Source organism: Tachypleus tridentatus, chromosome 1, assembly GCF_004210375.1.
Source record: "Tachypleus tridentatus isolate NWPU-2018 chromosome 1, ASM421037v1, whole genome shotgun sequence".
Taxonomy (NCBI): Eukaryota; Metazoa; Arthropoda; class Merostomata; order Xiphosura; family Limulidae; genus Tachypleus; species Tachypleus tridentatus.
The window spans coordinates 16289023-16401087 of NC_134825.1; the positions used below are offsets into that span (position 1 = coordinate 16289023).

Genomic DNA, 112065 nt, shown 5'->3' on the forward strand with positions numbered 1-112065 from the left:
CAACTTCAGACTGACTTCAATTATCTCGTGCATTGGACAATTGCAGTTTTTCTTTTTCTTCTTAGAAAACCATTTGCATGCACTTTTACTTGGTGATGATGTTCTTCCCATGGTGTCAAAAATGAAGTTCTTTGGGCTTGTTTCTGACTGCAAGCTAACTTGTATTCTACACATCAACCATCTTTGTGTTAGGTGTACAGGGAACACCTCATGGGGAGCAGATCGATGTTCTATGCTAAAGATCTATCATGCCCTCCTAAGATCAAAACTCAATTATAGGACTTTGGTCTTCAGTTCAACCAGGCCTTTAGCACATAAAATACTGAACCTCATTCACCATTAGGGGCTCTGGACTGGGGCATTCCACACTCTGCAAGTCCAGAGTTTGTACTTTGAGTCTCATGAACCACTTCTCTATCTTCAAAGTTTTCAACTCTCCCTGCAGAATGCTGTTAAACTACAGTCCTTGCCACAGCGCCCTAGGATTGTGTTCTCTTTCCTTGGTAGGGTGTTCTATTCCATAAAAGACAGCCCATTATTTCACCTCATGGCCTCCGTATCTGGGCACACATGACTGTCTTGGGTTTGACACTTACAATGTTTCTGAGTTTAGTGTTTGGCCCATTCTTCCGTGGTATGTTACCATTCCCACGTACCCAATTAGAATGGAGTTCGAAGTTATGTGCTTCTGTTGCCATAGTTTGTCATAGCTTGATGGTCACTCACACTCTCTTTACAGTTTGTGTTCACTGCAGAGTTGTATACCATCTCTCTTGTTCTGGACAACGTAGCAGCCAACCAGCACTTTCTAACGGCCCTGGAGTCGCTTCATGTCACTTCTCACCCTGTTCTCCTTGACATTTTGAACAGCCTGGCTCAATTTTATTTAGCATCTGTTCGTATCTGGTTTTTTGTCTCTTCTGGTAGGCCTGTTCTGTACATGGACTACGGTCCTGTGACCAAGGCTCGGCTTGAGGTGAAGAACATTCCAGCAAGCTTTACCAAATCAAACATACTATTGCTCCTTGGCCGTCTTGTTTCTACAGGGACAGTAAGTATTGACAAGTATTCTTTTCCTTGTTTTTTATGTTTCTGTAACTTTAAATGTTTTGTTGAAAATCATTAATGTGTTTAAAAAAGAAGTATGTATCAGAAAATTACAAACATTTTGTTACATAAAACACGTGGAAACAACAGCGGAAAGAAAAAATAATACTAAAGCAAAAACACGAGTTAAACCATTGAAATCTGAAACAGTTTGGGCGTTTACATGTAAGCTATTGTTATATAAAATCAACGGGAAATTTAGATGCAGAGCTTAGCTTGTAGTTGTTTGTAACTAAACAGAAAGCTACACAGTTGGCTATCAGTGGTCTGTACGCCACGGGTATTGAAACCCGATTTATAGCGTTGTTCTTCCGAAAGCATAATACCCATCTTTAATATCTAGAGAACAAAGGTGTATTCTACTTAAAGCTTACACTGTAAGAATTTTACAATTTGGTGAACGATTTCCTTTGTATTTACTAAGTGTTATCTGTACGCCTGAAAGGTAAGACTAAGATTTACCTGCTACTTTATTATATATAACACATACTACTTATATTGTAAACACCTGTTTCCGTTACTAAAATCTCAGACCCTGGTGAATCTACTAATTGTTCTCAATGGCTTTTCAACCTTACGATGTAATATCTATATAACTAAAACTTCGGACCTACTATTATGACATCAGATCTTTGTTATCTTGCGAAGTGACAACTGAAGCAACAAAGGCTCAGACAATGTTAATCAGCATTTTGTTATCAATAATCAATATCCTTAATATATTGTAAAAGCTCACACTATTGTAAACATACTTTCTTGTTATCAGAATCTTTATTATACTTTAAAACCACCTGTACAATTAGAAGTTCAGACCATGGTGTGTATATATATATATATTTTCTCTTGTTAACAACATCTATACAAAGGGAAGTAATTGCTTTTGTTTGTGTACATACTATTTTTATACCATTATTATGTAGTAAAGAAATATCTCTAGTAATAAAAATTTGCCGCTTGTTATCAGTTATTCGCGTTATCTTATAATGCGACATCTGCATATCCAAAAATTCACACCGAAATGTTGTTATAGCATCATTTTTACTGCCAACATCTTACATCCTAGTGAACCTACTTTTCTCTTATTAACTGACGAAATGACATTAGTAATGTGAAAGTTGAGACCGTGGTGAATATATCTTGTTATCAGTATCGTTATATTTTGAAACGACATTAGTAAATAAAAGATATGCTTATTACCTTCGTATACACAACCTTATCATCGTATGAAGTGATGTTTCTACCACAAAGACCTGAGAATCTGAAAAACAAACCTACGAGATTATTATCAATACTGTTATTATCTTGTAAAGTGATACTTTGACAACTGTCCCCCGCTAGTACAGCGGTAAGTCTACAGGCTTACAAAGCTAAAATCAGGGGTTCTATTCCCCTCGGTGGGCTCAGCAGGTAGTCTTATGTGGCTTTGCTATAAGAAAAAACGCACAAACACACGTCTCTACAACTGAAAGATGAATCTTTCTTGAACGTAATACCTCGTTATGAATATTTTATTGTTACGGTACAGTTTTCAGCCATTTATAAATAATAACTGTTTGCTGTACTATTAGCAACGTTTATAAAGTTTTGAGATGATATAAAATGTGTTGCAGAAGGCGACTCCTTGTTTTAAAAACATACATTATCATCTGGGCAGTTGGCAACAGGCCTTACCCCAGTTCTCTGTTGGCGATACTGAATCACGTGTCAATAACTGATTACCTGCTTTAAACTTCATTAATAGTGTTGTTTTAAACTTGTTATCTTAAGACAGGTCCACAGTCACGGGTAAGACTGGCTCTTCTGGATTCTTCGTCGGTGGTAGAGCTGTGAGTGTAATAGATGGAATCGAAGTGTTTCCTAGGTTACTTTGTGACGTCTTTATTGTCTCGTCCAGTAACAAGTAGCCAGTTTCTAATAAAGTCAGTGATTCTGTTGCCAAAATCACTGAAGACTGTGTTAATCCTGATTGGTAAGAGTCTGTTGTAGTAGTAGTCACACCTTCTAGGGTCCGCTGACCTCGGAACTGCAGATTAAAATAGTGAGATGACCTCCAACAGTCCACTGCGTCACGTCTATCACACACGAGGAACTTCTGGTTGAACGCCAAGTCCGGATGACAACAGAAAACGTGGTCAACAACGCCACCTTTGTAATCAGGAGCACAGAAGTGAAACACGTGACATGAACTCTCAATGTCTGCGTAGTAGCCTCCAACTCTTCTGGTGCTACAGGAAAACTGTAATGGTGGTAGTTTGACAAAAAGTTCATGGTCGGCACAAGCCAGCATATAGGTATGCTCGCTTAACTGAAACATCATACATGGCAGTGGTTAAAGGATTCCATCAGAAACACAACAAGTAATGAAGTATACACAAACAACATTACAAAATGAAACAACGAATGCGAGTTAACACCAGATTTTACCATATAGCCACTGTCATCTTCAAATCACCTTTACTTATTACCTTTTAAAGGAAAGGTGAAAACTGTGAATTATCCTAACTATCATGGACAACAGTATTGCACAAATCCAGAAAAAAAAAGTGGTTAGTGAAGTTTTTGGAATATTATTATTCTATCTTCACCTATTAATTAAAAACACAAGAAATCAATATAGTAAAGAAAGTTTATATTTGAAATGTTGCTGAGAGATATAACAGCTGGTATTTCCATCGACTTGAACAACTCACACACCCAGTCAAACAAATAGTAATAAAACTGAGCTGTTCACACACACAATCAAATCGCTATCATAAACTTGAGTAATTCATATACCTCCAGCCGAACCACTAATAATAAAACTTGACTATTCACACGCAGCAAACCAAACAAACTACTAACAATAAAACTGAGCTATTAACACAACCAGCCAAGCCACTAACCATAAAACTATTTGACTTTCGTAAAGACATGAAATTACGCACGAAGCAAACTCATAATTAAACAGAATATTCTGAATTTTACTGGTCGTTCTTCTTCTGAGAAGTCAACTTGTTCAACGGGGTGTTCGGAAAGTCACTGTACACTTATATATTTATTAACATACAAAACTGCACAGTGACTTTCCGAACACCCTGTAGTTCACTTCGTATGACAGTTCTGTGCATGTTTTATAAATATTGTAATATGTCCGATGTAAGTTTTCAACCGTTCAACGATTTATTGTACTTTCAATCTTAAACAAAGAACTACCGATAGTGGAATGAAAACATTCATTAAACCTATGTTTGTCTAGTATTGTTGTTCTACATTCTAACAAGAATCCAATCTGTTATCCTGCCCTTTACTTTGCTTTAAAAATATTTACTTTAAAGCCATGTATGTGTTGTACACGTTTACCTGATGAATTAAACTATCTCAGATTGAAACCTGTGAATGACGCTGATGTTATCTCTTACCTGGTGTGTTGAACAGACAAGCCATAGCGATACCCACGTTCCTAAAAACATAAAGATATAGTTTCAGCGAGAAGTTTTTACACAGCTTTATTATGATAAAAGAGAAAACTAATCGCATGATATATATATATCAACTCAACACCAAACTAAATGTACCAGCTTCAATAATCAGTGACTGAAACCGAGTATTATGAATTTGTGACCTGGCATAGCCAAGCGTGTTAAGGCGTGCGACTCGTAATCTGAGGGTCGCGGGTTCGCATCCCCGTCGCGCAAAATATGCTCGCCCTTTCAGCCGTGGGGGCGTTATAACATTACGGTCAATCCCACTATTTGTTGGTAAAAGAGTAGCCCAAGAGTTGGCGGTGGGTGGTGATGACTAGCTGCCTTCCCTCTGGTCTTACACTGCTAATTTAGGGACGGCTAGCGCAGATAGCCCTCGAGTAGCTTTGTGCGAAATTCAAAAACAAACAAACATTATTAATTTGTGAGCAAAACTAAAATTAATTTGGTGGTGAATATAGAATAATCTTACTTATAGTGATTGTATTGAATCATCGGTTGGGATCCATCGCTGTTAAAGCTAGTTCCAGCCATAATTAATATCTTGTGAGATCCTGCCACATAAGTTTGGTTTGTTTGTTTTGAATTTCGCGCAAAGTTACACGAAGGCTATCTGCGCTAGCCGTCCCTAATTTTGCAATGTAAGACTAGAGGGAGGGTAGCTAGTCATCACCACCTACCGCCAATTCTTGGGCTACTACTTTGCCAATTATAGTGGTATTAACCGTCATATTATAACGCCCCCACGGCTGAAATGGCGAGCATGTTTGGTGTGATAGGGATTCGAACCCGCGACCCTCGGATTACGAGTCGAGTGTCTTAACCATCTGGCCATGCCAGGCCCCCTGCTACATAAGGAGATTTATGTTTGTCCTAAATCTATAATAATTTAAATATTATTTATGTTGAAACATTTTGTTAATTAATGAAGTAATCTTTACTTGTAAGACACCTGAAAATTAGTTGTACTACAACGAGATGAGAATAATGGATGTACGTGTGTTGTTTGTTTGGCAACAAACATGCAGTATTGGTATATATCAAAATAAATCACCCAGAGAAAAAGAGCTTCATCACGCAGAGACTATTACCGTAAATGGAATTCAAACTGAATAATTCATATCGAAACCGGATACAAAATAGGACCAGGCTTCTGAAAACACTCTACATGTTGTCTTCATCTCTGGAACCTATTTGTCCTTGAGCCGTCCAGGAATTAAACTTGTACTTTTACAAGCAGAAGTGCGTTGCGATTTAGTTGATACAAACCACAGTAGTGTTCAAGGTTCTGACTGATCAAATATTTCTTTCAAAGACAAACAAGAATCCGTAAAGTCACTGTAGAAATGATTCATTGATCAACGTCTTTCAATCTCGCTAGTGCCCAGACGGTCACCGTGACAGTTTTATTGATAAATACTTTTTTTTTCAAACATCCCAGAGTTTAGCCAGCTTTTTCTACTGGTTTTATCACTCTCAGAACTGCTAGTATAAAACTACAAGAAATGTGAAGCTCTTACTAGCCGGTTCACAGGTGCTGCACCTGAGAAAAGTAAATCACCAACTTTCCATTGTTACACACAAATCATAATAATTCTGTGACAACAACGTCGATTGTTATAAATCATCCATTAGAACAAAATAATAATTTTCATAATTTATAAGAGTTGCGATGTAAGTACATGTTAAAAAAAAAGTTATTTTGGTATCGGAATTAATAATTACACTAACGAAACAACTAAACACTCTTATAAATTATAGTTACCAAGAAACGAATACGTTCCCGACATGGACTTCGTCTGTTGTCTTTAATTCTTTGGAAACCTAATACATAAAAAAAGAAAGAAAAGCCATAATTAAAATTTTGCCATCTGAGGTCAAGAAACAGCTTGGGGAAAAATCTCACAATTTCATAGAGGAGAGTCCATCTCCATCTAAACCAAACTCTTAAGTTCCATAAGTTCCGTCAAAATAAAACTAAAATTCAGAAATTAGTTTCACGAATTCTATTTAAATAAAACTAGACTTCACGCACCTCTACTTAAAAAAAATGGAAATTTAAAAACCTGAAGTTAGCTGACTTCCACTTAAGTAAAAATGAAGTTCGGAATTCCGCCTAAATGAAATTAGGCTGAAGCAAAACTGAGATTCAAGGTTTATAGTTAAATAAAATCTAGATCAACGAATTGTCACTTAAATAAAAGTAAATTTAGGACGTCCATTAAATAAAACTAAAATTGTTAAGGAGTATTTAAGATTTTAAAAAATACAGAAACAAGTTAGTTTAAAGTGAAAATGCAATCGCCAAATAAATGAATAAATAAACAAGCTTAAGGTCTGAGAAATAGCGTTGAAATTATTTCTTCAAAATATATATTGCTATTTTGACTTTCCTAAATATTACAGCTTTTAGATTTGGAATTAAGACAGGCATTTATAACTTGAAGAAATAATGCCAACGCTATGTATCAAATGGTAAGGTTGTTTGCTCATTCTATGCGAATGAATTTTCATTTTAAACTACCCATCTTGTTTATTTATATTTTGTGAAGATCCATATGTCCCCTTTTGAAATTAACAATTCTAATAAGTTTATTTCTTCATTTTTATGTCCATCATTGTATAATAGCAATTCTGTCCTATTGTAAACTGTATAATAGCAATACTGTCCTATTATAAACTGTATAATAGCAATTCTGTCCTATTGTAAACTGTATAATAGCAATACTGTCTTATTATAAACTGTATAATAGCAATACTGTCCTATTGTAAACTGTATAATAGCAATACTGCCCTATTTTAATCAGTTCAATTCAATGAAATATGTACTTGGTGAATGAAGTTCACTTGAGAAACAACAACAACGTTTGTATTGGTTTCATGAAGATTGGATGGTTATTGCACCGGACAGCAAGATTGTTTTGAGAAATATACCAGCAACTTTCATACTTTGACCTTTAATCCGTATAGAATATTCAACATTATCTAATGTGTCAACCTGCCAAGATTGTTTGAGACTGACAGAATAGGTTTGGAGTAATTAACCAATGGGCTTTACAAAATGGATAGAGGGTTGAGTTTAATTTTGAATATTGAAAACATTTCCAATACTTCGTAGTTCGTCGCGCCAAACATGATCGCCCTTTCAGCCGCGGTGGCGTTATATGTTACGATCAATCCCACTATTCGTTGATAAAAGAGTAGCCCAAGAGTTGGCGGTGGGTGGTGATGACTAGCTGCCTTCCCTCTAGTCTTACACTGCTAAATTATGGACGGCTAGCACAGATAGCCCTCGAGTAGCTTTGTGCGAATTTCAAAAACAAACAAAAACAAATGTTCGTAGTTTTTACATACAAATATTAGTTGAGATTGGCCTAATAAGCTCAGAGGAGTTAGGGTATAAACAAAAACAGATATCGTCTTTATGTATGAATGTAAGTATCCCTGAGTTAATGCATAATTGTATTCATATTTTTCCGAATAATGAAATAACTTGTTGTAAATATAACAATAAATATATAAAAAAGTATAATAATAGTAATAAATTAACATAAAATCAGAACTCGACTTGGAGAATGAAAGGTTTCTACAGGGTGGCCCGTAAGTCCCTACCCATCCATATGTTATTATGTTATATTCAATTACGCATGTATTATACATTTGTTTCTTTTTTTCAGAGAAATATGGTCGATGTAAGCCCATTTACACTTGAAGAGCGTATTGTGACAAGCACGTGGGTACATGAGCGTAAGAATACATGTGATAACTCTCTTTGGGGATACATAAAGGACATTGTGTCTAAACAACGTTATAATACTAATGATGAGTTGAAGGCAGCCGTTACCGCGGCATTTGGAACAAAAAACCCTGCTATGTTGAGGAAAGTGACTCACAGAACATGGCGTCGCATAATATTATGAAGTGAGAATGAGGGACAGCACACAGATACACTGGATACATAAGATACGTGGATGGGCTGAGACTTACGGGCCACCTTGTACATTATAGTCTCGCGCTATAGCCACTGTAATATCCAGTCTTGGTTAACAAATTTTAACTAATAATTCACATTACAAATGTAATCTTTGGTGTTGCTGTGTTTTTTCATGATTTTATTCTAGAGCTAAGGAGTTAATAACTGAAAAAAGTTTTACAAATCCCTACTCGACTGAGATTTGAATATGAGACTTTCGCAACGACCCTATTCGAACGTTGTCAACAGAGAGTGGAGCGTTACGAACAGAGTAGCTTCAGATTGCATAGACTAGCCACTTACTGAGAAATTAAAACCATTAATAAGTATACTTTCAAAACATCAGTAAGAATGATGCAAACATAAATTACAAATGACTCAGGTTATAAATAAGTATCAATATCATCTCAAAGTTCATAACCTTTATATTTAAATAATGAAAAACACACGAACCTTTTTTTTTTTTTTACTTTTCATTTTATTCTCCATATTATGATTGTATAATAAATAAAACCAATACTATCTCACGCGCATCAGAAATTTAATTACATCATAAACCTAAAAATTACGGTTTAGATACTGAAAGAAGACAAAGTAGCCAAATCCAATAGGTTTGTGATAAAAACTTTCAAAAAAGTTTAAACCTAACAATTAATGTCATTAGTTAAGACTAATAGCAATATGTTTTAGAGAAAGAAACAAAAAGAATGTTTATTTAAAAAATAATAATAAAACTGAAAACTTCAATTACAGTCGTTCTAACTTGGATGTTTTTCAAAAATTCAAGAACTTCAAAACTTCTTTTATTTATATTAGATGGTAGTACGGAACATCTTATTCAGTGAACATATATGTATAAATGGTATTGACAATTCTAGAAATTTTAATTAAAAACATTATGCACTTAATTATAGAGACTACACTGAAACACACGCAGCACCTACAAACCGTTACGTGTCGCACGTGAGTTAGGCTACTGTGACTACATCAGCGTACGCCAACATTCTAAAAGAAATGATACTTCAGCCTCTTTCAAAAACTCAATAAAATTACCAGATGGGCGGGAGGTAAGGGAAGACGATGGCAATACTGAGACAGGCCACAGGTGCTTAAAACTCCGATCTCAAAACACAGGAAATTGTTAATATTGCACGCCTTACTTGTTATAAATAAATCAGTTTCGTATCTAAAAACTTCCCATTAACAGCACAGAAAGCACAATTACTGATAATTTTTTAAAACATTAAAAGTTGTTCTCAGAGGATATTTAAAAAGATTAATAGTGAAAAAGAAAAGGCATGAAAACTGTTATCAGTAATAAAATCTAGAAGATTCACTGTGACCGGAATGAGAGCAGAAAATTAATCTCTAAAACTGATTAGATTTTAACATTGGATATTAACAGGGTGAATACTTCTTAAACACAAAACTTAAGCATGAACAAGACACTAGGTTAACGTAGTGTATGTATACATGAACAACAAAGTAGGCTAATGTAGCCTACACATTTACACATGAACACGAAACTAGGATAACGTAGCATATTTACACGTGAACAATAAAGTAGGCTAATGTAGCATATTTATACATGAACCACAAACTAGGATAATGTAGTATATTTACACATGAACAACAAAATAGGCTAAAGTAGTGTATTTATACATGAACAATTAATGCGGATGACGTAATGTTATAATAAATGAATAACCAGCACTTGATCATTTGTTTAAAATTAAGCACAAAGTTACACAATGAGTTGTGTGTGCTCTGCCACCACGGGTGTCGAAACCAGGTTTCTAGCACAGATAAAGTATAACTACAAATGAAGAATTAGCACGGATAGTGTAACAGAACTTTACGTTAACAATTAACGTAATTCATCATATATGGATGTTTAATACTGATAGTACTGAGAGTTATGCTTAATATACTGACAACAGTATACATCTCGTACCTCCAGCAATACTTATTGACTATTCTTCGATTTAAGATATTAAGACGAGTGGTTGGTTTATACATTAGAATATGTGACTTAAGGTTTAAGCCACTACAATATGTGGTTTAAGGTCTAGGACAATATAATATATGGTTTATGACAATATATCTGTCTTAAAGTTTAGAGTTTATTACATTATAATATTTAGTTTAATGTTTAGGATAATATTTTTACTTAAGAGCACTTTGAAAAGTCATACAGAACATTTAGTAACCATATATATAGACAATAACATTATTAAACTATTAATACATGGTGAACACTTTCAGTTGTTACAGAACATTTAGTAACCAAGTACAGGTTATAACAACATTAAAACATTATTACACGGTGAACACTTTCAGTTGTCACAGAATATTTAGTAACCATAAATATGACAGAATCAAACTAAGGGTCATAACTTTGTCTGTTTTTTTTTTTTTTAATATTATTTTATATTAAAGCAACTTGTAACTTATTTCGTAGAATTCTTTATAAACACATGCCTATATGTGATATGCTAATTTCACCCTTGGGCAATATTTTCATATCATGTCCTTTAGTTACAACTAATAAGGAAACTCGCATGATTTTACTAAATAAATAAAAACGTAATACAACTGTAATGTAAAAAGTTATGACCTAATATATGATATTACTCTACTGCATCCTAAAAACACGGGAAGCAATGAAAGACTTACGTCTTACCTGTCTGACGTGATGATTTGGTATGGAACTCAACGCATCTTAATCTTACAGTAGTAACCAAACCTATGTTTATTAAGCCTAACAGGACTGGGTTTAACGGCCTTCAACGCAAGGAGTTGTTGAAGGTCGACTTAACAGTAGAGAACGTGCCTACTTGTTACCCCTCCGTCCCCTGCAGACTCAAATTTACTGCCTTGTAATAAATGAAACGCTATGAGGCGTGCTTTCCCTACACCTATGTTCACCTGTCTAACATTGGGCGGTCAAAGTAAACATATCCTCCCATAACTGTGTAAGACACATCAAATTACTGTTTCTTTCTAAAATTTCAATTATTATCGGACAATTGATTAAAAGAAAAGGATTATAGGTCATCACATTTTAGTCTTAACACCACTGTTTGTTTTTTAATAATTAAAATTTTCTAATAAAAATTACCTATTCTATACGCTAAAGCTACTGAAACCAGTACTATAATAACAAATCACAAAGAAATAGTTAATTGCAAGTATCAATATACAACTCAAATAAAACCTATGATAAGTAATTCTGTTTTCATAAATTGTGTACTTCACCTATGATTCATTACTTGTGCTCCATCTATGCACGATAGTTAGAACCTATTGTTTCATCACTTGAGTGTGTAACGGATTTGCTGTTATGTATTTATTTTAATACCTACGTTTGTTTCAATACAGTTTTTTACGCATGTGACGTATATTGTTGGATGTGTATTGCACAAATCGCGCCTGCTCCATAAATTCCTAAAAGATTCTCGAGAGAAATATCAACCCTGTGTGTTTTACGAAAATACTAGCGTGTCTTCTAACACTGTTGAACGTTTGAGAATCTCGCGTGATTGGTATATAAAAGCAAGTCATCACAAGAAGAAAAGAGACAGAATATTATTGGTCAACTACAGTCAGTATACTATAAAGCCTCGAAAGCTGTAACTGCGATTAACGCTTATTAATCGGAAACTACAGAATTTGACGAGGAATGTTTATAGATTTTGAATATTTCGAACCATTCAGCTTCGGAGAGTTAACTTCGGACATTAGTATTTCTACGAAAATATTAGATATCTATCTTCCTCTGTGACAAGTAAGCTTGTAAACCGGGTTAAATTAAACAAGAATAGAGCGAGCTAGCATTCACATCAAGTGAAATATATCTGTGTATCAACATAAAAGTAATTTGAATTCTAGACCGTCGATTAAATATTAAGTTCCAGAACAGATAAAAGACTGAATATTATTTGTGGGTTTGTAAATTTTGTGTATATAAATAATTATTTGTAATAACCGTTATTATAATAATATTTTTATTATTATTATGCCTCTCGATTCCATGAAGGAACAAAGGGCCGCAATCGCTTGCGGATTCATTAACAGGCTGGTTTTTTAAGTGAGTAGCTTGTTAGCCTACTGCACAACCCCCACCAGGAGAAGAAAACTGAGCCGTCCTTAATTTAGCAGTGTAAGATTAGAGGGAAGGCAGCTAGTCATCACCACCCACCGCCAACTCTTGAACTACTTTGTACCAACAGATAGTGGGATTGACCCGTAACATTATAACGTCCCCACGGCTGAAAGGGCGAGCATGTTAAGCGCGACTGGGATGCGAACCCGCGACCCTCGGATTACGCGTCGCACGCCTAACGCGCTCGGCCATGCCGGGCGCTAATATAATAATAAATGCCATGATTGACTGTTTGATCCAGGAAGACTTATGCTTACGAAACATGTTGTGAAACTAGTTTTCAATGTTGCCGTAATGGCATACAAACACACTACAGAATGTCGAAGTTTTTACCTTGTGTTGTCATAAGAGTCAACAGTAATAATCTACAGTGGTTCTACCTATTTTAAAACAGTTTGGTTTGTTTTAAATTTCTCGCAGAGCTCCACAACAGCTATTTGCATTAGCCGTCACATTATGACGCCCCCACAGCTGAAAGGTCGAGCATATTCGGTGAGACAGGAATTAGAACCCACTACACTGAGACTTCCAGGCAAATTTGAAGGAGTCGAATATACGTATCATAAGTTTTCATTACATTTTCCGTTGAGATAATTCTGTTGTTTCGACCAATAAATGGTGTTATTGGGCCTTTGAGTGTCACTAAATGGTGTTGCGGAGCCTACATGTCTCAATGATTGGTGTTACTGGACCTCTGAATGTCACTGAATGGTGTTATTGTACCTGTATGTGTATCACTAAATGGTATTACCGAACCTTTGCGTGCCACTCTAACTATCGTGTTGTCTCGATCAAAATTAATTTGACATACATCCACAATTGTTAAATAATGGTATTATGTTTGGTAAAATTAGTTTTGAACCATCTTCGCATCTGAATCACGGATGAGTCCAGCTGTTACGTGTGTGGATAACGTTATCTCCTATTTCATCAATCCTCTAGTTAAAAAACTGATTTTATAAAATAACTTGCTTCTTCACGCGAAAATTGGCATGTAGTTGTTCTTTGATCATAATTTATGAGACTTATTTCGTTTCTTCTGTACCAAATAACTTGATAAAAGGCCCTTTACCCTAACTTGAAAACAAACTGTATGTGCCAACTTATTTGTAGGTTAGAAAGATTAGTCTGACTAAGATTGTAAACACAGTAATATTAGAAAATAAGTGATGCCATAAAACTTCATTTGATGCTTGATGAGTAGGCGAATAGTTATTTTTCGATGTCTCTTTTAAAACCTTTGTGATAAACCCACGCTGAGAAGAGAATTGGGCTTTTAATTTTTAAATCAATGTTTGTTGTTTTTAGATATAATTTTCATGTAAAGTTGCAGTAGGTGTATTATCAGTGCATAGCTGTCTAATTTTGAACTGATACACTAGTCCAAAGCAACACCCACCCACAAAGTTCTAGCCATTCTTGTTTCACCCAGAGGTCGTATTTCACCTTCCTTCTTCCTGCGCACCCACTGCTTCAAATTGTAAATTACGAATTTTTGTACCAACAGGGCGCAAATCATAAACCATTGGATTTACAGTTAGAGCACGTTAACCACGCCTTACCTTGAACAAATAAAATATTTTAGAGCTAAGTGGACTGTTTATATCACAGGTCTAGGGTTCATAATATTTCCGCGTTATGAGCCCTTAAGCCTACCGCTGAGCCATTAGGGGACATTCAAAATACTATATGGCACATGCTGGTTGAAAAAGAACAATTATCATATTTGAAGAACAGAGATTTATTTTACATTCTGTGTAATTAAGAGTTGCCCACGCAACGATTTTAGTTTTAGTTGTTTTTTTTTCTAGAGTTTCATTATCTGGATTCAATTATGCCTCACATTCTCATAAAAGCAAAAACAGTAACCTTAAATAACGTGTCAATTAACAAGGACGTCGCTTTTCAATAGAACCACCTTCTCTTGGAACTGATAAAGGTAAAATGTATATTGTCTGCACTGAAAAAACAATTATTTAATTTATCAATATACAAAGTGAGTTAAAGTGGCTTAAATAGTTACTTATTTTTTATTGAAAAATCTCTTTTAGCCCTAGCCACTTATACATCGGTTTATTACCCACTCCTAGATTAATCTGACATACAATTTATTTTATGTTTAACACTCTATTTAAGAAAGCTCTTACAATAACATACTAAAACATTCATGGACGACTGTTGATGATGAAGATCAAATTAACTTCCCTTTGAAGGTTTTTCAGAGTAGTAACATTCATTTCAACGTACTGCACGCCCTCTAGCCGATATTTTAGAGCCTCACAGTATACGTATATCTGCTCGGCCCTGCTTCACTTTCGATGTATTCCCTGACATACTTTAAATGTAGGACACTATATCCTTATCTTTCTAATATTGTTATTGTTACATGCTTCTCTTAGAACAGAATACAAATATATTAAGCAGACACATGAATGAACCCTAATCACGAGAAAACAACGCATAATTTACGTAAGAAACAAATCAAATAATGTTGGATTTTGCAAGAAAATTGCATCACTAATGCGGGAGATATGCTTATTTTAATTTACAAATACTAACAAAACACAATTCAGGCAAGGTCGAATTTCCACTACAAGAACCAATACCTTATACCAATATCGAATCTCTGTCATAAGAACTCGTCTTTTACATCAAAGGTCGGCTTTTTATTATAAAAATCTGTATTTTATGTATAGTGTACAACATATGCTATAAGAACCCTTATGTTAAGTTAAAGTACAATATAGATAAGAAGCAGGCCCGGCATGGCCTAGCGCATTAAGGCGTGCGCTTCGTAATCTGAGGGGCGCGGGTAAGCGCCCGAGTCGCGCCAAACATGCTCGCCCTCCCAGCCGTGGGGGCGTTAAAATATGGCGGTCAATCCCACTATTCGTTGGTAAAAAAGAGTATCCCAAGAGTTGGCGGTGGGTGGTGATGACTAGCTGCCTTCCCTCTAGTCTTACACTACTAAATTAGGGACGGCTAGCACAGATAGCCCTCGAGTAGCTTTGTGCGAAATTCCAAAAACAAACAGATAAGAAGCCTAATAGAATAGAACACATGCTATAAGAACCCTTATTTTATAGAAAATACTGCCAATAAGGAACTATGTTTTATGGTGAGATACCCCGGTGATCAGTGTTTTTTTGTTTCAATTTATTATGTAGCTTTGCTTTAAAAACAACATTAGCAACAGTATTTTATTTTGAAGTAGAATCTCTGCTATATGTGTTTCCCTCTTTAACGTTCAAGGTAGATTTTTGCTATAAAAATCCAAATTTTATAGTCAATGTAGATTTTATTATAATTCTTCTTTTGTGGTCAAAATAGTACTTTTCTCATAAGAATTCATACTTTAATACACCTAGTCTCATACGATCAATCAACTAAAACACTTACTTAATCGTATTTTTATAGCCTATGTTTTAAATCTAGAAATTAGCTTTGTTGTTTAACCAGAAGGAATTTTGAAGTAACGTGATGGCCCTAACGTCTGGAATTTCTTAAAGGCATAGAAAGAATTCAAACTATATATAGAAAGCGTATTATACTCGATCATGTAAACGAGTGATTACTGAATGATTTAGTCAGCGTATCTGTTACTGTCAACTAGTTAGTTCAGCGCTCTGAATATTCGGCCTATATTTCGATGAAGAGAGGTAACAAATTAGCGAGTAAGCAAATTTTCTGTTAGATATAGTTCGATCGTGAAAGTAGGCCTATCTGACGACATCGGTTATGCTAACCATGAAAATCGAAGTTAACCACGAGCCAGCCCGGCAACTTGATGTAGATCCAGAAAAAAGAAAGAAAGATGTATTCCAGAAAGGTTTAGGTTGTTTTGATTAGACACAAATAATACGTTTGGTACTATATTTTCCAGGTGTTAGTTCCTGGACTTGATTCAGGACCACAAGAGCCAACATGGAGAAGTTAACTTGTAAATGTAAAGTAAAACGATTTAGCAATGAAACATTCTTGAAATGTTCTAGATGTGTTTGTGACTGTGATGGTTTATTTGTAATGGTGAAGCTAAACCGTGGGTCCAGGTTGGATGAGTGAATAACTTATCTGAAGATATTCAAACACCACCCGAGTCGGAGATTCTTCAACTGATTTATGCATTGACAGCGAAACGAAATAACGGCCACAATGGTAGTGTTATCTCAAAATAAAAATGGTGGGGGTGAGTAGGTATTGGAACCATATACAAGAAATAATTATTTTTAATAGTTTGTGAAACTAATGGCACGGTAAAGACCAAAGATGCAGTGTTGAAGACAAATGTATTAGAAGATGATTTCTCTTGTGATTCTCAAATTAAAAATGTTATTTCTACAATAAAGAGTAAATATTAGAAGGATGATTCAATGTAGTGTTTTTGTTGTTTGTTTCGTTTTATAAGTTGAGCTAAGCTTTATTCATCACGATCTATCAAAATAACCCTGAATGATTCCGTTTGATCGTCCTAGACTCAATACTAAAGCATGCTGGGCGTGGCGTGGCTAGATGCTTAAAACATTCGGAACATTTGGCGTTTTACGATGGAGTTGACCACAGTTTTCTGTTCTGATTTCTCAAGACACCAACTCAGGATTCGGAGCACTGTCAAGAAGGATCCAGACCTGAGCCCTGTGTCAATGTCTAGCGACACGTCTGATGTGGGCTGGTTCGAGTAACATGTGTTTTTATTATCGTTCAGTGTACTAGGCTTCCTAGTATTTGTTTTATCGAATAATCCACAAGGCCAATAATAGAACGTATTACAACAGTATACACATATGTATATATATGTATGCATTGTATCGTCATAATTACGAATTATAAAACATATTGCCAAATGTTTGGGGTAAGGTTTCATGTTGAATTTCGCGCATAGCTACACGAGAGTTATCTGTCCCTAATCTAGAAGTGAAAGACTAGAGAGAAAGCAGTTAGTCATGACCACTCACCGTCAATTCCTGGGCTACTCTTTTACCAACGAATTGTGGGATTGATCGAAATGTTATAACGCCCCAACAACTGAATGGACGAGCCTGTTTAGTGGGACAGGGATTCGAATCCCTGATCAGATTGCGACTCGAGCACCCTAACTCTCCAGGCCTTGGAGGTAGGGATTAATAGAAATATTATTGCTATTTAGCAGAGATGGCGACACTGTATCTTGCTTGTTGTTAAGCGCAAAATTACACAATGGGGTATTTGTGTTCCATCCACGACGGGTATCGAAACCCGTTTTCTAGAGATATAGCTTCGCAAACATATCGCTATGCCACTGGAGGGCATCTAAAATGCAAAACATTTGTATGGCTGTACTATGTATGCTCTATGCAACTCAAATGAACAGTATAGCCAGTTTTATTGCATAAACACACTAAACAATATTTTCGTATAACAAAGGTACAAATATAAATTTTTTGGCAATTAACAGTAAAATACAGTCAAAATTAAACAGTTATATTTATTCATGACGTACATTAGGCTTTAGTTAAGTAGCCAAAAAAGTTGTTATATATATATATTAAATACAATTAACAAGGGAAGCAAGCAAAAAAAAAGCTGGGACTACAAACTATTATTTCAAGGACGTTAGCTTAGTTTTTAACAATTGAACTTAAGGCTTTTGTTCAAGAAACAGATTTAACATGAAAATTGCTACGTGGTCAAAATCAACGTTCACAAAATTAAGTTATTCAGAAATAACAAAAGAGAAAATCCGGACACACCAACTAAAGTTGTATGATGTTTATATGATACAAGGTTTCCTTTCTTTAAATATCGTATAGAACTACAATTTACACTTTTCCACTTGGCTCATGACTGTCTACTTTAAAATTTGTTTATAATCAGATTATAATTACTAATTTGTGCTTACATCAACTATTTCACGTTTAGAACTAGGTTTACCCACTTTAAATTGTTTTGAATTAAGCACAAAGCTACTCGATGGGATATCTGTGCTCTGCTCACCACGGGCATCGAAACCCGGTTTTTAGTGTTGTAAGTCCGCAGACATACCGGCGAGTTTAGAATGAAAAAGTAATCATAGTTGTTTAAATTTACATTTTCACACTTTACCTTGGGCTGCGACTTTAGAGACTGTTTATAATCAAGTTCACTACTTTGTGTTCATGTCAACTATTTCACACTTAAGGGTAAGTTTGCTTACTTTAAACATCGTTTAAAATTACAATTAACTAAATGTTAGTTTAATTTACACTTTCACGCTTGACCCAGGACTGTGCATATTAGAAACTTTATAATCAAATTCACTAACTTTCGTTAAAATCAACTTTTTTCACACTTGGGATTAGGTCTGCCTACTTTAAATATCGTTTAGAATCTTATTTGTCTAACTGTTCTTTGAATTTGCACTTTCACACTTAAGCCTTGGGGTGTTTACTTCAATAGTAGTAATATATTAGATTGTCCAGAAATAAATGTCGTTTTTGAACTGCGAAATTTGGAAAAGTATAAACAAGTGTTGTAAAACATGATTTAATCAAAGTAAGCACCATTTGCTTTAACACACTTTTGCCAACGTGTAACGATGCTGTTTATGCCCCTACTGTATAAATCAGAGTTTCTATGGTCAATGTTTGTTTGTTTTTGAATTTCACGTAAAGCTACATGAGGACTATCAGCGCAAACCGCCCCTAATTTATCAGGTCATTCCATAAGTAATGTCTGAAAATTTAATACAGAAAGTGGATCATTATTCTTGTCTTTGTAGAAGGCTTTAATGGACTAAAATATGTAGTAGAACGTGTATAAAAATGTTCAGACAAATATAACAAATTAACCCAACTCTATTTTTTCAGACCATTAATCAAATAAACCCTTATGAAGATGGATATTTCTGACGGGCACATTAGGCATATAATGTTTTATGAGTGTAAAAAAGGCAATACTGCAGCGGAAACTACACGAAACATTCAAGGTGTTTAAGGTGCGGAGTGTCTCAATGAAAAAAAATGTCGAAGGTGGTTTCAGAAGTTCAGATCAGGTAACTACAGCTTAACTGATGCGCCACGTTCGGGTCGTCCTGTTGAGTTTAATGATGACTTGCTACTAGCTGCACTTGATGAAGATTGTGCTGCAACAGTTGAACTACCACACAAGCTTAATTCAACCCATTTAACAGTTCACTGTCATCTGCAATAGCTTGGAAAAGCGCCAAAGCTTGGAAAATGGGTCCCCCATCATTTGACAGAATCCAACCTTAGAGCAAGAGTGAACATTTGTACTTCTCTGCACTCTTGTGAACGTAAGTCACCTTTTTTGGACAGATTAATGACTAGAGATAAAAATAGATATACCTAGCCATACTGGGCCTCCAGCAGAGAATTAGCTCAAAATCTCACGGAATCGCTTGGTACAATGTTAATTTTTAAAAATACTTTTAAATTACATTGTAAAACAATATACTTAACTCATCATATTTGGAAACACATATACTTTTATCACCCTGTTATGGAACTGATGAAATCTCCCTTTCGACAAGCATTGGTTCACTAACCAATGGTTGAAAACCACCGTTTAAACCACATTTGAAAGTACCTCGACGGTAGTAAAGATAATAGAGGCACACAGCCAACAATACAGCGATATAGTGGATGGCAGTTAAAGAGAACACATTCTTGGCTAGTATTTCAGTAATGGAACATTTGATATTCTAAAAAATAAAAATGATTAAAACTCGTGAAGTAAAAAGCGTTTTTGTTAATCCACAATTTCACAGATAAAGGTGATTTAATAATACAAAACGAAATACTGTACTTGAAGAGATGAAGAGAAATACCGATAGATGGATTCAATATTGAGATCGTCTGTTAAGTCACTTTACTAGAATTTGAGTTTCTTTCAACGAAGAACTAGAGATACCTGTATGTATCTTACGTTCAAAAAACTAGAATACTGTATATAGCATTATTCGTTAGTTACTTGAAAACGCTTTAGTTGTAAAATCAGTAGTCAAAAAAATAATACGCTTTGGTTATCCGAGACAAAAATTCGTTAAAAACTTCTCATCTTCATTTAGTTAGCATATTATTATAAGCTGTATTTTTTATTCTGTAATTGTTTTGTTCTTTTTAATTGGAAGTGTTAGTTTTAATAATGAGTTAAGTAGGGTCAGAAAATTCTAAGTTGATGTCAAAAAATTTTCGTACTTTCGAAGGTAGGTAATAAATACGAGCGTTGTGAAGTGTGAAGCGTTATTTTAAATTAGTTAAATAAGCCAGTGTATTTCCGTGAACTTTTGGATATATTATGTGTATTACGTTTGTTGATTTACGTTGTACAAGTAGTTTGATTTTACATTATTTCTAGTATTGTAGAGGTTTTTTTGTTGTTGTTTTTTAATTTCGCGCAAAGTTACACGAGGGTTATCTACTCTAGCACCCTAATTTAGCAGTATAAAATTACAGGGAAGGCAACCAGTCATCACCACCCACTGCCAGCTCTTGGGCTAATATTTTATGAAAGAATAGCGGGATTGACCTTCACATTGTAACGCGAGCATGTTTGGTGTGACGGGAATTTGAACCGGGTTATGAGTCAAGCGCCCTAACCACCCAGCTATGCTGGGCTATTGACCACTGGAGAGCAAGATGAAAAGAGGCTGAGAAGAATACATCTGATTTCCAAATCTTGTCCCAGATGACCTTTGAACTGGTGGTAAAAGTGATGCTAGTGCTGAACTTAATCCAAAGCAATACAGTTAATAAGAGTGGGAAACCTGCAAAAAGTAGCTCGACCCATACCTGAGTCCTCCATGCTTGCAAGCAGACCACCATGGGAAAAGTGTTAAGATTCTGTGGATAGAATGAACAGCTGCTTGAATCTTACAATTAGTTACTTCCTTCGTGTAGTCGTTAACAGATAGAACACAGAAAAATCGTTCCAAGAGATTAGTAAAGAGAGTTAGTCAACCTGCTTCAACTTTCATTGTGGTGCTTCAGGTCAGGTGGGAATAACCACGACCAATGTCCCTCAAAATGATAGAAACTGGAACAATTCCCCAGGGGTCATTATCAATCTTCCAAGAGAAATGAGAAAACATTAGGCAATACAGATAGATCAGTGAAATCAGTAAGTGACTGACTAGGTGCATGAAAATATGTAAAAGAACTGATATTGAAGACAGACAGGTTGTGATGCAAGAGAATATGCTCTACAGAACAACCCCTCCCCTCAATAACTACACCACCATCACCAAGGGGACTTTGTTCATTAATGTCCCAAGATGAAAAAGAGAGATATTTTATGAGAGTGTCAAAGCCTGATTAATCAAAATCTTTTCTGGAGACAGGTAATGAGAACAAACAGAAATCCCTTGGTCACCTTCCCTTCTACTCTGTGGTATTTTTGGCTCACAGATTTACCTCAGAATTGCCAGTTAAGACCCATTAAACGTAAACTCAAAGATAACAAGTTAAGAAGTGCTATTTCCCTAAATCATATCAACTTCATCATCCATAAAAGGAGAGATATGGGAAGCAAATGTGCCAAACATAAAGATGTTCATTAAATAATAATAATAAAAAAGTAACATTATCATTTGTAACACTTAAATTCAAACCAAGTTTCAGGAGATATCCAATGTAAAACTTAAAAGTCCCTATGAACTGTTAGAAAACAAGTGAAATCTTACAGAATAAAGGGGATGTCTGACACAAAGTCCTCACGAACTGTTAGAAGACAGCTAAAGTGTGTGTTATAGGATAACACTATACTGTTTGATGGGAAGATTCCAAGTTGACTGCCTGAAGAAACATTGAATTATTGGAAAATGTAAATATGATGTACAATAAAATAACTAGTATTGAAAAATATGAGTTTGACAGTGAAAGGAAATTAACAGTGCCATAAATTAAAAAAAAAAAAGTCTAGAAAAAGGCTTGAAAGGAGAAGGCCCAACTCTTTACAAAAAAAATCTGTCAACATACAATAACTCATCAAAAAAAGGGAGAATACTTAGCTAGGAGAATTCTGATACATTGGCTGCTTAAAACTCAGTATCAAAATTAGAGTAGGATCCAGAATAAGCAACACAAGTATAACTCAGATAACATAGTCACCCTAGCAGAAAGAAGAAAGCTCTGAATGTCAGCAAAGCCAGAAAGGTCATAATTTACACTGTTATTAAACTTTGTGTTGCTGAATTCTATGAAATAAAAGACTTAGTAGAAGGATCTACTGACAATTCAAAGAACTCAAATGAAATGATTTTAGTCACACTTAAACAGTCTCAGAATATATTGTGAACATAACCATGTGAAAAGGGAATAAAAACTCAATCTTCTGATATCAATGTATGGAATATTATGGTACAACTTCACAAAACTTATCCAACAACATACGATAGTTAATAATTTGAAAAACTAAAGATGTTACACACAATGGACAACATGGTACAGATAGCATATTTAAAGTTTATGTTGTAATGTAAGCAAAATTGTAGTTACCTCAAAAGTTAGATTTATACCATACAGACAGATGTTATTTAGTATTCTTTTATCTACCATGTTCATAGATAAACCCTCCCAGTACATAGTTTACTTTTAGATATGCAATGTGAAGCACATTTTAATATTTCGTTATGTATAGAAAACCTGAAACTTTGGGATATTTGAATACCCTTTTCTGCTAGCAGCACAAAACTCCAAACACCGATGTTAGTACTATAGAAAGGAAAATGTATGCCCACTTAACAGAAAAAGAATAAAGAAAAACACTTAAGTTATTAATATTTAAATTGTGTCCCTCATATTATTTAAGGCAAGTATTATTTGTTTAGAAAAAAACAGTTAAAACAGGAATATTCATATTATGTCCACTGGATACACTTTACAACTGTAACAACATACTTCACTACTTTTATTGAATCTTCCTCCGTCCTCTTTTTTTCAGTGTTCATACCACCAGGGTGATATATCATGGACAACAGTCAACAACAGTACATCAACAGTGCTGCACCCTTCCAGCACAGTTCTTCATTTATTTTAATTTCAATAACAAAAAACTGTACATTCAACATCTTGAAATACAATGTTCTGATTTAAAAAACTCCACTTTTTAGAAATAATTTTTCCTGATAAGAATTCACTGAGTAACATAAAATATTTATTTACATAGGCAGTACCTGATGCCTTAGGTTTAACACTAAAGCTTTAGTGATTAAAACACATGAAGCGTTCAGTGACACAAAAGGTTATCTTCAAAAAGGAAAGAAATTCTACAAAACGGATTCAAAACACATTAGTTGTTTTATTTAAAAAGCTGGTACACTGAGAATCATAACAGTGATGACTGTTTTTTCAAGTCTTCTAAAAACAAGCACAAAAATTCTACTAAGACTGATCAGATTTAGAGTTTATGTTCATTACTCAGTCCTACACCCACATCACAAGGTCTAGTGATTTACAGCAAAATTCATTTTGTTTAGTACATCTTCACTGAAGCAAAATCATCCACTTTATTTCCTGGATGTGCAGTTGGAACTAAATGGCATCTTGACTTTAAACAATTACTAAGTGCAAATTACAATGAACAGTGTATATAATTCCACTTTCTGTGAAGTTAAATTCCACATAAGATATGAAAAAGAATTTATATTAACATACAAAATAAAAATTAAGCTTTCTAACATATTAAATAAAAGCACACCACCCCACTAAGGTGCATTAGGAGTAGAACAAAAATATTTCATTAGGTAAGACAGTTATTACAAGGATGGATAGTTCTATCTAATGACAACAAGAACTATCCATCCTTGTAATAACTGTCTTACCTAATGAAATATTTTTGTTCTATCTAATGACAACACTTTGTTTACATGGATTACCTTAAACTTAATAAAAGCATTTTTCTTATCAAAAGAAATTTCAAACCTGAGGTATATGTTACCAGAGTTTATTATCAGTTCCTTTCTATTGGTAGTTTTTCAATGATTCTGTGATTAAGGAACTATGGTTGTTTTTAAAAATGCAAGAAAGATATTTAAATGTGGCACTTATAAAATTTCAGTTATATTCTGTGAATACATTTATTAAAAACAAATATGATAAAATAAGTAAGAAAATTGTATAAATATTAAAGTAAAAATAATTCAATGGCTGGGACACTTAATAAACTTATTTTATGAGAATAATCAAACAAAGTTCTAGGTTACTGGACTTAACCCCTAAAACTTTCAACAATGTGCTGGTACCTTGGTAGGTGTCACAGTAAAAACTCTCAGTTCTAATTTGTGTTAGTGTCTATGGAGGTGTGACAGTAAAAATCCATTATCTTAGGCTGCGTTAATGTCTGTGGAGGTTTAACAGTTAAGACCCCCACCAAAGGATGTAGTAATGTCTATGTAGCCATCACACTAATAGCCCACAATTATAGTCTATATTAGTGTCAGTAATAACTCACAATTATAGTTTGCTCACACACATCTGGAATTAACTATTCCAGTGCATCTTACATAGAAATAATCATACAACAAACCTCAATCAATATATTTTGTGTGAGGTGCTATCATTATGCATGCAACTCCTTTATTCTATTGTACCAGATTATCACTTTGAATTTATGCATAATTACAGTCTACATTAGTGACAACAAAGAAGACATTGTAAAGAGCCTACAATTCTATTCTACATTAGTGTCTATGAAAATGTAACAGTAAGAAACCATAAAAGTCCATGACAGTATTTGAAAATATGGTGCCAACATTATAAAAAAAGTTAGTGTTGTTGAGAAAAATTACAAATGACAAAGAAACAATATTAACCAACCAACACAGGAACTGGTGAAAAAAACCACAAAAAACAACCAACAAAGGTACCAGTGGGAAAAAAAAAAGATATTAACCAACCAACACACAGGAACTGGTGAAACAAAAAAGATATTAACCAACCAATACACAGGAACTGGTGAAACAAAAAAGATATTAACCAACCAACACACAGGAACTGGTGAAACAAAAAAGATATTAACCAACCAACACAGGAACTGGTGAAACAAAAAAGATATTAACCAACCAACACAGGAACTGGTGAAAATAAAAAGATATTAATCAACCAACAGAGGTACTGGTGAAAGAAAGCAGTGTTACTGGACTATCAAAACTACTATTACCATAGAAACAGATCCATAGAGATTAGCAATAATATATTGATATCAAAATTTGTTGTTACAATTTTTCTATTAATGAAATGTTTTATACATATTATGATCTAATTCCAGTGTACATACATTTCAATTTTTCTTACCAAAATAAATAAAAATTACTAATACACAGTATTTTATGTAAATAAAACGATCAGATTAATTTTCATCCTAAATACATATACATCAAATAGTATGAAAAAGCTTCACAAAATGTAATGCTAATTAGTAAACAATTATAGGAAATATAAGTAAAAAAATTACACCAAAAATCTTTCAGTTATAATTTTCCTATACTAAAAATGTATTTTCAATAGGTTCATACCTCCTGCCCTATAAATAACCATTCTTGTTCAGTGCTGCCATAAATATGCAAATTTTTTTCCACATGCAACAAGACTTGATACTCCTACCTATCTGGAATTGACTATTACAACACACCTTGCATACAAATCATCATGCAAAAAACCTCCACCAAAACGAGTGCAACATGACTCCCTCTGTTCTATTCTATCAGAATATCACTTCGAGTTTAAGCAGAAAACAAAAACACTGGTTTTCAGTGGGGAAGAATGATGGGAATTGTGAGTAGAGGTAAGTAACAGTAAGAAATTTGGTAGTGAAAGGAACATATGTAAAACATGTGTTAAAGAACAATATAATAGTTAACTGAACTAACAAGTAATGTGGAAGTATAGCCACAGGTAAGCCAAAGTTAACACATAATTGTTAAGCCTAAGCTAACAAGATATTTAACTTAATTACTGATTAGTCCACAAGCAGAACTACAGGTAAACTAAAAATAATAGACATGTATTAAGCCTAATTGAACAGTGCAAGACAAAGGACATTACTAAACTTTAAAATAAAAAACCTTAATTTAAAAATAAATGCAATAATACTGAACATGAAATAAATGGTAATTTATAAAATGAAATAAGTGTGAATATTAACAATGACTTGTGTATGAGACACGATGTATGAAAAAAAAAACAATATAGTTAAACCAATTATTGATAGATCAGTAAGATGAATTACAGGTAATCCTAAAATAACAAAACTCTGGTGTCAGTAGTATATAGGAGACAGATGAAAAAATGACCAATCTCTTGACAAAATAAGCTGAAAATCTTCCCATTGAGTACCACTATCTGAAACCTGCATAAATGTGCTAATAGAACCTATAATTTCCAAAGTGTTAACATAGAATTCATAATGCAAAATGTATAAGAAACCATGACTGTGTTGGCAAAAACAAGTAAAGAGTTTTTGTAATGAAGTAATAAGTTCTGTAATTGGGTAGGAATATAAAATAATTCCACTTCGGAATAACTCAGCAAGTTACAAATATCACTTTTGTGTATTAAAAAGAGTAAACTTGTTGAAAGAAATTAATATAAAGATAAGAAAAAAAAAAACAGCCCAAACTAAATGCCACAACAAAACATTTGTGGAACATGTGCTTTGCATTCCCACATAACAAATCAACATCATACAACTTACATCAAGAAGCAACAGGCCTTAAATCACTCGCATCTAAAGCTACACATCAAAAATATTGAATAGTCTGTCTTCAAAATTATTAACTGTATCTAAAAGATCTGAAAACATTTTACCTATGTTCCAAACAGAAATGTAAGGAAAAATTATAGAAATTTTAATGGTAAAGGGGTAAATGAAATATATGGATCTCTGGTTATTTGTTTATTAACCTCTAGAGACAAGTCTTTTTTAGCTCCACCTATACATCATTAATGAAACTGAGATACAGACTTCTCCTCAATTGACCAAAGACCTAGTGTAGGAAGACAAATTTTGTTAAAGCATGCAGAGCAGGTTATATTAATAGGGTTGGAAAACTTGTATTATGCATGTATTATTAGACACTTAATGTAATTCAACCTATCACGCATGTATTATTAGACATGTAATGCAATTCAACCTACCATGTATGTATTATTAGACATGTAATGCAATTCAACCTACCATGTATGTATTATTAGACACTTGTTGTAATTCAACCTATCACATATGTATTATTAGACATGTAATGCAATTCAACCTACCATGCATGTATTATTAGACACTTGTTGTAATTCAACCTACCATGCATGTATTATTAGACACTTGTTGTAATTCAACCTACCATGCATGTATTCTTAAACATATCCTGGCTGAGGTCTCAAGATATATGGAAATTATCCCACAACTGTGGGTTTATTATTCTGTTCTTGGTGAGCTATATAAACCTGATTTTGCTAGCATGAATGATACCAGTATACATCACTGAAGTTGCAGAGTCTTAGGAAACAAGATACAATTATCTTAATACTAGATACCAGTCAAAGATCATCTGTTATTAGTCTAAAGAAAGTATCACTCAATGGTGTATCAGACAATGGCCATTGATGATATGAAGAAATTAGGGATAGCTATTACTACACACAATGAAAAAGACTATAGACATATAAATATTTTTTTTAAAACTGTCTAAAGAGATGAGGAATAACATTTTACTATGCACTGTAAAGATAGGGTGGTTTGTTTATGGTCATGATAATGCCCTTGTAAATATAATATACCTTTGCCTATTGAGGGGCTTGGAAGTGAGATCTGAGGAACAATGTCTCATCTTCACAAAATCTTGTTTGTTGAGAAAAAACACAAACAACAACATTGACCAAATGCCTCATCATCTAATTAATTACCTGTGTGAATGAATTAACAAGATTCCAACTGTACCAATCTACTATATAGCAAAACTACAGCCAAGGGAATGAGCTTGAGAAATCAGCTAATATAACAAAACAGATGTTACAGAACTCAAATCACTACAGATAATAGTATTAAAAATAAATTTATTGAAAAAACCATAGGTATAGCATCTTATCTACCAAAAATTGGAGGACTGTATGTCAAAATGAGTAGAACCAAAACTTGAGGCAAGGCCTAACAATCAATCTCCAAATGAAGCAAAGCTGGAAATTGTCTTCCAGAGTACCATGACCTGAAGCCTGTGTAAACGTGCTAATATAACATATAGCATCCAAAGTAGTAACATAAAATTCATAATGCAGAATTAATGAGCAATTACAACTGTGTTGACAGAAACAAATAAAAAGTTTTGGTAATGAAGTAATAAGTTCCATAATAGGGTAGAAATATAAAATAATTTCACTTTGAAATAACTCAACAAGTTAAAATATCACTATTGTAAAATAAAGAGTAAACCAGTTGAGAAAAATTAATATAAAGAGAAGGAAGGAAATTAAAATAAAACACTTAAAGAGAGCACCAACTAGATGTTACAACATGAGTACTACCAAATGAGAAGTGATAGTTTGGTAAAATTGAATAGAGGAAGTCATGTGGGTTGAGAGAGTTTGTCACACTCTGTTGATGCAAGTTTTTCACATAATGATTTGCATGCGAGATGTATTGTACTCAGCTAATTCCAGATAGGTGGAAGCATCAAGGCTTATAGCATGTGCAAAAAATGTTTATGTAGAGGGCAGCACTACATGAGAATAACTATTTATGTGAGTGGAAGTAATATACTTTATTGGAATTCTAATTTCAGCATGTTAAATTTGTTTTTATGTAAGATGTTAATCTAGAAATGATATGTACATATAAATATAGTACACTGAACTAATCTCTTGGTTTCTTAGGTTAAAACATGAGTGCTCTGAAACTTGAACTTAGAGGAAAGATGACCACTCACTGAAGCAGTGTCCACACAGCAGAATGCAAATCCAATATGACACAACCTGAAGCAGTGTCCACACAGCAGAATGCAAATCCAATATGACACAACCTGAAGCAGTGTCCACACAGCAGAATGCAAATCCAATATGACACAACCTGAAGCAGTGTCCACACAGCAGAATGCAAATCCAATATGACACAACCTGAAGCAGTGTCCACACAGCAGAATGCAAATCCAATATGACACAACCTGAAGCAGTGTCCACACAGCAGAATGCAAATCCAATATGACACAACCTGAAGCAGTGTCCACACAGCAGAATGCAAATCCAATATGACACAACCTGAAGCAGTGTCCACACAGCAGAATGCAAATCCAATATGACACAACCTGAAGCAGTGTCCACACAGCAGAATGCAAATCCAATATGACACAACCTGAAGCAGTGTCCACACAGCAGAATGCAAATCCAATATGACACAACCTGAAGCAGTGTCCACACAGCAGAATGCAAATCAATATGACACAACCTGAAGCAGTGTCCACACAGCAGAATGCAAATCCAATATGACACAACCTGAAGCAGTGTCCACACAGCAGAATGCAAATCCAATATGACACAACCTGAAGCAGTGTCCACACAGCAGAATGCAAATCCAATATGACACAACCTGAAGCAGTGTCCACACAGCAGAATGCAAACCAATATGACACAACCTGAAGCAGTGTCCACACAGCAGAATGCAAATCCAATATGACACAACCTGAAGCAGTGTCCACACAGCAGAATGCAAATCCAATATGACACAACCTGAAGCAGTGTCCACACAGCAGAATGCAAATCCAATATGACACAACCTGAAGCAGTGTCCACACAGCAGAATGCAAATCCAATATGACACAACCTGAAGCAGTGTCCACACAGCAGAATGCAAATCCAATATGACACAACCTGAAGCAGTGTCCACACAGCAGAATGCAAATCCAATATGACACAACCTGAAGCAGTGTCCACACAGCAGAATGCAAATCCAATATGACACAACCTGAAGCAGTGTCCACACAGCAGAATGCAAATCCAATATGACACAACCTGAAGCAGTGTCCACACAGCAGAATGCAAATCCAATATGACACAACCTGAAGCAGTGTCCACACAGCAGAATGCAAATCCAATATGACACAACCTGAAGCAGTGTCCACACAGCAGAATGCAAATCCAATATGACACAACCTGAAGCAGTGTCCACACAGCAGAATGCAAATCCAATATGACACAACAGAATCTCAATAATTTATAGTCACAAAATATTTTGAGCCTTCAAATCTAGAACTAAGCTGATTCTAGTATAAACATTATATTAAATAATTCAGCTTATCATGACCAAGAGAAATTATTCTTCTAACTTATGATCAATAACTTAAGAACTTAAGAATTCAAATGAATTAAAACATTACCAATCTAATAAAGCTAATGACAAGAAATGATTAGGGCCTTATTAAATTAGCTTCAGAGGATAAACACATTACCAATAAAACAAAATGTCATGCAGAAGAACTGACATATTGTATTTCCAGTCATCTTTCTAATACTTTCACATAATATGCTGATTATAGTTTTCTCAGTCTTGAAACCTGTGTATATCTTACTACTGCAACTAGATTTAAAATTTCATAAAGATACTTTAAAGTGAACAAACAATAGCACAAGGTAATTCAGATTCATCAAAAGAGAAAGTCCTTTTTAAGCTTTAAGAACATACAATTTTGTTACACGAGTTAGCAAGTACCTCTATTGAGTTGCAGTTTCCATACAAGTATGTTCAATCTTATTATTTAATCAGTTTTCAAACTAACTGTAACTTATTACCACAATCAAGTTACACACATCCCTCCTTAGACAAGTACTCTCAATATCTGAGTTGAAAGTTTTGAAATTTATTATTTCACCCCCATTAAGTTACAGATTTCAAAGGAAGTGCACTAAATATTGCTATAAAAGCAGTTCTGTAACTAACTGTAGTTTTCACTTTGACAAAATTATATACTACATCTCGTAAGGCAATCAGAATCAATCCCATTGTTTAAGAAATTTTGAAACAAGCTGTAATGTATACTTCTGCTAAATTACATACTACACCTCTCCAGGCAAGTAAACTATGGATGATGACAAGACTTTATATTTAAGTTTTTGTTCCTCCAATTCAGTATAGTCTCTAAGTAGGACATCAAGTGTGCATTTATTAATCACTTTATTTGTTTGAGAACAAACATACCTATCACTAAACTACATATGAACAGCAGTGTGATTAAAAAGCAGCTGTAACATTAAACAAGTGTAATTACTATGCTCATATTTATTATACAAACGTACTGATGATCTGTTTAAGCTTATCTATGTTGTAGAATTAAACTGTTCTCTCACTATACTCCAACAAGAAAGCACCAGAATATGTCACAAGTCAGATTTCAGAAGCACTGCTATCTAATTGTAACTGTAAAAATATAACCAAAACTGTGATAAGTCAAAATCTACAAGCACTGTTAATTCATGATAACCAAAAGAATACAAGAGATAAGAAAAATTTGGAAATTCAATGGAAGAAACAGATTATGTTCTTCAAAATAGGAAATTTTGGCATAATAGAAATCATCTGTAAACATTAGAGAATGTAATACTTATTTTAAAAGTGACTGACTATATATTTTATTTTCTGTGAAGTAAGTCTAAACTAATTTCCTTCAGTACATCTTATGTACTCATTATACAGGTTCAGTACCATAAATGGAAGCATCACAAGAGATATTTACCATTTTGAGCAAATAACTAATGTGAAAAAAAATACTTATCATGCTGCTAATTACAGAAAAGCAGATAATTTGTGGAACTATAAAGGAGATTTAAAACCAAAATTACCTTTCTGAATCTTCATTTAAATCATTAATAGGCTTTAAACATGGAGTCTTGTACTTTGAACACAGAACCTTCTATCACTCTAAACACACAAAATTGTTCACTGTTTTAAACACAGAATAAACTGTCACCGGTTTCTAACACAGAGCAATCTTTCCACAGCTTTAAACACAGAACAAATTGACTACTGTTTTTATTAAAGAGATAACTGTCCAGTACTGCTATTAGAATTAAAATAAATTTATAAGATATGTTTAGTAATCATCCCTTTTATTACACACACATTAAAACAGGTATGTACAAGCTCACCTTATAATCCCATTACTTTCTCTTTATTACTAAACACATTACTATCCTAATGGACCACCAAGTTATGATATTGCCACTACGCATTCACCCAGCTGATGAAAACCAACAAGACAGTTCCAGTCTTACACTTAAACAGATTAGTTACACTCAGGAATCTTAGCACGCACTGGTCAAATTTAGTTTGTAAATCCCCTAGTGAAATGCTGTATAGTACTGCATTATTAACAACATATATCCTATAATCTATCTTCCAGATTATGTGAACATTAAACAATGAATGGCTATGGAAGAAAACACTGACCAGTTGGTACACAATAATCTGTTTACATGAATGTTACATTCTATTACACTGTGGTTTTCAAGAAAACTTAAAAACATGCCCCAGCCCTGTTAACATTTAATCACAGATGTTTATTTTACAAATGAAGTATGCTGTGTGGAAATTCTTGCTTGTCCCCTCCCCTTGAAACCTACCCCTATAATGAATGTCCCCCCCCCAATCCTTGCCTCTTTTTACTAACTGAGTAAGTGTTATAGTTCCATATCTTTTGTTTCATCATCAGAGAAGTCACTCATTGAGCTTTCACTACTGGAACAGTTATCTTCTTCTTCCCTCAGAGCCTCTTCTGTTGCAAATTTCCTGACATAATCTGTAACAGAAAATTAATTCAGGTTATAATTATTGATAAATATTAGACTGTTCTGTGAAAAAAAGTAAAAATAATTTTATTCCTTAATATCACAAAACATTATGCATTCATTTTACTCCAAGAAACACTTTTACACTCTTTGCACTTCGATATTACATAACAAATATAAAGCTTTAAATATCAAGAGATATATTCCTGGCTGTTAATTGATTTCTTTTTAAACTAGTAATCAAAATGGTTGTGGAACTGACACACAACTCAAAATGAGTGAACTGTGTTTGGATCAGCAGATGATTCAGGGTAAATTGGGTTACTTTATGGTTAACAGATGATTTATGGTAAACTAGATTACTTTATGGTCAACAGAATAATCTGGATAAACAGAATTACTTTATGGTCAACAAAATAATCTGGATAAACAGAATTACTTTATGGTCAACAAAATAATCTGGATAAACAGAATTACTTTGTGGTGAACAAATGATTTGGGATAAATAGGATTATTTTGTGGTTAATAGATGGCTTAGGATAAAGAGGTAAGTATGAAATTAAAAACTCATACACAATAAGTTGGATTATTTAAATACTGGTGAACACCTTACACTCAACATGATGATAAACTAAACTTACGGATCTTGTACAAAATCTTTAAAACAGCATTTTAGTTCAGAAAAAACACACACACACCTTATAAATCAAGTAATTTACTCCAACTCATATAATCACAACTTATATAAATACTCAAACACAAAACAAAGTATATTTGGGTAACACTTACAGCTATAAAACTACTGGAACATAAGGTGAATTTATCAGTTCCCTAGGAGCTATAAAACTATTGGAATGTAAGAGAAACTTAAAAGCTTTATAGAAGCTATAAAGCTATTGAAACATAAGGTGAACATACTAGTTCCATAGAACTATTGAAACATAAGGTGAACTTACTAGTTCCATAGAACTATTGGAACATAAGGTGAACTTACTAGTTCCATAGAACTATTGGAACATAAGGTGAACTTACTAGTTCCATAGAACTATTGGAACATAAGGTGAACTTACTAGTTCCATAGAACTATTGGAACATAAGGTGAACTTACTAGTTCCATAGAACTATTGGAACATAACGTGAACCTGTTAGTTCCATAGAACTATTGGAACATAATGTGAACCTGTTAGTTCCATAGAACTATTGGAACATAATGTGAACCTGTTAGTTCCATAGAACTATTGGAACATAATGTGAACCTGTTAGTTCCATAGAACTATTGGAACATAATGTGAACCTGTTAGTTCCATAGAACTATTGGAACATAATGTGAACCTGTTAGTTCCATAGAACTATTGGAACATAATGTGAACCTGTTAGTTCCATAGAACTATTGGAACATAATGTGAACCTATTAGTTCCATAGAACTATTGGAACATAACATGAACCTATTAGTTCCATAGAACTATTGGAACATAAGGTGAACTTACTAGTTCCATAGAACTATTGGAACATAATGTGAACCTGTTAGTTCCATAGAACTATTGGAACATAACATGAACCTATTAGTTCCATAGAACTATTGAAACATAAGGTGAACTTACTAGTTCCATAGAACTATTGGAACACAAGGTGAACTTACTAGTTCCATAGAACTATTGGAACACAAGGTGAACTTACTAGTTCCATAGAACTATTGGAACATAATGTGAACCTGTTAGTTCCATAGAACTATTGGAACATAATGTGAACCTGTTAGTTCCATAGAACTATTGGAACATAATGTGAACCTGTTAGTTCCATAGAACTACTGGAACATAATGTGAACCTGTTAGTTCCATAGAACTATTGGAACATAATGTGAACCTGTTAGTTCCATAGAACTATTGGAACACAATGTGAACCTGTTAGTTCCATAGAACTATTGGAACATAATGTGAACCTGTTAGTTCCATAGAACTATTGGAACATAAGGTGAACTTACTAGTTCCATAGAACTATTGGAACATAAGGTGAACTTACTAGTTCCATAGAACTATTGGAACACAACATGAACCAGTTAGTTCCATAGAACTATTGGAACACAACATGAACCTGTTAGTTCCATAGAACTATTGGAACACAACATGAACCTGTTAGTTCCATAGAACTATTGGAACACAATGTGAACCTGTTAGTTCCATAGAACTATTGGAACACAACATGAACCTGTTAGTTCCATAGAACTATTGGAACACAACGTGAACCTGTTAGTTCCATAGAACTATTGGAACACAACGTGAACCTGTTAGTTCCATAGAACTATTGGAACACAACGTGAACCTGTTAGTTCCATAGAACTATTGGAACACAACGTGAACCTGTTAGTTCCATAGAACTATTGGAACACAACGTGAACCTGTTAGTTCCATAGAACTATTGGAACACAACATGAACCTGTTAGTTCCATAGAACTATTGGAACACAACGTGAACCTGTTAGTTCCATAGAACTATTGGAACACAACATGAACCTGTTAGTTCCATAGAACTATTGGAACACAACGTGAACCTGTTAGTTCCATAGAACTATTGGAACACAACGTGAACCTGTTAGTTCCATAGAACTATTGGAACACAACGTGAACTTGTTAGTTCCATAGAACTATTGGAACACAACGTGAACCTGTTAGTTCCATAGAACTATTGGAACACAACGTGAACCTGTTAGTTCCATAGAACTATTGGAACACAACGTGAACCTGTTAGTTCCATAGAACTATTGGAACACAACGTGAACCTGTTAGTTCCATAGAACTATTGGAACATAATGTGAACCTGTTAGTTCCATAGAACTATTGGAACATAATGTGAACCTGTTAGTTCCATAGAACTATTGGAACATAATGTGAACCTGTTAGTTCCATAGAACTATTGGAACATAAGGTGAACCTGTTAGTTCCATAGAACTATTGGAACATAATGTGAACCTGTTAGTTCCATAGAACTATTGGAACATAATGTGAACCTGTTAGTTCCATAGAACTATTGGAACATAAGGTGAACTTACTAGTTCCATAGAACTATTGGAACATAAGGTGAACTTACTAGTTCCATAGAACTATTGGAACATAAGGTGAACTTACTAGTTCCATAGAACTATTGGAACATAAGGTGAACTTACTAGTTCCATAGAACTATTGGAACACAACATGAACCTGTTAGTTCCATAGAACTATTGGAACACAACGTGAACCTGTTAGTTCCATAGAACTATTGGAACACAACGTGAACCTGTTAGTTCCATAGAACTATTGGAACACAACATGAACCTGTTAGTTCCATAGAACTATTGGAACATAATGTGAACCTGTTAGTTCCATAGAACTATTGGAACATAAGGTGAACTTACTAGTTCCATAGAACTATTGGAACATAAGGTGAACTTACTAGTTCCATAGAACTATTGGAACACAACGTGAACCTGTTAGTTCCATAGAACTATTGGAACACAACATGAACCTGTTAGTTCCATAGAACTATTGGAACACAACATGAACCTGTTAGTTCCATAGAACTATTGGAACACAACATGAACCTGTTAGTTCCATAGAACTATTGGAACACAACATGAACCTGTTAGTTCCATAGAACTATTGGAACACAACATGAACCTGTTAGTTCCATAGAACTATTGGAACATAATGTGAACCTGTTAGTTCCATAGAACTATTGGAACACAACATGAACCTGTTAGTTCCATAGAACTATTGGAACACAACATGAACCTGTTAGTTCCATAGAACTATTGGAACACAACATGAACCTGTTAGTTCCATAGAACTATTGGAACATAATGTGAACCTGTTAGTTCCATAGAACTATTGGAACACAACATGAACCTGTTAGTTCCATAGAACTATTGGAACATAATGTGAACCTGTTAGTTCCATAGAACTATTGGAACACAACATGAACCTGTTAGTTCCATAGAACTATTAGAACACAACATGAACCTGTTAGTTCCATAGAACTATTGGAACACAACGTGAACCTGTTAGTTCCATAGAACTATTGGAACACAACGTGAACCTGTTAGTTCCATAGAACTATTGGAACACAACATGAACCTGTTAGTTCCATAGAACTATTGGAACACAACATGAACCTGTTAGTTCCATAGAACTATTGGAACACAATGTGAACCTGTTAGTTCCATAGAACTATTGGAACACAATGTGAACCTGTTAGTTCCATAGAACTATTGGAACACAATGTGAACCTGTTAGTTCCATAGAACTATTGGAACACAATGTGAACCTGTTAGTTCCATAGAACTATTGGAACATAAGGTGAACTTACTAGTTCCATAGAACTATTGGAACATAAGGTGAACTTACAAGTTCCATAGAACTATTGGAACACAACGTGAACCTGTTAGTTCCATAGAACTATTGGAACACAACGTGAACCTGTTAGTTCCATAGAACTATTGGAACACAACGTGAACCTGTTAGTTCCATAGAACTATTGGAACATAAGGTGAACTTACAAGTTCCATAGAACTATTGGAACACAACGTGAACCTGTTAGTTCCATAGAACTATTGGAACACAACGTGAACCTGTTAGTTCCATAGAACTATTGGAACACAACGTGAACCTGTTAGTTCCATAGAACTATTGGAACACAACATGAACCTGTTAGTTCCATAGAACTATTGGAACACAACATGAACCTGTTAGTTCCATAGAACTATTGGAACACAACATGAACCTGTTAGTTCCATAGAACTATTGGAACATAATGTGAACCTGTTAGTTCCATAGAACTATTGGAACATAATGTGAACCTGTTAGTTCCATAGAACTATTGGAACACAACATGAACCTGTTAGTTCCATAGAACTATTGGAACACAACATGAACCTGTTAGTTCCATAGAACTATTGGAACACAACATGAACCTGTTAGTTCCATAGAACTATTGGAACACAACATGAACTTATTAGTTCCATAGAACTATTGGAACACAACATGAACTTATTAGTTCCATAGAACTATTGGAACACAACATGAACTTATTAGTTCCATAGAACTATTGGAACATAATGTGAACCTGTTAGTTCCATAGAACTATTGGAACATAATGTGAACCTGTTAGTTCCATAGAACTATTGGAACACAACGTGAACCTGTTAGTTCCATAGAACTATTAAAACACAACGTGAACTTATTAGTTCCATAGAACTATTGGAACACAACGTGAACTTATTAGTTCCATAGAACTATTGGAACACAACGTGAACCTGTTAGTTCCATAGAACTATTGGAACACAACGTGAACCTGTTAGTTCCATAGAACTATTGGAACACAACGTGAACCTGTTAGTTCCATAGAACTATTGGAACACAACGTGAACCTGTTAGTTCCATAGAACTATTGGAACACAACGTGAACCTGTTAGTTCCATAGAACTATTGGAACACAACGTGAACCTGTTAGTTCCATAGAACTATTGGAACACAACGTGAACCTGTTAGTTCCATAGAACTATTGGAACACAACGTGAACCTGTTAGTTCCATAGAACTATTGGAACACAACGTGAACCTGTTAGTTCCATAGAACTATTGGAACATAATGTGAACCTGTTAGTTCCATAGAACTATTGGAACATAAGGTGAACTTACTAGTTCCATAGAACTATTGGAACATAAGGTGAACTTACTAGTTCCATAGAACTATTGGAACACAACGTGAACCTGTTAGTTCCATAGAACTATTGGAACACAACGTGAACCTGTTAGTTCCATAGAACTATTGGAACACAACATGAACCTGTTAGTTCCATAGAACTATTGGAACACAACATGAACCTGTTAGTTCCATAGAACTATTGGAACACAACATGAACCTGTTAGTTCCATAGAACTATTGGAACACAACATGAACCTGTTAGTTCCATAGAACTATTGAAACACAACATGAACCTGTTAGTTCCATAGAACTATTGGAACATAATGTGAACCTGTTAGTTCCATAGAACTATTGGAACACAACATGAACCTGTTAGTTCCATAGAACTATTGGAACACAACATGAACCTGTTAGTTCCATAGAACTATTGGAACATAATGTGAACCTGTTAGTTCCATAGAACTATTGGAACACAACATGAACCTTACTAGTTCCATAGAACTATTGGAACATAAGGTGAACTTACAAGTTCCATAGAACTATTGGAACACAACGTGAACCTGTTAGTTCCATAGAACTATTGGAACACAACGTGAACCTGTTAGTTCCATAGAACTATTGGAACACAACGTGAACCTGTTAGTTCCATAGAACTATTGGAACATAAGGTGAACTTACAAGTTCCATAGAACTATTGGAACACAACGTGAACCTGTTAGTTCCATAGAACTATTGGAACACAACGTGAACCTGTTAGTTCCATAGAACTATTGGAACACAACGTGAACCTGTTAGTTCCATAGAACTATTGGAACACAACATGAACCTGTTAGTTCCATAGAACTATTGGAACACAACATGAACCTGTTAGTTCCATAGAACTATTGGAACACAACATGAACCTGTTAGTTCCATAGAACTATTGGAACATAATGTGAACCTGTTAGTTCCATAGAACTATTGGAACACAACATGAACCTGTTAGTTCCATAGAACTATTGGAACACAACATGAACCTGTTAGTTCCATAGAACTATTGGAACACAACATGAACCTGTTAGTTCCATAGAACTATTGGAACACAACATGAACTTATTAGTTCCATAGAACTATTGGAACACAACATGAACTTATTAGTTCCATAGAACTATTGGAACACAACATGAACTTATTAGTTCCATAGAACTATTGGAACATAATGTGAACCTGTTAGTTCCATAGAACTATTGGAACATAATGTGAACCTGTTAGTTCCATAGAACTATTGGAACACAACGTGAACCTGTTAGTTCCATAGAACTATTAAAACACAACGTGAACTTATTAGTTCCATAGAACTATTGGAACACAACATGAACTTATTAGTTCCATAGAACTATTGGAACACAACATGAACTTATTAGTTCCATAGAACTATTGGAACACAACGTGAACCTGTTAGTTCCATAGAACTATTGGAACACAACGTGAACCTGTTAGTTCCATAGAACTATTGGAACACAACGTGAACCTGTTAGTTCCATAGAACTATTGGAACACAACGTGAACCTGTTAGTTCCATAGAACTATTGGAACACAACGTGAACCTGTTAGTTCCATAGAACTATTGGAACACAACGTGAACCTGTTAGTTCCATAGAACTATTGGAACACAACGTGAACCTGTTAGTTCCATAGAACTATTGGAACACAACATGAACCTGTTAGTTCCATAGAACTATTGGAACACAACATGAACCTGTTAGTTCCATAGAACTATTGGAACATAAGGTGAATCTGTTAGTTCCATAGAACTATTGGAACACAACATGAACCTGTTAGTTCCATAGAACTATTGGAACACAACGTGAACCTGTTAGTTCCATAGAACTATTGGAACATAAGGTGAATCTGTTAGTTCCATAGAACTATTGGAACACAACGTGAACCTGTTAGTTCCATAGAACTATTGGAACACAACGTGAACCTGTTAGTTCCATAGAACTATTGGAACACAACATGAACCTGTTAGTTCCATAGAACTATTGGAACACAACATGAACCTGTTAGTTCCATAGAACTATTGGAACACAACGTGAACCTGTTAGTTCCATAGAACTATTGGAACAAAAGGTGAATCTGTTAGTTCCATAGAACTATTGGAACACAACATGAACCTGTTAGTTCCATAGAACTATTGGAACACAACATGAACCTGTTAGTTCCATAGAACTATTGGAACACAACATGAACTTATTTAGAATTCTTCTAACTCATCATTCACCCACTTTCTGTTTAGATGTCTTCATTTTTTTTAATTATTTATGCCTTAATTGATAAATTTATAATAACAATAACAGATTTGTAGTTGAAGAACAATTACATATAATCTGATGCTAAAAAACAACAGTTTCTTTAAATATCCAGCTGGCATGAGTGAATTCAATACTTTTACCAATGGTTTTATTCACTCTGAATTAAATTCAAATATTAATAAAATTAGATATTTAACTAAGAATATACAGCCAATCATAAGTGTACTCAGTTTGAAGAGTTGAATAACAAAAAGAAAGAACTTTTTCATAATTTGTCTCACTAACTGTCACAGCTAATTAAAAAAATTATTTAACAACATCTTAATTGTAATACTATAGATCAAGATCATTAGTGTTATGAAGTTTAATAAAAGAAAGTATTAGAACATTTACATCAATTAAATGAAGTTGAATTTTAATGAAATATAACATTTAAATTTTTGTTGAAATATTTTGTATTCTGTATTACACCAGGGGTCGTCTCTTTCAATAAAGTCAGCGAAGTTAGTACAAAGGAAGTGAAAAGCACTTTTTGATATACCATTAGAATATCTACTCCACTGTTAAAGTCTTGCACTTCATGTCTTCACTAAACCCTAATTAGTGAAGTTTCTGCAGTAGCAGCTTTCAATACAAGTGATTTTTGGTTTAGTGAATCCCATGATTTTTTAACATATCTTCTTCAGAAAAATTTTAATGACTGTGTAAGCATCATGTATTTTTGTTTTCACAGTATCTATTTTTTAAAACCTTGCTTCTCATTTATATTAAAAAAAATTTCATATTTGATTTTCACTGTTTTATACCACACATCTAAAGCATTCCAAAATTATTGATATTAACATTTAATAAGTGTTTAATTTGCTAACATTATTTTAAAAACTGACAATTCATTTAATTTTTTTCAGTTTTTGCAGTAGTTATATAAAACATTTATATGGTCAGAGAGAATGAGGAATCATGCAATTGGTTTTTAATAAACTAAGTAGCTAAGTTAAGTGTATATCTCCCAGTTTGTATTAATATGTTGTATTTGTAGCTAGGCCTACACTTACTTGCAGAATGTTTGTTGAAAGTTTATTTATGTAATTAGGCCTACACTTACTTGCAGAATGTTTGTTGAAAGTTTATTTGTGTAATTAGGCCTACACTTACTTGCAGAATGTTTGTTGAAAGTTTATTTATGTAATTAGGCCTACAATTTACATATAATTATATTTAAAAACATTGAGAATAACAGAAATTAATTTATTATCGTTATATGGACTTGACTTGGCTTTATTTTTACCATAATTTTTACTATCTTTGAGGATTTATAAAATGTTCATCAGCTTTAGAATCCTCCCATCACCAAAATATCAGTCTACAATTTAAATCACCTTACACTTCTAGCTAGATGATTTAGTCTAAAGAGAGGGCTTGATAAATGTTTGATGTCCACCATCAAAAAACAGGTCTTTGTTATTCATGAAATGAAACCCAATTCAGGTCCTGATAAATCATATTTATAAAATCACCAGCAAACTTGCCCTGTGTGTAATATCAGAAGTGCAAGCTCCATTCATCAAGCTTAGCTGCACTTACAGTTAAAATACATTCATAAAACCAAAATATCATCTGAAGTGTTTTTTATATAAATTTAAAAACAGAATATTTTTATTAAAAACTAAAGACAGTTTATTAATTAACACCTTTACTGCACACAACGGTACACCAATGCGTAGGAACCTATATTAAGCACAGCTACAAAATCATACCTACTGGAATACATCTTAGGTGAGTACGATGTAATTTTCTGCTAAACTTAAGATTTTTAAGTAAGGCTGCATAAAAGGAAAACTACGAGAATCTCTATCAAGTGAACTCTGTGATTAATTTTCTGGATTACAAACCACAATACAAGTATCCCAGTAACTTTGAGACAACAGATTCCTTATTAAAACATACAAGATTTATTGTAGAATATTATGCCCTTGAAATGGCAAGATTAATACTTTAAAAGCTAAATAAAACTAATCAACATTTTCCTGTATCCAAGGTCTTCATTCACCTTCCTACCTTGGACTTTCCTTTGTAGTCTTCTGGTTTATGTAAATACATTGCAGCAGCATCACCATTGAGGGATCGATAGGGTTTGGATATGTCAACAGCTGTGGAAGGAAGGACTCAAAAATGTTGGACAAATCTAAAAAAAGAACCCAAAAATGTCAAACACTACACTTTTTAATGGCTAATTTTTTGAAAAGTAGCTTTTATTATTAATTAACTTTTATTAGCTTTTTAAAATTTAAAAATTTTTATGATTATCTGTATATGAAGTATACATATATAAATATATTTTTATGTAAATTTATGTGTATTCAAGCATAACCATATAAACTGACTCATTACTTTATGTGAAGTGACTCCTTAAACCTGTTCTTTGTTGAAATGAAACACCTTTTGATGATTTAGTTCGGCATAGATTTTTGATGGCTACATCTTACGAAAAACAAATGTTTAACTAATTAATCACAGCAACATTCTTACCATATAGTGCAGTCCAAGCTTGGTTGATAACATCTAGACACACTGTTCCTGAGCTGAGATGGAACACAGAAAACATTCAGAAACTTGTATTACACTGATGAGTTACAAATTGGACATTTTTTAATATGTTATCTAGACACGCTATTTTTGAGGTAAGAGAGAACACAACAAACAACTGTGGATATGAAAATGGAAAGTAACAGGACAGTGGATATGAACATGGAATAGGAGAGTAGATAACTACTGCAACTTATAGGGTAGTGGATAGAAACATGGCAAGTACTAGGTTAGTTTTCATTGGTTTATTATTGTGCTGGAACTATGCTGTAATCTGGTGGTAGATGTGAACACGACAACAACATAGTTCTGATTGGTTGATACTTTGTTATTGTACTCATAACAAACTTGTAGATTATAAGCAATATACAAATGAGAGGATTAATTTACTATTCAGTTTTATCATATTCTAATCTTTTTACTAACTTACACTTAATACTTCATAGCTTGTAACCTAAAATATTTATTTGATATATTCTAGTTTAGAGTAATAAAAGTTTTGTTTCTTTCATTACAAGAAGTACAAAGACAGAATGAAAACACTACAGTGGCACTTGGTGAAGCTCATGCCTCCACCACACAGCTTTCAAAAAATACAAAAATGTGTCCCTTTATCCATCATTATCAACAGTAACAGACCATGTTTGGCAGAACAATGAGGAATAATATTCTACACATCTCCACCACATTTTACCAAAAATTGATCATTTTCAATTGAGTTATAGCACAAAAATAGTGTAAAAAAAATCTGTCCCCATGTTAACAGATAGTGACATTTTTTTTGGTATCCTTGTTGTGTCCTTAACCCCTCAAAAACTAATGACTTCCAAGTTGTGTCACAGTCCAAATGTATGCCAGCTTTTGTCCAAATCTATTCAACTGTTTGAAAAATCTTAATAACAAACACGTACACAGAGGTGAAAACATAACCTCTTTTTCTAGTGGTGGAAGTAGTTATCAAAATAATTTGCAGTTCAGGAAACTAGAGATATGAAAAGATATGCATATAAAGTTGTATTCTCTAGACAAAAAAAACTAGAAACAACTTGAACAAAGTCTTTAGAACTGACAGCAGTTTGAACAGTCTCACCCTGGATGGTTAAATAAATGGTATAACGCCAGATTCAAACTTTAACACAACAACTTCTAGGTGCAAAATATAAACTTACAGAATGAATTACACAATTTCCTGCCTCTCTTATGTAACTTATCATTTGTTCGATGGTTATATAATTTCATCAATATGTGAATGATAAAGTAGTTTCTTACCACTTTGTTCATTATGTTCTTAAACCAGTGACAAAAAAATGATCATAAAACCAAGTAATTTGCATGGTTCAAAAAATTCTAATTTTGAAAGTATGAAAAAGTAGTCAAAGTTCACAAACCCAATAAATAACACTTGGAAACAACCAACTACAATTCAGTTCAAATGAGCATGCAAGCAATGTATAAATAATTAATAAACAAAGTTATTAATTATATACAATTAAAAGCAGTATTAGCAGCACTTAATTTTTGGTAAATCATCTTTGATGTTTTGTCACTAATAAACTGACAAGAAATGAAAGGAGGCAAAGGCAGATCAGAAAATAATGAAAAACATATAACAAGTTAATTGTAAATCTTTTGGATTAATTAACACAACGGATATTTTTCTTTTTCTTGGACAAATAAAAAAACAAATTTTATACCTCAAACTTGACAAAATAAGAATCCAATAAAATAAAAATAACTGAGCTACTCACACCTCATCAATATTTGGATGATATATCTTGTTCATAAACCCTGTGAAGATGTTAAAAAAGTATAAGAAAGTTTTGATAAAAACACATGAAAAAGATACACACACATATTTATAAAAGTCTTTTAAATGTTCAGTTTTTGTATTAAAGACAATGTTAAAAAAAATGAAAGCAAAATATTTAGTGATATGCTTTAATTCTCTTAACATAAACACAAATAAAAGAAATGAAACATCACAATTACAAAATCAAAGGGCAGTTTAGTGAGATGCACAATGTCATAAACTATGTCAGCATAATTCATGACGATGAGAAACCCACTTGAAGTAATAATGTATTCTTAGGATGGCTACTATGGGTATTAAAACTTCAGGTTAACAAATATGACCTAAGAAGATCAAAACATTGTTCTCTACTTTATTTCAATTAAAGTTTTGATACCCGTATCAGCCATCTTGAGAATACATTTTTTAAGTCAGCATAAGTTTTGTTTTGTTTAAAAAATGTCACAGGTCAGTAGTTCACAGTGTTTTGTTCACATACCAACTGCTTTTTTTAAATTTTATTTCAGTGGACCACACAGAGATAGAGTATGTTTCCTTTTCATTATTATACAAGTTTTCCATAACCCACCTGAGAAACACAGTCACAAATGAAGTCAGTGTGAGATCTGTTAGTCTAAATAGTGCCACAAGTGAAGTTCTCCAAACTTGGTTCACATTTCAACTAAAGCATAACTTGGTTAGTTTAAAAAGTGTCACCAAAAAGTCAGAATAACTTGGTTAGTTTAAGCAATGTCATGAATCAAGTAAGGGTGGTGTATTTTATCAACAAATTAATCTTACTAATTTCTAATTCCTTTACATATTAACAATATTTAACCCTGGTACAAAGAATAATAATTATCATTGTCAATTTAACAGAAGGAACACTAACCATAAAGCCTAGTCAACTTAATACACCAAACACTAGCCATAAAGCTTGGTCAACTTAATATACCAAAAACTGACCACAAAATCTGGACAACTTAATACACCAAACACTAGCCATAAAGCTTGGTCAACTTAATATACCAAAAACTGACCACAAAGTCTGGACAACTTAATACACCAAACACTAGCCATAAAGCTTGGTCAACTTGATACACTAAACACTAACCACAAAGATTGGTCAACTTAATACACCAATCACTGACCACAAAGTCTGGACAACTTAATACACCAAACACTAGCTGTAAAGCTTGGTCAATTTAATATACTGAACACTAATCAGAAAACTTGGCCAGTGAGTCCAACTTATACCCATATTTGTAAGCTTGTAATGTAATAATTCAGTAATTCAACAATGATTAAGTAGTATTAGTCCTACTACAATGAACATGCAAAATTTGAACAATATCAATAGCTACATACCTATGGAAGGAGATTTGAATGGATATTTTTCTGGTAAATCAACTGCACTTTCCAAACCCCTGCTTCAGATGGTGCTGGAAAAACAAACAACAACATGTTATAAGGCTTTGGAATGTGTATACTTAATAAGTCAATGAACAATATAGGTGTTTCTTACCATACCAATATTAGAATGTGTGTACTTGATAGGTCACAGAACAAGACTTACTATACTAAAATTTTCTAACAATGTGCACATATGTCTACCAATCTACATTTTCTGAATTACAGACATCCATAAAAAGAAACTGTAACTATTAGTTACTGTAAGAAGAAACTGAAGCTGTTAATTAGAAAAACATCTAGTTATGCAGGGTTGTAAGAAGTTTAGTTGTTAATTACTGTAAGAAGATTACTGTTATTATTTAAACAAAGAAGCAGAGATAAGTAAGAAAAAGATTGTCAGTTAGGTAAAGGATTAGAAAGCTGTAGCAGTAAACCATAATGATAAATCATACAGTTGTCATAAATACTCTAACAAGTGTAATAATATCAGTATTTACTTGGTAAATAGAGTTAAAATGAATTGATATATTACTATTGTCATTCTATGTTCACTTTATGGGGCCAATTTCTTTAGAGTAGGTGTCTGTGACTTGTTGGTGATGCATCTGAACAATAAATAGACAGAACACAATCCATTTGTTTTAAAATAATATATTCAAAACAAGTCAAACATATGTACAAAAATTCATTACAATATTGGTTATCATACTTGTATCTAAAGCTTTTAATAATTATATTTTCTCGTGAAAGTTCACACAGGCAAGTTCAATAACTATGGAATACCCTCGGAGAAGAAAAATTATTGTTCATCTCTGCTGTTACAAAATGACTGTAAAACTAACATTAGATATTGCCTGCTATGGCTAAACTCACAATCACACAGTCTAACATCACTTTCACTATCTTAAATTTTTAATGATATCTGTATCTGCATGTATTTACAACATGAGACAAAAAAAATCTGGAAGTATTTAGCTTTCTAGTTGCAACACATAATGAAAAACTTTTGGTAGCTTCAAGTCAAATGGTGCCAACAATATTACAAAAGCCTAGTAGAACAATCAAACAACATACACAATATACAGTTTGTACAGAGTTAAATAATGAAACTTGTCACAACTATTGCTCTTAAAATAACTAACTATTAATACACTTGTTATAAAAACTAAATAAACATTAAATAACTAAATAAATTAAATTATACCCTGACACTAAACAGTTTCGTATATCCAACATTCCAGGTCATTGATCTAGTTATAGCTACAAGAAAGATTTGTAACTATTAAAATTATGTGAGTCAACTTGTTTTTGCATGTAGCGTAAATAGTAAGTTTATCTTATGTTTTACTGGAAACATTGCTAAAGCTAATTTGAGATGCACAACACAAGATTATTCTAAAATTAGATACATTTTACAATCTGTTCCCTCTATATGAATAATTACTGTTTTTAGCAGCTCACTACTAAAATGTACAGCAGGCTTGATATTTATAGTAACAAGGAGATCAAAAGTCCCAAAACAGAGAGTAAAAGCTAGATATAAGGAAGATAATTAGCAAGATACTCTTCAAAGACTCCAGAAATTATACCAAAATCTAGTAGTAATATTATGAATAATCAAGGTTGTCCAGAGGAGAAGCAGTAAACTATCAGTAATTAATAAAATTCAAAATTCACAAATGTCCTAGGATTTTGTTTACTTGCTGATAATTACCTGCAATCCAATCCAATGGCTTAGTATATTTATAATGAAACTGTATACATACACACAAAAGTTTTATCAAACTTACAACTGTCCCTAAATGGTATTTTTTAGAAATAACTTTTCTTCAAACAAAGTTGTGAGTTAAAAGTATACTGTAATATTACATAACCTCAATTTTCTTAGGTGTAATATAAACTTATTAAATAGTACTTACTTCCTTTAGGTCCATAGAACTTTACACAGAACTCATTAAGACCTCCTAAGATTGTCACTTCATGCTTTCCCTCAATACTGAAGTTAGTATGTCAAGGCCAAAGAAACACTTCATAAAACCTACATTCAACTTAATACTATATTACAATCAATATTCTTTAAAGCAGTAAAACCAATACCAAAATAATCCCAATTCATCTACAAGTTAACAAGTAAGTACAGTCATGGTTGGATCAAGGAAGTACTAATGTAGTTTCCTACATAATACCACTTAATGATATAATAAACATTTTCATATTATTTGTTTAGTTTCAACAGTTGTACAGTTACTATGCATGTAATTTTATGTATACAGTAAAGCATTCTTAAATTATGGTCTCTCTCTCTATTTCCAATGGTTCCATCCAGTAATGTATTTTAGACAAAGCTTTCTATTGCCATACAACTGATGTCCAAAACATGAAAACAGGATTTTCTTCCATGTACTTCACTTTACTAAATTATAAGGTGAAAGAGTATTGTTTTAAGGCTAATTTTGATGGTCAGTAACCTTTACCCTCATAAAGTCAAAATGTGGACAAAACTCCTTCCTTCTCTCTCTCTCTTGCTGTCTGTAAATAGGAAACATCAATTGTTTAAAGTAATTGCAAACACTAAATAATTTAACAAACATCTTCTAGTTGATTAAAATAATACTTAAATATCCACCATAATTACTTTTTGAACTTTACCTTAAAACTGATCTTAAGATTATATGTACCAAAACTCCCATAACTATACAACTACAACTTTGCTGTCATGACTTTATTCTTTTATTGTCTAATAGAATTTTAATGATGGAGTCTGAATCATCTCCCATGTTTTGTGCCATGACCAGGATCTAGGACCACCTTACTGTTATCAGACACAGCGGTGAATCCAGATAGGGTGTCTGTGTGTGTGTATTTGTTTGTATATATAAGTTGTTTTTCATTAACACATTCAGAAAAATGCCTTCCTGATCCACTATCCCAGCAGCTTGGAAGTGGAAAATGGTAAGGACTCTTAAAATCCACTAAAAAAACAAGAGAAGACAGCATGGAGGAAGAGTCTAGAGAAATGACAACACCTGAGACTGTGCAACAGATAACCATGAAACCCTATTTTTAAAACCAGACCATATTCAATAAGAGGCATGGCAGGGATCACAAGCTATCCTCTTCTACTTTACCCATGTCATCCATTGACAAGTGTGGTCTAGGAGGGGCAAACTAATGAAACAAACACATCATGAGAATAAACCTACAATGATCATGCAGAACACCCCATCTCAGCATTGCACATTTTTCTGGCCATGGAATTATAACTGTTAAGTCATCATGTTCTTACAGTGTGGCATTTGCTAGTTTAAGTATAATTGGACAGGTACCATTCACCATAGAATGGGTTCCATAAAGAAAAAAAAAAGGCATACATACCTTTGTAAAAAAGAAGTATATTTACTTAGAGGTAATTTATCCAGTCACAGTCTCATGAAAGAGTGAAGGATGGCAATAGGTAGATGATAACCTAACAAGGAAGGCACAGCTACCCAAAGCAAATAATGGAAGATGAATGTACAAGGTGTAGTCTCAGTACTGAACAGTACCTCCAATGGATGAATGGGTTGATGTGCAGGGAATAGGGAAAGTGCATGACTACAGTGAAGACACCAGGAAAGAAACAAGAAATAAGCTAACTTAATGGGTAAGGTAGGAAAGAAAAACAAATTACGAATAAGGAAGTGAAGTAAGGAAATGAAGTCATGGTAAATGAATTCAATGAAAAGAAGCCATAAAAACAATGAAGCAAATTAGATCACATACTGGACAGAAAAGATCTACTGGATATCACAGCAAAAATATGTAGAAGATGGTTAGAAATACAAAAGCTGAAAGAAATACATTACATAAGCCATTCAAATGAAGGTTAATAAAAATGATCCAGAGCCAAAACAGCCAAGAAAATCAAAGCAGCTCTGGTCAAAACAGATAATTAAGAAAGACCTGAATCTGAGTGATGTTGATGAACAAAAATTTGGAGAAAACGACTGATGGAATTAAAAGAAAAAATAACCTTGTAAATTGGATATAAACTTAAAGACAGATAGGGGAAGTTGATGTTGAACCAGAGACCAAAAATAAAATGTAACTAACTTGGAAGTGATAAAAAATGAAAACCTCACAGTGAGGAGTACCCCAGGGGAGGCAGAGACACTAAAAATTAGGAAGGCTGAAAGGTCACTCCTAGGGAAAAAGCATGTTGGGACTAGAAATTATATTAGGAAGGAGGACAAAGAACCTGGAACATGACCCACTAGGAGATACGTCAACTGTGTGGGTTCAAAAAAGCAAAGCCACTGTTTATAACAATGGGAACAAAAATAAGTGTCCCTTTAGCAAATAATATAAGCTCCCATCAAGATGATTAACACCACAAGAGGTAAAATCCCTAAACATAGGTAGAACACCAAAGAAAAGAGGTGAAAGGTAAATATTAAATAGAAGAATCAAGCTAAAATACTAGATAGGGGGATAAAATGGATATTATTAACAAGAGGTGTAAATGACATGAATCAGGAAGAAAATATGCCTAATGGTAAGCTAAAACAACAAATTAAAACCTGCATAGGGCAAGACATGTAAGTACCCACTTACAAAAGAGAGACAAAGGTCATAATGAAATAGTCACAAGAAACATGTCTAAAAAAATAACAGAGATAGGCCTAGCATATTCTGCAGTAGAGGTCTGGAAGGCAATCTATGATAAGGTGGAGGAAAACTAAACAAATCTAGGTCATATGAAAATATATTCAGCCATTACAGGAAGAAGTCAGCAATACTGGGAGCAGGTAGAGTAGACCCCAGCCCCTAGGGGCCTTCAAAAATTAAAATAAGGTTATGAAGTATAAATTATAAGCTAAACTTATTACTGATAAGAAGTATAAATTATAAATGAAACAAAATTAATGGTAAGAAATATAATCTATGAAGAAGGCTGAAAATAAAACATTCAACATAGTGAAAACCTTAAGAAAATGTGTAGTAAAATAAACATATGTATATGATATTGTGTTGAAGAAGAGATATTCAACGTACTTATCAGTTAACCCATAAACAGAGCCACAAGGAAATCTAAAATAACAGGCATTTATTAAGCCTAATCAAACAACACATTTAACCTAATTATCAATTAACCTGGAAGTAGAACTACAGGATAATTGAAAAATACTTGTTAAGTGTCATCAAACAGTACAGAACAAAGGATACAACTAAGAATAAAAATAATATCCTTAACCTAACAACAGGTATGTACAATATCAGGAGAAGTTAATGTGGACCCTGACTCAAAGGTTTCACACAAACCAAATGAATAGAAAGAAGAAGAACAAATAAATAACAACTAAAGTTAAAACAGATGTTATTTGATAACTTGGACTTGACTATGAATTTAAACCAATCTAACAAAACTTATGTTATGGAACCCAAATAACTACAGATAATAATATTAAAAATAAAATTATTCAAAAGCCATAAGAGTATAATGTGTTATCTTCCTAAAGTTAGCAAACTGTCAAAATGAATATTCCTCTAAATTCAAGGTGAGGCCCTGAAGAAGGTCAGCTTGTGGATGATTAATCTCTACTATGAAGTAGAGCCAAATATCTTCCCAAGGATTACCTGAAGCCTTTGTAAATGTGCAAATAAAACATATAACCTCCAGAGTGGTAACACTGAATTTATAATGCAAAATGAATAACTAAACACAACTGTGTTCACAGAAAAAAAGTAAAAATGTTTGTAATGAAGTAATAATTTCCATAACCAGTTAGAAATATAAAATAATTCCAGTTTGAATAACTCAACAAGTTACAAACAACACTACTGTATTATAAATAGTGAAACTTGTTGAGAAATTAATACAAAGACAAAAAAAATTACTTGAGAAGAGTACAAACTAAACATTACAACACAAGTACTAGTTTGATAGAATTGAATAGAGGATACCATATGCACCAAAAGAGTGTGTTGCATTTTGTTTAGTGGAGGGGGTTGTCACATGATGAATTGCACATGTGAGATGCATTTGAATCAGTCAAATGGGTGGGAACTTCAACACCTGAGACAAGCAAAATATTTTTTGCATATAAAGGGCAGCAGTGAACAAGAATAACTATTTATGTAAGAGGTGGTAGTGATGTACCTTATTAGAAATGAACAGTTGTTGGTTCATAAGCATTGTCAAGCAATCATAATCATAGTTTGTGAATAGTGTACAGTAAACTGAAGTTAAGCACTAAGTATGTTCAAGATCTCTTTTTCAGCAAAGTTACATAACCATCATAATCAAAATCTTTGAAAAGTGCAGAGCAAACTGAAGTTAGTTACATAACCATCATAATCAAAATTGAAAAGTATGTTCAAGATCTCTCTTTTCAGCAAAGTTACATAACCATCATAATCAAAATCTCTGAAAAGTGCAGAGCAAACTGAAGTTAGACATTAAGTATGTTCAAGATGTTTCTTTATACATCAAAGTGACATAACCATCGTAAAACCCTGCGAGTAAGGCACAGTACACTAAATATTTGTATTATTCAAATAAAAGTATTCAGATGTAGAATTAAGCAATTAGTGGCATCTTCTGATTATTTAAGTGATTAAATTCAATTAATGAATTATCACAGGTTGGCAGGGACAGTTCACATACAACAGTGGCTGCAAGCTTTCACTATAGCACCAATTAAACATCAACAACAGATAGCCTTACTAACTTTGCCATAACAAGTTTCATGGCAATGTTCTGATTATTTGAACAGTTGGAATAATTGCTAATTGTAATAACTAGAAACTGGGATATTTATTACTATTATTTTTGTGATAATTAATTTAATCATAACTTCAATTTATAAAATAATGGAGTAATTAAAACAGTAATAATTAAAAATACTAATTTTGATCAAAAGATTATTTTAATAAGCACTGATGAAGTTGGAATTTAGATTAATCAAATATTGTAATAATCAGAAACAATAACTTCTATTAATTGATTAAATCGTGTAATACAAACCTATTTAATCAATACTCAAAGATAATCAATTATACTGATTAACTGATTAAATCATTCAGCTCTATCTATAAGTAAGAAAGCAAAATAAAAACAAAACAAAAACAGATTACTGTACCTTCATAATCAAATCCTCTGAACAGGGTACATTAAACCAAAGTTAAGTATTAATCAAGAACAAGATGTCAACATAAACAAAATCATTACCCTGTTGTAATAAAATATTAACTGAATAAGACAAATTACACTGAAGTTAGACATAATACATGCACATTAAAGTTACAAATACATTACCAGCCTTATGTTCATAGAGCATATGACACTAAAGATATTACACGTGTGAAAGTTACAGATATATCACTGGCTTTATGTTCATAGTACAAATTACAGTGAACTTAAGACACAGCACATGTACATTAGTGTTACTGATACATTACCAGCCTTATGTTCCTAAGGCATATTACAGTAAATTACTGTACATATACAGGAAAAAATTAGCTACATTACCAACATTATATGCTTGTAGGGCATATGACACTAAAAGTAAGGTATTATACATGTAAATCAATGACATAGCTACATTACCAACCCTGTGATCACACACATCCATCCTGCTGTGTCCTTGGATCCACTCCAAGAGCTGACTAAGAGTTTCAGGTTCACTCCATTGTAGCATGTTACCCTAATTAACATCAAGGATATGAATACATTATACTGACAGTAAGACAGCTGTAACTATGTTTTATGAGGAAAACGTGTATTGGATACTTTTATAAGCTTCAACACTAAACAACTTTTAGTTCTATACATAAACACATATTTCAGTAAATCAAAATAACTTCACAAGAAGACAAACATAAGACACAAATCTTCAGTAATTCTAACTACCATGCAACCTTCTTTCTCTTGTACTTCAAACAGCTTCCTTATTACAACCGCAAACTTATTCACTAAACATCTATTTAGTTTAAATATTTCTTTTATAAATGAACTCTTACCTGGACCAAAACTTGTTAAATGAATTCAGTAGTCAATGTCCACATACACTATATCTGACTAGTTCTGTTATAGAGCAACTAGTAACAAACACTATATCCAACTAGTTTTATGATATAGCACTTAATAATAAACACTCTATCTTGCTAGTTTTAATATAAAACATATAGTAACAAACATCTGTATCTGGCTAGTTTTAATATATAGCATCTAGTAACAAACACTGTATATTGTCAGATTTAATATGTAGTAACAAATACTTGTAGTTTATATGCAAAAACGGCTTGTTTGGGTTGAGAAAATATTTTACATAGAAGAGCGAACAACATTTCGACCTTCTTCGGTCATCGTCAGGTTCACAAAGAAGGAGGTAACTGACCGGAAGCTGACCACGTGTTTGAAAGGGGTTGTGTAACTGTGTGTCGAAATGTAGAGGGCGGTATTAGATGTTTGAATATATAATTTTATTTATTTTATTATATTAATATAGGTATAAAGGCGTTCCTTTATATTGGTTTATTTTTTGGGTTTAAGTTGTTGTATAAGTAAGGCTTCTTTAATTTTGCGTTTGTTTATGTTTGTTTCTTTATTTAGTATTTGAGTGTTTTCTATGGTTATGTTTTGCATATAAATTTCTCAACAAGTGGGTTTCTCGACATCACTGAAATACTTGTAGTCTAATTAAGTAGATTAGATGACAATATGCATACCATAAGGTTCTATTCATCCAAGTATTACCAATAGAAACATCATTTTGTACTCTTATTCTATAGATCATCATGAACACATTCTTATTGTAACTAAACCAACTTCACTTCTTCTGAGTATTACCAATAAAAATATTTTGTACTGATGTACACAGCTTATAATTACATTATCCTAAGTTGAAAGTATTTTTAATTACAAATTAATAACAGATAGTTGTTTATTTTGGTGGATTGTGCATTATGAACTAATATTCCAAACATTTCCAAAATAAGAACTTCTAGTGAGTTCTCAGGTTGCAATAAAATGAAACGCGTGAAGGATCAAAAATATTGTTACCAAACTGAAGAAACATTGCAATATAATCTTTATAAATATGGGAATAAGGCAGGTACATTCAATTAGATGTATTTACAAGCAGGTTGGTTTTTAGTTTTACTCTAAGCAGGTAAGTTACTCTGAATGAAGTTGATATTAAGTAAGAATACATAATTTACTGATATTTCTATCTACACAGCAGTTAGGAATATATATCCAATTCGAGAAAAATACTAAAAACTGTTTTTACAATCATTTAATCTTGACCAACAGTGACTCATGAAACTAAAAAGACACTTTGTTATGAAATTCCAATGGATTCTTCAATGATTAAAAAGCTGTATATGAACAATCAATAAAAAATTCCAGTTAAGCCAGACAAAAAAAAAATATAGTTAATGATGTTTTATCTTATGTAAAAGGTCAGGCCAGTAGAAATAGCCATACTTAGTTTAACCAAGACCTAATACTCAACTGTATAACACCCATACAGTAATTTGGAACTGACATACAAGTCTATAAAACAAACACCATATTTAACTTGGAACTAAAACAAGACCCACATATTGCCTAACCTGGAACTGGCATTCAAGCTTGTAACGTCTTATTAAATGTTTCTCTTCGGTAATATATATTTTATAAACAGATGAAGTAAGGCCTAACAATAACTTTATGAATATTCAATAATAATCAGCTAACAAATGTTGAAGAAGTTCATGAATCAGAAGTTTACATTTCTTATTACCTACAAAACTTATAGAAATAAATTCCTTGTATCTGAAGTTTACATTTCTCTATCAGCTGACAAAAACTGGAAAAGTAATTTCCTTGTGTAAGTTTACATTTTTGTATCAGCTGACAAAAACTAGAAAAGTTGTTTCTTGCACAAGTTTACATTTCTGTGTCAACTAACAAAAACTGAAAAAGTAGTCCCTTGCACAAGTTTACATTTCTGTATCAGCTGGCCTGGCATGGCCTAGCGCGTTAAGGCGTGCACTTCGTAATCTGAGGGTCGCGGGTTCGCGCCCGAGTCGTGCCAAACATGCTCGCCCTCCCAGCCGTGGGGGCGTTATAATGTGACGGTCAATCCCACTTTTCGTTAGTAAAAGAGTAGCCCAGGAGTTGGCGGTGGGTGGTGATGACTAGTTGCCTTCCCTCTAGTCTTACACTGCTAAATGAGGGACGGCTAGCACAGATAGCCCTCGAGTAGCTTTGTGTGAAATTCCAAAAACAAACAAACTGTATCAGCTGACAAAAACTGGAAAAGTAATTTCCTTGTGTAAGTTTACATTTTTGTATCAGCTGACAAAAACTGGAAAAGTAATTTCTTGCACAAGTTTACATTTCTGTATCAGCTGACAAAAACTGGAAAAGTAATTTCCTTGTGTAAGTTTACATTTCTGTATCAACTAACAAAAGTTAGAAAAGTGACTTCCTTGTACAAGTTTACATTTCTGTATCAACTAACAAAAGTTAGAAAAGTGACTTCCTTGCACAAGTTTACATTTCTGTATCAACTAACAAAAGTTAGAAAAGTGACTTCCTTGCACAAGTTTACATTTCTGTATCAACTAACAAAAGTTAGAAAAGTGACTTCCTTGCATAAGTTTACATTTCTGTATCAACTAACAAAAGTTAGAAAAGTGACTTCCTTGCACAAGTTTACATTTCTGTATCAACTAACAAAAGTTAGAAAAGTGACTTCCTTGCACAAGTTTACATTTCTGTATCAACTAACAAAAGTTAGAAAAGTGACTTCCTTGCACAAGTTTACATTTCTGTATCAACTAACAAAAGTTAGAAAAGTGACTTCTTTGCATAAGTTTACATTTCTGTATCAACCGACACAACTTAAGTTCCTTGAAGTAAAAAACAAAACATATCTACAATTTCTAATTAAAACAAAGTAATGTATACATACTATACTTATTTCAGCATATGACCTAAATACACGATTTTTTGTTTAGTAATCTGCCGATGTTTTATTTTTTGAAAATGATTATACGCTACCGTGAAAACGAGGTCAACAACCAAGGTTTTCTGGGAGGGTGAACGTACCAAGCTCTTAGCGCAGTGTTTCTTATAAACTGGAGATATCTAAAGAACGATTAGGTAGGGGTAAAGCAGAACTACTACTTACGAGTCCACATACAAAAGCAATGTCACTCGTATTCACTACTCATGTACGCATACCAAACTAACTACAAAATTACCATGACAAAAATACGTTTAACTAAACATTTGGCCGACAAACGAAAGCTCTTAACCCTTGCAGCTGTTGCATCTAAACATGTGGGATGAAAGTAAAAGTTAAATAAACGCTGTGTTATAGAACAATACATAATAAACATAAACAAAACTGTCTTTCCTTCTTCACGTTGTGTTCCAAGTAAGTTACATCTTCCTTCATAACTGAAAACAAGATTTCTGCTTCGCGTAAAAATTACTTCTGACTATTTTCTGTATGGAAAAACAATAATTACAATAAGAATAAAACTCATTATCGGAACGATAATTCTAGAGAATCAGACTGGAACGGTCGGACAGAAAGAAAACGATTTATTTAAGGCAGCAAAAAAAAAGTCGTTTTTTTGAGCGGGGATCGAATACTTTCATGGTAAAGAATTGTGTCTAAATACAGCAGAATATTTAGAACGATTTAACAAAAAATATGGTAAACGTGTACCAGCTTATTGTTATCATAGAAATTATTATTCGGAAGTTAAGGCGACACATGACTAGAATAAGAATTAAAAAATAAAAGAAAGAAACGGTGTTTTATATCATAAAATATCTTGAGACATTTACTGCCTATTCCAAGTGTTTGCACTTATGATAATAACTGCTGTAATAAACTATTTTACAATCAGAAGACCTTACGGGAGGTAAAAATGCAAAATATTTGTGCTTACGCCTTCTTCAACAGCTGTATTACATGTATTCATGAAACATCAACATTTTTAATATTTATGCTTTAATTTATAACATAAATATATAATATTAATATCTAAAGACCATTCCCTCACATGCTCTGGTCTAGTCTTTTTATCTCATGATATAATGTATTCAACTACTCAAAGATTGTAAGATATAATAGAGTATGTCAATGTGATTTTTTACACCACTTAGGTAGACAACAAAGTGTCAATATAACCTTTCTACATCATCTTGCATAGTTGCCAAACTTTTTCTAAACGTAGGAGAGACAGTAGGTGTCAACCAAACATTTTTTAAGCAGCAGAAAGTGAAAACGTCACTTACATACCAAGCGTACGTAATTTTAAACAGTGTTACATTCTACACTGGAAGTACTATTTATCTGTGTCTGGGTAGTTTATGAGAAAACTGTAAACATTTTTTTTCCTGAGTAACTCAGATATTTATAACATAAACTTCTTCTGATTGATTTAACATTAGTTTGATCATTAACCTTTAGTGTGCCAACTTACATTACTTATTTCAGTTTGATTAATATTGTTTTATACATCCATGCTTTTATCTTAAAATATAAAAGGGACTTTATTGAAAACACAGCATACATTTTACTAAACACTCAGATAATTATACATTTTCAAGTGTATTTATAGAATACTCAAACATAATATGACTTTAAGTACATGGTTTAAGTACATTTTGAAGAACTTAAACAGCTTTTACAGAAAATGAAGGGTAAATAATTATTATAGATAAATGTATCTATGTTCTTATACTACAAATAATATAGAGTAATCAACAAAAAACAGTTAACATAATATCATTACTTCATAATTCACAATATAGCATTGACAGTTTAATGGGTTATTTTGAGGTGTGACCTTCAGTTAACAATATTATATATGAAATTAGCTACAAGTGTAATGCCTATAAATGGAATACACAGCAGGTTGACCACAACTTATTTGTAAACAGTTTACTATGTTCTCAGTAATTAACATATACATTATGTATATACATGTATAAATTGTGCAATGAAACAAAGTTGTTTTGGGTATTTATTTGGCAAAATACAAAATAAATTTATGTATAAATATAATTGTATATATACATCTACATATTATCATTTGTACCTAATTCAATGTGTACGAATATAATCATTACTCACATTACTCAAAGTAAGCCATTTACTGTCATTTTATTCTATCTGTTCACAGAAAGGCAAGTTTGTTCCTTCTATGTATCAATTTTTAAACTGTCATGATTCTATATATGTAATATTACAATACACTGCTACACCCACCATATCTTAAATAATGTTTATGATTCTCTTCATATGTTATGTGAGTCAGTTATTTTGAAAGACTGCAAACAATGGTTTTTGTTTTTATATCTCTAAATGTACCTGCACTCTATCCATGTGTTTCTCTGAAGTTATTATAATAACAGCTGAAAACATTCCACAACCACATCAGGTATGTTATTGTCTAGACAATGTTAAGGAAAAGTCCAATCACTTACAAGTATCATAGAGGATATTACATCACAGTTAATAGTTGCCACTATGAAATTAAAGTATGTTTTAGCAATATACCAACTGTATTAAAACCTAGAGTTCAAATACACTCCTACTATACAGTTTAGTGCTATCAAGATAAATGTTGAACCTAATAATTATTTCTATAGCTTTATGTACAAATCATTTATTAAGTTATGCAATATGTTGTCATTATTTTTGTCTATTTTTTTGATGGATTTTCCAAAGAAGCAGCAAATTTCACAGACAGCATTTCTGAAGCTGGAAGCATTAGTAAAATTGGTGTCATGTACAGAATCAACATTGACTTCAGTAACAATAAACCCCCACTATTGGTGACAAATACAGAAACCATATCCACTGCAGTAATAACAAACCTGTCAGTATCAACATCACAATGTGCAGATTTAACATCCACTTCAGTAACAACAATCTTGTCAGTATCAACATCACAATGTGTAGAATTAACATCCACTTCAGTAACAACAAATTTGTTGATATCATGTCAGATAAACTGTTGGAACTGTATCTTAATGTTTCCACACTAAAATAACACTTCCTGTCATGTGAGATGAGATCTTTGTTTCCTAACTTTTGAACACTAAATACTTTCTGCAGTATTAACTTAGATGTTTGATTTGTTTTAACATTTTCACACTAAAGAAACACTCCCTGCCATATGAGATGAATTGTTGGATTTGTTTCTTAACGTTTCCAAATTAAAGTAACACTTTTTTCCATGTAAGATGAGCTTTTGGGTTTGTTTCTTAATTTTACCACACTAAAGTACCACTTCCTGCCATGTAAGATGAGCTCTATAATTTGTTTCTTAATGTTTCACACTAAAGTAACACTTCCTGCCATGTTAGATGAACTGTTAAATTTGTTTCTTAACATTTCCAAACTAAAGTAACACTTCCTGCCATGTTTGATGAACTGTTGGATTTGTTTCTTGACATTTTCACATTAACACTTCCTGCCATGTCAGATGAATTATTTAACTTGTTTGTTAATGTTTCCACACTAAAGTATACCTTCATGCCATGTTAGATGATCTACTGGATTGATTTCTTAACTTTTCCACACTAAAATTACACTTCCTGCAATGCAAGATGAGCTATCTGTTTCTTAACAATTCCACACTAAAATAACACTTTCTGCCACATTAGATGAACTGTTTGATTTGTTTCTTAACGTTTGAACACCAGTAACACTCCCTGCTATATTAGATGAGATGTTGGATTTGTTTTTGACTTCTCCACACTAAAGGAACACTTCCTGCCATGTAAGATGAATTGTTGGATTTGTTTCACAATGTTTTCACACTAAAATAACACTTCCTGCCATGTTAGATGAACTGTTAGGTTTGTTTCTTAACCTTTTCCACTAAAGTAACACATTCTGCCATGTAAGATGAGCTGTTTAATTTGATTCTTAACGTTTCCACTCTAAAGTAACACTTCCTGCCATATTAGATGAACCTGTGGATTTCAGAACAGCTGATATGGGTATTAACACTTTTCCTAATAAAGCAGAAAACAACGTTTCAATCTACCTAGTTCATCTCCAGGTTAACAAAGAGAATTTGCAACTAACTGTTGCCGGCACATGTCTCAGGGACAAAAGTATAAACGGGTACAGGATTGTAGGGGGCATTGCAGTTAGATTTTAGGTTATTAATTAACATAGCTATAAAGGCGTTCATTTAGATTGGTTTAATTTTGGTTTGAGGTATTGTATAAGCAGAGCTTCTTTGATTTTGCATTTGTTTATATTTGTTTCCCTACTTAATATCTGAGTGTTTTCTATGGTTATGTTGTGTTTATTTGACTTGCAGTGTTCATAAACATTTGAAAGTGTTTTTTTTATTTTGTTCTCTGAATCTGGTTTCCATTTTTCTGATTGTTTCTCCAATATACAAGATGTGGCAGTTGTTGCATTGCATTTTATAAATAATGTTGGTGTTGTAATTGTCAGTGTAGTTTTTACATGATATGATCTTCAGTTTTGTACCTAGTTTTTGAATAAATTTGGCATTTGGTGAAATTTTATGTTCCGTTATAAGTTTTTTTCTAAATGTTGGTTATTTTTTCGCTGATGCTGGGAACATATGGTATACAGAAGTCTAAGGTTTTGTAATTTGTTGTATCTTGGGATTATTGTTGTTGGTCTAGGTGCATATAATTTTTTCAACAGTTTTTGGAGGAAATTTGTTGATGTTGATGAAGTGTTATTTTATTTTGTTGATTTCATTGTTAATTTTATTGGGTAAGCAAAATTTTATGTATGTGTTTATTTGATTTCTTAATATGTTGAGTTTTTGCTTTGTTTCATGTGTTGAGTCCCAAGGAATGTATAATCCAGTATGAGTGTTTTTTTTGTGAATTTCTGTTTTTAATTGTGTATCGGTTATAGTTATTTTGAGGTTAAGAAATGCTTTTTAGTTAGTTTTATTCCTGTTCACAGGTAAACGTTGGGGTGTATAGAGTTAACATGGTTGAAGAAACTAGGTGTGTGTTCTGTAGATGTGAATCCAGCAGCTATATCATCATACCTGTACCAATATAGTGGTGGGTGTATTGCCACAACTTCTATATTGGAGAAACAAGCAGAAAAATGAAAACCAGATTCAAAGAACATAAACAAAAATACCTTCACATATTTTTGAATGCTGCAATTCAAAATTATTACACAACATAACCATAGAAAACACTCAAATACTAAGTAGGGAAACAAATAATAATAAACACAAAATTCCAAGAAGCCCATCTTATACAACAACAGAAACCAAAAGTTAACCAATTTAATGGAACATTTTTATACCTATACTAATTAATAACCTAACATTTAACTGCAACACCCCTACAACCCTGTACCCGTTTATACTCTAGTCCCTAAGACATGTGCCCGGCAATGGTTAGTTGCAAACCCTTTCTTAACCTGAAGATGAACTAAGAAGGTTGGAACATTGTTCTGCTTTATTAGTACCAGCAGTTCTGAGATAAATTTTTATTTGAAGTCGGTTTCTCATTATCAAGAGCTCTTGGATTAATTTCTTAATGTTTCCACACAAAAAGTAACACTTCCTGCCATGTTAGATGAGCTGTTGGATTTGTATCTTAACATTTCCACACTAAAGTAACACTTCCTGCCATGTTAGATGAGCTGTTGGATTTGTTTCTTAACATTTCCACACTAAAGTAACACTTCCTGCCATGTTAGATGAGCTGTTGGATTTGTTTCTTAACATTTCCACACTAAAGTAACACTTCCTGCCATGTTAGATGAGTTGTTGGATTTGTTTATTAACATTTCCACACTAAAGTAACACTTCCTGCCATGTTAGATGAGCTGTTGGATTTGTTTCTTAACATTTCCACACTAAAGTAACACTTCCTGCCATGTTAGATGAGCTGTTGGATTTGTTTCTTAACATTTCCACACTAAAGTAACACTTCCTGCCATGTTAGATGAGCTGTTGGATTTGTTTCTTAACATTTCCACACTAAAGTAACACTTCCTGCCATGTTAGATGAGCTGTTGGATTTGTTTCTTAACATTTCCACACTAAAGTAACACTTCCTGCCATGTTAGATGAGCTGTTGGATTTGTTTCTTAACATTTCCACACTAAAGTAACACTTCCTGCCATGTTAGATGAGCTGTTGGATTTGTTTCTTAACATTTCCACACTAAAGTAACACTTCCTGCCATGTTAGATGAGCTGTTGGATTTGTTTCTTAACATTTCCACACTAAAGTAACACTTCCTGCCATGTTAGATGAGTTGTTGGATTTGTTTCTTAACTTTTCGTACTAAAGTAACAGAACCTGCCATGTTAGATGAATTGTTGGGTTTGTTTCTTACCATTTCCACATTAAAGGAACACTTCCTGCATATTAAATGAATTGTTGGATTTGTTTCTTAACATTTCCACACTAACGTAACACTTCCTGCCATGTTAGATGAGCTGTTGGATTTGTTTCTTAACATTTCCACACTAAAGTAACACTTCCTGCCATGTTAGATGAGCTGTTGGATTTGTTTCTTAACATTTCCACACTAGAGGAACACTTCCTGCCATGTTAGATGAGCTGTTGGATTTGTTTCTTAACATTTCCACACTAAAGTAACACTTCCTGCCATGTTAGATGAGCTGTTGGATTTGTTTCTTAACATTTCCACACTAAAGTAACACTTCCTGCCATGTTAGATGAGTTGTTGGATTTGTTTCGTTGTTGGGTTTGTTTCGTAATATTTTCACACTAAAGGAACTGTTGGATTTTTTCCTTAATATTTTCACTCTAAAGTATCACATCCTGCCATGTTAGATGGAGTGATGGGTTTATTAAAGTTTTGACATTAAAGTAACACTCTCCCCTTCTAAATGGGTTCCTATATGTAGTGAGGGGGCCTCTCTCAGAAGATTCTGTATTTTCAGTTTTCTTTCTCTGGAATATAATCATCTACCCATTTATGTGTTGTGCATGGCGACTTGTGAAGGGTAGAAGAGGATTCTGGTGGTTTAGGTGTCCAACCCCAACACACCTCTTTGGTCTTGAATTTTTATAGATGGATGGTCTTACTGGGCTAGTCAACCAAGTACCAGTGTTTGGCCTTCTCAGCAAGTGTTGTGGACATTGTATCTTATGCTGGTGTTTGGGTATAGTGCTCATGAAACCCTGGCACTGTTGAAATGCCCTTATTTGGCATTGAAGTTGGGCTTCTTCTAGGACTCCATAGTGGATGGAAGTCACTGGGTAAATAATCTTTTTCCTTTCATTATGATTTCCCCAAATCCTCAAAAAACTGAAATTGTAAAATTGTTGAAAAACAACCACGTCTTGAAGACTGAACAACTGTTTCCACCTCATTTTGCACTTGTACCTTAGTTTCTTTTACTAAATGCTTTGTCTGAGAAACCTTTATTGCAAATGTCTCCATTTTTTATTCAAAAGGGAATAGAGAACCTTGCTGGTTCTCCTAAGTTAGTTAAGAGGTTATGTTCTGAGAACATCTTGATGGAAGCATCTACTACAAAACACTGAACTTCTCTTAATTTAAAAGCCACTGGGGATATACCCACTGACGTTACTCCCCATGCACTTTGAATTCCTCCTGATTGAGTTATTGTTAAGAGGAATTTGAAGAACATTCCTGAGTCAAAGATCTTTGCTGTTTTCTCCAACCAAAGATATTCTGCAGTGAAACATATCTCTACCCTTAAGAGCAGAATTATGCTGCCTATCAATGTTCTGATTTTGACAACACACATCCACTTACCACTGTCAATGTGAGTTATCTGAACTGCAAGGTACAGCCATATATTCCCAAACCTCTCAGATGTTTCCAGTGTCAGCAGTTTGGTCATTTGAAGGCATCTTGTTGTGGATCTGTTACATGCACTTGTTGCAGTGGCAAAGACCACAATACCTACAAGTGTGAACTGGACTGTGTTAATTTTAGTGGCCCTCACTCCTTTTACTTTTCTTCTTGACCTAGATGGGTAGATGAGAAAGAGGTACACCTTTTAAAATTGATTAACAACATTACCCTGAGGCCTATATGTTATTGTCTTCAACTCCATCTCGAACATACATTGCTGCATTAAGTTCCACTGCTACAATGGGAGTATAGACAGATTTCAAACCAAAGGGTTCTCTGTGCAGTTCTCCTAAGTAAAAATGTCCACTTTGATAAAATGGAACTGTCCAGATTTCCATTCTAATCGAGAAGACATTAAGACCTTGACTGATTACTATCATCCTGTATGTCTTTCCTTCCAGGAAACATTTCTGAAAACTGCTGATAGAATTACTTTTTGACAGTTTTCTTTATATCAGAATGACAGGTTGTATGATGGATGAGTGCATGGAGGGGTGCCACTGCTGGTCGACCAGCACTTGCCCACCCTGTCTTTGCAGTTCGATACACCTTTGGAAGCCATCGTCATCATTTCCTTGGGTCATTCCATCACTGTTTGTTCTCTCCACCTGTCTCCTGAAGAGACTTATAATCAATCATACCTAAATGCTTTCATTGAACAGTTTTCATCTCCCATTTTAACCCTGGGGACGTAATGGACACAATTCCTTCTGGGGTGGTACCAATATTGATGTGATGGATCTTTCTACAGAGTGTATGCTTTCTGATAACAACCATTCTCTCTTCAATACTGAATCTTATAATTATTCTCATGTACCTATTCAGTCTTTTAGTGCCATTAATCTCCTAGAAGAGTGAAGGAGGGTTGTCAGTGATCATTTTCTTATCATTTCGAGGGAGAATGATCATGGTTGATGCAACCCGATCTACATGCCTTGGTCACTGTTGGACCAGCCCAATTGGCTCTTTTTCACTGCTCTCTTGGAACTTGATCCTGCTGTCATCTGTAAGCCATCAATAGATGACTGCATGGCAGCAGTGACTGACTGCATTGTCCAGACAGTTGATAAGTTGCTAAAGCATAGGTGTTCTCCTCCTCTATGGTGGAGTCCTGTCTACCAAATGGCACAGAAGGTTCAGAAATGGGCCTGGAATACCTTTGGTATTCCACACTTTTAAACCACATCCCTTTTCAGTGGACCTATGCACATGCTCTGCAGGTAAGGCAACAAAGCCAGAAGGAATTTTGGATAAGTTCACAACCAGCATCTTTTATACCACCAGCTCCAAAATCACATGGGTCTAGATTTGGAAGGTCAGTGGGCAGTATACTCCCCTCCTTTAGATCTTGCTCTCCAATGGCCAGGAAGTTGCTGATGTACAGAGCACTGCAGATATTCTTGGTGAGAGCATTTTTCATGTATCTAGTACTTCTTTTTCTTCCCCTGCTTTCCTTGCTATCAAGTTTCAGACAGAGTGATTTTCTATCAGGCCAATCGTCTCAACAAACTATAATCGTTCCTTTATGCTGGTGAAACTCAAACCTGTTCTTCATTGATCTGGCAATACATTAGTTGGATTGGATGTTCACTATGAAATGCTGCACTATGTTTCTTGTGCCTCTCTTGCTATTCTTCTGGTTATTTTTAACTGAATATGGCAGAAGTATATTTTTCATGATTTGTGGCACTGGGCTATTGTTCTCCCTTTCTCTGAGAAGAATCCCAAGATTCCTTCTAATTATCATCCAGTTGTTTTGACTAGCTTCTCTTTGACAGGATGGTTAATGCACATCTTACTTGGTTTCACTAATCAAACAACCTCCTCTCACCCAACCAGTGTGGGTACCTTTAATGGTACTCCAAAGTAGACCATCTGATTCGACTTAAATATCGATAAGGGAAGCATTCCTCAAGAGGAAATATCTTTGTTTCTATGTTCTTTGATCTTGAGAAGATTATGACACCATGTAGAAGTGCAGCATTTTGCAGGACTTCCACTCCTACGGATTATGTGGCCATATAACGATCTTTATTTGGAACTTTTTACTAGAGAGACAATTCCAATTCCATGTAAGTTCAATACTGTCCCATTCTTTTCCACAGGAACTTAGAGTTCCTCAGAACTGTGTCCTAAATGTAATACTTTTCAGTATCAAAATTAATGCTATCACCACACCACACAACTTTCTCCTACTCTTGCAAACAGGCTCTATGTAGATGACTTCTACATATTGTGTTGGTCATCGAACATGAGGTTTATTGAATAGCAGCTTCAGGCTACCCTCATTTGTTTGCTAATGTGGACTATAGCAAATAGTTTGCAAGCACTGTTATTATCAAGGATGGTATAAAGCCCATCTATTAGGTGTTTTTCTTCCCATGGTCCCTGAGATAAAGGTTTTGGGCTTATCTTTAACCATAAGCTATGAGACCTCACACCAATCAGCTATGTATCAAGTGTACAAGAGCACTGAATACCTTCCATGTCCTCTCTTCAACCTCTTAGAGAGTGGATCAATGTTCTATGTTCAAGATCTATTGTACACTCAATCAATCCAAACTGGAGCATGGATCTCTGGTCTATGGTTTTGCCAGGACCTCAACCTTGAAGATGCTGGACCCTATTCACCATCTGAAGCTTTGATTCTGTATGGGGCTTTACACATGCTTCAGTCCATGTGCAACTTGCTTTGCAGTATGCCTCTAAACTTCATTCCTTGCTACAGCATCCCACCTAGAATTGTGTCTTCTTTCATCAGTGAGCTGTGCTCTTTTGAAATAAATGATCTGCTATTCTTCTTTCTGGCCTTCATATCCAGGCACAGCTAGCTGAATTAGATGTGTCATTAGATGATGTTGACATCTCTACTCATCACCCCATCCCACCCTGGCTTATTACCATCCCCACCATGAACTTTCTTTGAGTCATTTGAGGAAGGTAGATACTCCCAATTGGAAGTAATCTCTTCTCTTTGCTGAACATCTTTCTTCATTCCCATTTATATGAATGGTTCAAAATCAGGTGACTTTGTGAGATCTGCTATGATTTGTTACAACTAACTACACAATATTGTTACAACAGGCTACATTTAGTGGTTTCTCACAGGATCCCCTCCAGAGTTGCTGTGTTCACTGATGAATTGTATACCACTTACCTTGCTCTGGATCACGTACAAGCTATGAAGTACCCAAATTGTACTACTTACACCAACTCTCTTAGCCCTCTATTGGCCCTTGAATCACTTAACTTTCATTCTCACCCTGTTCTCGTCAATATTCAGCAACAACTGGCCAATTTTTCTTCATCATACATTAATATTCAGTTTTTCTAGATACCAAGCCAGATCGGTATTCATGGAAACAAGCTCACTGACACCACAGCTTAGTTTGCTCTGGTGCCATCACCGCCATGCCTATTCCGTATATGGACTACAGTCCTGTATTCAAGGCTCAGCTTCGAGCCAGTTGGCAGTTGACTTCGAGTGAATAAGATGATAAAAAGCTTTCCAGATCAAACCTTCTGTTGCTCTGGCTGTCTTGTTTCTGTAAGGATCGGGAGGAGGAAGTTGTCCTGACTAGGCTACACATTTGACACAGTTTTCAACTCGTCATTTTCTTTTATCTAGGATTGATCCATCAGTGTGTGGCGTATTGACACTCAAATTACAATAACCCATGTTACTAGTGTACCATCATTATAATCGTGAGCTATGGCACCATTTTAGACATATCTTTTTCACAGATTTATCCCTGATGCTGGACACTGTCACTAGTGATGAGATTCTGTCCAACTTACTTGTGTTTTTATATATTTACAGACAATTGGCATTTTTAATTCTATTTAAGTTTGGAACTTTATTTGGTTTTTAACTTGATTTATTTTTATCTTGTCTAATATTTTATTTTTGTATTTTTACGACTTGTTTGGCGTAGATAGCCTTGTTGCTTAGCACCATAAACCACCAATCACAATATCATGTCGGTTTGATTTTGTTTGTTTTTGAATTTCGCACAAAGCTACATGAGTGCTATCTGCGCTAGCAATCCCTAAGTTACCAGTGTAAAACTAAAGGGATGGCAACTAGTCATCACCACCCACCACCAACTCTTGGGCTACTCTTTCACCAATGATTAGTGAGATTTACTGTCCCATTATAACGCCCCCCATGGCTGAAAGGGTGAGCATGTTTAGAGTGACTAGGATTCAATACTGCAACCCTCAGATTAAGAGTTGAGTGCCTTAACCACCTGGCCATGCCAGGCCACTAGATTAAGTGTTGGATTTGTTTTTCAATGTTTCGACTTTAAAGTAAAACTTCCTGCCATGTTAGACGAACTGATGAATTTGTTTCTTAAAGTTTCTACATTGATGTTGCACTTTGTATCATGTTAGATGAAATGATAAATTTGCTTCATAATGTTTACAATAAGATAATAAAAAGTCAGCAGTGGTAAACTGGATCAGGTGCACGTAGTTTACTGAAAATGAGTATACAAACGTTATTGAAGTGCACCTTCTAAACATTATTTGTGAAAAATATGACTCAGCAATATATACTGCTTGTGTTCTGCTTAAATCTTTTTTATTACACCATGTGCTTCTGTCACGTTTTAACATTTTAAAAATCATTTCTGCTCCCTGTCACTTTATTTAGAGCAGATTAGCCTTTGATACCTTTGTTTGTGAGCAAAGAACAAGTTCCCTAAGGCATTAAAATATATGTACTCTTGTGTTCTGAATAAAATTAATCAGTTTCATGCCATGTCGTTTCGTAATTAAACTGCCCCACCTTGAAGGAGAGCCCCCCCCCCGAGTTAAAAAATCGATATTCTACTGTTTCTCACTTGTATAAACTCTGACTCACCGTTGAATAATTAGTCAGATCTTAAAACAGAAAAATCTCTAGATTATATATGAAACTTTAACAATACTTAGGTTAAACACACAAAAACACTGGTTTAAAATTAATTACGTCTATTAGACGCCCATGGTCTTTAAATATTCTATCACAAAATTTGAAATTGCTAGATTTATAGCTTCTCTTGCCTGATGTTCTACTGTGGTGACCTTCAACCACAGAAACGAAGTGGGCGATAAAACTTTCAAGAACAACACGTTTTTTGTTTATGAATTTGTTTCTTGGAGAACTTCTGGAGTAAGAAGCACAAAATCTTACTGATGGACTCCAGGTGGAATAGGGAGAAACAAAATAATCATGGAAATTATTTAGTTTTTAAAGGAAATAGAAACTTTCCTAAACTGGGCTGTTCGGGGATACTGATATCACTCTCGCCCCAATCACGAAAAGAAAAACTACTAAGATCAGGGGTTAAATGAAAGTTCAGAGTTAATTCATGGCTGCTGATTGGCTGGAATGGACATGTGACAGATATACGAGAGTCCAGAAGGAGACCAAAACTGATGACGAGGTTAAAAGAAGACAACAGTCGACGAAGTATATCTCAGTAAACTCTCCAGGTGTTCACATGTTAATGATGACTGCGCTAACGTTTTTCTTCGTGTACAAGCCTCCTGTGATGTAAGTACAGAGGCAACTAGGGATAATGGAGTATATGTGAACCCTTTAACAAAGCACTTGTATTGTTTGTTAGGATTGACTAAAATAAAATAATGAAACCAGATTTGTTGATACTTTTGTAACGGAGTAAATAAAATATTTATTATTATTAGTGTATAAAAGATGAAACGAATTAATAAATTACATTTAGAAAACTAGGTAAATATTGACTTAAAAGTAAGGCCCGGCATGGCCAAGCGTGTTAAGGCGTTCGACTCGTCATCCGAGGGGCGCGGGTTCGCATCCCCGTCGCGCCAAACATGCTCGCCCTTTCAGCCGTGGGGACGTTATAATGTGACGGTCAATCCCACTATTTGTTGGTAAAAGAGTAGCTCAAGAGTTGGCGGTGGGTGGTGATGACTAACTGCCTTCTCTCTAGTCTTACACTGCTAAATTAGAGACGGCTAGCACAGATAGCCCTTGAAATTCAAAAACAAACAAACAGACTTAAAAGTAATTTATTTAAAAAAAAGCAACAAATGTAATGAAACGGAGGAAAATTCATATGACAAATATGCCTAACACGGACGATTTATTTCGCAACACATATCTTTAGCAGATGTCACTCGACTTAACTAAACTACACGCCACACTGGCGACAAGACAAAGAAATGGTGATAAGTCAATTTTGAATTGTAACACCTGTAGATACGTAAGAGTAGTGCAGCAAATACATAACAACGCAGCACTCTTTCTGCAATACTAAGTTAAAACTAGAGACGTAGTCCGGGAAGGGGGAATTTTGTTAAAGAATGGTCATTAATTTCAGGTTCTTACTTAACTGTTCCCTCAAAATTATCTGCCCCCCTCCAATAAGTAAACTTTCTCTAAGTTTAGTAGTTCCAAGAGTTTACAGTCTGTTGCTAGCTGCAAAGAAAAAAAAAAAAACATTGAAGATTATTAACATTAACGGAACGGTACTGGAGTTGTGTTTTAATAAAAAGATATGTGTTTTAGAACAACTTTCTTACTAGATGCCTCAGGCTTAAAACATTAGAAATCTAGAACAAAGTGAAATTATGATAATTTTATATAATTTATATAATTGGTTTAATTTTATATAATTATAATTGCGCCTGAAGTCAGCCACAAACTGATAATGTCACTGTTAAAGGCTGTAGAAGTAATCAGTAATGATACAAGAAATACAAGTTCATTTCTCTAGGTTTAAGTACTCATTGAAATGTTCCAACACAGCTGCCGGTTATTTATACACAAGTTCTATCACTCCGACATTAAATTAAAGCCGAAATGTTATCGATCATACAATGGATTTAGCCAGCAGCGTGTTTTAACTACACTGTTCTCACACGTATTTCAGTTTAATGTATTTGAAACCCAGTCGGTCTTTTTACGACATACGAATGTGTTTCGAAATCCATTGGCTTTTCACACATTCAATGTGTTGTAAAATCTTTTCAGTCCTTTCACGTGTGTTTGAAGGTGTATTAGTAGGAAATCCAATCAATGTTTTAAGCGTGTTTGAAGATGTGCCAGTAGGAAATCCAATCAATGTTTTACGTGTGTTAGTAGGAAATCCAATCAATGTTTTACGTGTGTTAGTAGGAAATCCAATCAATGTTTTACGCGTGTTAGTAGGAAATCCAATCAATGTTTTACGTGTGTTAGTAGGAAATCCAATCAATGTTTTACGTGTGTTAGTAGGAAATCCAATCAATGCTTTACGCGTGTTAGTAGGAAATCCAATCAATGTTTTACGCGTGTTTGAAGGTGTGCTAGTAGGAAATCCTATCAATGCTTTACGCGTGTTAGTAGGAAATCCTATCAATGTTTTACGCGTGTCAGTAGGAAATCCAATCAATGTTTTACGCGTGTTTGAAGGTGTATTTGTAGTGCTGTAGAAACCACTCACACTAAAATAGAGTACACTGTTACTGTTGTACTCCCATTTATACAAGTCAACAATTTACTAATTTTTACACTATTATTCACACTTCAAAGAAAACTTACTACTTCCGAAAGAATTTCATAAACTGCTTACAAAGAACATTAGATTATATATCTACTGTATCCTATATAAACAACAGTTGTTACCTGTTTACTATTATACATAGCATGTTAGGTTATATATCTACGGTATAAATAAGTTGTCATCCACTGTGTACGGTAGATACTTCAGAGTTGTTTTTTGTATTATTCACGATATGAACATAAACGTAATTTTACAAATTATTTTTTGGACGTACACTGAGGCTGTCACTCCATCTCTTTAGTGGCTGATTATAAGCACCAGTGTTGATTTTTTTTGTGCAAATAGCATCTGATATTCTCATTAAAATATTTGTAAATTACAGTCTGTAGCACAAACACATAGCATTTTTTTTCTTCTGTTACGATAAAACAAGAAGGTTCGAGATCGTTTCATTCAACTCTGAATATTCAACTACATTACTAGTGTACGTGTGTGTGAAAAGGCTAACCAAAACCTGCTTGGTAATAATCATGTCCGTGATGAAAATACAATACGATTTTCTAAAAAGAAATATAAAAAAATATATACGAGTTATGTAGTTCTAAACTACTCACACTTTGAAACTGGGCAACGTCTGTTTTCGAACATCGAAGGCATAAAATAATTCTATACAGATATAAATATACTATGGATAAGTCTCGCGGGTTACACATTCGTTATAACTCTAAATTTGTTAGCTGGCAAGCCGGGTTCAAATCGCTACGATACCACTAAAATGTTCCCGCACTTTAAAGCTGTGGGGGCGTCAAAAGAGTGATAGTCAAACCCATTGTAATGTGAAGTAAGTAGTACCATACTGATGAATGACTGTCTTTTCTCTGGTTAGTAGATAAAAATCATAAATAGTTGCATGACCTTAACAGCTTTGCTACAAATACGACATGACTCAAATGAACATAACAGGTTATTATGTTTGAACTATACAGTATAACCCAGAAGGAAAATTTTTCAATAAGTCTAACTATCATTAAGACATGGTATCGTGATTCATTCATTACAATCTAAGATTTAACTTTCATGTGTTTTACACCCATAGCACTGTCTTACTTTACTATCATCCTGTAGGAGCAGTTTTACTTTCCTAGAGATTACGTTTGCCTTCCTGAAATAATTTATCATTTTAATCTGAAACTTAAATACCTTCGATCTTAGAACTAATTACTCAAAGTAATCCTTCTTGTTTTTCCAAAACGTCCACCAAGAGAAGTTGAAAAATTCATATTTTTTTTATCTGACGACTCCATAATTTTTCGCTCCTGCTTACCTGTTTACCAACAACTTCAGTTGATTCAATTTCCAGCATCAACTGAACAGATTATTTTAAAGATGTACAGTATTACTCCATAATAAATTTCCATTACGTCATCTGCTGTGGCAACTATGAATTGGTCTCGTGCCATAGATCCATCATGTTACGTGAGGCGTACAGCTAAGACTAATGGGTAAGTCCTTCCATATTAACTAATTTAGCCAATACCTCGCCCTTCTTCTGCTTTTAAACTTAATTTTAGAAACTCCGTTCTGGTTTGACACTCCATATCTGTATGATAAGGAAACCTGTTAGTTATTATGGCTCTCGGTTGGAAAATAATTTAATGTTGTTGAAAATGGGCCTGGCATGGCCTAGCGCGTTAAGGCGTGCGCTTCGTAATCTGAGGGTCGCGGGTTCGCGCCCGAGTCGCGCCAAACATACTCGCCCTCCCAGCCGTGGGGGCGTTATAATGTCACAGTCAATCCCACTATTCGTTGGTAAAAGAGTAGCCCAAGAGTTGGCGGTGGGTGGTGATGACTAGCTGCCTTCCCTCTAGTCTTACACTGCTAAATTAGGGTCGGCTAGCACAGATAGCCCTCGAGTAGCTTTGTGCGAAATTCCAAAACAAACAAAACAAGTTGTTGAAACTTCTGCTTTTGAATATACAGCAAAGTGAATAACTCCCTGTTCCTTATTATACCCATTCTGTTTGGAAATGATTTGAAACTGTATCTAATATGTTTCAAATTATACCTTTCTACCATAATTGTTAGTTTTTCGATTGTTAAACTGACCTAATAAAGTCCATACTTTGCTGAAGTAGTGAGGGAATTAAAGATGATATAATAATAGTGATAAGTGGTACAAGTCAGATGAGCTCTCATATTCCACATGAAATACCTAATGGTGGCTGTGATTGGAAGTCTTGAATGGATACAGAGATGTGTATGACCCGTTTCATTTTTGCATTGGCTATTCAAGATATGTTTTTCTGGTATTGGTGTCCTCTGATTCTTAGCGCCGCTCTGGGCTTATAAAGTGCTAGAAATCATGTTTTGATAACCGTGGTAGGCAGAGCATAGGTAACTCTTTTTGTAATTGCATGATCAATAAAAAACAGCAATAACCGTGTACTTTCAGGTTTTCTTGTTAAAATTCTTCTGCACATTTCCTATAGCTTTATCATCACTCTGCACATTTTCTATTGATTTGTTAACTTCAGTATGTATACTATTTATAAAACTTTAATTTTGCAAATTTTCGGTATACGTTCTTGTATTTGCTTTCTTATTTCCGTCTTTTCCCTCCCCATCTACTTCTAATTTTCCGATTTTGTTTCTCCAATTTTATCATAATCAGCAAATTTGCGATCTGATCTCGCTTTAAGCAGGTGGCGTTGTTCTAAGTTATTTCTAGATGTTTTAACCAAAAGAATTCCACTTCTTACATGAATATTAATACAGTTTCTATTATTTGAAGATCGCTTTGAATTATTTAGTGAAAAAAATTCAATATCGGTACTACAACAGAAATGTTGTTTGTTTGTTTTTCACTACAACACTGATTAGTCGAGGCCCGGCATGGCCAGGTGGGATAAGGGTCGCGGGTTCGAATCCCAGTCGCACCAAACATGCTCGCCCTTTCAGCCGTGGGGACGTTATAATGTTATGATCAATCCCACTATTCATTGGTAAAAGAGTAGCCCAAGAGTTGGCGGTGGTAGTGATGACTAGCTGCCTTCCTTCTAGTCTTACACTGCTAAATTAGGGACGGCTAACGCAGATAGCCCTCGAATAGCTTTGCGCGAAATTTAAAAACAAACTGATTAGTTTAACTAACGCTCACTGATAGGGATAATTTCATAATAGATGCGTTCACTTATTAATTTCATCGCATGTACGGGACGTCAAAACACAAACTCCTTGTTCATAAAACTGGACCTACTGACTGACAGTAACAAATTCAAGTTGGTTACTACTTGAATTGCTTTATAAACTTTGAAGGAGATTCTACTCATTAAACAAAGCGATCATTATTATGAAGAATTAGTTCACGGATCTAATTACAAAACATTATTAGAGTGTAATTCAATTTATTAAATATAACAATCGAAATTCAAATGTATTCGTTCATAATATTTTAAGAGACGAAACTGCATAAAATCACCAGTTGGGTAACCCTGCGACATACAGGATGGTTCGATTTCAATGCATCCAAATACAGCTACTTAATTAGCTTTGTAGTACTGCTGTGAGTTTGTTTTGTACTTTCCCGCCTCGAAGTTCTATTGTAAGTCACCTGTACTGTGATTCACATATAAAATACTGTACGTATAAACATTTTTGTGCAGTTTAAGTTTTTTTTTTACAACGTTTATTATTCTTTAACTGTTACTGTTAATAGATGATATAAATATACTGTACTTTTCGCCAGTCCAGTGCTGTCCAACTCTGGCAGATACAAATTAATAAGCTTTTACTGTGATCAGTCAAAAGTATAGAATACATCTTGAACTGCAGATTCAGGTTAGGCCCAAACCATTACAACGTCACTGCATTTTATTTTTTTAATATCATATAGTAAAGATCTACATTAATGTATAGGCCTATGCCACTACATTTCTTTCGAATAGCGTCACCCCAGTGTCTCAGCGGCTTGCCTGTGATGGTTTATATCGGTTTCCGATACTCGCGAAGGTAGAATAAAGATAATCGTTAGAGTAATGTTGTGTCTTATCAAACAAGCACAGTTTTTCAATATCACAAAAACTTGTATTCAAAAGAAATTGCAATAAATAGCGAAAAAAAAGGGGTAGAGAGAAGAAATAATTATACATTCGGATATTTGACTAGTTTATGATTTATAACTAACGCTTAAAATTGAGAACTAATCCAAAACAATTTTAAATCTGTGTATTTTAAGGTAAAAACTTTTAAGAATCATTCACGATTCAAATCTTTTAATACCTGATAAGTATTAGTCATTATGTCAGAAAAACACGTACGTTCAAGAAGTCATGATATAAAAAGATAAAAACGCTGTAACTCGAGCACTTTCAAAAGGTGAGCTTTTCTTCTTCAGGGTCAAGATGTTTACTTTCCAGTTTGTCCCTGGAAAAGAAACCGCTCGGATTACAGTTTTAGCATTTTATAGTAAGAGTTATTATTAGGCCTACTAACAAATTCTTGACTATACACATTATTATGCTTATATTGGTATTCAGTAATCTTAGGATGGCTTTTTCGTTAATTTTATTACCTATATTATACTTTTCTTCACCTACACATAATGAAAAACAACAAACTATACTAATAACTGTATAAGCGAGAAAAGTTTTATTTTGACTCAAAAATTACTGCACACAACTAACAACTCATAATTAAAAAACGCCAGTCCATTCTTTCCATTCATATACACGTTCGTTAATAAACGAAACCGTCAATATTTAATATTGATGTAAAAAATTCCGTTGTTGGGAGGATTCTTTAGCATAAAAAAAGAAAATAATAATAATGCAAGGTCGAATTCATTTTATGAGAACGAAGGCATTTTATTTCTTCGACAAGTATAAGTTTGCTTAACTAACGTTCTCTAACAGGCTTATGTTCACAGTTGACAAAAAAATTCACCTATTTGTTATTATCAAGATACAGGATTATCTCTTATTCCTTTGTCGATAAACAAATGCAGTTATCACAGCATTGAAGTATGTGACTAACAAACTTAGTCAAGTAATATCTCATTATTGTAGGCTTTAGTGTAACCTACTAATACACTTAATAATAAATAATAACTCCTACCCTAGTCAACTCGTTTTTTATACGAGGTGACTCCTTTCATAAACTTTCAAAATTATTTTAGTAATTAAGCTATGTCAGACCTCCTATCTGCCAAACAAACCTACAGAAAAATATAGATTAAAAACGTTGTCTACGGCAATATACTACACAAGTTATTTTGGAGTGTGAAAGTCGTACATCTAAGTATGCTCCTGAAGCACCTAGGCCTATTGATTATTATGTCCATGTGTAATCATAACGTCATATAATTCAAAAGACTGATATTAGCTAGTCTATCGATCACCATGTCCGTGTTTATAAAGACGTGTATATTGAAAAGAAGGTCTAACGTTACCCAAGCTAATGATGATCACGTATTTGAACTGTTGTATATAAACACGTACAAACTACAAGGTCACAGTCACCAATGTTCAATCCAGACCTTTCTACCTGAGAGCGGGTTGGGTGTGTGTGAAGCTGAGGAAATGCTCTCAAATTAATATGTGCGTAAAATAACGTGTTGCATTAAGCATCAATAAAATCGTCAATTATCTTAAATACTCCAAGTTCAACAAGTTATTTAATAAAAGGATTCATTGTTTAGCAGTAATGTATCTATGTGTGTGCAAACAATGTGATTTAATATCATATTTAGCCTATTACAAATCATATAAAAATTGGATAGATTTGTTTGTTTTTGAATTTCGCACAAAGCTACTTGAGGGCTATCTGCGCTAGCCGTCCCTAATTTAGTAGTGTAAGACTAGAGGGAAGCCAGCTAGTCATTACCACCCACTGCCAACTCTTGGGTTTCTCTTTCAACAATGAATAGTGGGATTGACCATCACATTATAACGCCCCCACGGCTGAAAGAGCAGGCATGTTTGGTGAGATCGGGCTTCAAACTCGCGACCCTCGGATTACGAGTCAAATGCCTTAATACGCTTGGCCATGCAGGGCCAATTGGATAGAATACTGTAACGGTGACATCAATTACAGAAAGGTCAAATTGAAAAAGACAGAAAATGGAAATGCATGAACTGATCTTGGTCCACATCCACTGAAAAGTGCCAATCCAATAAACTGCTATAAATGCAATTTGAAATAGGTTTGTTTGTTTTTTTGAATTTCCTGCACATAAAGGCTATCAGTGCTAGCTGTCCCTAATTTAGCAGTGTAAGACTAGAGGGAACGCAGCTAGTCATCACCACCCACTGCCAACTCTTGAGCTACTCTTTTACTAATGAATAGTGGGACTGACTATCACATTATAATGCCCCCGCAGCTAAAAAGGCAAACATTTTTGGTGTGACATGGATTTGAACCTGCAATTCTCAGATTGTGAGTCAAGCATCTTGACCACCTGGCCATGCCAGGCCCATTTGAAATGGGAGAAAGCATCTGATCTACACCTGTTACCCCTTACTGCTGTGTCATCTAGGACAGTATAACCAGGTATATAAAAAGGTACTATATGATCTGGAGGCACATTAGGCATTGATTAAAATCATTTCTAATGTATGGAATAGTGAAAAGCAAGCTATTCTGATTTAAAAGGATCATCATGACCAACATTTCAAAAGAAACTGCTGGTCACCTTTAAAACAAAGATTTAAAATGTTATAACAGAGAGTTTCTAAAGTTTATGATGAAGGGCAAAACTTGCTGAAAGGCTTATATAATTTCCTTATGCAGGTTCTTCACATGAAATTATGGATTAATTCATGATGACAAGAAACCCATTTGAAGTAAAAATGTATCTCAGGATGGCTGGTATGGGTATCAACACTTTTACTAATAAAGCAGAGAACAATGTTTTGACCTTCTTAGGTCATCTTCAGGTCAAAACATTGTTCTCTGCTTTATTAGTAAAAGTGTTAATACCCATACCAGCTGTCCTGAGATACAAATTATGGATTAGATGATGCATAAGCACTTTATAAAGGCTATGGTGCACAAGGATAACAGAATCAGACAAAAGCAAAGCAGATGTACATCTTTAAGGAAGTTGTTCAACTGGTGATGTGAGTAGAACCAATCAATGTTACATATAATAACTAAAAGTATCATCCAAGAATTATGATATTGTCAGATAAATTAATACAGATGTAGGTTTTAAAAGACAGATTAGGAAACTACTTACTCATAATGCATGAAGTAAATAATTTGACAGAATGTCAAAATTCTTTAGGGAATGAAAACCTATTTCTAAAAGATAAAATCCCACTATAAGTGTGGCCATTACATCTAAAACTGATAATGAACAAAACAGAAAATATCCTGAAGATGAGAACACTCTATCTGCCTCAGATGAAAGAGTGCATTATATAAATATATCAGTTTTCAATTCATCAGAGTCATTGGTAAGATGCCTTGTAACAATTTCATTAAAAGTGATTCTAGTATTTTTCACTAACTTCATCTGGCAATGAAAGCTGGACAATTGTCTGAAGATGAAAAGCAAAAAGTAGACTGTTGTGAATAGCAAGTGATCATAAAGTTCCAGCACGAAGCCAACCTCACTAAGGGTATTATTTTTACACAACATAGTGTACTGCTAATTGACAATGGTGAAGAATGTATGATGAGAACAAATTTGATGTAGAAACACAGATACAACATTAAATTTTATTCAAACATCTTCAAAGTCTATGATCAAGTAATTAATCCAGTAACAACAAAGATGAAAACACAAGATAATAAAGACAGCCAGTCTAAAGTTCAACAGAGCACAATTCTCAATGAGAAGCTGTCCAAGACAATGGTCATCCAAATGATCATTTGTGGAAGAACAATGGCAAGTATGTAGAGTTTTTTAACATAATTTGAGACTATGTTTCGGGTACTTCTTCACATTTCAAGCATGTCCCTTTTAAATAAGCAGAAGTTAATACAAAACACTGATCAGGGAACAAGAGTATATCATCTTGTATTCATACACACAAGATAAAGCATACAAAGTTTAAAGAACTCTTTCTGATTGAAAGTGTGTAATACATCACACAGAACTTCTGTGTGTTTCACTGTGCATGTGAATCACATATCATTGTAAGAAACTTTATGTTTTTACCTGTCACAACACTGAATGAAATTTCTAATTTTTTATGTCAACTGCAGAGAAAACTATGAGCAGTATTTATTTGAACTACTTGTACTGTACACGTTTTTTTGTGTATGTGATTCATTTCTTAAGAGGGAATACATTACCTACAGAGTCACAGATTACAAAATTTAAAAAAAAGGCCAATATGCAATATGGACTTCTATTATTATTTCTAAGGTTAATGACAACTGCAATTCTTGTAAGATGTGTTATTTCTAACAGTGTTTTGTCCTTGGTCACACTTGAAACTACACCTCAGGTGTGACAAACCTGTTCCTATCACAGAAACAACTAAAATATATTTAAGACAAAAACCAAGCATGGGTTGATAACAGAGGTGTCACTAGTTATTTAAAAGATTTGGGGCTCAGGCCCATAGTCTTAAGAAATCTTTGGTATTTTGGTAATGATATAGATTATGGTTTACTACCATGATTTTTAAGACATCATTTAACTATTTGGAGTCCCTGTCAAATATAACTGAGGCACAGGCCCTGTGTGCCAACGCCTATCAACACCTCTGGTAATCTTCTACACGTTGGAGTACAGAAATCAAAATTGTATAATGAAAGCATTATCTGTCATGTACATTAAAAATTAACTTTTAAAAACCCGACTTTGTAAAATCCACTTATTATACTTATTAGCCAAACAGATGGTAGTCCTCAAGAATTAATCTTATAAATTAAAAAATATTCTTTACAAGAAAACAGTTTAATTGTTTTACAAAAGTTAGTTCAATGACTATAATGTAGTTTAAGTTCAAAATCAAATAGAAGCCCCTAACATCTACCAAAACAACTTTATAACACACATCAACCATATTGACAGAAACTTAGCAAACAGAAACTCTTCTTTCAGTCTCAGTTTAAATACTGGTAATTTTAGACTCATTAACTTCCAAAATAAAAATGTGAATAGTGTCCACAGAGCTCTGATCAGTTTATTACAAGAGTGTAACATACAGAAGTATAAGTTTAGTTTCCTGGAGCCAGATAGTATTTCGCTAAGAGTTTTGAAGGAGGATAAAGACTGGATAATGTGAGCCACTTGCAACTGTTTTCTTCAGTCCTTGAGTAGTGGGAAGGTACCAAAGGATTGGAAGTTAAAAAGTAACTTCTCTTTTCAAGGGAGGGGATAAAAATTATCCCAGTAATTATAGACCCAGTAGTCTTAAAACAGTTATGGGAAAATTTTTGAAAAGTGATTTAACAAAGCTTAGAATTTTGTTGAGTAATCAACTTGGTTTCACCAAGGAAAATCTTGCCTTACAAATCTTTTGTTGAAAAGGTTACTGTTTATGTTGATGAGGGTAAAAGTGTATATTTGAAGTATCTGGATTTTTAGAAAGCATTTGACAAGGTACCACATGAAAGGTGTGTAAAAAGATTATAGCTACAAATGTGGGAGATAACTTGCTAATTGGATAGAAGAGTGGCTGGATGAAGAAAAACAGAGGGTTGTTATAAATGGAGTTCAGTCAAATCAATTATTGTTATAAATGGCACACCTCAAGGTTCAGTTTTAGGACCTTTGCTCTTTTTAATTTACATTAATGACATAGATGAAGGAATAGACAATGAATTATTTACATTTGCTGATAGTATTAAGGTTGTGGGTTTGGATGTGAACAGGATGTTGCTGCTTTACAACAGGATTTCAATCATTTAGTGAGTTGGGTGAATAAATAACAGATGGGTTTAATTATGATAAATGCAAAATGATGCATGTGGGTAACATAACTTCATATACTTCTCAAGGTTTTTCTAAACTCACTTATATTTACTACCTCAACAACATCTGAAGGCTGGCTGTAAGATTGTTTTTTTCTTTAAATTTAATTTAGTTGAGTGTATGGAACAGCCAAGATGGACCAATAGGTTCCATGTTGTCTCAGAACATTATGTAATGACATACATCCACACCATGTAATTTACAACATCCCATTAAATCCATATTAATAAAACACTGAAAGAAAACTAACTAAATAACCTAATCTACATTTAAAAACACTGAAACAAAACTACCTACATAATCTAATTCACATTTAAAAACACTGAAACAAAACTACCTACATAATCTAATCCACATTTAAAAACACTGAAACAAAACTACCTACATAATCTAATCCACATTTAAAAACACTGAAACAAAACTACCTGCATAATCTAATCCACATTTAAAAACACTGAAACAAAACTACCTGCATAATCTAATCCACATTTAAAAACACTGAAACAAAACTACCTGCATAATCTAATCCACATTTAAAAACACTGAAACAAAACTACCTGCATAATCTAATCCACATTTAAAAACACTGAAACAAAACTACCTGCATAATCTGATCCACATTTAAAAACACTGAAACAAAACTACCTGCATAATCTAATCCACATTTAAAAACACTGAAACAAAACTACCTGCATAATCTAATCCACATTTAAAAAACACTGAAACAAAACTACCTGCATAATCTAATCCACGTTTAAAAAACACTGAAACAAAACTACCTGCATAATCTAATCCACGTTTAAAAACACTGAAACAAAACTACCTGCATAATCTAATCCACATTTAAAAACACTGAAACAAAACAAACTACCTGCATAATCTGATCCACGTTTAAAAACACTGAAACAAAACTACCTGCATAATCTGATCACATTTAAAAACACTGAAACAAAACTACCTGCATAATCTAATCCACATTTAAAAAACTGAAACAAAACTACCTGCATAATCTAATCCACGTTTAAAAACACTGAAACAAAACTACCTGCATAATCTAATCCACATTTAAAAACACTGAAACAAAACTACCTGCATAATCTGATCCACATTTAAAACACTGAAACAAAACTACCTGCATAATCTAATCCACATTTAAAAACACTGAAACAAAACTACCTGCATAATCTAATCCACATTTAAAAACACTGAAACAAAACTACCTGCATAATCTAATCCACATTTAAAAACACTGAAACAAAACTACCTGCATAATCTAATCCACATTTAAAAACACTGAAACAAAACTACCTGCATAATCTAATCTACATTTAAAAACACTGAAACAAAACTACTTACATAATCTAATCTTACACATCTGCATAATGAACACTGAAACAAAACTACCTGCATAATCTAATCCAGTCATTAAAAACACTGAAACAAAACTACCTACATAATCTAATCCACAGTTGCAAAAACACTGAAACAAAACTACTAATCCAGTCTACATTATGAACACTGAAACAAAACTACTTACAAAACATTATGAACACTGAAACAAAACTACTTTACAAATTACAAATTCCAGTCTATTCTAACTGAAACGAAACTACTTACAAATTAAAAACACTGAAACAAAACTACCTGCATAATCTATTCCAGTCTATCACACATTTAAAAACACTGAAACTGAAAAACTACCTACAAAATCCAGTCTACATTTAAAACACTGAAACAAAACTACCTACATAATCTAATCCACATTAATAAAACACTGAAACAAAACTACCAACATAATCTAATCCACATTAATAAAACACTGAAACAAAACTACCAACATGCAATGAACACTGAAACAAAATCCACATTCCAGTCTATTAAACACTGAAACAAAACTACCTACAGTCTGCATTATGAACACTGAAACAAAACTACCAAACAGTCTTTATAAACACTGAAACAAAACTACTTACAAATTCCAGTCTACATTATGTACACTGAAACAAAACTACTTACAAATTCCAGTCTACATTACGTACACTGAAACAAAACTACTTACAAATTCCAGAAACAAAACTACTACATTCACATTACACTGAAACAAACTACTTACAAATTCCAGTCTACATTATGTACACTGAAACAAAACTACTTACAAATTCCAGTCTACATTATGTACACTGAAACAAAACTACTTACAAATTCCAGTCTACATTATGTACACTGAAACAAAACTACTTACAAATTCCAGTCTACATTATGTACACTGAAACAAAACTACTTACAAATTCCAGTCTGCATTATGAACACTGAAACAAAACTACTTACAAATTCCAGTCTGCATTATGAACACTGAAACAAAACTACTTACAAATTCCAGTCTACATTACGTACACTGAAACAAAACTACTTACAAATTCCAGTCTACATTATGTACACTGAAACTACTTAAAATTCCACTTACAAATTCCACTCTACACTTACAAATTCCAGTCTACATTACGTACACTGAAACAAAAACTTACAAAACTACTTACAAATTCCAGTCTACATTATGAACACTGAAACAAAACTACTTACAAATTCCAGTCTGCATTATTAACACTGAAACAAAACTACTTACAAATTCCAGTCTGCATTATGAACACTGAAACAAAACTACTTACAAATTCCAGTCTGCATTATGAACACTGAAACAAAACTACTGATACATTCTGGTCTGCATTATGAACACTGAAACAAAACTACTGATACATTCTGGTCTGCATTATGAACACTGAAACAAAACTACTGATACATTCTTGTCCCCACCATATACAATGAAGTGTAAAATAAAGTTCAAAATAATATTTGACATAATAAGTTTCACAACAGAAGCTGATACTCCGGGAACTTAACATGGTCATAGTTATTACACACACTACTGATTTTACTTTTACTTACCTGCTTATGTTTTAAATAAAATGATTAACTTACATGCTGTACAACATTTGTTAGTATAGATGCATATTTTTATAATTATACTAACATACAAATGTACTTGTATTAAAAGCTAACTTATCACAATTACCAGACAGAAGATTACCTAAGAAAATCACATTTGTACCCACCAAGGAAAAACAAGTGGATTTTAGTGGGTTTTTCTAGATGTACTGAGGATGTGGATATATTAGCATTGCAGAATAATTTAGATCAGTTGCTAAACTATTATTTATTAAATGAGTTTTAATTACATGAAGTGCAGATTGAGTTATAATTTTGATCACATGTTTAACAGAGGTAGGAACCAACTAATCAGTGTGACTAAAGAAATGAGATCTTGGCACAGTAATGAAAATAACACCAATGTAGTTTCCTGTTGCTAATACAATATCCAGAGTATATTTGTATATATACAGATTGGTACACTAGTGAAAATAACAATAGGTATTTGTATATAAACCAAAATATCTAATTATCTCTTCATACAAATCACTTTTGAGAGTTTAGTTTTGGGCTTCTTTACTAAGACAAGATATTGACTTAGTGATGTTGAGAAAACCCATTTGTAGAGAAATATATTTATGTAAAAACAGCTCATTTGGGTTGAGAAATTTATTTACGTAGAGGAGCAACAACGTTTCGACCTTCTGAAGAAGGTCGAAACGTTGTTCGCTCCTCTACGTAAAAACTTTTCTCAAACCAAACAAGCCATTTTTACATAAATAAAGATATTGAATTATTGGAAAATGTCCAGAGAAGGAATACTACATTGATTCAAAAAACAGTGGAGTTATATTAAAGGACAAAAAAAATATTTTAACTCATATTTTTCTGAAGAAATGAAAGCCAGAAAATGACCTTACAGAGGTTTACAGGAGTATCTACAGAGCTGATAGGATTCCTTTGTGCTACAGCCTGAAGACAGCAGGATAAGTTGGAAAAAGAAAGATTAGACTCCAATTAAGACACAATCACAGTGGCTTATGGAATCAGCTACCTTCAGCAGTACTAGAGGCCAGCATTTTAGAGAAGTTTAAGAGGGTAAAGGATGGAGTTTATATCTTTCCAAGAATGGGTGTTCAAGGACAACCTTCAAGGGCCAAATGGTATCTTGCTGTCCATACGTTAAGTGCGCCTTACAAAACTGAAGTAAGAACGCGGTAAAATTGTATTAAGACGAGTTCATAAAACAAATCAGTATTCCTACCTTTTCTGTCCCTCCTGAAGTTGTGACGTGTTGAAAGTGATTTTCCATTTTACATCCATGACAAAATATAAAAACAAATCTGGGATTAATAAATGTGATATAACGAAAAAAAAATGCTCTAAATGTCCTAGTTACTGTTTTCTCTTGATACTGGTGTTCCCATATTTTCCAAGATCATTTTTAAACACTGAATTAGGTTTTCTGTTTCCACCAAAAATCTGTCGAAAATCAAGCAGGCCTTACAAGAAGAAACAGCATTTCGTCAAGCCTGAAGGTTCTTGAACCATTCTATAACAAATGACTGGGACGACACATCATTTCAGTAATACTCAAACACTGAAATTCGTGTATTAACATGATTCATAATAACGTTGAATATTACGTCGCATTCACGTTATCCAGTGACTCCCAAGTCATGCCTCACGGTAATTCTGGAAGAAGTGTTACCATAACTTAGGAGCAAGTTACTATACAAAATAAAATATCAACAGTGCAATGAAAGTAAGGGTAACTGAATATATGTAAAAGGATACAGTTTTATAACATCTGTGTCCATTCGCCGCTTCCCGGCACTTGGAGAGGACATCATCTGTTCTCACCAGGAAGAGCGAAAAATTCCAAATCTAATAATAATCATACACTTCACATAACTCTCCACTGACTGAAAGATACAATATAACAGCAAGCCAAACGTTACAACAGAAGTAGACGTCATCACGGCACGTGACTTTGTAATTACAAATTTCATTCTTTTACTGAATACTCTAGAACACAAAGTCACAATACGCAAAATTTTTATTAAAATATGTTTAGGTTAATTTCTGCAAAATTATTTAAAATTACATTAAAGTTAAAAGGGAATTAAGTATTTCTCATAAAACCAAAGACCGCCTCTTTTCAATGACAGAATCACGCTCTATCACGTGACTCAGGTAGTCACACCCTCAATGAAATCAGCTGACAGTTTGTAAACAAACACCATGTACTGATATATATGTCTTATTTTTCAATACCATACATTTCCAACTGTCGATGAATTACGCAGAAAAAGAATTACAGGATTCAAGCTAATGTTTGAAATCAAAAGTTAAAATTCAAAAAGAGCTTTATTCAAGAGATTTATTTACATGCTTTCCAAAGCGTTTTAAATAAGAGGAATGTGGAAAAAAATGAAGAAAAACACATCTGTAATTAACGCGATTTTTGCTACAAATTTTAGGTTCATTGTTTTCTAATGCTTTGCCAGTTTTCGACATTTGAACTGTGACTTTTTGTGTATTATACTGAAATTATTAAGTTACCCCAGTATTCTTGTATATTGTATCATATTTAAGATTCAAATCTACGTCTGAAAGAGTACACACAAACGATAACAAAGTAAAAGCTGTTAAAGAATTCGCAACTCCAAAAAAGTTAAACACATTCTCGAGTATGTGTGCCTGGTATAATCAGTTCACTTCAGACTTTATCACAGTCTATATTAATTACGAAGGAAGAACCATCGGGTGGAAATGGATCCTACTCTGTGAAGATGCACTCCAGAAAATAAAGTAGTCTTTATGCGAATCTACTGTCTTGTAACTTCCAAAACAGGTGAGCAACATGTTTTCTATACTGATGCTTCAAATGTTGAATTAAGAACATTTCTGTGTCACAAGCATGTCATAGCATATGATACAAGAAACTACACTTTGCAGTCACAAACTACAATACTGCAGATTTAGAATGTCTAGCCATAGTCTGGGCTGTAGAAAAATTTAAGATATACTTATATAGAGACAAATTTACAGTTATGCTGTTTAGAGATAGTTACAGACAGCCCAGAAGCCAAATTGTAAGCCGATGCGTTGGTCATTAATGCCGCAGGACTTAATATTTTAACTATTACACAGAAAAGAAAAAGCGAACCAGCTACGTGATGTCCATACCGAGACATCATACTGATTCTCTGAAAGAAACTATAGATTTGAATGAGGGTAAGTTTTCACCTAAACGTTTTGCCATTGTTAACGTTAGCACTAGAGAATATTTGGAACAAGCTAAAGATAATAAGCATAACCATATGTACTCTTTCTCGGAAATTATCAGCTGATTCTATCCTAGTTACAGAGACTGTAAATACAAACACTTGATAATGTTCTACATTACATAAAAAAAGTTACCACTTATTCCCAAAACATCGAGATTGATTATGTTAATTGAATTGTATGATAATCTTAGGTATGGTCAGCTATGTTCTAGAATAAAAATATACAAAGAATTTACGCGTGGTTATTGGTCTGGTATGAGAAAGAACATTAAAAATGATCTGTTGTTATTTGATGAAATAATCGAAGAACGGGATTTATACAAAGCACTAGACCACTGGATTTGGTGAAATAAAAGTAGTAGACATCACTGGACCTTACCCTAAATATACTATTACTGAAAGAGTTATTTATCTTCTACAGTAAATAATTTCTCTGCAAAATTTGCTCTGAGAAGGAATGGACCTTTTAAAGTTACTAAGTGTGTTTCTCCACTATTGTGTGAATTAAAATATGCTGAGGCTTTGTATATATAGGACGATTTCATGTTTCTAATATAAAGAGATACATATAATTATTCTCAATGAAATCTCTCTGGATACTGAGAAGATGGAAATTATCATAGGCATTGGAGTAGAATAAGAATGTCGATTACAAAAGACTTGTAGGTCTTCCCTCCACAAAACAAAAGACTTGTAGGTCTTCACTCCATAAAACAAAAGACTTCTGTCGTTGTGTGTACTTCTCATGATTCAATGTCTTCTGCTCAACTTACCCGAAGGTCATTACGTACAGTTGTTAATCACAGTTTAGCTGTTAATAAACTTCAGGTAAGCTTAATCAGAGCCAGAAACCATTAAGCACAAGCTTAAAAGTCCAGAATATGATTTCTTGTTTGTTTGTTTGTTTTATTTTGTTTTGAATTTCGCGCAAAGTTACTCGAGGGTTATCTGCGCTGATTTTGTGTGTGTGTGTGTGAGGTACCTCTAATTAAACTGTAAGAGGTTGTTAGAGCCAATATAAACAGGAAGATAAAAGTAAAGATAATAACACTTGTACGAGGTTATGTGATCACTTCCTTTTTCTAAGAGATGAGAGATAGTGACTTTTATTTTGTCATAGTTTTATTTACTATCCATTTATTTATACCTCTATCTTTAGTTTAACATCTTGTCCATGTTTCTAGTAGAAAAATGACAGAACCTTCTCCTAGTGGTAATGTACAGATATTAAAGTTGAGAAGAAGAATATAAAGTGTAGTAATGTTAGTTAATTGAGATGCAACTTTCTGCCTAACTGCTACATAAAATCCCTTCCGTGATTTTAAACGAATTAGTTCATGAGATGTACTTATATCGAATTATTGCTGATTGATCTTCAGAGTTATTATTGATTTTGAGAAGTCATTTAATTTTGGAATATTGTATTTTTTGGAACCCCTATTTTTATTATTTAAAAAATGTATTTGTTTACATATTAATACTATAGTGTAATTAAAGAAATAAATTAAAACATATATTTTTCAAGTGCAACTTGAAAGAACGTATTGTCAAGAAATATAGACAAGGCTTGTAGGGAACAAGAACTCCTTGTTAAGGATACCAGAGAGAGAATACTGTTACAAATATGGTAAAACTGGCCACAACTGTAAAACTGTGGGAAACAAAAAGCTGTTATGGCACGCACACACAAAAAGACAATTCTCCAAGGATGAATCTTTGAACCTAGCCAGATCAAAGTATCATTCAAGGTCTAGTCATACATTAAGAGATAAAAATTATTTGAGTTTGTGAGACAGAGCCCAGTTGAAAATACACAACTTACTCGAATAAATACGAAGCTAACAATTTAAAGAAACTGACCCATGGGTTTATTGACGGGAAGACTTTAGTGTGCTGATTGACACAGGCCCTACAGCCACAGTAGCTCAAGTCACTTTGAAATTAAAGATGAAAAACCGCTTCCAGATATGAAGACATTTATGAAGAGCGAGATGATATAAAGTTTTATAAAGAAAACTTAGAAGTTCCCCACTGTAAGTAAATTTTTATGCCTCCTGATGTGGGAGTAATTGACATTAAAGTGACAGCGACTATTGGGAACATATTTGGAGACATGGATACAAGGCAAGGCTAGTCTTAAAAACTTCATATCTCACTATATCACTACATCACTATTTTCTGCACTATAACCTAAACTTCCCATGGAAAGCAATCATCTCACCACCAAAAAGTGAGATGTTCATGCCTGTGACTATACACTCTAGCATTTTCCAATAGAGTAATGACTGATAGAACTCTTGTGACTTGAAGAAAAACAATGTAATGATTAAGGCTATGAATACAGTAAATAATAAGATTTGATTTAAATCTGGATGGCACATTGCACTATTTCAGGTTGTGCAAACAGTGCTTCTAAATAAAACAGAACATCAGAATTAGTCGCTCATGTAACATGGTCGTGGGCTGACTTGCAGGCAGACCGAGTGGATTCTCTCAGTGTAACCGTTGGAATTCGACTAATACTACCTGCTATTACATTAAATATTTATTTGAAGTGAGGATGTCGTGGGCGAATGGTGCTCACAGGCACTAACTCTAGGGTTCATTGTCAAAATACAGCGAAGAGACTTGTGACTAGGACTTCCAATAACACTTTTTATTTAAGTCATCAAACACTTAATATTTAAACACATGAATATATCCAGTTTATCTTTGTTCATGTTTATCACAGGTAATCATTTTAACTCTATTAATATGATGACTGATGTTTAAGAACGAATGGCATTAAAAATACTTACAAAGAAATTGGGAGAGAAATGGCGTTTCTACTAAAAGTAAGATACATCTCTCTCCTTCTATGAGATGAGCTGAGATTGAATGATCAGATCAGTTCGGATTGCTTGCTAGATTTTGAATATTCTGGGGTCTGCTCTAGGACCTTTTATGCTAGCTGAGGGGGGGGAATTGTCGGCCTATTCATAGTATCATGGTATCAGCTGACGTTCTGTTTGTTATTTCTAAGTTCATTTCGAAATAATAACTTATACTAACCCGTCGTCAAGCGGTCAGAGTTTATTCTTGCTTATGAACTCCAAACCTCGTGAGTTACATTGGTTAATCAATCACCATAGTCCATACTGTCACGTCATTCTGCTATCCAAGGTTCTTCTTGGTTTCAACGTCCAAGTTTACTTAACCCCATTTAACCTCGATAGCTTCAATTTACTTCAACTCAAACATACAATGGACAGTTTCTAATCTTTATTTTATAGCTTGAATAACCCCTTTTAACCTTGATAGTGTCCATCTGTTCCAATCTAAACAAATAGCGGATGTTTTTCACCGGCTTTCTCTGGATCTTTGTTTTAAATAACTCCTCTGTTGTTCTTGATAGTGTCGGTTCTACATAAACTAACTATAAATTAATCACATGATAACAAGTTTCTCGGCGTGTCTCCTGAGCTGTCGTTATTCTATAAACATCATTGCCTTGAACATGCTTTATTATACTTCTGTATTTTATGTTTATTTGTTACAAATACTTATACGAGTCATCCAAATACGATGCCTCACTCATCCTTGAAGAAAAATATAAAATATAAAGTTAATCCTTATGTAAGGACATATTACCACTTCATTTACAAGAATTGTATGATCAGAGCTGTGGAGGTCTTACAACTCATTTAAACAGTTACATAATCTGCTCACGGAATTTCAAGACACCTTCTCCATTTAATCTCATTGCTTATGATAACTGAATAGATAAATATCTGTCTTCAGTTAACTACATGAATTCTATTTGCAAAACAGGCTGAGAATTTCAAACATATTAAAGCCATGAAGAAACAGGAGGTGATAGAATTGAGTAAGAGTCCTTGAGCATCACCTATTTTCCTTGTGAAGAAGGAAGATATATCCACAAGGCTCTACATAGACTATCAGAGGCTGAATGAAGTCACAAAAGATTCCTATCTACTACCGAGGATAAATCATGGATAATCTATCGAGATCTAACTGACCTTTAACATTTAATCTAAAAAATGTATATTGGCAAGTGGAATTGGACAAGATAAGTGGAGGGAAAACAGTTTTTCCAACAAAAATGAAATGATTATAAAGGGTTGAGGAAGATTCTGGAATTATTGAGAAATGAGAACTTCAAGCTCAATCTGAAGGAGTGTAAATTATTCTATCAGTAGGTATGGTTCACTGGTTAGAGTCCCATTAACAAACATGCTAACCATTTCGGTTGTGAATAATTATAAAGTGATGGTCAATTCCACTTTTCGTTGATTAAAGAATAGTTAAAGAGTTTGCAGTGGATCGTGTTAACTAACTGTCTTCCCTCTAATCCATCACTTCTTAATAATGGATAACTAGCAGAGACATCCTGTCAATAACTTTGTGCGAAATTCAACAAAAACAACAAAAATTTTAACAGGTGAATTTCCTGGAACACAGCAGAAAGGTGTCTACAGATCCACTGAAGATTAACTCCATCTATAACTGGCTTAAACCAAAGGACTTGAGTGAGGTAAGAGGATTTTTGGCTTTTACTCTAATCATCATCATTTTGTAAAACCTTCTTCTGACACGACCCATCTTCCATACAAACTACTTGAAAACCCAAATAAGTTTGCTTGACTGCTGATTGTGGTTAAACAATGAATAAACTACAGAATAAACTGTTTATTACTCCTGTATTGGCTTATATAAAATGCCTCCTAGTGGCTCAGCCGTATGTCTGCGAACTTACAACGTCAAAAACCGGCTTTCGATACTCGTGGTGGGCAGAGCAGAGATTAGTTTGTTTGTTTTAAATTTCGCACAGAGCTACTCGAGGGCTATCTGTGCTAGCCGTCCCTAACTTAGCAGTGTAAGACTAGAGGGAAGGCAGCTAGTCATCACCACCCACCGCCAACTCTTGAACTACTCTTTTACCAACGAATAATGGGATTGACCGTCACATTTTAACGTCCCCAAGGCTGAAAGGGCGAGCATGTTTAGTGCGACGGAGATTCAAACCCGCGACCCTCGGATTACGAGTCGAACGCCTTAATACACTTGGCCATGCCGGGCCCAGAGCACAGATAGCCCATTCAGTAGCTTTGTGCTTAATTCAAAACAACAACAGTTTATATAACTCTGGGAAATCTATTCATTTTATACATAGATGCCAATGTTTTTACATGAAAACAGTTTCGTCACAAGTGCAACAGAGAATCTAGTACATGATTGTTTATTATAGTAAAGCAATTAATGCTGCAAAATGAGAGTATTGCACAACACGAATATAGTATGTATTGTTGGAACAGTGACTTACTTCCATCATTATTTATATGTATTGTTCGAACAGTGACTTACTTCCATCATTATTTATATGTATTGTTCGAACAGTGACTTACTTCCATCATTATTTATATGTATTGTTCGAACAGTGACTTACTTCCATCATTATTTATATGTATTGTTCGAACAGTGACTTACTTCCATCATTATTTATATGTATTGTTCGAGCAGTGACTTACTTCCATCATTATTTATATGTATAAAAGTTTAAACTCCAAACAGATCATGCAACACTGAAATGGCTTGTGTGTCTTCATAATCCAGAAAGCAAAATAGCAAGATGGGTCCAAAATCTTCAGGACTGCAACTTTAACACCATATATAATCCTGGATAGAATAATGAAACTATCAATATATATCACAAAAAATAATGTATAAATTATAAGTGTAAACACTGCGAGAAAAAGGAAACACGAGATAGAAAACACGAGCAACCTAAAGTACAGCAAAGTATAGTCCAATATATAATATCCATCGGGGATACTGAAAAACATATGTGGTCTATCACCCAACTACAGTTATTGTTGCAAAAGACATAATTTTGAAACTAAATATTTAGTAGCTCAAAAATAATGTAGGAACGTCATCATAGCAAACAGTTGTTCTATATAGTCAGAACACAAAGATATATTTGATTCAGTGGGATTGATTATGCTTACAAGATGGCTTATTATGTTGAAAATAGGAAGATATTGCTAGAAAGCAATAGTAATTACAGTTATCACTTCCCCAGTCTCTAAACTGTGAAGCACTTCACCATTTACATAAACTTTCAGTGATTGGGCACGTGGGTGTTAAGAATATATTGGTGTTAATTAGAAAGTGTTTCTATTGGGTTGGATGAGAACATTTGAGAACTCTTAAATTTTTCGAAAAATTCTAAGGCAAGTTCTACTTATCGATTGGTTAATTCTGCTCTAAATCTTTGTAAAGAGCTGGTGAAGAACCAATGTAATGTCTGTGAAAAATATTTGTAAAATATATGAAAATTATCGTAAAGTTTCTCTAATATCTACTCTCCCAGGTTACAAAACTGTTTTAATTACGGACATTTACATCTGACACAAGAAAATAGTGGTAAGTACCTCTTAGGTCAGTTGACCAACGGGCAGTAAAGATCACGGACAAGTTTATAATTGATTTGCCAGAAAGAATAACTCGGTATTCTAATTAAAAACGCATTGCTATTTATGCAAGATAATAGGACGAGAAAAAGGAACATAATCTCCACTTGACCCAAATAGCTTCTTCACAAAGTTAAAACTAGAAGAAACTTCGTTGAGCAATACTATGTTCCAAATGGGGAACTACAGAAAAAAATAGCGAGATTCTGTAAACGTAACTTTTAATCCAAAAGAAGGGACAAAGTGTAGTAGAACCTGGTAGTTCAATTTACTCATTAGTTCAATTTTAGCTTTGATGTGATTTAATTTCTGATGGATTTAAAAAAAAACATTCACGAGCTTTCTCCTCAGCCTCTTGATATATTGCATCTTCAGAATGTACACTTTTAGTATTGCTGTTTTTTTGTTTCTTATAAATTAGTAAGATCAATAATTTGGCCTATTAATCTAACGCTGTTTGAGGGTAAGATGAACAAGTTGGCTTAATAATATAACGCTGTTTCAGGCTAAGATGAAAATATTGGCATATTAACAAAATATGGCAAAGTTTATTCACTTAACTTTCCCTCTTTCTAACCTTCCTTTAGGTAATAACTCTGTAACAGTATTTTGTCGTCACATGATAACACCACCTTGTTACATCCAGTTACCCATAGCCTGTAGAGACATTTTGTTCTGTACATAAACCTCTTTGTTTGGATTTGTATCATACCTGAAGAAGAGAGGCTAATACTCTTTCGAAACATGTAGTATGTAGTAAAATATTTTCATTGTGCTTACAAATCATTATATATTACATACACAAGTCTCCTGGCATAATGAACTTCCCCAAAGAAATATACAACCAAACTGCTCAGAATAGAAAAGTAAACCACTGGACAATGGTTGTTTCAGCTTCAATTTCAAAGGATATATTTTGAGGAAGTGCAGACTAAAGCCTATAAGAAATAAAAACTGCTCTCAAAGGATGGTAGCTGTATACTAGTAAATCATATAATTAATCTTACCCTAAAACAGTGTTAAAATAAGTGTAATTATTTTTCTGAAGCAGCTTTCTTGAAACAAATCAAATCGTCATCATTTGATACCACAACACATCACTTGATAATATGATTAATAGCTGTGTTAGTTAATTTTGTAGGAAGCATTGTTTTTGAATTTGGCGCAAAGGTACACGAGGGCTATCTGAACTTGCCGTCCTTAAGTTAGCAGTGTAAGACTAGAGGGAATGCAGTTAGTCATCACCACCCACTGCCAACTTTTGTGCTACTCTTTTACTAACGAATAGGGGGGATTGACCGTAACCTTATAACAACCCAACGATGAAAGTTAGTGATCACCACCCACTGCCAACTTTTGTGTTACTCTTTTACTAACGAATAGGGGGGATTGACCGTAACCTTATAACACCCCAACGATGAAAGTTAGTGATCACCACCCACTGCCAACTTTTGTGTTACTCTTTTACTAACGAATAGGGGGGATTGACCGTAACCTTATAACACCCCAACGATGAAAGTTAGTGATCACCAACTTTTGTGTTACTCTTTTACTAACGAATAGGGGGGATTGACCGTAACCTTTAACACCCCAACGATGAAAGTTAGTCATCACCACCCACTGCCAACTCTTGGGTTACTCTTTTACTAACGAATAGGGGGGGATTGACCGTAACCTTATAACACCCCAACGATGAAAGGGTTAAGATGTTTGATGCGACGGGGATTCAAACTCACAATCCTCCGATTATGAGTCAAGTTACTTAACCAGTTGGCGATGCTGCGCTTTTATACGAAGTAAATGTCACGTTACTTTGTACCGAACCACAACATATAATACAGTAATCATATATTGTGTCAGTTCGCTCCAAATTACATATTGTAACATAATAATACAATAAATATTATGTCAATTATTTACCTGCTAAATAAATCACAATCCGGAGAAATTTCAATATATTATTTATTGATATACCTATATATTATTTATATTGCAATCTCATTATCAAGTCCTATTGTGATTTTGTTTTATTCTGTAAAGAGAGTTTGACATTACCTGGCGGTTATGCAATTTGCAGGAACGAAACATGTCGTCGAACATACTTATTATTCTAGTAATTATAATGTGAAAGTCAATCTTATTATTCGTTGGTAAAAATAAACCCAAGAGTTGGCAGTGGGTGCTATTGACTAGCTATCTTCTTTCTAATATAGCCGGCATGGCCAGGTGGTTAATGCACTCGACTCGTAATTTGATGGTCGTGGGTTCGAACCCCTGTGACACCAAACATGTTCGCTCTTTCAGCCGTGGGGGCGTATAATGTGATGGTCAATCCCACTATTCGTTGGAAAAAGAGTAGCCCAAGAGTTGGCGGTGGTTAGTGATGACTAGCTGCCTTTCTTCTTGTCTTATACTGCTAAATTAGGAACGGCTTGCGCAGATAACCCTCGTATGGCTTTGCGCGAAGTAAAAAACAAACAAACCCTCTAATCTATCATTTCAAAATTAGGGAAAGCTAGCGCAAACAGCCTTCGAGTAACTTAGTACGAAAATCAATAAACAAACAAACCAAAGAAAAGAATACCATGTTGTGTTCAATGGCGTATATCACAAAGTTTCTTAACATAAATCTGGCAGGGCCAAGCGCGTAAGGCGTGCGACTCGTCATCCGAGGGTCGCGGGTTCGTGCCCCGTCGCGCCAAACATGCTTGCCCTCCCAGCCGTGGGGGCGTTATAATGTGACGGTCAATCCCACTATTCGTTGGTAAAAGAGTAGCCCAAAAGTTGGCGGTGGGTGGTGATGACTAGCTGCCTTCCCTCTTGTCTTACACTGCTAAATTAGGGACGGCTAGCACAGATAGCCCTCGAGTAGCTTTGTGCGAAATTTCAAAAAACCAGCTTAACATAAATTAATCTCACTACGCAATAAAAAAGAATGGGTACTATGTATTATTTTCAAATATTCATCAGATAAGTTCAAAGCTATAATATTTTCAAACTAAAGAACTTCAGTAACCAAATACATAATTCATGTTTTGTTTTGTTAATTAATTTATCAATATTCAAATGATTCAGTTGATTATACAGTCTGTTGAAAGCAATAGAAGACACGACGAATGCCTGAAGAAAAAAAAGTTTTATATTTGCTTTTATGTATATTTCTAGTTACGGCCGGCATGACCAGGTGGGTTGTGGGTTAAGGCGTTCAACTCGTAATCTAAGGGTCGCTGGCTCGAATCCACGTCTCACCAAACAGGCTCGCCCTTTGAGCCGTGTGGGCGTTATAATGTGACGGTCAATCCCACTATTCGTTGGTAAAAGAGTAGCCCAAGAGTTGGCGGTGGGTGGTGATGACTAGCTGCCTTCCCTCTAGTCTTACACTGCTAAATTAGGAACGGCTAGCACAGATAGCCCTCGAGTAGCTTTGTGCGAAATTCAAAAACAAACAAAGAAAACAAACAATTTCTAGTTACTAAACGAAGTAGTCGATAAGTTGTGGTAGCTATTCAGTCTTGTATAGCTGCTAGAAAACCGTCGGTATTATATACAATAACTGATTTATTAATTATTTACCAATGTAGGGTCGAAGAAGCACTTTTAGAGTGAATAGGTCATGGATGTGGCTGGTGGGCGTGGTTTGAATAACTATATTATAATTGTTCTAAAAACGATTATCATGCGGTGTTCTTCAAATAATAACTTTGAGTGATTTTGTTACTTTTTTGCATCAACAGATCGCTGAATAAATTACAAGATGAACTAAAGTTAGTGTAATAACTATATAATTTTATTTAATAAGATTTACCCACACGCACTACTTTTGTGTGAGTAGTTTAATTATTATCGTAATTAATTAGGTGGTAGACCAGTGATTATATTTTTTATATATTACAATAAAAATGATTGTATTGTGCAAATTCCTGGTTTATATGATTGTATACAGCTATTAAATGAATCATTCATCAAATTTCTTGCTTTGTATACGTATTTAACTATATATTTATATATATACTATTATTATTACCCCAATAATGTTGGTTAGATTCAATTATATAATAGAAAGATTTCAGCCCAAGTCATTGGGCACAAACTTTCAAAACAAAGATTCTCTTTGCTTTAATGAGCTATGAAATTATTCCCAACATCTGTTAAACACAATTTTATGTGCAGTTTTCATGGACATAAAGCACCAAGATATCTTTAACTGGACTTTTGTGCTATCGTAGCTCTCAAGTATGCCTTTCTGGTGCAAAGCGCTGAAAGAACAATCACTAACCACACTTGTAGCAGTCAGAACCACCATTAGTTATACTAATAACCACCATGTGTGATACTAGTAACTACCACTAGTGACACTAATAACCACGACACCTGTGATACTAGTAACTACCACTAGTGACACTAATAACCACTACATTGTGATACTAGTAACTACCACAAGTGACACTAATAACCACTACATTGTGATACTAGTAACTACCACTAGTGACACTAATAACCAGTACATTGTGATACTAGTAATTACCACTAGTGACACTAATAACCACTACACTGTGATACTAGTAACTACCACTAGTGACACTAATAACCACTACACTGTGATACTAGTAACTACCACTAGTGACACTAATAACCACTACACTGTGATACTAGTAACTACCACTAGTGACACTAATAACCACTACACTGTGATACTAGTAACTACCACTAGTGACACTAATAACCACTACATTGTGATACTAGTAACTACCACTCAGTGACACTAATAACCACTACATTGTGATACTAATAACCACCACTAGTGATACGAATAACCACTACATTGTTGTGATACTAGTACTAATAACCACTAGTGGACACTAATAACCACTACACTGTGATACTAGTAACTACCACTAGTGACACTAATAACCACTACACTGTGATACTAGTAACTACCACTAGTGACACTAATAACCACTATATTGTGATACCACTAGTAACCACCACTAGTGACACTAATAACCACTACACTGTGACACTAGTAACTACCATTAGTGACACTAATAACCACTACATTGTGATACTAGTAACTACCACTAGTGACACTAATAACCACGACACTGTGATACTAGTAACTACCACCAGTGACACTAATAACCACTACATTGTGATACTAGTAACTACCACTAGTGACACTAATAACCACTACATTGTGATACTAGTAACTACCACTAGTGACACTAATAACCACTACATTGTGATACTAGTAACTACCACTAGTGACACTAATAACCACTACACTGTGATACTAGTAACTACCACTAGTGACACTAATAACCACTACATTGTGATACTAGTAACTACCACTAGTGACACTAATAACCACTACATTGTGATACTAGTAACTACCACTAGTGACACTAATAACCACTACATTGTGATACTAGTAACTACCACTAGTGACACTAATAACACACTACATTGTGATACTAGTAACTACCACTAGTGACACTAATAACCACTACACTGTGATACTAGTAACTACCACTAGTGACACTAATAACCACTACACTGTGATACTAGTAACTACCACTAGTGACACTAATAACCACTACATTGTGATACTAGTAACTACCACTAGTGACACTAATAACCACTACACCGTGACACTAGTAACTACCACTAGTGACACTAATAACCACTACATTGTGATACTAGTAACTACCACTAGTGACACTAATAACCACGACACTGTGATACTAGTAACTACCACTAGTGACACTAATAACCACTACATTGTGATACTAGTAACTACCACTAGTGACACCAATAACCACTACATTGTGATACTAGTAACTACCGCTAGTGACACTGATAACCACTACATTGTGATACTAGTAACTACCACTAGTGACACTAATAACCACTACATTGTGATACTAGTAATTACCACTAGTGACACTAATAACCACTACACTGTGATACTAGTAACTACCACTAGTGACACTAATAACCACTACATTGTGATACCAGTAACTACCACTAGTGACACTAATAACCGCTCCATTGTGATACTAGTAACTACCACTAGTGACACTAATAACTACCAGTTATGATACTAGTAATCACACTAATAATTGCAGTTATGATACCAGTAATCACACTAGTGACACTAATAACTACCAGTTGTGATACTAGCGATCACACTAATAGCTGCAGTTGTGATACCAGTACTCACTCTAGTGACACTAATAACTCCCACTTGTGATGCTAGCAACTACCATTAGTGATGCTAATAACCACTACTTGTGATAGTAGTAACCACAACTAGTGACACTAATAACTACCAGTTGTGATACCAGTAATCATTCTAGTAACACTAATAACCACCACTTGTGATACTAATAACCACCACTAATGACACTAATAACCAGCGCTACTGATACTAGTAACCACCATCTAATGGCACTATTTACCACCATAATGATACTAGTGACCACCACCAGTGACACATAAATGCCTTCTAAGACTTTCTAACCTCCTTGAAGAATAAAAGGATGATGGACTCTATACTCTCGACTTTATCTGCACCTTGAACTGCTATGAGTCTGGATGATCCATGTTAAATCCACATACAAATTCAAATTCTTCTTCATGTGATTCTTCCAGTTTATAACAGAGTCTGTAGCCTGTTTGATAAAAACAGTCCTTGATACTAATGATACGACCCAATGAATTAGTGTTCAATAGTTGCAGCAAAGGTAGGAGTAGTTCCATCTTTATATCTCTGTGGACGTTTTTGCTGTCATGGCAAACTTGGCTCGTTAGCCTCCATTCCCTTGCCTTTCTTTTGGATAACATTGCATAACAAAGTTTTGGCTTTTTGAACACTGTAGGGTGTTCTTTATATATTTTTGGCTGCTGATCACGAAAATCACATCCAAATTTGACCATCACGAACCATTTCATCGAAATCTTTAGTTTCACCAGGACATTGCTACAATGGAAAAACGATATCAGGGCAACTGGAATCCGTCAGTGCTTGCTGAATACTGCTGGACACTGCAACGTGATGCACCGGAAATTAAATACAAACGAAAATCAGGAGCAAAACACTTTTAATTATGTTGAATTTATTAGCGTATTAGAAACATAAATGCAATTAAATACGTTATTGCCGGTAAACAGTTAACTGTCTATTTCTCAAAGATCCTACGTGATGAAGCAAAACCGAAACTATATTTGTGCATACCCACCAGGTACCTGTCACAATCAGCAAAACCTTTTCAGGAAGCAAAACTTAAAAAAAAAAACAAAACATGTTGTGCAGTGTAATCCACTAAACGTGAAAGCTCTCATGTGTTCTTAAATATTGCAATGTGTGTATGTCATCTCTGCTATATTTTTATCCTCTGTTGCTGACATACTAGTGGACTATAAAATGTTACTAAGGTTATCACTATCTATTAACAATAAATCTCCCAGTGAAGAACCAACATTTGATACAACTTAACACACTCTGAATCCAGAGACAGTGATTTTTTCCAACATCTGCAACTCTTTGTAATCAGAAACAACAGACTGTAGAGCTTGCGCTGTCCATCTAGTGGACAAAGAACTTGAATACCTGAAGAATCTTCTGGAAGCTGTAATTTCATGCTTTGAAAAGTAGTATCACGATGATATTTCTTTAGTAGTTTTATTATCTCATAAGAATTATTCATAGCGTGTCTCATCATCATGTTCTTTTTTATATTATCACAGTTGATTTATATATCGTCCTTTCAGGTTTTTGGGAACATTCTGTTGTAAAGACTGATGTGTTATTCGTGCTACAGGATATGTAAGTAAAGCTACATTAATTTTTTTTTGAGACCCAAGTTTGCCAAGAAAAAAAGATAAGTTTTATGTTTATACAAAGATCATGTTCTGTTTACTCGAAACAGTTAATAGTCTAAACTGTGGTTTATTGTTTGAGTCTAAACTGTGGTTTATTGTTTGAGTCTAAACTGTGGTTTATTGTTTGAGTCTAAACTGTGGTTTATTGTTTTTCAAACACTGCAGGTTAACGTGTGTTGTTTTCATATAGCAAAGCCACAAAGGCTATCTGGTAAGGGGAAAATATAAAGTTAATAAAGTAGCTTGGACGGGTTAACAGCTAATTAGAAAGACTGAAATAAATTATGCACTTAAAGAACAATAAAGTTTTATTAATTTTATATGATATTTTTCATTTAACTTTGCAGTATTTTCAGATGAACTGACATTCCTACTTGTTTTAGAATTACTCAGGGAGAATCAAAAGTAACCGGAATCTGATAACTTAAACTGAAATTAGTGTGTGTGAAATAACGATAGTGGAGTAGATTTAAAAAATGAAAACAATATTTATTACTGAATTGTAAAAAAAAAAAAAAAAAAAGCTTCAGCAACTACAGACAGACTCATAAGCAGATTTCTACGAGGTTGCAACCGTTAGTTAGGTCAGTCTGACAGGACTGTTATTTGTAAAACTAAACACCATGGCTTTCAAGTACGATCTTCACTTGGTGATCTCGTGGTAGAACTGAATCAAGAAAGGGTGCTTTAATTCGACAGCTAAACTCAATGTCTTTATCCAGTTGACACTTTCACGTTGTAACTTTTGTTTTTATCTAACACTAGTCAGCTATTACATTTAGACAATCAATTCAGCCAGCAAAGGATATTATACAATTAATCCTGCCATTCTAGATACTATAATTTAACACAATATCTTCATAGGCAAACAGAAATTACCTACTATAGAAAGATAAAAACACAACAGCTAGAACGACGAAGTCTCGATCACTTCTTGGAGCACTTGTTTATGCATACAGATGAAATAAATGAAAAAATGAAAATTCCTATATTATTTATAAAAACAGTTAGAAAAAAATATGGTATGCTATATATTATACTTTTCCTCTTCTTATCTGTTTGAAGCTTGTCCTCAAGGTTACAATTAAACCAATTTTAAAACCGATAACATTTCAACTCGTGGCATGGTTGAGGAACACGTTAGTTTTATTTCATTCTTGAAAACACGCCACACAGCGACACAAACCCTTTAACAATGAATCGTAACTCTTACCTGAAAAATAAATCTTTAACTGAAGTTAAAAATGCGCGTTTGTACATTTTTCTGATAGCAAAGCCACACCGGGTTATCTACTGTGTCTACCAATGAAAATCGAACCCATGATTTTAGACTTATGCGTAGACTTACCGCTACCCCAGTGGGATAGGAAGTTGAAAAGATAATATGATACTTTTATTCAGAACACTTTTTAATAACATTTAAAATAAAATGATATAACAAAAAAAGAAAAACATTTGACTTCAATTTTTCGCACTCCCAAACTTAAACTCACACTTCTTTAAACTTAATCGAGTTTAACTCGGTCCAAAATAAAATAATATTTAAAATAACCCTTCGACAAAGGCAGTGTGCGAACACATGCTTAGAATTACAAAAAAAAGTAAAACTAAAAAAAGGCATCGAATAAAGAAACCAAAATATTCTCAACACTTTAAGAATGGACATCTAACACAACAAACAACTAATTGTTAAAATAAAATATAAGAGTAAAACGAAAAACTTTTAACAATAATTAAATGTTGATTTTAACTTTAATGAAAATTGAGATCTTTCACCTCTCAATATAGAAGTCTTAATTCAATTAAAAATAGAATATCCTTAATCAATGATTAAACATATTTAATTTTACTTTAAAGAGAAAGTGGTAGAAATTCTACTCTGCTCATCTTAACCTCATGAGATTTACCTGAATATAGTACGCACCCAGTTTTTACAGGTCAAACTGGAGATTGTTAATATAGTACACACCCAGTTTTTACAGGTCAAACTGGAGATTGTTTTTTTACATATCAGTTGTACAAAATGTATCGAATAGTTTCTAAATAGAATAAACAATTATCCTCATTTTGTTTTTATTAAAACTTCACATTTTATCTTCTCCACTGTCTTTTCAAGGTTGGCCATTTTGACCAACCTTGCTACCACCAAAAAGAATCTAAGTTACACCTTTCTTTCTCCATAGTGTCATTTTTACTAACATATACAGTTGATAACAAAAATTACATAAATATTATATTCATTTTGTCTTACTAAAACGTTAATTTTTCACCAAAGCATAACAACTAAAAACTGAAACACTGGTTTATCTATACTAAGAGTGTAATTAGTTTTTGATAACATTATAAAATTGTGCACAGACAATTAAAACAATTATATTTCAACAAAAAACATTAAACCTTTTCGGAAATATTTCATTCAATTTTTTAATGTATCAGTTTTTACAAAGTTTACTGAAAAATGTATACATGGCAACCCACTATACTAATCATTTGTCTTCTCACAAATCTTCGTCGCTGGTGTTGATTTGTCCTTTTCTGATTCCAACAACATAGTCTTCTAGTGGCACAGCAGTATGACTGAGGACTTACAACGCTAAAAGCCGGGTTTCGAAAGCCGTGATGGGCAGAGCACAGATAACCCATTGTGTAGCTTTCTGCTTAATTACAAACAAAACGTAATAAGACGAAGCCCAGGAACAGTGGGCTATACACCATTAACATAACTTTAAAGATGTAGTAACAATTACCAAGAGGGATTACAAGTAAAACATCTCTGATGCTTCACTGTTCGTCGTATGAACTGCTACGTACCTGATATTTATCGTTTGTTAATCCTAGGTGCATCTAAATACTGATAAAACTTTTAAATTAGCCGGTCTCGTTTTCGAGACCAGTAAAATATCGAGACTACAACACTGCTTGGACTAAGTTGTTACCTTCTGGGATTTGCTTTTAGATGAATCAGTTGAAAATCGCCTGAAATAATTTAAAAATACATTTCCACACTCAGCTCCTCCTCTTGGAATGTTTCCTATGGTTGCACTGCCGGTGATTCTTTGAATACTATGTCAGCATACATTATACGTGATTTTCTGGCGAACATTCTCTTGTTAATGGCAGGAATTATTAAATAACCCAATGCCCTGATCCCAGAAAGCTCTTTTGAATTTATGGATGAACTGATCCTGTTAAAGATGCAAGCACATCTGGTGTATTCTCCTTAAGGGGGTGTTTCTCGGTATGAAGAGGGTTATTGGGCTTCGATAACGACATCAAATTCAACTGAAATGGTATAAAGTTCGACGAGCTGATTTCTCTGGACTTTAATATAGTATCGGACCTTCATCAGGCATCACAAGTAGCTCAGTCCTAAAAAAAAAATCAGAGTTAACCTGTTCACCAGTTCAGTGAGCAGCGTGCCTTCATCCATGGGCTCACCAATGATATACATTAGTCTGGCAATCATGGTACCTGCAATGGCTTCACGACTCTCACTCTAGAGGAAGTTTTGGACATTCTGGAGCAGTTGCAAAGCTTTATAAATTGATGAGCAATTTATCTTCATACCAAAAAAAAGGAAAAAAGATAAGCTTCATAAAGAGAATTAACTGAAACAATGCAGGAAAACCAATGGTTAGTGAATGGAAAAAAGACAGTTTAAATATTAAAAGTTTGGAGCTCAGATGCATAGGCTGACTGAGTCTTAATTGCTTAAAATAATCAATACATAATTAAGGAGTGGTTCATAATGCTTAGTTATGACCGTGAACTAACTGCTGGTCAAATGACACTTTTACAAGATAATGTACACTCATGCCCATTCTCGCCAATAAAACCTGTATCCACAGAAACTTTGCTGCAAGATAAAGCATAAATTATTCTTTCGATAGTTCTCTACTAATTCACAAACTCTTCCCATCTTGGTCTGCATATGAAGGCATTAGCTAAACCAATGATTCTGTTGAAACATTACCTTTTCTAGTTCTTTATGCTAATCTTAATCTAGATGTTTAACAGTATTAAAGGCTGGACCAACTTAGCTCAGGATGTGACACTGCGCAGCCTATTCTTGAATCCATCTATTCCAAGCAGTGATCTGCTTGAACTATTTTAGGAACTATTCCAAGTCTCTTTTGGTGTTCCCTTTAACTCCCGAAGCACAATTTAGTTGGCTTTATTTATGGAAACCAATATTCTGAATCAAAGATTCTTTCTTTTTTAACCCTGACAGATATCAAGAGAATATGTTGCCAATATCTTCAATTCTGAATAGAAATTGCTAACAGAGACTCCAATGGGCAACTGATGCCTTGCACAGTGTTACAGAGAAGATTATTGTATAACTCTACAAGACTAGAGTTATCAAGAGCTATAATCAAAATTATAGCAACATGTCTGTTTTAAATGTATCGTACTCAATTGGTTAGTCTTTACCCATAGGTTCTCACTGTCTCACTTTCTGAAGAGACAAATTTGACTGACATAAATAAATCATCATTGGCGCGTCCACAATTTACCCACTGGTTGTCAATGGTCTTGACTAGAGCTAGAGCTGGTGTGTCTTGAGTGGTGACAGCATAGAACTTTATTAAAGACTTTCCCACCTGGTCTCGAGCTCGTCAGCAACCATTCCACTTTAGTAACCCAAATTTGTCTATGCTTCTCACCTCTTAAAATTGAACCATAGGTGTGACATTTGCTTGAATGGTGCGAGTTCTGCATACGTGCGTAAATATTCCAGAATCAGTGGCTGCAAGATGACAAATCTCATAAATCTTAACTGACAAAATTACTTTGTACAGAAAAGGATTTTTCTCAGACTCGACATCTCTCCTGTACAATCACCTCTCTTGACTAGTAAACTATCCCTTTCATTCATGACTAATTCCAGATCCAGAAAATATCATTGCAAGCAGCAGAGTATGCAAGGTTATCCATTTGATTGATGGCTTAATCAGTCTGCGAGAACCAAAAGAAAGATATAGTGAAATTACAACTTTGGAAAACTAAAAGAGCTTAAATTGTTCATGATCACATAGTAAGGAGCACAGCAAACAGATTCCAAAAAAGGACTTGATAGTTAGCATATCTCTTTCACTGTTGGGAGGAAGTATGGTACATAATAGCGAGGGTGAATGGCGAAATATTGAATACCTGGCTGATACAGAAGCAGTGAGTTACTGATAAGTCTTGCAATACATTAAATTCTTCAGTTGAGACATTATTAGAGCTAGTTGATACAATATTTGTTCAGGCAAATGGAGATAGAGTAGCCATAAATCGTTGGATAGATCTTCAGCTATGTTTGTTATATGTCACTCACAAAATAAAGGTGGTTGTTTATAACTCTGTCTTTAGAATCCTTAGAATGGACGTACTGTTGAAATTATTTTTTAATTTTGGTGAACTGAGGTTTCATAGAATATTTATCTGATCACAGTAAGTCCAGGAACAGTGTGAGTGTACGTAATTAAGGGAACAAGAGCACCTGTACACGGTGTTCTGTGATGTACTATGGACGAAATCTAGCGACTTGGTGTCATAAAACGAGGTTATAAGAGCAAATAAATGACTACCAATTTATCTATTGTTGGTTGAGGATTATGTAAACAATTTTAATGCAGAGAAAACAGTGAAAGTAGCTTGTTGATTGGGTATCTCGATGTTTTTTGTTGTTGTTTTTTTGACAAGAGATGACCAAATGAGTCAATAAACAGTGACTTACCACAAACATAAATACAAGCAACACACATTTTATAACAGAACACCATTCTGGTTCCCTGAAGCATTGTTTGTGTACTCAGCACTGAAACATAGTAGATGTTGAAGGACAAGTCATACAACATTCATTGAGTACTTATGTTGTGATGGTCATGAATAATGAAGTCACTTGTGATGATGCCTTTCCTCTCCTCAAAACAGATAAATATCTGAATTCATCAGAAGATTTCCGTTGTTTCAGCACTTTAGATCAGTCATCCAGACACGGAGTTGAACTGGGTCACGAATCAGATGTAAGACTACTTTTAGCATGATAATTTAACGTTGAGCCACATGTATCTAGAGACATCATATGATATTGTCATAACTGACTTGTAAGGTGTTGTTTAGAAAGTTTTTTTTTTTTTTCGAATTTCCCGCAAATTCACACGAGGGCTATCTTTGTTAATCGTCCGTAATTCAGCGGAGTAAGACCAGAATGAAGGCAGCTAGTAATTCCCACTCACCGCCAACTCTTGGACTACTATTTTACCAATGAATAGTGGGATTGACCGTAACATTATAACACACCCACGACTGAAAGAGCGAGGAAATTTGGTGTAACGGGGATTCGAATCGTCGACCCTCAAATTATGTTTTAAAAGTGTTACTTCCACTACTGTTAGAAAGATAGTGTTTGAATACTTGCATTGAAATGCTTGGCAGGTAATGATTTTTATGGGAGAGATAACAGTTGGTTTTCATAAAGAGCAGAATATCATGGTTTTCATAAAGAGGAGTGCAAGATATTTTGACTAAGCCAAATTAAAATATAAAATTGCGGATAAAATTATCAGTAGTAAATGATATTTAACAGTAACTTAGATAACATAACAAGTGTATTTACTGTTCTGTTTGGTTGTGGTAGAATTTTTTGCACATTAAAATATTTCCGATACGTCCACAGCTTAACGGAATGCTTTCTTAAATTTTGTTTCAATACAAGGTACCAAAACGACGTGCGAAAACAAAAGTGTTCTTGACCAGGTGTAAAGGAACACACGCAGGGATATCACTAAACTTGTAGGTGGAAGAGTTGTTTGTTTTCTGAATTTCGCGTAAAGTTACACGAGAACTATCTGTGCTAGCCGTCCCTAATTTAGCAATGTATGACCAGAGGGAAGGCAGCTAGCAATCACCACCCACAACCAGCTCTTGGGCTACTCTTTTAACAAACAACAGCGGCATTGACCGTGACTTTATAACGCTCGCACGCCTGAAAGGGCGAGCATGTTTGGCGCGACTGTGATTCGAACCCGTGACCCTCAGATTACGAATCGAACGCCTCAACCCACCTGGCCATCTGGAAGAGAGTCCTGAAGAACTTCACTGTAAAAGTTAGCTTTTGTTTGTTTGTTTTGGAATTTCGCACAAAGCTACTCGAGGGCTATCTGTGCTAGCCGTCCCTAATTTAGCAGTGTAAGACTAGAGGGAAGGCAGGTAGTCATCACCACCCACCGCCAACTCTTGGGCTACTCTTTTACCAACAAATAGTGGGATTGACCGTCACAATATGACGCCCCCACGGCTGAAAGGGCGAGCATGTTTTAGCGCGACGGGGGCGCGAACCCGCGACCCTCGGATTACGAGTCGCACGCCTTACGCGCTAGGCCATGCCGGGCCGTCAAAGTTAGAATTTATAAAATAAAGTACATGTTTATTTCAGACTTGTTCACTTAGTGTTATTAAATATCATTTGTTGTGTTTCAATAATTTATTTACAGCTTTTATTTCAAAAATGTGATAAAATTGTACAGTTTTTAAATTTGGAACTTGTTTAAGCATCTTGTAGGTTAATTGGAATAAGAGGTTCGAAGAAACTACAGCAGGTTCACAATAATTTTTATGAGAACATGCAATAAAATCATGAAAAGTTCAGGTATTTATGGAAATCATATCTCATATGATTTTAAATATTTTTCTATGGTCTAATAAAAGATATAGCAAGTTTACAAATTTTCTGAGGGAGACACTTTTTGTCTACCCCTTGTATACGTGTATTTATATGTAGTAAACATTCGCCTTTTTCATAGCTGTTTTAGAATTAGCTACGTATTAAAAGCACAAACAGCCCGTCAGGTGGCGTTTTGCCAGCGAACTGTTATTCAGGTAAATAAATGTGTCGCTATAAATGTGAGTGCTGTTCTACACGTGTGTAGCTGTTCATGAGCATGTTTAACAAAAATTAATTGCATAACAAACACATGAATGGAAATAGA

General features: G+C 34.1%; 1 protein-coding gene and 2 long non-coding RNA genes across 5 annotated transcripts; all 3 read right to left on the bottom strand.

Moving 5' to 3' along the window:
- Nucleotides 1–2564: 2564 nt before the first annotated feature.
- LOC143243787 (uncharacterized) lies at nucleotides 2565–11411 on the bottom strand. 2 transcript variants are annotated; one of them, XM_076487450.1, is made up of 4 exons: nucleotides 11225–11411; nucleotides 6334–6392; nucleotides 4506–4546; nucleotides 2565–3412 (listed from the first exon to the last, which is right to left on the bottom strand). In XM_076487450.1, the coding sequence occupies exons 2-4, from the start codon at nucleotides 6356–6358 to the stop codon at nucleotides 2870–2872; spliced, it is 609 nt and encodes a 202-aa protein (XP_076343565.1). In that variant the 5' UTR covers nucleotides 6359–6392; nucleotides 11225–11411; the 3' UTR covers nucleotides 2565–2869. The 2 variants fall into 2 exon arrangements, with proteins under 2 accessions (XP_076343565.1, XP_076343573.1); XM_076487458.1 differs by having other exon boundaries at nucleotides 11218–11411.
- Nucleotides 11412–23957: 12546 nt separating this feature from the next.
- LOC143243797 (uncharacterized) lies at nucleotides 23958–29745 on the bottom strand. The gene is made up of 2 exons (XR_013024764.1): nucleotides 27930–29745; nucleotides 23958–27809 (listed from the first exon to the last, which is right to left on the bottom strand). It is a non-coding gene; the product is annotated as an uncharacterized LOC143243797 (long non-coding RNA).
- Nucleotides 29746–49197: 19452 nt separating this feature from the next.
- On the bottom strand, nucleotides 49198–88230 carry LOC143243803 (uncharacterized). 2 transcript variants are annotated; one of them, XR_013024767.1, is made up of 3 exons: nucleotides 87704–88230; nucleotides 54788–54880; nucleotides 49198–49724 (listed from the first exon to the last, which is right to left on the bottom strand). It is a non-coding gene; the product is annotated as an uncharacterized LOC143243803 (long non-coding RNA). The 2 variants fall into 2 exon arrangements; XR_013024766.1 differs by having other exon boundaries at nucleotides 54784–54880.
- Nucleotides 88231–112065: the final 23835 nt, after the last annotated feature.

Bases quoted from the DNA above. Each gene is read 5' to 3' on its own strand.
- LOC143243787 (XM_076487450.1), bottom strand. From the start codon at position 6,358: ATGTCGGGAACGTATTCGTTTCTTG. The intron at 4,547-6,333 runs GTAACTATAATT...TTATGTTTTTAG, and splicing joins GGGAACGTATTCGTTTCTTG to GAACGTGGGTATCGCTATGG. The intron at 3,413-4,505 runs GTAAGAGATAAC...ATGATGTTTCAG, and splicing joins TTGTCTGTTCAACACACCAG to TTAAGCGAGCATACCTATAT.